This window comes from Ostrinia nubilalis, chromosome 11, assembly GCF_963855985.1.
Source record: "Ostrinia nubilalis chromosome 11, ilOstNubi1.1, whole genome shotgun sequence".
Taxonomy (NCBI): Eukaryota; Metazoa; Arthropoda; class Insecta; order Lepidoptera; family Crambidae; genus Ostrinia; species Ostrinia nubilalis.
In genome coordinates, this window is record NC_087098.1 from 3,683,995 (window position 1) to 3,791,063 (window position 107,069).

The 107,069-nt window shown below is 36.8% G+C and overlaps 8 protein-coding genes across 11 annotated transcripts; 5 read left to right on the forward strand and 3 right to left on the reverse strand.

Annotated features, from left to right (window-relative positions):
• The first annotated feature begins 16,615 nt into the window (after nt 1-16,615).
• On the forward strand, nt 16,616-18,923 carry LOC135075828 (spidroin-1-like). Its single transcript, XM_063970287.1, has 3 exons — nt 16,616-17,579; nt 17,652-17,944; nt 18,722-18,923. The coding sequence occupies exons 1-3, from the start codon at nt 16,799-16,801 to the stop codon at nt 18,860-18,862; spliced, it is 1,215 nt and encodes a 404-aa protein (XP_063826357.1). The 5' UTR covers nt 16,616-16,798; the 3' UTR covers nt 18,863-18,923.
• A 354-nt stretch (nt 18,924-19,277) lies between these two features.
• Nucleotides 19,278-26,770, reverse strand: LOC135075829 (probable E3 SUMO-protein ligase RNF212). 4 transcript variants are annotated; one of them, XM_063970289.1, is made up of 8 exons: nt 26,577-26,770; nt 26,420-26,484; nt 26,227-26,346; nt 25,624-25,753; nt 24,327-24,436; nt 22,958-23,032; nt 20,231-20,295; nt 19,278-19,469 (listed from the first exon to the last, which is right to left on the reverse strand). In XM_063970289.1, the coding sequence occupies exons 1-8, from the start codon at nt 26,680-26,682 to the stop codon at nt 19,349-19,351; spliced, it is 792 nt and encodes a 263-aa protein (XP_063826359.1). In that variant the 5' UTR covers nt 26,683-26,770; the 3' UTR covers nt 19,278-19,348. The 4 variants fall into 4 exon arrangements, with proteins under 4 accessions (XP_063826359.1, XP_063826358.1, XP_063826360.1 ...); XM_063970288.1 differs by having other exon boundaries at nt 20,207-20,295; XM_063970290.1 differs by having other exon boundaries at nt 19,381-19,469; nt 20,201-20,295.
• A 947-nt stretch (nt 26,771-27,717) lies between these two features.
• LOC135075967 (transferrin) lies at nt 27,718-53,722 on the forward strand. Its single transcript, XM_063970414.1, has 15 exons — nt 27,718-27,827; nt 29,822-29,924; nt 33,092-33,231; nt 35,030-35,148; nt 35,692-35,758; nt 41,977-42,157; nt 46,223-46,349; nt 46,776-46,960; nt 47,178-47,295; nt 47,571-47,707; nt 52,168-52,255; nt 52,578-52,656; nt 52,828-52,923; nt 53,068-53,330; nt 53,478-53,722. Exons 1-15 carry the CDS (start codon nt 27,761-27,763, stop codon nt 53,568-53,570), a joined length of 1,863 nt encoding a protein of 620 aa, XP_063826484.1. The 5' UTR covers nt 27,718-27,760; the 3' UTR covers nt 53,571-53,722.
• Nucleotides 53,657-55,157, reverse strand: LOC135076149 (succinate dehydrogenase cytochrome b560 subunit, mitochondrial-like). Its single transcript, XM_063970619.1, has 4 exons — nt 55,105-55,157; nt 54,965-55,027; nt 54,647-54,882; nt 53,657-54,040 (listed from the first exon to the last, which is right to left on the reverse strand). The coding sequence occupies exons 2-4, from the start codon at nt 54,985-54,987 to the stop codon at nt 53,754-53,756; spliced, it is 546 nt and encodes a 181-aa protein (XP_063826689.1). The 5' UTR covers nt 54,988-55,027; nt 55,105-55,157; the 3' UTR covers nt 53,657-53,753.
• Nucleotides 55,158-55,414: 257 nt separating this feature from the next.
• On the forward strand, nt 55,415-63,478 carry LOC135076077 (acylphosphatase-2-like). Its single transcript, XM_063970532.1, has 3 exons — nt 55,415-55,650; nt 62,214-62,323; nt 62,795-63,478. The coding sequence occupies exons 1-3, from the start codon at nt 55,513-55,515 to the stop codon at nt 62,919-62,921; spliced, it is 375 nt and encodes a 124-aa protein (XP_063826602.1). The 5' UTR covers nt 55,415-55,512; the 3' UTR covers nt 62,922-63,478.
• A 1,618-nt stretch (nt 63,479-65,096) lies between these two features.
• On the forward strand, nt 65,097-66,542 carry LOC135075831 (BTB/POZ domain-containing protein KCTD12). Its single transcript, XM_063970292.1, has one exon. The coding sequence runs from the start codon at nt 65,103-65,105 to the stop codon at nt 65,802-65,804; it is 702 nt and encodes a 233-aa protein (XP_063826362.1). The 5' UTR covers nt 65,097-65,102; the 3' UTR covers nt 65,805-66,542.
• Nucleotides 66,543-82,219: 15,677 nt separating this feature from the next.
• LOC135075832 (oligoribonuclease, mitochondrial) lies at nt 82,220-83,498 on the reverse strand. Its single transcript, XM_063970293.1, has 3 exons — nt 83,323-83,498; nt 82,986-83,221; nt 82,220-82,648 (listed from the first exon to the last, which is right to left on the reverse strand). The coding sequence occupies exons 1-3, from the start codon at nt 83,381-83,383 to the stop codon at nt 82,280-82,282; spliced, it is 666 nt and encodes a 221-aa protein (XP_063826363.1). The 5' UTR covers nt 83,384-83,498; the 3' UTR covers nt 82,220-82,279.
• A 9,596-nt stretch (nt 83,499-93,094) lies between these two features.
• LOC135076078 (mitochondrial proton/calcium exchanger protein) lies at nt 93,095-104,595 on the forward strand. The gene is made up of 7 exons (XM_063970533.1): nt 93,095-93,234; nt 93,562-94,784; nt 94,870-95,137; nt 97,375-97,522; nt 99,502-99,775; nt 101,177-101,353; nt 102,622-104,595. Exons 1-7 carry the CDS (start codon nt 93,189-93,191, stop codon nt 102,763-102,765), a joined length of 2,280 nt encoding a protein of 759 aa, XP_063826603.1. The 5' UTR covers nt 93,095-93,188; the 3' UTR covers nt 102,766-104,595.
• The last annotated feature ends 2,474 nt before the right edge of the window (nt 104,596-107,069 follow it).

Consider the following 107,069-nt stretch of genomic DNA (forward strand, 5'->3'; position numbering starts at 1 on the left):
GAAAAGTATTTTTTTTCGACATGGGTGTCTTTAAAGTTAAGGACGGACAGAAGGAGATATGGCAGAAAAAATCCAAAAATGGGGTTTGGTCGGTTATACGACCCAGATTATGGGAAAAATCCGAAAATTCAGAAAATCAAGATGGCGACCGAGTGAGCGGCCATTTTGTAAAAAGTTTCAGATTTCTGATTTTTCAAATGCATTTTTTGGGCAGTTGGCAACATTTGGGAAAGTCGAGTTGTACAGAGCGATTACGTAGTTTGCTGAGGAGTATCGTTTGGAAAAACAACACTTTCCAGTGTTGCCATACTTATTGCATTTTTCGCTTAATCTAGACCATTTTCCGCGCCGAAACCCATTTTTACTTTTTTTCTAACTTAAACCAATCCCGTGAAACAATTCCTTAAAACCACCCAAGTCCCAAAATTTTGTGGCCCCGTAACTGCCAGTGTTGCCAGGTAATCGAGATAAAAATAGTCAAATGTCATTAGTTTGACCTATTTGCAGGAGGCGTCATCCAAATTTTGGACCAAAAGTCGTTATTTCCATTTTTTACATGTTTTGACCAAATCTTTCAAAGTATGGCAACACTGGAAAATGTTGTTTTTCCAAACGATACTCCTTAGCAAACTACGTAATCGCTCTATACAACTCGACTTTCCCAAATGTTGCCAACTGCCCAAAAAATGCATTTGAAAAATCAGAAATCTGAAACTTTTTACAAAATGACCGCTCACTCGGTCGCCATCTTGATTTTCTGAATTTTCGGATTTTTCCCATAATTTGGGATGTATAACCGACCAAACCCCATTTTTGGATTTTTTCTGCCATATCTCCTTCTGTCCGTCCTTAACTTTAAAGACACCCATGTCGAAAAAAAATACTTATACCCGTAGCTGCCAGTGTTGCCAGGTGATCGAGATGAAAATGGTCAAATATCATTTGCACGATCCTTTTGCAGAAGGCGTCATCCAAATTTTTGCCCGGAAGTCGTTATTTCCACTTTCGACATTTTTGGACCAAATCTCCCAAGGCATGGCAACACTGGAGAAATTTCTTCACCCAAGCGACACCTCTTGACAAGACACACAAACGCCTCATAGAACTCGTCTTTCCCAAATGTTGCCAACTACTCAAAAAATGTCACCTTTCAGTTTTAATTTCACTTTACAAAATTCGACAACCGTCATTCAGGACTGATTTTTCGCAGGCAACCCTATACCACCGTGTTCATAATGAAATAATCTTTATTTTCATTTAAATTTGATTAAATTATCAGACCGATGCAAAATGCTCTATCAATTTACCTGTTTATACCTGGCAACCCGAGAGTTATGACTGGAAAAGAATAGGCAACCTAACGTTTGCATATTCTATGGGCTTCATACTTTCGATTGGTATGGAGTTTGTTTAATAGTCAAACCGATGAAATATTTTAAAAAAAATCTATTTTTAATGATTAATTAATCATATCCTGGACTGAAATTTATTAGGCAACCCTTAAGCAATATAATTATTGACATGTTACATTGAATATAAAATATGTTTCATCAAATAAGCATCTCGATGAAGGTCGTTGTATAGCGGGATCTTATACTATCTAAATTGAAAGCGTCTTTAATATCGAGGTTTGGTATACCTACGTTAGAGACATATCTTTCTTAGTTCCATGCAGACTTAAGTTATCCTAATTAGCTGAAAAGTAAATTGTTTTCATTTTACGAGGAAGGACACTTATTACCAGTCTGACAGATCCGTGTCAGTTGCGTCAAAAATCGAATAGTGGCTCATAAAATAAAGCCTGGCACAACAGAATTTAGAGCTTGTCTCAAATTGAGGATTATAAAGGTCAATATCGGATATAAGAATTTCCCATTACATATCGGGTTTAGTCGGGTAAAACTCCCTGTTATAGCTATCGGTTAGCTATAGCTACCCTTTTAGGGTCGGATCTCCTCGGCTCTTGTAATCTGATATTAGTCCTGTAGTCCCGGGTTAGCTTTCAGTGTTTCATTTTACATTTTCACAGCCTTGAAACTGAAATTTAAGTCTGTTAGGCTTCCGGCTTTATATCTGATATAAGATAGTATTTCTCTATAATTTAATATGGAATAAAATAACAAATTAATTATTTTTTAAATTCATCTTACGAAACTTTATATTTAAACCGTCAATTATTTAAACTTTCGTACCTACTTATAGTACTGACTTTTGTAAAAATATCTATATTTTCAAAGCTATACAATACACAAAAAACTTACAAGAATATAAGTAAATATTTGCCTTATTGCTAATTTTGAAAGTATCATCGCTATTCCTGTAGGCCTAAGACGCCATGATAAACGTTTATCGCGCCATACATATTTTGACGTCTAAAATCATCGATAAGATTTTATCACGGCGCGCATCCTAGCCCAAACAATAATTATTTTTGTCCGTTGTGTGTCCTGAGCCTAACAAACAAACGTCAGCACGAAATAAATCGGAATAAGCATTATGATGGCATCTAGAAAGCCGAGCGTGATCGCGACGATTTTCTGCGATCGACTTCGTGTCAAAGATTAATCTGCCGTTTGTACACTTTTGACATGTTTTAGCAACTTTGACAGGTGAAATTTGCGATCCGCAGATAGATGTCGCTGTCTAAACACTCACTCACTTTTACTTTTTATATCAGTAGATGTTGTAACAACAATGCGAACTAACAAAGGTGAAGGTTAGTCGGGGGGCATGGTAGTGCCCCCGCCAAGTCGAGCGCGAAGCAAACACTGCCGTGCCATCTTTTACTGGAATCATTTCGCCGCATTTTCAGGCCCCTATTTGAGAACCTCTGGATAAGACCAGAATTTTTGACATCCAGTAAGCTATAATCACATACTTAAAATCCAAAATTTCAAGTTACAGACTTGACATGTATGACTATCTTAATAAAGATTGTTCAACGGCCAAGTCACACAAAATTAACTATAATAATAAAGAAATCGCAGTAAGGAACCATAGACTTGGCAAGACTTTGTCTAGATTTCAGCAGCTCCATCGAGACTTGGCTAGTTTTTTACAGAATGTTTTTGGTGGGATTCTGTTTCCAGTTATTGTCAGATGGAAAAGATGATATTCACAATATTAACTTATTGATTTCTGAAAAATAATTCAGAATAACCATCTGTTAGTCTGGCAGACATACTATAAAAAGAACTGAATCTAATGAAATAATAGGCATATTATTTATTTAGTGTTTTATGTGACTACATAAGTATTTAACTAAGTATTGTATGTTCTATAGGTAAAGTATGCAATGATTAGTTCGCGGTAATACGAGTACAATTGATGCAGCATCTAAAACATATTTATTATTTTTATTTGTCACCCAAAGACACATTACATCAATAAATATAAATGCAACTATGCTGGTACTTATTTATCTTTTTATATGTATATCAAATATTTCACTCATTTAAGTGTCCTCAAGTGTTACATGTATAAATAACGTTTATTACATAACATAGAAGTCCAGTCGAGTGTGGTACATAAACCATATTAAATAAGACGTTAGTTATTAGCTACATACTCATCTCGGCGATACTTTTTGCCTACAATTAAACATTACACCCGACATTTTCGTAACAACTTACAAAGATAAATATCGCTTTGCATAATAACTGTGTAATTCGTAATATGGCGATCTGTACACAATGTAGACGAATAAGGAAGGCCCAAAACCCATGGAAATTATTACCTACATCAGAAGGCCAAAGCTAGAAGACTTTCTGATGTAGGCATTATTTTTAATTAGTCTCGCTTACTGTTAGATCTCAGACGCAGATCTGAGACGTGGTCGCTTACTATGGGCCTCATAAGAAGGCTCTAGGTCACCCAAAGAGCGATGGAGCGTGCTATGCTCGGAGTTTCCCTGCGTGATCGAATCAGAAATGAGGAGATCCGTAGGAGAACCAGAGTGACTGACATAGCCCGCAGAATCGCTATAATCAAGTGGCAGTGGGCGGGGCACATAGCTCGAAGAGCTGATGGCCGCTGGGGCAGGAAAGTTCTTGAGTGGCGACCACGAGCCGGAAGACGTAGCGTGGGCAGGCCTCCCACTAGGTGGACCGACGATCTGGTGAGGGTCGCGGGAGGTGCCTGGATGCAAGCGGCGCAGAACCGGTCTTTGTGGAAATCCTTGGGGCAGGCCTTTGTCCAGCAGTGGACGGCTTTCGGCTGAAACGAACGAACGAACTGTTAGATGCTGTCAAGGACAAGAAAGAAAGAGATCAGTTGTCCCGTATATTTTGCGTGAAAAAAATTGTTTCTTTAAAAAACGGTCTCTAACTTCTTTAACAATGTATACTAATTAAATACTGTGCATAAATTGTAATTTTCGTAGTCGTGAAAATGTGTCATGTTTAAATTGCTCCAGTTAAAGTTATGCTAACGTGCTGCTATTATCAACAGACTTAAGAATAGGCTAGAAATAGAAACACAACCTTTATAATACTTTATTTGGTATTATCAAATAGGAGTACCTATACGAGTACACAATCCCTAACTTCATTAAGGTTGATCAAGTAAGTACAAGCGGTCTTTCTCAACCTTCCTATTTTACGTCAAAACTGTGTAATTCTTCTCAACGCGGGATCTAAAGAACAATAAGTTTATAAGAATTAAGAAAAGTGGCCACTTTCACCGCGGTAAGAAAGCGTGTTCCCAAATTAACAACCTGTAACAGTACGATAGGAGATTAAAAATAACATTAATTTATCTCTCCGCTTGATACTTTGTTAATTAAATGTTGGTTTTAATTAATAAAGTTAATTGTGTCGCGTGACGCTAAGCGTTCCACGCAGTCCGCCACTTCCTTCAGGGTACGTTTACCTAGAAAATGTCCCTCAATCATATTGAAAGATAAAAAAATTGAATAAATAATGTATTTGACTACTTTTATTAATAAAGCAAACATGAAACTATATCCTTAGCGTGATTAAAAACACTTTATATCTCCTAAGCGTATTATTTAATTTTCATACAGCTAATATTAATGAGAATTGAATGAGATGGCCTATACAACTTTGTATCCCATATTTCACTTCTTCGAGGGTTCATGATCAAAGTAGGCCTATGGCTGTGTACTTCTTTCACGAGTCCTGTCCATCATTATCTGTAGGTACCAAAATTCACCCAAAATATACAGGATGTTTCGTGTAGGGTATATTTCAGTGGCTTAAGCCTGAAAACGTTACAAACTCTACAGATTTTTATCGTATTCATAATTAACATGAAATATTAATTTTCAGTCTGTCACAGAATGTCTCTATCCATCCATATTATATAAAGAGCACATTATATATAGTCGAATTTATGTAAATCAGGAATAATGTAGAATTCTAATGGTGAAAGAGTTTTTCAAATCAGTCCAGTTGTTTCCGTAGCTATTCAATATAAACAATCTAATCTAATCTTTTAATAATATAAGTGAAATACAAATGTAAATAATGTAATCTTTTAATAATATTAGTGTAATATAAATGTTGGAAATAAGTTTCTAAGTAATTAAGACAGACTGATAAATCCATTTTCTCAAACTTTTTATCCGTTTAATTATAATTGTAAGAGTTTAATAAAGTTTAATCTTGTTAGAAATCCGCTTTATATACAACTATCATTCATTTTACTGGGACATTTACGATTTTACAAACCACAACGGAAATTTTAATTTATATACCTTCATATTAACATGCGAACAATATTTTATCGTATGTCTGTCTACATTTTGTTGTGTGTTTACAGATTTATGATGCCATAAAGTTATTATAAGCGGTGCATTAGTGTGCAGCTGAGAAAGTGGATTTCTCAAAAGTTAGTCTCTTTTGTGACCTTAATCAAAGAAAAGCATTATACAAAATAATGCTTTGGGTTTCGGATGGAAGTAGTAATTTGGTAAAGCAGTCAGAATCGCCAAAGTAAAAATCGATTCTTTAAAAATGTAGAAAAACTTGAATACGCACGCTGACATAAGATTGTTCGTTATCTCAAAAGTAGTTTTGACATGATGATAATCATTATTTTAAAGAAAGAAGATCATAAATTGAATACATTAAGTATCTAATTATTTTAAAGTATCCCCTGTGACTTTGCCTAGTAAGAAATATCTTAAAATTTTTCATCTTTTTACCAAAGTGTCACTTTAAAAGGTCTAAGGAAAGAAAAAAGATTGTAAAAATTTTCCACCTCGCCTTACTAAATTCATTACTTTATTTTCGCTTCGAAACACGTAAGCTCCAAAGTTCATTTCCTCAATTGACCCGGCCCGGAAGTGCGGTAATAGATCCACTTTATATTTGACCCGACCGGGAAGCGAACTAAGTACTTTACTACTTTCCATTACAACTTTTCTTTCGTCCTTGACTCTTGACCTGAGTCTCGTGATAGAGCGCGAGTGGGAAGTTTGAGGAAAAGTCATAAGTTTTCTCTGAAAAACACTTCTTAAAAAGTTATTTTTAATTGAATTTCGGTAATGCTGACTTATAGGAAGGAATGGTCTATTTCAATTGTCATCGATCCAATGATAAGGCGTATTATTTTCGATCGATCGTGCTGTCTAAATATCGCGCGTAGACACATTGTTGTATTGCATAATTAAGGCTGAGTTGCACCACCTAACTTTGACGATACCCGATGCTTTTTGTATGGAGTTTGACAGATTTTTGAAGTTTTTTAAAGTTAAAGTAAGATGGTGCAACCCAGCCTAAGAGTAGGCGCACACCGTTGATTTTTTGTCGGCCGATAGTTTAGTCGGGCAGTTGATCAGTATAGGCATGTATGGGAGTGCGCACACTACGCCGATTCGATTTGGCCGATTCTTCATACAAATTAAAATCGGGCACAACTATCGGCCAACTAAAAATCAACGGTGTGCGCCTACTCTAAATGTCGCGATCTCGAACGTCGAAGCATTGTGCATCATAGTACCTATGTAATAATCAACTGTTATTGTATCGTGATATCGCACATGTAGTCTGACGCTCGTAGATGCAAAATCAGTCAGCTTCTTCTAGTTGCACCACTAACGCCCGTAATCACAAACGTTATTTTGAGGTCTCACAGTGCGCGTGGGCGCATAGGTTGACACACGAACCATCACAAGCTCTATTCAACGCTGTGCGTTCGATTTGCTGCTTCACTTAAGCATGTATCGTTTGTGAATACGGGCGTAAATGTCGACTTATCGTTCTGTTGTTATAACTTCAGTCGAAACTTGTCGCGTGCGTCATTGATACTGAATCCAGACTCACATGATTATACAACCATAGTCAATCGTTCTACTGGATCGTGAAAATTGCATACCTTTAATTAAGATAAAACTCGTGCCCTTCAGTGGGACGTTTATAGGCTCACTCTACTCAAGAATACTTCACAAAACACTTCAAGGCAGGTCAGGCGCTTAATATTCCAAGGCCACATTACCATAATCTGGACCTTCGTCAGGATGTCCCATGGACCTTACGGGCTTGGCTTAAGGATTAGCGGATAAGGACCGTCCTTGAGGCTTAGAGGCGAGATTACCGAGTTGGCTAAGGAGACTAGTGGTTTTTACATGGGATAATCGGCGAATAAATTGATGGATGAATGGTCTGAGAATTTGACAAATATTGTGTCTATTTGTTTCAGCCCAATAACGTCCATTGCTGGCCTGTGAACAGGAAGTATTTCTGATAAATCGATATAATGTGGTAGGTACACTATTGTCTGGTGTCTACTAATACAATGGCTGTTTAGGAGATAGAGTTAATTTTGTCATTTATTCCTACTATCACCTTTGGTTGTTTTTTAATTTTTTCCTCACTCTGGCGAGCACTTGTAGTTTATTTTTACTTACGCTAGAGAAGCTTCCAGAGTATTATTTATTATTTATTTATATTAGGGAAACAAACAATTTTGATATACAGACAAATAATCACACAAAAAATAGGACAGAAATCAGCAAAGTTTCAACAGAAAAAAAATTAAAACCCAACCATAGGTCACAAAATTAACTCTATCTCATAAACTAAGCAAAATCGTAGAACATACATGGGGGTGATTTACTTACACCTTGATGTAAGGTATCTAAATTTTAGCTTTGAACGTCAGGGTGGCCAGGGATGGCCACCCTGTATATCACTCGAGCTCGTTCGCCCCCTATAATATCAAAAACCTCAGTGTTGTCAGTAACGAAATGTAATTGTGCACCATTGTAATGAAGTATTATGATAAAATTGAATCTGACGTGAGCTATTAAGTGCGCAGGTTTACCGCTTTTGCTAACGAAGCTAAATAGGATTTACCTAATAGATAACCTAGGTCTTGTGGCCCAAGCCAGAGGCGGTATTATTTGAGTCTCATAATATTCTGGTTTGAAGATGCAAAACCGTCAGATGTCGCGTTGCGTTTTAAGTGTCTGCGATCCATACAATATACCAAGTACATAACTATTTAGCATTATAAATGCGAAAATAACTCTGTTACTTTACTAATCTTGATGTATTGTACATAGTTAAACTAGGGAAAAAATAGGACAGTTTCTTATTCCGGTTTTCGTAAGGACACGCGAGCGGTTTCAGGGACAGACCGAAATTCAAGCGGGCGAATAAACTGCGGGAAAAGGCTTTTCAATTACAAAAATAACAAATGATGACGATTGACTGATTGAGCCATCCTGTTGTGTTGTGTGCTGCTGCTGATAATGATGATAGGCCAGCTGCGATGGTAATATCCGTATCTGGCTACAAAAAGTATCAGAATTAGCTTGAATTCTATTCCCCTAAACTAAAAATATTTGATTGGATACCTAACCATTAAATTGTATTGTTTAACGCACAATTTAACCCTTTATTGACAAGAAACCGCCCGACCTCATAAAGGTAGCGGAAGGCGCTGGATGCATTGGGGGAGGCCTATGTTCAACAGTAGACGTCCTGAAATGATGATGATGACGAAAAACCGCTACCTCTCACAACTTACATATCTCCAAAATGGAATAGTGGAGTATCATAGCCAGTACCAGCGCAGCTTCAAGGAACACTGCGCATCAATCGCCTTATCTCGCTAACGAGTTGCCACTCGCAATCTGTCACGACGATATAATCGCGTTTACAAAGTACTACGACTGGCAACATTTAGCAGACGGGCTGTGAGATAATTATTAAAAAAATATAACTACAACATTTAGACTTACCTAATTTATATGTATTATTATTAGATTTATACGACTTGGCCCGTGGACCAAGCTAAAAGTGGGCCAAGTCGCTGGAAGACTCAGGGCTACATCCCATTTCAACCGTTTTCCTGATGTGGTTGTGAACCTGAAATTTAGATGAGTAAAAATGGCCTATTATAAGTGTACCTAAATAAAAAAATGTGTCATTGAGGCTTACCAATTTTGTGTCCAGGATGGTAGGTACTCGTAAATAAAAAAATAAACTTTAGATTTTTTATAAAAAGTAACTATTTGTAGGTACAAACAACCAATATCCTCTTTATAAGAAAATCATAAAAAAGCGCTGAAAAAATTTCAACGTTTTTATTTTCGGCAAGAATTTTGCGGTTACTTTCGTTAGATAATTGGCTTTCTAATTACCTACTTTAGAGAAGGAAGAAGCCATTAAATTGCTGTTTCCCTAATTACAAACTTTTTATATAGAGCTATATTTAAGGTACCGTTAAGTTCAATGTGGTTTATAGTAAGTTAAGTAAGGAAATAAAAATATTTCCTTAACTTTCCTAAAAGTAATAAGCAACTTTAAAGACTGCTTAAAAATGCTGCTGGCGATAAAAGTTAACATATTTTCTACTTAATCTATCTATCACGAATATACAAAAGCAAGGTAAAGCAGCACACTGCTTATACAATATTATAATGGCCTATGTCCAGCAGTGAACTACTATAAGTAGACTGATGATAAGTACTTAAATGAAATTGAGTCTTTTGGTTTGGCAAAATCTGATTGGGTAATAAATAAGATTAGTTTTTCAGTCCTTACCAACAATAAATATTGACCACTCCATCAGCTTGGCCACTTAAAAACCCATAACGATTATCCAAGCTAAGCTAACTGCCGTTCTGGTGCAGATGATTGATGGACGGACGGATGGAACAAACTAATTTTCAGCCTGTTCGCTGCTGATTGACGACCTACCACAATAACAGCGCTGGCAATAGCAATGTTTTGATATTTGCAATAATTTCTATGTTGTTGTAATATAAGTATAGCGAAAATAAAATTAATCAACTAACAAATATAGGGCCTTAAAATAATATTGAAAACTAAATACCACATCGTTATGGAAATCCTTAGGGAGACCTTTGTCCAGCAGTGGACGTCATTGGGCTGAAACAAATGAAAGAGCCCGTATTTGACTTTATACTCGTAGGATGCTACCGTTGTTACATTGATGTCTATTGTCTGTAGAACATCTCTAACCAAAACATTTACCCCTGAAAATTCTAGCTTCTAACTTCAAAATTATATTTTCTGTTGCTTAGAACACTTACAGTAACTTCATGGGTTCCTATTGTTATGCAAAATCGATGGGAACATCACGTACGGGAACGTGACAGTAATCACCAATTTAAAGCCTGAAGTACCATTGTGTTATTCAGTAAAACATTTTCAAAAACAGTTCTTACTTAACAAAATTGCTTCAAAAGAGAAGTTCTGACAAGTTGCTTTTATTTGTCTTGTGTACATAGTACAGACAGCACATCAGCCTTTAAATTTTTGTTCCAAAATAGCTTTTACTAGAACTACATAAGATACTACAGTATTAACCTTAGTGTGCACGTCTGTACATACGACAGCGGAAGAATATACTCCGGGACTGCAATCCCGAACAAATATTAATCCCGCAGATTGCGACGCGGGAAATGGGACCTAAAATGCTGCCTTTTCCTGGAAACTATTTCCCTCCCTTCCACCTCATTAACCTCTTCATTTCCGAAGCTGGGGTAATGGGGAATGAGGTACGAATACGCGAGATAAGAATAGCTGCTTTTCGCAGATTAGTATTCTTGGACTAATTTTAGACGTGCGCAGTTGGCGAAAACTTTATTATTTTAAGGTACGTGGCCTTTTAAATTACGAGTTATTCTTTAGCTACATGATTTAGCTTTATTTAAAACGAATGAAGAAACACAGACAAAATGAACTGAAACTTTTTCGCTATGTTTTCTTAGCTAAGTAAAACATGAGCATGCTTAATTGAATCTACGCTTAAATTTGAATTGAATTTTGAGCGCTCTTTAATAATACGAGCCATTTTATAGGCCCAACAATTAAGTTAAAATTAAATTTAACAAATTAATTAAATAACTCCACTTCAGTCTAATATTAACAAGAAATATTTATCCTAAGATATTTCAAGTTAACGATTATTAATTCCTAAATAACCTTTAGAATTCCAAAAATGATCGCTATCAATGAAAATTAGTACAAGCCTGTTATTATACTCTGAACCTCTGAAATTATGTAAATACCTTCAATTGGTTAACACAATACCTAGTACGAAGCAATTTGGGCAATATTAATAGCTAACAATATCCATTGTGAAACAGAATTAATCAACGAGTGAAATATTGTAGTGTTTAGAGAGCATTTTGTTCTGACAACTAGTTGAGACCCGTGTCTTCGTTTACGAAAAAAACGATTAGCCTATTCCTAGCTCTTTCTACATTAATTCACCAATTTCAGAAATGTGTGAAAAAATACTTGTTTTTAATCTTACTTTGGATGCTTTTTGTTAATAAATCCGATAAAAAAGTCCTCAACCTTGTTCAAAAACCTCCCTCTGAAAAGGTCATTGCAGGGCAGACAAAATGATAAGGATTAAATGAGCCACCTCGAGTGACCGCTTAAATCCAGAGGAGCTTAAAGCTAAAATATTTTTTATATGCGAATATTTGCGGCTACCAAACAGATTGAAAATTAGATAACTGTCTAATGTGCCCTCTGCTTGATAGAAATAATTCCATTAACTTCTTCTGAAAACAGTCATATAACTTAAAATCCTGAACATTTCGCAACTAAAAACAAAGCCGCGAGTTCAAAGCATAATATGGTGTGTTACGCTCAGCATATAATATCCGCTCTAAAATTGCTCGCGAGCGTAACAGCGTCAAAATGGAGAAGACAATAAAAGCGTTTTATTCAACGGGATTCAATCCGGCCATCGAAAATTTACGTTCCACGGCTCTCATGAATACATTCATGGTTCAGTCGAACTCGCTTTAGCGAACATTTTCACGAACGCCGTTTTTGCTGGGGAACTCTAAAATATAGTTTTCAGATGTGCATGTAGTTTGAACTGTGTTAAACCTTTAGAAATACATTTTCATTCCAAACCATTTCTTTTTCATGGGCACAATCAAAGAGTGATTCGGTGACCACATTCATTAGTTTGTTCGGCTTAGCATAAAAGTAACTAATTAATTTTACTCTTATGATACCTATTTATACTGAAATAATCTGAATATGTGAACAACATATTAATTTATAAATTGTCACATACTTACTGCTCTATTGCCGCTAACCGCTAATTTCAGACGATATAATTCACTACTACAGATTTAAACATCTATTTAAGTAATTAACTCAGACAAATTAGTTTCTTAACTATCACTAGGTATCATTATACTTTGGTTATGTAAAACCAAATTACACTGAACGTTTAGCGATTTTGTCGTAGTGAAAGCTTTATTTCGATTATTATTTTCGGTAACTCAATGCAATCGATAGAAAGTGCACTATGATCGAATGAGTGATTGACGATTAATCTTTAGGCGCGTAAACTTTAACATAATCTGCTACACTCGTTTCTCATCCTTATAGTAAAGAAACAGAGTCGAAAATCCAAGCGCGATTGGTACGCAGCGTTAAACTTGGCAAAATCTTTGCCGGTAGAAAGCCGAAAGTGTGACCGAGCAAAAAGTATCTGTGTGATAAACGGAGAAAGGTCCTTATTTGCATATCGACAGAGACACAATGCGGCGCGAGACATGTCAGCCGCGTGTCAGCGAAATGCCAGATTTGATTCATTACAATCGGAGAGATGCATCTGTTCATATTATTCCGAATGCAAATGATGGAGTACTTTCAAGTTGGAACCGTAATAATTCTAAAATATTTATTATAATTTGCACGCACCCAATTGACAAGTAAACATTGGTTATTATCTGTTTCACAATCACAAACTCAATTGCAACTCTCCCTTGTTTTTATAATGGACACCTTCGGGGCTCGGGTACGAAGGATATGTAAACTTATATAGGTAGAAGACTAGCTTTTGCCCACGGTTTCACCCGCGTGAAATTTAGTTTGTCACAGATCGTCATAATAAATTATAGCCTATATGTTATTCTGGGTTATAAACAATAATACTGTAAAGTTTCATCAAAATCCGTTCAGTAATTTTTGCGTGAAAGAGTAACAAACATCCAGACATCCAAACCGCATTTATAATATTAGTAGGTTAGAAAGTTTATGTTTATTCGCGATATGATGACGATTTTCATTTCGATGTAGACTAAATGAGAACGCTTTTAAATTACAGGTAAGGAAAAGTGAATTATGAAAAGAAACGCCTACAGTTTTCTAAAAGCAATCAGTCAACCATCTGTGAATTGACTCTGAATGAAGACTGGCATTTACATGGAGAACTTAAACGTTTACGGATAGAGAAACCCAAAAGTGTGTATAGATTAGAGTGCTTAAAAGTTTTTATATTATTTCTAGTCACCTGTTAATGTACAGTAAGAGGTAAAGAAATTAATTATCTACCACGAAGTACCTATAGTAGTACCTATGTGTTGCCGTCGAATGAAAACAAAAAGTCGATTGATTGCATTGTTCTGGTCTATATTTTAAGCTTTATTTAAACGCGCCATTAACAACTAACAGACTACTTAGGTACCTACTTATTTATTTTAAAACAGAAAACTTTTTTTCTAAAAGCAAATAACATCATGCATCGCAATGACTCCTAATTTTTACACACAAGAAGTTTTTTCTTCGTAAATTTTAATGCAACCTGAAAATTTTCTTCACCAACTCGCATACTCACAATGCAGTAGAACTATTTCAATAACCTACTTAAAGTTCTTACAGTTTGAAGTTTTCTTGGCAAAATTTTCCCTCTTTATAGTACCTGCATCTCTATAGAGTTAACTCTACCAAGAAGTTACGATATTTTGGAGCTTTTCTAAAAATAAAATGTATTAATAATATGATCTAGGCCTAGCTGGCACAATAATTATACTGATCAGCTTCTTATACTTCTTCAGCAATAATTAAAAAATTCAAAATTGTTTAAATAACAAAGTATTTTTAATATTATTTTAATGCTTGTTTTTAACGTGAGACTGGTGATAAAAACGTATTTCAAAGTTAAAATCCCATTACAAATCCTATACTTACTTAGGTTCAAAGTTTTCCATATTTTAAAGTCACTAAAGTCAAAAATAACAACCCTGAAGTAAAGAATAGTCTTACATGTCACAACTATTACTTCACAAACATTATTATTTCAGCACATTTTATTATTTAAATTTCTAGAATATCAGATTAAAACCAGCATTAATTAAAGTTAGTAAATAGTTGGCGCCTGGTGGGGTGCACTGAACTTGTGTAGATTTTGAATTTGTTGCTTTTTATTTCAATTAGGCGCTCGAAGTTCTTAACGTTATGCACGAAAGTTTGTTAAATTTGTTTCTTTAAGCGCTTAAATTAAATTTACGAGATACGCTTATTTTAAACTTTGCTTTAAGTTAATTTAAAACTTAGAGTTTTAATTAGATTGGCCATTACCTGAGCTAATATTATCATTTTAACTATGAAAAAGAAGCCAAACTAAAGTTGTACTTTAATTATTCTGGATCTACTATGAGTGAGTGGGAGTTAATATTTCATACTAATACTGCCATATTGTATTAGAGATATTGTCTTACAAATGACGACCCATGAGATCTTTTGTATCTTTCCCGAGCCCTATATCTACGAGTATATTGCAAAAGAGCATTATTACAATTACCTACATGGCACCAGAACTCTGGCTTATCAGCATAATCATAATTATTTGTATATATCTACCGTCGTGCGACGTCCATCCATACACAATAGTCTTCTGAACTAAATTCTTTGTGTATGAAAAGTTTAGGTAACCTTTTTTAAGTGATAAAGTGGAACCTTCTATTAAAGGACCTATATCTTAAAGGGGATCTCACTGCCATTTATTATAAGGTAGGTACTCAATAGAGATTTCCATTCATTCATTTTTATTCACTTTATTCATCCTTGAACGCTATCACCGTCAATTGAGTATTTCTTTGAACGAAAAGAGTCTTTAAGTATCCCTTCACTGGCTTTGGTCAATTCATACTTACCGCTCAAAACTTTTGTCATCTCATCGCTTGAAAGAAAAGATAAAATACTAATACTAGTGGCATGCACAGTTGCACTGTATTATTTCATAGAATCAATGACTCTACCTCGCTTTACACTAAACTAAAAGGCTGATATACACTTAGTTGTAACTCGATTTGGTATCAACTAATACTTAAGGCTACTTATTTTAACACGAGAACAGATTTAAACTCTGAAAATAAACGTAGAAAAGCATCAAACCGTAACAAAGAGAGCCCCAAGATTAATCCCGGCCGCAACGAATTTAATTAGAGTTCCAAATGAGAATGTTCATACAAGTCTTTATGAACATAATTTTGGAGTAAAATCCTCAAATTACACCGAGACGACAATTTAATTTAACGTCTTATTATAATCATCATTTGAAACTCCCCAAGCTATTTGCATTTGCAAAATAAGTTAAGTGCTTTTCACTGTATTTTTTGCGACAGACCTTTTTTCGTACACGATTCACTAGGTAACGGAATATTTCAAAGAATATTGCGATTTTATGTCGTGTGGACAAAATCTGTTTTATACTTTAAACGTTAAAGTTGATTGGAAATAAACCTTACCTAGTTAGGTAGAGACTAATCGAAGAACTTGAGGTAAAGTTACGACCTATTTCTATACTTCAATGCTTCCTAAATTTCCAAAGAGTGATTCTTGGTGACTCATTGACACCTGACACCTGTATAATGGACGATAACCTTTATTAGAGCCCTCGACACATATTTTAAGCGTAAGAAAACAATAACGTGAAATCGTCCGATCTGAACCAAGGTTGATACACGGAGGAAATTAATCACTCGGTTAATAAATTGCAACATTATCTCATTAACTAAAAAATAAGGTTGTTACTCTAACAATGTACTTTACAGCCTACTTATTCGCTGGGTAGATAAGACTCCGCGGAAATGGCAATGAGCCCAGATTTATCTCATTTAACAGTTGCCGGCAGAATCTTAATCAATGCTAACAAGCAATTCACATAGTAACTTTAATAACTTTTATGTTTATCAGGATAATAAGACCATATTTCCAGAAACCACAGGTTATTTCTTGGAAAACACGAGAAAACGTGTCACCTATAGCTGGTTGCGTAAACCGACGCCCCACTGCCGGCTTCAGTGAACTGGAAAGCAAGGTCTCACCGGGCGCATTGTTTTATTTTCGCCGTTTCAGTCCCATTAGGAGCAGTTAAGACAATAACACAGGAAGGGAACCACCGGACACGGGCCCCAGACGGCGAAAACTATCACGGAGACCTAAATACGAGGACCGCTACGTTCCACCGAATTTAACTTCACTATAAATAATGGTTGCAGCACCGAAATGACATCAGTCGCACTACGCCGGCAAACAATTTAACGATGTTGACTACGTTGTCCAAGTTCGCGATTCTGTGTGTGGCTTCGGCCCAGCTGTTCCATAAAGTCGAGTTGTCTGACAACAAGACGCCGTACGACTATGTGAAGGAGCGCCTGGACGCTATCGGGACCGATGTGAGGTCTGGAGTGCCGCTTTCAAATTCGTACGAAGTTGAAGAAAGTGAGGATTATCCTGAGCAACTTCAAGGAGCCGCTTCTACGATTCTGAATACGGGCGTCGGTGTTGGTGGTGTAGGTGGTGTTGGTGTCGGAGGTCTCGGTTTAGGCCAAGGAATAGGCATCGGTGGACTCGGTGGCTTAGGGCTCGGAGGGATCGGCCTTGGGCAAGGACTTGGCCAGCTCGGAATAGGCGCGGTTAATGGACTTGGCGTCGGCGGCGGTATTGGTGCTGGAGGAGTCGGCGTTGGAGGTGTCGCAAACGGCGCTTTGATCCACCCTGGAATCGGTGGCTTGGGAGTCGGCGGAATTGGCTTAGGAAACGGTCTTCTCTACCATCCTATACTGGGCGCCCAAGTTGGCGGAGGATACGTTGACAAAAAGGCGTACGATGCAGCTCAAAAGAAAGGCGCCGATGAAAACATTGAGAAGCTAGAAAAGAAAGCTGAGGAAGAGTCTAAACATGGCCAAGAGGGTTTCCAACAGGCTGCCGCTGCTGCTAAGGCTGAAAAGGGAGAATCCAGTTTCTACAAAGACGAAGAGGCGAAGAAGAAAGCTGCCGGCGACGAGAAATTCTATGAGGGCGGCCAGAAATTCGATAAACATGGTAAGTCTATATTTGACACATAGAATAGCATTCTTTAATTAACAAATGTAATAACATGAGACATGTAAATAGGTGCCAATGAGGAACAGCTGAAAAAAGCGAAGAGCCACAAAAAGGGTCATGTGAGCAAAGGATTCAAGACATCCAGCAGTAAGAACGAAGAGGAAAAAACGGAGAGCTTCTACGATGAAGCCCATGACGAGGCTGACCACCGCGTCGCCGGCCAGAACGCCCAGAACTTCGGCGAGAACGCTCAGCAAGGCTTCAAGGGAGCTGCCGAAGAGAAGATCCTGGATGCAAACGCCCAGGGCAAGGAAGGACATCACGTGTCAGAACAGAAGATTGACGATGCCAAGGCCAATAAGGTTAGTAAACATAAACTTATTCCCAAATCACTAACGCTAACGTCTGGCGTAGAAAATGAGGAATATAATAATAATCCTTGCTATTTTAGTAAGTTAGTCGGGGATAAACAATGTTATTTGATCGTCAGATAAGCGTAATAAAATAATATGTAACATGTGTTCTTGCGAGACTGAAAATCTTACCGATAATATTGCTAAAGATACTAATATTTTTGGGTTATTTTGGTGACGCCCAATCTACTGAGAAACGACTGAAATTGGCACATTATAGAAAAAGTAAATACCTTATCTCATAAATCCTTTGGAACATTTTGCAAACAGTGAGAAACCATGATTAAAAACTTATAATTACTTTTTCTAAGACACATTAGGTGGTCGCTTACTTCATTATTGAATGCTATTAGAACTTGAAAGTGACATTAATTTTCTTAGGTTATAGATAGCAACAATACCTTTTCGTTTAGTTGTGCAAAAGAGTTTTTGGAAAGTTCTACAGTAAAGTTAATTGAGATTATTTAACAATTGCCTTGATAATAAATAGAGTTTTAATACAGGATTTTTAACAAAATTACAGACGTAACTTTCTTGTACTGATTAATTTTACGGACTTTTACGGAGAAAAATATTTTTTCCATAAAAAATCCAAGTAACACAGTCGACGTTATTATATTCTCTACAATAGCGTATATTAATGTGCTCTTTTTGGTCAGATTCACCAACTCCCAATTATTTTTATGACATAACAATAAATGACAATGACATCTTATCATTTCCCAGGGCGAATACCTCCAGAAGGGCTACAAAGGTGGTGCAGAACTGTTGGAGAAGTTCAACAACCTTGGGGCTCATGCAGTGCACGGCCACCAGGAAGCCAGTGGAGGCTACCAGCAGAACAAGGGAATCCTGCCCATCCACTGACCAGTGACCAGCTCGAGCTAATTGTTGACGTTGATTAATAAATGTTTTTGAACTTTTGGAATGGATATTTCTTTTGACTGAAGATTTTTTTAATGCAAAACAAGGCAGGTATTTGACCGCTATTCATAAAAGTGAGAGAGGATGGTACAGTTTGAAAAAAGTATTTTTGACTCTCTTTATTTTATGGAACTTGCCAGCGCTTCGAAACAAAGGTTTATAGGTGGACCATAGTTTCAAAAATAATAACCCAATGCGTTATAGCATCTAGATAAAAAGTTTCATTGCCGTATGCCGTAAATAATTACTTAATCCAATTATCTAATCGATACCTAGGTAATCAATACAAATGCAAACCAAACAATGTCTTCTCAATAAATTCAAGCTTTTTTTAGATTTTACACATTTATTACGCACCCGATTATTAGAATTACATGCAAGAATTACGAAAAAGTCAAATTAATAAAATAAAATCAAGACAAAATTAACTTAATAATCAAACAAAAAGGGATTCTTTCTTCTCTTGAACGAGCACTTTCCATAGCCATTGCAGTACAAAATCGGTGAGTTAGAACCATTGGTTTGATACCCAGACTCGCTGCTAGAGGACCTAGAAAATAAAACGAAATATCTAGTTTTTCGCTATAAAACTCATTATACGGTTAGTTTAAAGATTTGCCATGACAATTAATTAGCCGACCACGGAGTTAAGAAAAAGTTTATTTAATTATTCTTGTGACTGAATCCAATTATTGCACAAAAAGTTAATCAGATGACAAAATCTAAGTATTTTAGATACCTAGTTTTAGTTCGTTAACATTATCAAGTTAGTGCAAAAACCACCATACAAATTACTCAAATCACTCACAGTTAATAAATGAACATTAGAACATCGTTAGTAGCATAAATTATAATGGTAGTTGCAGTGAGACGTACAATCCACCCACAAGGTGGACCGACAACATCATAAAGGTAGCAGAAAGGCGCTGGACGCAGGCCGCTACCAATCGATCAACATGGAAATTATTGGGGGAGGCCTATTTTCAGCAGTGGAAGTCCTATGGCTGAAATGATGATGATGATAAAGTGAGAATGTATGTATGAACATATTGTCGAGGATAGTGCAGTAACTAGCATTGGATAATACCGAGTATCTGACTTTAGCCAGTATAAGGTTTAGCGCAGGAGTCTGAATGTAGCGCAGAAACGCAGTATTATCCAGTGCTAGTTTCGCGGATTTGCACCATACCCGACGACATCGATGTCTTTCTTTACAGTGTATTTATTTTTCAATATTCTCAAGAACATTCGCGCTTGCATGATCATTTGTTCAGGCGATACCGTTACAGGTGCTTTAAAAAGTTGCTGTACCCGGCCGAGTCGGGCGTCGGCGGAGTGAACACGGTCGACGATATCTTGTTCGACGTGTTCGACTTCTGAAACAGAACGGTAGCTTGGGAGCCGTGTTTTTCACTTGCACCAGTATAGAGAAAAAGATTTTTCAGTCGTTTTGAAGCTTAGTAACATCTTAATACTTTTAAGTGACATTTTTAGCGAAAGAAGACCTCGTGCAAGCGTTATGGTCTACCTACACCCGCTATTAGCTTGGGTGGGTCTTGTCAACTACACTAACAACAATAAAAATATACAGTTAAAAAAGTCTGACAGCTACTTATTTTTCTTCTTTTTTTTAAGTATTTTCGCATAATTATAAGCCTACTACTAAATGAAAGTAGAAAAAGTTAAGAGCTATGCTAATCTACAAGATGAAAATGTTGCTTTAGCAGTAAGTGATCCAAAACACCAACATGAGTTCTGAGAATCCTATAAATGATTAACCCTTCACTTTTATATCACCACATTTAAAGCAATAAAGCCCGCAAGATCCATGAAAACGCCGAACCAAGCATACAATAATTCACAAGAGTTTTCCGATATTTCAGTAACACCACATACTTTAATATGTCTGACAGGTTTTCGTGAATTTCAGCAAAATGTTTCAGATGAAAGTTATTTTAATAAAATGGGATAAACCTGCCACGATAGACTGCTCGGGATTGTAATTTCAGTTTTCAATTTTATGCCCAGAGGTTTTCACGCGTCATGAAAGTGATTTTAACGAATTACCTACTATATTTAACAGCTTTTCAGCTGTTTATTGGAAAAGTAATTAGTTACCTACATTGTTTTGATTTTTACAGCATTGTGTGTATGTTGTGAATTAAGTTAACTATCGATTTGTTTACTATTGTAATAAGTTAACTAATCTTAGCCCTAGTCATAATATTACCTATTACATCAAAGTCAATTCTACTATCTAGAGATAAATATCCCTCGAATTTCTGATCTGGAGAGTCTATTTCTCAAAACATTAAAGTGTGTATTGGAGGCAGTGGTACTTCAAAACATATTAAAACATTCCTATTCCCATTCGTTCGAGAGACTCACAAAGGTAAATAAAGGTAATTATATAAATACTTTAAAGCTCTTCTAATAATATAAAAGGGGCAAGTGTTTATTCAGATTATAAACACAGCGATTTACCTGTTTTAAACGTCTGCTTGTATGCTTAAAATATTCAAAAATAGCTTCATATTTGGGTTAACCTCTACCTGAACAAGTAACTCATCCACACATTTATTTATAAACATTTGGAGTAAATACTTATTTATTTTCTGTTTATATAACTTAATAACATTCAACTCAACAACAGAGTAGAATACATTTGTCACCAACCCCTACTCTTCCCGCGGGTGTCGTAAGAGGCGACTTAGGGACTACACATCAAACAGAGAACGGGCAGCAGCGCTCTCTGACAAAAATAAATTTTTTAAACTGCGATCTCCAACCCGCCTGCCAAGCGTGGGGATTATGGCAAAACCCTCTACTATAGTGGAGGAGGCTCATAGTCCAGCAGTGGACTGTAAAGGGCTGTTGATGATAACTTAATAACATTCACAGCGTAGGTGGTGTAAACACGAAAACAATATCACAATTTTTCTGTTTCGATAACTTAGCATTCACAGCGTAGGTCGTGTAGATATGAAAACAATATCACAATATAGTCTACTATACTAACAGCTGACCTTTTGGTGAGCTCACGTAGGTATTATACTGGTGCCTTGCCAACTGGCGGTGGAAACATGCTTTAGTGAGCTGTTATGACAGCTTGTATGGTTTCAGATATAATATATTGCCTGCTGGTTCTACCAAGCAGGGAGTGGTCATGGTCAGAAGGTGTTTTGGTAGCAACGTGTAAAACTGTAGAGTTCAAGATTCAAATTTTTTTGGTGGGCCAAATTACAGCGCGTGCTACTGTGACGAAAGTGCTAATTTTTTCGATACGCTAACGATCTTTTGAAAGATTTCACAAACTGTATTACACTTATTACAAATTTATTAATTTACACCTAGCAATATTTCCGATCTCCGATCATTTGCTATTACTGAAAAGAACCTATTATCATATAAGTTATAACTTTATGGAAATAACTGATTTTAAATAATATATAAAATTACTTTTATCCTCGTTTTCTGTACTTCCTCAACAAAATGCAAAATCAAACAAAAAACAAAACCAATTATAGTTCACACATTTACCTACAACAACAATGTTAAAGAAAAATCATAGCGGTTATCAATTTTTGTACTGTTCGCGCCAATAGTATTTGGCAATCTTGTCAGTTGATAAAATAATTGAAATTATGTACAACTAGAGATATGAAATTAAATTACTCGTACCTACATTATTTCACTTTAATGAAAGATAACCAGATGACAAAAAAAATGTTACGAATATTGTACCTACTTAGCTCAAAACCTATGCAAATTACAGCATTCAAGCAAATCATTGTCAAAAATCAATCACAGGCATAATATACGATTATTTATTTCAGAGCAATTTCAGGATTACTTGCGAACTTTTTAATCAATTTAAGAAATGAAATTCAAAACTCAGTTTAAACTCAAGTTACCATTAATTTTGGTTTCAGCTGTTCACAAGATTGGCAGATTCTATCAACGCTGACTGTACTCGCCGTCACGTCCACTCAGTCGTCATGTGGTAATCTCTATCACTACAATAATAAAAATAGGTACCTGACTCTGACCGCTGAAGCAAGCGGACCGTTGCTTGGTCACTCGGGCGGGGGTCACGAGGGCCGACTGATAACACTGCGAGATAAACGTTTAATCTTTTAAGTTTTCGTAGTGGTAAAACCCCGGCACCCAAAGGAATAAAGGAATAAACAACATATAGAAGACCTTTAGCTTTTCCTGTTCTAAGATGAATGGGGAAAAGTACCCTTATCTAATACGTTTGTCCGCGAATCTGTTAGCGTAGATTCTAATTGAAGTTATAGACAAAGACTATGCCCTCAAAAACTTCCGAATCCTTGCTTTCTAGTAACTTTAATTACTATTACTATTTTTACAGACGCATGACTTCTGACAAAGTTACTATTTTTGTATTTAAGCCATAGGTATTTCACATAGCGCAATAAGTCAAGTGGCTTCAAACATGGAAATCTTTTAATTTACGCCTATTATATCCAAAATGTGCAATCAGATATAATAACTGCTTTGTGCTGCATAAAAAAATATTCAGATTCAGTTTGCGAATACACTCTTCTTCTGTGTCTTTGTTCAAAAGTTCAACTATTATTTTTTATCACTTTGAAACTATCAAGCCATTTTCCAGGCTTATGTGTCATACACTAAATGAATTTCAGGGGTCTTTCCGACCCAGCGAGCATCAGTGCGCGCTGAAAAATTGACGGGTCGTAAGTTCGACCCGACCCGACCTGCTTTGATACTGTTTATTTGCTCCGTCGAAAGCCGGGACATATGTTTCGACCGTATTGAGTGTTCGACCCACTGGCGCGTGTATACGACTGTAAAAGGCCATTGGAGATGTTGGGGCAATATTAGCTTTCTTTGAGCTGTGAAACGTGACTCAAGTGGTGGTGAAAAGATTGAGGTCTGAAACGACACTCTGTATTCGATTCGAAATATTAATCTTTAAAAATATAACAGACTTAACTTCAGCATTGTTTCAGAATTACGGAAGCAGGTATAATAAGCCATGGGATAAATTTCATCAAATATCCGTAAGTCTTTATTCCTCAAAAGATGACTGATTTAAGATTATCGAAATTTTCTTTTTGAACAGGCCCCTTTCAGAGCACTTTACGTCATCCAAATACAGTTTGATCTTCAAATGTCACCATAATAATGTCATAACCCCAACCAGACTCAAGTTTTTACACACAGTAGACCCACACTAGGTGGACCGACGATCTGGTGAAGGTCGCGGGAAGTGCCTGGATGCAGGCAGCGCAGGACCGGTCATTATAGTAATCCTTGTGTGAGACCTTTATCACGCAGTGGACGTCATTTGGCTGAAACGAACAGTAGAAGAAGTAAAAATATTTAGATCAATCAGCTGTTAAATAGATAAGTTACTCACATTGTAAGGAGTGCTTTTGGCTGGCCTCTTGTAGCAAGGCGAGGATTGTATGAAGCTGGGCGAGATGTTCGAACCAGGGGAGATCGGGATGTTGAATGGGGAGGCTTGCTCTGGAAAAGGACAGTATTTCAACTCTCCGCCTGTATAAGCGACCAGTAGGCCTAAGATGCGCGCTACGATAAGCGGTTATCACGCCATTTTATCGATTTTGCCCATACATTTTGACGTCGATAAAAGTTATCACGGCGCGCATCTTAGGCATACTGGAAAGGGCCTAAGTACTGAATAAAAGCTTTGACTTTGACCTGTAGCAGACTTTTTGTCGGCCGATTGTTGATTAATCCCACCTATGGCCATAAAAATTCCCCCAGGTTGTAAGGTTGTATGTTAAATAGAAATTGGCATCTACTATAAGCCTATATCATAAAAAGATTCTTTAAATACTTTAGATTAGTAAATACTTTACATTATTCTGTTAGTGCCTGGGGTCCGGCACTAACAGAATAATAATTACAACAATATTATTGTCATACCTTCCTACGGTAATGACACCCTAAATCTCTCAAATAGCCTTGTCGCACTATAACCGTTAATTCAAACACAAAGTACCTATAATACTTCACAGTAGTTCCGGAAATTACTTACCTAAACACAAACTCACAAAATGCTCTCTCTCTCTCTTATTATACTGGTAGATATACAAGAACAGCTCTACAGTGGCAATATAGTAGAGCAATATTAATAGAGTATTTCGTAGCGTTTACTATGAGGCTAGCATCGTAATAATATGCACAATAGAAGCTTATTATGCTTACGCTTTATAGTGAAGTTAAGTTTAACCATATTGTTTTCTCAGATAAAGCTTGCATGTGTAATATTAAGTAACGATTAAATCGAAATAGGCAAATTTTACACTAAGGCTGAGTTGCACCACCGTTTTTAACCGTACCTATAGCCACAACCGGTGTTTTGGTATGAAGTTTGACGTCTGTTAAAGTTAAAGTAAGATGGTACAAGTCAGCCTAAGAATAATTTTAAATTGCAAATGTAACATTGGATAAAGCATACTTTAACTGTTAAAATAAAAGTCAAAAGTTTTTCGAACTTAATACAAAAACACCGCTTAAAGATATAGTTACGGTTAAAGTTAAAGTGATGCAACTCAGCTAAATTCCTACCATGAACAGTTTATCAAAACTTTGAAAGTTTAAACATTAAAAAGAAACTTTTATCCGCTCTTGCCAGGCACTTAAAACTAAGATTTTGCTAACGAAGAACGCAGTGAACTGAAACTTACTTGACTGGTTCGCTAGTTGAGCCTCCAAGTTCTTCACAACTTTCTGGTACTCCTTTAGTTGCTTGTGTTGCTTCTGGCACAGTTCCGTCATCCGCTTTAGTTCGGTTCTGGCTGTGTGAAACTTTTTCGTCTGAAAATCGCATACTTAATTTATTCTTAAACAAAAACTAACTGAAAAACCCTAATGGTTTTTTTTTTTTCCAGTTTGTTTTCTGCGGGCTTAAATCACAAAAAGTTAAACGCCCGTTGAGCACTTGTTTAAATGTCTGGAATGTATGGAAATGACATTTTAAAGTAACGTTCAACGTATGTTTAACTTTTTTTGCAAAAAGGCCCTAGTAGTATGACTTCCGAAACGGATTCATTATAACTTCAAATAACGTAAGAAAAATAACTTATTACAATATTGTAAAAGAAAACTTCAAAATCTCGTATTGTTATTTGATATAATTTTTGACCTTAAAATACAGCATCCTATTAAACAATATTCTAATTTTGGGTAGCGGTTTATTAACATTACGTTCATGTAAGCAAATTGGTACTGAATACCTACACTATTTCGTAGAAATGAAAGAAAATGCATTTCACAAAATAAATACTTACAGACTGCAGCAAGTAGGAAAGCAATCTCCGTCTATGTTGTCTTTGAAACTGCAAAACTTCGCAAGTCTTTTTAATTATTTCCTCCGGGTCTGTGAAATAATCTTGGATTTCTGGCTTCATCTAAAACCATCCACTTTTATTATTCATTCAACAAAACTGCATTTATTTACAAACAAACTTTTGCAATACATACTTCGGGAACAAGTTTCATAACAGAACATGGTAGACGACATACAATACATGTTGATTCTTTTGGCCCTAGAATAAAAATTAAAATAAAATACAATACAATTCAACATTTTCGTTGTAAAATATAAATTCTATGAATTTTTATTATTAGTAGGACAAACCATTGTCCAAACAATTGTTGCAAAACATGTGTCCGCATGATGTTAAATGAAGTGTGATTCCTGGTTCAAGCTGTGAGAAACACTTATTACAGTGTATCCAGTCCATTTTTATAATATTTTATTGAGCACTTTTAATTTATTACGCCAAATACCAAACATTGTTTACCAAAACTTTTTGAGGTTACGCGCCAATTTTTTTTTAATGCCAAGGCATCAATCAATCTGATGTTTTTTTTTTTCATAAATAAATTGGCCAAGAAGTCTCTGCATAAAAACGTTCCATTACACGAAATCGCATTGCAAGAGTAATCGATTTAATAAAATTATAATTACTGATAGAATTTTTATTGAATAATCTTAATTTTGTTCAATTTCTTGAATATTCCAAACACGTATTATATTATGTTTAATTAAATCATTTCCATTCCCAAGCTTTCCTCGAATTCAGTTCGCGTGATTATACTCGTAAGTAACCGTTGTGTTGACTTCGTGAATACATTATTTATTAATCTAGCTTACTCTCGGCTCCGGCGAACGACGACACTTGAGCACCTATGGATGGATGGACTACGTATCGCCAATAGGTCTTAGAAGAAATAGAAGTGGCAATTATTTTTGTTTGCAACGGCGTCTTTGTTTATAATTTTTGATTAAGCTAAATTAAGCTGTATGGCTGGCTGGTAGTGCTTTCACCGACTTAAAAAAATGGCATTTTCATTTTAAATACTTTTACAGGTAAAACTTTTATCTCTTCCTTTTTAATTATTTTATACTTGTACTTGCATTGGGTAAATAACATATTTATCATTTAAAATAAATATGTCAAAAAAATTATAAGTCCAAAGTGATGACTTAGCAGTAAGTAATATTGCACGGTAAATTAAATTATAGTTTTTTCTATGCTGCTATGATGCTTTTTCAAGTATTGAGTTAATTAGTCAATGTTCTAGTCTAAACTACCTTAATCCTGTCTTCACCGACTGTTTTCCTGCTAGCGACACATTCGACACAGTGTGCACGAACCATAGTAACTTGTACTTGACAAGCAAGTAGCCTATGCAACACAGTGTGCGGCAGCGATTTACATCGAATGCTTCAAAGATAAAATGAATGAATATAAAAGAACAAGCCTCACAAATACTGGCTAGTTACAATATCGGCTGCGCGCGCGGCCACATGTGACCATGGCATTAAAAAAATATATCGCGTTAGTTTTTTTATTTGTGGCCAGTGTTAACTGCAAACAAGCATGTAGATTTTATTTATTTTTCTACAAGATGTGCATGGAATCAAGATTTATTGTTATTGTTTAGTGCTTGGATGAATTTGGATGGTTTTAAGTTTATGATTTTAATAAAGTGAAAGCTGTTATCAAAGTGACTTAACTAATAACAACAATTCTTGATTAGACAATGTTTACATTATTTTAAATTATAAACATAATGCTAACCTTACAAATTGTATTTTTAAAATTTGCCACCAAATGAAAAGATAATAACTACTATTGTTCTACTTAACAGTCAGATTAATCCCTAAGAAGTGGGATTTAGCGTAAATAGTTAAATCCTAACCATTAACTTAATGCACGATTAATTGCTCCTACATTTAAAGTTCAAACTCAAATTATTTATAACCGTTTTCATCCCTTACTAATTTTTGTGATGAATATGATGACAGTGGGCTAAATGGGCATTTAAATTTTATTTAAAGTAAGTAAGTATTTAATAAATGTTGACGGGACTTTGTCAGTTTTTAAATCCTTCGTCCTTGAAAATGCTTTGCCATCCAAATAGACAATGCCCCCGGCTAATATGTATAGTGGGTAGGTAAAAACATAAATAATCCGTACATATGTCGCAGGCAAATTGTATGATTCCGCATTTTACAAACGGCGTCGTCAATTTACAAACGCTCGCTGTTCTATGAAATGCCGAAGGCAAATTGGCAACTCGTTCAATTGATAAAATTTCGACTATGATTGTTGCAATAGGGTGACCATCATAAAACACATGTTGGACAAATCAGACATAATTTCAGAAATCAGGTAGGTATCTATTTAAGTAAGACAAACCTAAAATACTTGCTACTCCTAAAGTAATTAAAATATTTTCGTAACAAAAACAACACAAGACTAATTTAAACTATTGACGTACATATAGGTAGGTACATAAAAATATGACATTAAATAAGTTTCGATAGTCAGTTCTTTAGATATGTCTTACATTTTAATTATACCAAGAAGAAGTCTAGAAGACATAACACAATATTTTTATACCAATATATTCCGCAGCAGACCTCCGAGCACCAGATTCCATTGTCACCTTAGCGTGTTTTACGTGCCGGATAACCTCAAAAACTATTTTATTTTTCCATAGCTTTTTCACTGCTCCTATTTGTGATTCGTAAAAATTTCTTAACTCACTAAGTATAATAAATGTCTTTTTTTGTGAAAAGTCCTTTGAATACGTAGAATTTGCACTGTTTTCTGTATCACAAAACCACTATCCGACGCCATTTTTCTTGTTTTGATTAGCAGCGCCTCGCGTGGTGAGAAAAAGAACTAAATACTTCAATTTGCCGCGGCATTTTGTAAACAGCGATTGAATTGGATATCAAATGTTTTGCCATATTATAAAGTGCCAAGGCAATTTACATTTTGCCTTCGGCATTTCATAGAACAGCGAGCGTTTGTGAATTGACGACGCCGTTTGTAAAATGCGGAATCATACAATTTGCCTGCGACACATACACCGCGCCGCGGGACAAAATACCGGTCTAGCCTTGCGAATTTAATGTTTCTTTTTACGTTTTACAAATCTAGTTACAGATGCTATAAAAGTTTATTAACCTCTTAAATATTTGTGGCTAACTTTCTCAGTTTATATCTACTTATTGGTCTGCGTGATTAGTTAAATTTTTATATAATATCATTGGTTAAATACAATGCAGGTTGATTTTCTCAAATGAATTTTCTCAATACCATTTTATTATTACGCTACGCAAGTATTTATTACGACTAGTTTTAGAGCTATGAAACAATAAAAAAAAATTTGGTAATGCACTCAAAAGTTATTTTTAGGAGCTTAATAGTTCAAATATCCAAATTCATCCAAATACAGTATGAATACAGTCATGAATCTATGCTTGAATTTGAGAACTGCGTTTTAAACGACATCGTTTTATAATACGGGCCAATTTTTATCTTTGTAATAATTCATTAACATCAATATTTATGTGGATTATAGACAAAATATGCGTGGCAGAACAATATTTGAAAGCATGCGAGGAAATGCTGGAAGTGCCGACCAAGAGCAAAGCAGTGCTGAAATGTATTCCAGCGAGAGATAGGTAAGTTTTATTAATAATAACAATAGAACCCTTTATCACATTTATTTCCTTTGTCTTTAATGAAATGAAAGTTTTAAAACGAGTCAAGTACCTACGAGTCGAAATGGTTCCATGTCCTTCATTTTCCTTTTTTTTTATTACGACGAAATAAGCTTATTGATACAAATTAGTGAATATTGAGAATTTGATTTTAATTTAATTGCTTTAATAATCTATTAAAGGACGAACTTTTCTCAACACACGTTACTAGGAAAATTAAATGGAAACATCCCGATCTTATAAATTACGAAAAATATTTACCTAGACTTTCTTACTTAATAAGGGCTCAAATAGACCAGGTACAAATTACTACTTACTACGAGTACGAGTACAATATTTAAGACTCTAGCCAGTAAACTAAGCATCAAATTAATTAACCTCGTAGCGCCCACGGATTTTTTGGATCCTCTTTAACTACGACCCGACCGTCCTTCTTATAGGACTTATAGTTATAGTCCTATCAGCCCAAGATTTTGAGTTGAAATTCGTATGTGTTAGAGTTACCGGTTTGAAGTGAAACTTTCAGGGTATAATTATGATTATATTAGCATGTGTTTTTAAATTCAATTATTTGTCTACCTTTTGTTCTTTACAAAGGCCATCGGGCCACAAATTCTAGATTAAAAGGAAGTATTAAGTGATGTAAAATTAAATAATACAAAAAATTAGTAGTGTAAAGAGTATTAAATTAATAATAATAATAAATATAATAAATATTTTTGAACAATTTCACACATAACGCTATCTAGCCCCATAGTAAGCAATTAATATGCTTGTGTTATGGGTGCTCGCTTAACGGATATACTACATTATATACGTTTTAAATACATACATATTATACTAGTAACACCCAGACCCATCACAGAAATTAAAATTCATCATTTCAATTTCTGCCCGGCTGGGAATCGAACCCGGGACCTCTCGGCATAGTAGTCCCTTTTAGAACTACTACACCAAACGGCCGACAAATAATTAATTAATTAAATTAATTATTAGTGAAAGATAAGTTGCATTTTTATATTAGTAATATTCCATAAACCAATATAACACAAAGCCACAAACTAAAAATATTATGATATTTTTAGTACTAGCTTCGACCCAACCGCCTTCACAAAGTACATATTATTTCAAACCAAGATTTCGCAGAATTTCTGCCCTAAAAATGCAAAGTAATTATCTCTATTTAAGTAATACCTATTCGTTAGCAACTTTTTGCATAAAAACATACTCGACAACCACGGATTATCATAAAAAAATGCGATTTACTAACTACGTGTTAGTGAGCCGTCAATACCGCCGGCCATTTTTCAAAAAAAACCCATCTGTCAATTGTGACAGCCAATGGTAGCATACCGGAAACTGTTCCCTAATATTTCGTTCAGAAATCGAATTAAATTATTTCTTTAAGCCGCGAAATTTCAAAAATCTAGACAAAGTTTAATAATATGGCCTTCTGAAAGGCGCATGGGCGGTAATTGAAAGTTAGTTGAAAAAAGTTCTGGGCTGTAGTCGCCATGTTTATTTTGGGTTATCAAAAGGCGCGTGGGCGCTACGAGGTTGCCAGAAAATGTCTTTTGGCAAAAGAGTCGCGAATAATTAGTTAGACATTATTAAATTCTGGTTAGACTCCAAATTGAACAAACGACAGTCGAGTCGGCTTTAATTATACAGGCTAGGTACGTCATACGAAATTGTCTTCGGGAAAATGAACGAGCCAGCTTCCAAGTTTGAATTTGAAATATTAATTCTGTGATTGTCTTTTGTCAATGATTCTGGGTTCACTGACACGCTCGAACGAGCGCAAAAACAAAACAGATTCGAATTTCGAACGCGAAAAGAAAAAACAAAATGTCATCTCCCAGTATGATAATGGCCAGTGTTTGTATTCATGTCGCGCGTCTCTACGTGCTTAGTGCCTAGATGTTGTCTCTAGGTAACTCGCTAAAATGGTGATTGTTTTTACATCAACCGTTTTTTTCGTTTTAAAAATATTTTCCTTAATGACGCCAAAAGAGTGGTATACTCTAAATCTTAGAGGAAAAAATACAAATTGTACCTAGCATAATAACTGCCTTTTTGCTTACATTAGAATAAAATAATGATCTCGTGTTTCTGAAATATTACTTGAGCTTTTAAAGGCTTTTTCTATTCATGAGCAGGTAAGTACGTTACGTCTATAAAACACAACATATTTTTTTAGGATCTAATTTAGGATTTAAATTGTTTAGTCGCGGACAATTTATAAGTAAAGCAAAATGCTAATGAGCAACAACCAGTTAATGTTATTTATTTATTAAGTTTAATGTGCACCATTTTCTATTAATTTCCGGTCCACTAATATGGTTATTGACCTGATAACCTTGGAAGTCTCATAAATTATCTTTAAATATTATTTAAAAACAAGTCCAATGAGTAAGTTATAAAGATATCAATAGAGTCAATATAGACAATAGACGTGCAACAATCGTTATTTTTCATTTCAAAAATGTTTCGTTCGGATACAGAAAGATGAAAAAAAACCTTTTTTATCCCGAGGGAGTGATTCTGGTGCTTCAGATCGATCAGCCGTTCCGCCGTTACATACAATTTGTATCAGAAACTGTTTTTATTATTTAAACACGTTTTTATTTCGTCCTGCTGTATGTAACTAACATGTAATGGAATCTAAGAATCTGAATTAAGTACAAGCACTTCTAATCTAATTCTCGTATTTCTATTTTAGCACTATTTAGTAGATCTTATAGACAACTTTTAAACATCTCGTGAATTTTAACTTAGGTAATAATAAACTTACCTAGGTATACCATCCTTACTTTCAAAGATTAACTTCAAACTACATTCATATTCAAAACTTCGAACTCCTCCTATGTTCTTCTGATTAATTTCAAATGACAGTTTAACTTTCCCCCGGGAAACTTGACCTTCACTGGTTGGGTTTTTATTGGCGGTCAAGCTGTAGATCCTGGCTATACAGGAGTTGCAGTGGTGGGAAAGAGAGGTGGGAATAGTCCCATATTCAAATTCAATTACCTCCGTACCTAGGCATTCTATAGGGCCTATACAAATTCTCGACTAAACTTATTTTGTAGGGGTCTCCCCATGCAAACTAAATAAAACTTACCTTTCAGGATGGAATGTCTAAGCTACGTGCAGCAAAGGCAGGCGGACTTCGTGCCCGTGGACCCTGAGGATATGTACGTGGCCTCCAAGATCCCCAACCAGGACTTCGTGGTCTTCCAAGAGTACAGGACTGATGATGAGCCAGATGGTATGTACCTACAGTATTTAATTTTCTTGATTTGATTTCTCGGCTCTATTCAACTCTTAAAATTATTTTACTTGTCAGTATTGTATAGTGTTCGGCATCAGCAAAGATTATTCGTACCTAAAAACGAAGCTATGTAAGAAATATACTTTGGATTGAAAAAAATACACATTTATGGTACACAACTTAGAAAATAAAAAATATTGTAAGAAAATGGTCTCCTTCCAGTAAAGAGATAAGATCACCATAGTAAACTAAACTATCAAAGAATCTAACATGTTACAACAATATCAATGGATTTGTAAATAATTCAAATGATAAACAGGATAACCAATATTCCATTCTAACATCTACATTACGAAACCACTTCAAAATTAAATGAACACAATAGACCAAAGCCAACAACACTCCCGAACGGTTGCATTGCATAATATTCAAATGAGAGAAAGTTTAATAAAATCCAATCATATTAGAGCTTTGGATGCATACGAGGCGAATTGTATAAGTAATTTTGTTTATCTGCAGTTTTAAGATGTTTATGTGTCGATATTGGATGTTACTTTATAGAAAGATTCGAGGAATTCACATGGGTTATTTAAGTGTCATCAAAATCTTAAAAAAAAGGTATTTTCAATATCAAGCAGACGACTTGCTATGTGCATGGTTTCTTTTTGTCGCTTCGAAGAATCGTCTGTCACTGAACAAAGGAATATTAATCTTCAGCTGCATACGTTTCTTGTTAACCATTCTTGTGTTACATACATACACGACTCTCCACAGACACGAACTTCTTTTTATAGTTTGGTTGACTTCTAATCAGTATGAGGAATCGGCCGATACCAAAACGGTGTAATGTGCGCTCTTCCAAGGACATGTCACACTGGATGCGACCTGCGGTCAGGTCCAAGTACCTAATTATACAAGAAGCGGGCTTTTTTACTTTGACCAGACCGCAGACCGCATCCAGTTTGGCAAATCCTTCATAATTAATAGCCTAACTAAACTATGGACTGACAAAAAGTCTGCCACTCGTAGATGTAAAAATAATATTTATCTCCATAAAGGTCCATCTTTTTCTATATGCTACATTACCAACTTTTTATGTGAACCTCGCCGAAATATGTCCTCGTATCTCGTCGTAATGACTTCTATTCAGTCTGAATGGGTCGCTATTCATCGTTAGGTCCGCAGCATTCCCACAATCCTAAAGGATAGGCTCCGCGAGAGATGTTTCAGAAAGTCTGGAAGTTTTAGCCTAGAATTTATTGTAGTTAAGTGTGAAAGAAATGTACTATGTAGGATTAGACTTATCGGGATTTGAACTTCACACTCTGTTAATAAGATTTTTCCTAAAAAACTTTAGTTACAGGTTTTTCCTGATCTCTTCATGTAGGACATTTCAAAAATCGCGCAGTAATTTTTGAGCCCATAGGCTCCTCACATCGTTCGTTTAAGCCGAAAGACGTCCACTGCCGGACAAAGGCCTCCCCCAAGGATTTCCACGAAGACCGATCCTGCGCCGCTCGCATCCAGGCACCTCCCGCGACCTTCACCAGATCGTCGGTCCACATAACTCCTTTCTATTACTTAAGTGGACAAAACACATTGAGCCTGATGACCTGATTTATCACCCGTATTCACAAACGATGCTTGCTTAAGTGAAGCAGCAAATCGAACGCACAGCGTTGAATAGAGCTCCGTGATTCATGTGTGACCCTGTGAGTCTACGCGCACTGTGAGACCTCATAGTAACGTTAGTGCACGCGTAAATTACAGTAATAATGTTTTTTTTCCTTTTTAGCGGAGTTCCGTTACGAAGCTGTGATAGTGGTCCACAAGGATCTTCCCGTCAACAACTTGGACCAACTGAAGGGACTCAAGTCGTGCCATACTGGAGTCAACAGGAACGTTGGATATAAGGTAACTTACATAATGTAAAATGTATCTGCTAAGTATAGTATAGAAGAATGTTATGAAAAGCGATGCGGGCAGCGCAGGACCGCGACATTGTGGAAATCCTTGGGGGAGACCGTTGTCAGGTTAGGTTGAAGACGAAGATAGATGATAAAGTGCTCGAGGATACATTAAGTCGGTTGCTACTTGCTAGCCTGTAGCCATTTATATAGATCTAGCGCTCAACTCAATCAGCGTCTGATGTATGGGTCATGGGAGCCCCACAGGAGGGGTGATTTTGACATTTATGACGTGACAGAACATACAAATCTGAAGTCTCGCTGACATTTGACGTAACAAAAAACACCCTCCCATGCCGCTCCCATACAGGCACTGACTGGATCCACTAGACCTAAACATTATAATACCAGAGCAGTTAGTATTGACTCAACCCACGAGTTACGATATACCTAAGCTGAAGATTTAGCAAAGGAATAATCATCTGCAATGTACTCGTAACAGCTTACAACCCTTTGAGTGCCTTTAATTTCATATTCCAATGTAACAAAGCATAGATACTCGTCTCATATTCAGAGCTCGGTCTTGTCCCGCCAGATGTCACACAGGCAGACAGAGGGTAATAAGGAGACAATCTTAGCAAAAACATCGAATAACGGCGCAGTTACACTATGCGGGAAATTGATCGAGACATAAAGTAAACACGCTCTTCAGTTAGTTTCGCCGTGCGTGGTCCATACTTCGGTGTGCGTGCTCGCGCTTTGTCTCGGTCAATGTCCCGCATAGTGTAACTGATTACATTCGTATTGTGATATTGTGTCACCTATTCAACTTTTTTTTTTATTAAAAATCCAATCTAATGCAAAGTCAGAAAGAGGGCAGTTTGATTTACAGAGCGACGCGAGTACCTCAGTAAAGAAGCCTATTCATTTGTGCCCTCAAGCAACTTTTTGTTTCCTCAAAAACCAATAGAGGTAGAGTCAGAGACTTACATACGTGTACTATTTATAATTTCAGATTTTTTTTAAGTTTAAATAATACAAAAATAGATCAGATCGGATAGAGAAGTAGACCAGAGAAGATAATAGTTTTTAATTACATAAACAAGACGTTCTCGTGTCATAATAGTCAACCATCAAATGAACCACGTAGTGATTCTGTCAGATTCTTCATTTTAAAAGGCGAAACTACTTATAAAGCTCCCATTCTTTCATGACTATGAAGGATTTATATCGCTCCGTGAATCAATTTCGATTGCTAGCGAATGTTACTTTGTCCAAGACTTTGATCTATTCCTACGAGCACATTACTGATTACTGCCAATCAGTTACAATGTAACAACCCGCATATCCGTTTCAATGTAACATGGTAACAGCGCAATCATATGATTTCGCTGTGATTTTGGAGCTCGGTCGTGTCGCGCCAGATGTTACACTTAAGATGAGTATAGATTATAGCATTTACTTGTAACAGAACAACGAGCCGCTCTATGAAATGTTCTAATGTTAGGTCACTCAGGTCAGTGTCACCCTTTCACGAACTAAACGTCATACATTTTACCTGTAATGTACCTACCATTCGCAAGAACGTTACATTACACAGAAATAGTCTAGTCTATGCTCACCTTTACAGCGAATAGGGACGGTTCCAGCAATAATAACACTTACATTCGTATATTAGAGCCGATGTGGCCTATTGCGTTGACTTGGCAACTATTTTTTATTAGACAATATTGATAGAAGTACAATATTGTAAAAAGAGGACCTTTCTTTACGGTGAAAGGGTCCTTAAAGAAGCAGTAGAAAACGCTAAGTACTTTAGTCACTTCAAAATAAAGAAATTGTACGCAATGCAAATAAATTTACATCTTAGAGTTTGAAGGTTTTAAGCAAAAGGTATTTTCGGAGCCTTTAAAAGCGAGCGCACTTCAGGGACCCCATTTCTTTGCAATTTCGCATCTATAAAAGTAGTTAAAGGGGAGCGTTGGACAGAACGGCACTTGGGACTTCGTTCGTAAATCTGAGAAGGCAAATAGAACAGGAAATGTTTGAAACAATATTTAGCCTGCGAAGAAATTCGCGAGGGAAATTTTAAGCTGAAATTCTTCATACAATGAAAAGCCGGAACTGTCGCCATTCGGTCTCTTGAAATTGCTCGTGAAGTCGTAATAAGTAAGTATTTTCTTTTTTCGACACATTTTTCAGCGTTTTTCTCGTGTTTCAAAGTTTGGAATTTCATTCAAACCTAGTTCAGGAATTCCAATAAACGTAACACGTGCCTGTTACTTCACGAATTAATTTCCACGAAACACGTTAATAAAATATGAGATAATCCACGTGACACCGAAGAAAGAAACAAACATAAATTACAGAAATATGGGGGTGACATTGATGTATTACCCCCGACATGAGTGTAATGTAAAAACAAATTAGGAGCTACGAGATATGAAATTTCGTATTTTGCTTGTTTCCCGAATTGATGTAGATATTACACTATCAAAGTCAGTGGTTTCCAAGTTTGCCTTCCCAAGGGACCTCCTCATTGACGCTATAAGACAGTTTGGGCGTAATAACAACGATTAGATTAAGATTAATGAACGATCCTATCAAGTTAAGTGACACTTCGGTTCGCTACTAATTCATAGCAATTTTCCAAAGTGGTTCAACAATATATTAATGGACTCAATTTGATGGTACAACTTAATCTGTGGCGCCTATCTTAGAAAATGTTACGTAAATGTGAGTAGCGACGCAAAATTTGGCTGGAGAATTTGATTAAATATTTTGCAATACCGCAGTAAAATCTAAACAACTCGGCAAGTCGGCCATGCTTATCAATATTCAATTAGGTTTTTAAAAACATCCTTCATAAGACTTTCTTTTATGTCTTTCCAATCAAGCTAAGGCCCGTATTAAGAAATAACACTCAAAATATGAATCTATACTCAAGACGATCCAAGCCATGCATGGTTGCTCTAAAAGTATGGAAGTTTACCCTATCACAGACTTTAATCTGAACTTGAGTTTGAATCGAGTTTCATCGATTCAGGAACAATATTTGCTGATTTCCAATAGGAAAAGAAAACCAACAACCCCAAAACTTTGAGAACATGTTCTATTTAACACATCAAACGGCGTGGAATGATTAATAACTACACATGTGTACCAGTTATGTTGTTATGCGAGTTACAGTTTTTACACCGAATTCGGGAGGTAATGTTTATAGGTAACGCTAACGATGATTGATGAAACGAACTTCGGGGTGTTTATGGAAGTTTAGATTAATGGCCAGGTATATTAATCCAACGTGAAACTTGACCTTTCTTAGATATTTACATAACCAGGGTGAAGGCAGCTTACTTAAATTGTTACGACCTATAAGTTCTAAATATTCTACGGTCCAAGTACCTATAGGTAAATTCTTGAATGTAGGCGATAAATTGAGAGGTTGGTTTCTTAATGCTAGCCTAAACCTGGCTAAATCATAAAAACCTACTTATTCTAAATGTTTTCGGTCAAGTTTTCCTCATGTCTGTCTGCAAGACAATACAGTTCTTATATTTTTGTGTATACTTACTTATAATAACAATTTGCATAACAACGTATTTTAAACAAAGATGCAAATACTTCGCCATATAAGATGAATGGCGGATAAACTTAACTCGACAGCTGGATATATTTTGGTGTTGTAGTCTAAATTTCGGCTCTAACTTCATCCTACTACAGTTTGGTGCTCAGTCTTGGCACAATACCGTGGTCTTGGTCTACCTACAAGTAGTTCAAATTCGCCTTCAAACTACAAGTAAACAGTACCAGAAATTCAACTGCTTGTAGCCAAACAGGACTGCTATAGCAGTTCGCTGTTTGTGTAGTGCAGATGCTCAGAACAAGTCGGACAACTTGCCGAAACTGACTCGGAGTTAACCAGTTCCAGTCAAGTATCAATGCAGTTAAGTAATCGCTATGCAAAACCGAGCTTGCATCTTAAGGTAGGATAGCTTAAAACTTCTGGGCATGTAGGTACAGCAAAAATAATGTTGTTTATTGCAATTTATTTATATTTTCAGGAGATGTTGAATACAATAAATTCTGTAAGTAGCTACATGAAATAGCGGTATATACTCGTACGTACCTCGATAGGTATTAAATATAGATAATACTTAAGAGCTTGCTGAATATGTTACTGAGTAGAAATTCCATTCCAATAGATTGTAGTAGAATTTAACTTCTAAATAAGGTAAGGAATCAGGACAACTTACAAGAATCTAACTCCTACATAATATAACAATGAAGAAGCATTTTGAGGTACTTAAATGTTATTTAAATTTTGTTTATCCCTAGACCGGCAAAATGGATAATTTAATTATCTACCCCCAGACTACTTACCTTCTTACTTAAATTATCCACTCGAAGTTAACATAGCAATGTTATTTCCAGTTACGACTTACCTACCAAATAAAAGAAAGACCTAACATTGAATCGCAAAGTAAATTCATTAAAACTCATGCAAACTTTCATACAATAACATCTCTAAAATTTTAATATTCATTTGTGAAAGCTCTAGAATTCTAGGTACCTACTCTGGTCTGTGTACTTAGTCTGAATAAACTATTCGTTGTACGAGTATGTTAGACGTAATAAAATTAATATGTATCTCTTTGCTAGAAGTAAAGAAATCAAGAGTCCATTTGTAGCTCTTTGACATACCCACCTACTTATTTTAAGGGTGGGTTGAACCACCTATCTTTAACGGTAACTATGACGATAACCGGTGCTTTTTGTATGCAATTTGACAGATTTTTGACGTTTGTCAAAGTTAAAGTAAGATGGTGCAACCCAGCCTTAAACATGTACAGTCATCGTCAAACAGTTTCGTTGACAACACAACCTTTAAAATTGTAACAAAGACGTGTTGCGAACTTTTTAGCTAGGTACTTTGGGCGTCACGAACTATGTATTTGACGCTGCTGTGCCTACCTAGAGGTATCTATACCTATTTAATGTTGTTTTTACTATGGTCAGAGTAAATACAAATGAGTAGGTCATCTTCATAGAAACGCCCGAGCGCGGTTTGTATGTGAGCGCGCCAATACGTATGCGGCGCGCACGCACACGCTGACAAAATTTAGCGTTGATTAGCGGTGAGTCGCCCCGTTGCGTTTCTATGAAGATGACCTACTCATTTGTATTTAGGTACTCTGCTATGGTCTCATTTGACTAGGTCGATCCGTGAGACGAGTTACCCTTCTCAAAAAGCATCAAAGCGTCGACACCAAGTCGGATGAATGAGTTTTCCTGAATGTGTTTTTGAGAACCCCATTAACCTTTCACTGAACCGACCCACTTTAATCCTTTCCAGAAAATATCGGTTTCCATAGCGCACGCGACATGCGAAAATGCACTGCCTGAAAGAATCACACAACCTATTCCGATTACTATGGAAACAGCTGGGAAGGGGTATCTTTGTTCAACAATTACGTCGAAACTAATAGACGTAGACTAATAAATTTACATTCGTTTTGTAGAATAGCTCAAATACTAAAAATACAATGCAAATAAAACATACCTTAACGACCTGGTTTTTCTTGTGTTGGAAAATAACTGAAAAAGAAGTGAAAAAAGTAATGTATTTTTCTAATTAAATCCATTCTTACTCCCATAAAATGTATGAAACTTGTATCTGCTTTCTTCTTCTACTAATAGATAATTTTATTGGCTATCGCATGATATAAAATATTTGCCTATTAATGTTAAGCTACCCACGCTTTCACTTGTTTTTTAAAGAAGAGGTGTAAACTAAAAATTAAAAACTTAAATCGATGTAATTTTTCGAGAAATGGGTCAAGCCCCAAATTTGAAGTATTTTCATCGATAAAATTGTCCATAGATTACGCCTTTAAAGTTTGATCACTACATGCCCGGACACACTGTATACAAAAAACACCGGTTATCTATAAAGTTACGGTCAAAGTTAGGTGGTGCAACTCAGCCTTAATATCCACGTGTAGGGACGTAGTATTTACGAACTTACACGCACAGCTCGTGTATTAATAAATAGACGTAAATCTTTAACGATGAGCCACACACGAAAAAATAAGGTTCCATGAAATTCCTCTCACGATAATTAATTCCATCGAGCACAGCCCGTGACGCCTGTTTTAATTAAACCAATACCTCGGACTTCGACAGTGTAGTTGAAAAGGTGCCAATTTAAATATCTAATTTTCTCGGAACGTTTAGTTTAGCCCACGGCAAAGATTGCGACCCTTCGAAGTAAATTGCTTTAATCAGAAAATCCTGAAACTAAGCAAAAACAGCTCATTAACTTGATGTCTGGAGGTGACATCAGGTTTTCTAATTTGATGAGTTAATTAGTGCCGAGACTGTAATAAGAGCTGATTTACATTAATCCTGTATCGTTCCCAGGATTTACAAAATTAGTTATAGATTTTTATAATATTTTTCAGAAATCATTTTCTACTTTACTTGTGCACTGAAAGGGAGCTGGAAACACTGAATTTTCGGATAGTTCCAATTTATTCTGTAACCTATTAGGTACCGTTTGAAAGAGCTCATCAAGCACTTTCACGACCAGTTTTTCGATATCTTGTATAGTTTGAAAATAATCGAGTGAGATCACTTATCGTTTCCACCCTGTAGATCTCACAAAGCACATAATCATTTGTCATTTATTTTGTCCCAAGAGGTACTTTGGAATAAAACCCAAGACCTAGTTGTCAAATGAAATCCACTGAATCCCATGGAGATTCACCAGCTTATCATCATGGAGTTGCAGCAATCGTGGGAAAAAGGTGAGAAAAACCTCAACCTTATAAAGTTAATGGTTTGTTCCAAGGTGCCGCCACCAAACCGGAATGGTTCACCAACGTGTTGGGGCTATCAGAGAAGATTCACCACGTGGCTGACAACATCCCCATCAAGCCAGCCGACTACTTGAAGAAAGCCAACTACACCGAGGTCATTGAGAGAGGGCATGGACCTCCAGAACCAGTTGTCAGGTTAGTAAAAAAACTTTATTTTAAAAGTTGTTTTCTGTAATGAGCTCCTCAAAGTATTTATTGTGTACGAACTTACCATTAGATGAGATTAAGTCCTGCATTCGAGGGTTTAGAAGAATCTTAAATCATAAGGAACCTTCTCTGAAATAATTTAATCTACTTATCTAAAGAAAATTTAGGTAGGGTACCTATGTGGTCATTATGTATCACTCATACCTTATTGGATTTAACTGAAATACTTACAAGGTATTCTAAAACTAATGATCATAAAAAATCTGCTTTGAAATAACAATATTCGTCAATGAGCCTGACTTTATTGTAACATATTATGTTGATAATCACATAATATCGTATAAATAAAGTACTTTTATGTATCGAATTGAATAAATTTATTGAAAGAGCCATTGTATGACTTGACATGGTGCTAAACCGGCCTTGATTTGAATGCATGGAATCATTTCAACAATAAGTCCATTCATGGACAATGGACAATATCAGACACCATTGAAGTAAGTAGATACTTCAATGGGTACCCAACTACCTACCTACTTTATTTGCTACTAGAAATCTATAACCACATGGTTTTTTTACCCATGTGCTAGAACACAAGCGTCGGACGTCCACCCACAAGGTAGACAGACGACCTCGTAAAGGTAGCAGGAAGGCGCTGGATGCAGGCCGCTACCAACTGTACTGGATGAGGCTATGTTCAGCAGAGGACGTCCAGTGGCTGAAATAATGATGATGATGAACACAGATCTACCTATTCTACTTCCTCAACGGCAGCTTCATTCGGATTAGAAAAACCCATGAAATTGAAAATTGAGCACCAAACTGAAAACTCTTAAACGTTGTTATAGGTAACTCCAGTATTTTATAGCAATCAAACGAGATTACACAAACTACGACCTACTAGTTATTCTACTCACTGAATTCGTAGGAATAACTTTTAACTGCAATAGATCTTCGTATAAAGAACGTCAGTCAAAGCAAAGCACTATCTAAATATTTAAACGGCAGTTCCTTCCAGACCGCGTTGTTTATCTTTGAATTTAAAGAGATCTTTCACTGTAGCGAAGTATTTTGATGTTGCAGTTAATAAAACTCAAGGGCCACGAGGAGAAAACCTCTATAAAAACAACTGGAGGAGGGGATTGGGGGTTCCTTCGTAGCCCGCTCACAATAACTCGCGGCTCCGTTTCTTTAGGCTCCGGTGGACACCGTCAGGTTTTAGTGGGTAGGCCCCGCCTTTAGCAGAGTAGGTAAATGCTTACAAACTATTCTATTGGCGGATTTACACTACGCGGAAATTAGCTTACTACCTACTGTTTTTTTGACTTGACTTGGCTAATTTCCTCGCAGTGTAAAAGCGGCATATGCCTTTAGTGAGCAGGCGGGGAGAGTCCCACTGTCCCACATAACCCTGAGAATTGAAAATGAGAAGAGATAAGGAACAGAGAAATTTGTAGGGAGTCAAGCAAACCGCCCGGGAAAAGGAGCCCAGAGGAAGTAGAACTCGCGCGCTCTCCCGAGATTGGGTTCGCACGCCGCGCCGTGAGGCAGAAAGAATTTAACCATGGCGCATGGGTAATGGTGGTATTTGTCCCACATAACCCACTAGCAGTCTCCATCGACCGGTGGGGGTATGCGCAATTTACCGCCGTTAAAAAAGCGATATCTTTTATGGAAACCTAACCCTAGGTAAATGAATAGGTACCGATAGCCGGCAGCTGTTGACTCACATAACCTATTCCCTGTGTGAAAACGGGTTGCGAGTTTACACGAACTAGATCCTATCATGTTTTGATAGTTCAGTCGGGAAGTAGGGTAAGTGCGCTAGTTTTCGTCCAATTATCGGAGTTGACAACTTTGTGATGCGAAATGAATATCTTAAAATACCCTTACTCATATGTATCATATGTCGTTTAAGTCCTTATATAGTCTACTTTACGTTAATATTATATGATAATAAGTAAATACCACGGGTTTTTTTATAAAAAATATTTTATGCAAAAGAGGCGATTTCACTAGTTTTCGTCCAAAAAAATCAGTTTTCGTCCTAGCGTACGCTAGTTTTCGACCACTGTGTAGAAAAAAGGGTGCAGTTGAATTATTAACTTAAAACCAATTCTACAATACAGTAACTATGGATTGTGGTATATCATTTGAAAGGTAATTTTGTTAGCTTTCAAATGATATCAAAAAGATTTAAATAAGTTTCTTACCTAAATTTAGGAAAATATTTCAATAGGTCGAAGGACAAATGGACGAAAAGTAATCTACAGGAATAGCTAATTTTGGTTTTCGTCCACCCCAGTGCTTGCTCATGACGTCATGGACGAAAACACAACAACGTTTAAAGCTGTTTTTTGTTTTCGTCCACATCTTTTTAACGGTTTTTATGGGTTTATCACTGTTAAAAAGTGGACGTAAACTAAAATGTTTAATGTAATAGCAATAAAGATCATATTGGAAGAAAAAACATTGTATTTTGTAGGTCCATTGAAGTAAAATGATTAATAAAAATATTAACTAGGTGTCAGGGTTTCCGTCCACGTGGACGAAAACCAAAATCTTGCAAAATTGTTATGCTAGTATTAGTCCACTTAATTATCTAAGATTTCTATACAAAAACTTTAATAAACCCTTAAAATAGTGTTTATTATGCTAATAATTAGACATACGTGCCAAAAACATTACGTAAAGTAGCTAAAACAGTAATTAAACATACCATGAAAGTTCCCTACCGGCACGTTTTTTTTCTAACTTGACGACGTTTTCCATTCACCTGTGTGCAGCAGCAACTTCCGTAGATTTTTTTGGAGTTATTACTTGTCAAATTACATTTTCATGCAGGCAGAACTGTTACTTAGATATTATAGATTGTAACAAGTCCAAACTTGCACGGAAAGTTAGGTTTATATTCTAATTTTCCGTATTTGTTTGTGGCAAGTCGGTCAAATGGACGAAAACAGGAGCTGGACGGAAAACCGGCGCAATTACCCTAAAATGTTTTTGATAGTTCAAATTGTATCAGTAAATTCACTGCTTAAGTGTTTATCTAATAAAGTAAATTGGTTATTAAATAATATAATTAAAAGGACCAAGAACCAATGAGTTTAAATGTAAAGAACGAATAAAAATTTCTTTTAGCAGAAATGTTTAAATTCTATCAAGGTACCTTATTATGGAGCAGATCATTATAAATGTGCGCTTGACGGACCTACAGTAACAAGCACGGTATTTAGGCAAACAAGACACAACTTCTTTGAGTTAGAGACCTACTCTAAAACAAGTAAAAAATACCTTTTAGAAGTACCAAAATCAGACATCGCTGCATCGTAAGATTGCATCGTAGGTACCCTAGGCGTTTAATAGTTGTTGTTAGGTACGTATTTTCAAGGTTATTACAATTTTAGAAACCCAAACTTAATATCCACGCCTAAAACAAGTCCTATTTCACGTCGCATACCTCCGTAAAAGCCTACAATGGTAGTAAACTACGCCAACTTTCCATGTAACAGGGAGGCTAGCGAGGGACGTAATTAAACTGGGAATAAATTTCCCACGCTCGGAGGGACTATTTCAACTTCAGGGGCTTCAGGTGAATATAAAGAGAATAAATCCTACAGTAGTCCTAATATGTTTGGGTTAGATGTAACGAAAAGTTATAGCTGTAATATGCTTCAAAGTCCGTAGTTCAAAAGTTATGTCTGAAGATATCGATAGCATTAGTCCCGAGATCCTAATCCTAATAGAATACTTAGGTAATGTATTTATGACACATCGCTACCCAGAATTAATTCAACGGATTATAAATCCAAAAGGGAATGATTTTGGTAATCAAATACATAGTTTTTGTATGATCTATCCCATAAAATAAGATTTTAATAAACCGTTTCACGCGCGAATAGTAACAGTAGATCGGTCAATTAAGCACATAACTAAAATGGAGAAACGAAGGCTGATCAATTCATTTGGCTTTTGCTGCTGAAATTAGACTTACAGATCTGTCTATTTAGATCAAATTATTTGGGTTAATAATATATTTACACTTATTCCTAGGCTCTGCGTAACTTCCAACGTGGCTCTCGCGAAGTGCCGCGCTATGGCCGTCTTCGCCTTCAGTCGCGACATCAGACCCCAACTGGACTGCATACAGGAGGCGTCGGAGGCCGACTGTTTGAAGAACGTAAGATGATATTTTGTATTGTCATTTAAGCCTAACCCCTTGAGCGAGTTGAAATTTTCAATTCAGAAACCGGACCAGTTTCCTAAGTTTAAGTTCCCTAAGGTATTCCTAAAATAGCACTTATCCCTTGCCTATGTGTACGTACCTACGTAGTAGGTACCTATTCTCACAAAAATCGAGCAGATTCATTTTCTTCGTTTAACCCTACAGCTAGACAAGGGGAATTTGAGATCGTCTTCATTATTATGCCATGTCGTTTGGTCACCACTGAACGAGAGACTTCTCTAACATACCAGAACCCTTATAATTGTTATCTGAATAAAATTCTGAACGTAGATATCTCATAGGCAAGCTTTACCAGGTCAGGAACAAACCCACCAAACTGCTACATAAATAGACCGTTTCACATAAAAACCCCATGCACAGGTGCAAGACAATGGCTCGGATCTCGCTTCGGTAGACGACTCAAGAGTCGCAGCCGCAGCCAAGAAGTACAATCTCCACGCGGTGTTCCACGAGGTGTATGGCGAGAAGAAGAAGCCTAACTACGCCGTTGCTGTCGTCAAGCGAGACTCCAATATCAGAAAGATGGAGGATTTGAGGGGCAAAAGGTAAAGCATTTGCATAAAAATTTAAAAGAATAGCTTAGACTGCTTTGGTAGACGACTCAAGAGTCGCAGCCGCAGCCTAGAAATAAGTACAACCAGGTGAATGGCGACAAGAAGTCGAACTACGCTGTTGCTATCATCAAGCACGCTCCACTTTTAGAAAGATGGAGGATTTGAGAGGCAAAAGGTAAGTCTTTTGCTTAAAAATTTAAAAGAATAGCTCAGACTGCTTCGGTAGACGACTCAAGAGTCGCAGCTGCAGCCAAGAAATACAACACCCGTGTATGCCGAGAAGAAAACGTCTAACTACGCCGTTGCTGTCGTCAAGCGAGACTCCAGTATCAGAAAGATGGAGGATTTGAGAGGCAAAAGGTGAGTCATTTTCTAAAGAGTTTAAAAGTCAATAGCTCAGACCAAGCTTCCCTAGACGAGTCAAGAGTCGCAGCCGCAGCCAAGAAATACAACACCCGTGTATGCCGAGAAAAAAAAGTCTTAACTAAGTACGCCATCGCTGTCAAGCAAGGCTCCACTTTTAGAAAGATGGAGGATTTGAGGGGCAAAAGGTAAGTCATTTGCATAAAAGATTAAAAGAATAGCTCAGACTTCGCTTCAGTCGGCTACTCAAGAGTCGCAGCCGCAGCCTAGAAATAAGTACAACCAGGTGAATGGTGACAAGAAGCCTAACTACGCCGTTGCTGTCGTCAAGCGAGACTCCAATATCAGAAAGATGGAGGATTTGAGGGGCAAAAGGTGAGTCATTTGCTAAAGAGTTTAAAAGTCAATAGCTCAGACTTCGCTTCCGTAGACGACTCAAGAGTCGCAGCCGCAGCCTAGAAATAAGTACAACCAGGTGAATGGCGACAAGAAGTCGAACTACGCCGCGCGCGGTGCTATCGTCAACCAGGGCTCCACTTTTAGAAAGATGGAGGATTTAAGAGGCAAAAGGTAAGTCATTTGCTTAAAAGATTAAAAGAATAGCTCAGACTTCGCTTCAGTCGGCTACTCAAGAGTCGCAGCCACAGCCAAGAAATACAACACCCGTGTATGCCGAGATGAAAAAGTCTAACTAGGTATGCCATTGCTGTCAAGCAAGGCTCCACTTTTAGAAAGATTTGAGAGGCAAAAGGAAAGTCATTTGCTTAAAAATTTAAAAGAATAGCTCAGACTGCTTCGGTAAACGACTCAAGAGTCGCAGCTGCAGCCAAGAAATACAAAACCCGTGTATGCCGAGAAGAAAAAGTCTAACTACGCCGTTGCTGACGTCAAGCAAGGCTTGAGGGGCAAACGGTAAGATGCCTTACGGGTTTACAGGACTCTGATTTCACAAACCAAGAACGTCCAATGCAGGTAGTAGAAACGCTAAACTTGGGAAAAGATGGCCGCATGGGTATAAAAAATTTGTTTGGGAACATTAGCCCTTGGAAGTCCTTATGAAAGGCCTTTGTCCATTTGGCTGATACGAACAAATGAACGAACTTTATTAATCTAAGGGTTACCTACCTACATTCTATAATTTTCCTCAAAAGAACTTTCAGTCTCTATCAACTTTTAAAGAATAACAAAACTTGTGGGTATGGTTATTGGTCATATTACAAAATGGACTATGTAAATAAAGCTGCAACATTGATGATAACTCAAACGGTAAAACCTTATCTACAGAAAATTACCATTCTCTGACGAAAGTTTCAACGAATTCTAAAGCAGAGTAGTGAGTAAGGTATGCAAAGTAGCTTTCAGTGATTCACACGGGACCTCGTTATTTAAATAAGATAGAGTTGAGGGAGAACTGTAAAAGTACACGAATATCTATTCAAAATTTGAAGGTCTTAGTTTAAATCAGTAAAAGGTTATCCCATCAAAAACAATACTTGTCAAAAAAACCAAGTCTCGCAACTCAGTTGTTCTACGGTAAAAAGTTGTGAGATCCATGTAATACCAAGTCCAGGCCAGGAAATCTTTAACGTTTTACATAAATTATTGACTTGGCCATCGCACTAAATAATTTAATTTACACGTGTTTTCATGCGATGGCCAAGTCAATATATTTATGTAAAACGTTAAAGATTTCCTGGCCTGGACTTGGTATTACATGGATCTCACAACTTTTTACCGTAGAACAACTGAGTTGCGAGACTTGGTTTTTTTGACAAGTATTGTTTTTGATGGGATCTCATTTCTTTTTGTATTTTGTAGACAGCAGTTATGTATCTAGAAAACTGGACCGAAATTGAAAAATTTACTCGACTTGGCGGTTGCACTACCGTGCCCCCAAATCTCATTTCTTTTTGTATTTTGTAGACAGCAGTTATGTATCTAGAAAACTGGACCGAAATTGAAAAATTTTACTCGACTTGGCGGTTGCACTACCGTGCCCCCAAATATTTTAGTTTTTCCTTGATTCATACACCAAACACTACTTATATTCCAAATTTGAAGCTTCTAGGTCTGCTAGAAGTGCCTTAGAATTTTGATGATCGGTGAGTCAGTCAGTGAGTCAGTGAGTGACAAAATTAAGTAACTTTGACCCGTTATAATTCTTAAACTACTGGTTCAAATTGAATGAAATTTTAAATATACCGTGTCTTTACAATGCCTGCATAGCTAATGAAAATTCAGCCTTCTAGTTTTATCCACAACGAAGTTACAGGCGGTCGAAAATGGCCTGAATTGCTTCGAGAAAAGGATGGTACGGCCGTGCCGCTTTTTTGCTCGACTTGGTGGGGGCACTGCCGTGCCCCCAGATATCGATTTAAAATTTTGATTAAAGTACGTAAAGCTTAAGCCTATAATTGTGTAAGTGTAGCAATCGTTTACAAGCAAACAAGGGTCGTACAGTCCTATCAACTTAAGCTGAGAATTGCATTTGTGTGAGTGATCACCAAAAGTACCGTTAGTAAAACACATACAAATAAAATTAATGTTTTATTAAAAGGAAGTCTATAAAACACTTGCTACCAATTGGGCCGATGTAACGACACTTGACACATCCTTTTAAATAAATAAATAAATAAAAACAGGTCCTCGCTCAGCATATGCCAAGGCACGAAGTACCTCGACGCTGATATTCTGCGAGCACCGTTTATAGAGAGGGCGTCCAGCCAGCCTTACAAAATACAACAAAAAGACAAACATTATAAAATTACAAAATAAAAACAGACTAAAAACTTTTCGTTCACACCTTTAAAATACGTATTCAATTTGCATAAAATTTCTTTCACTTGGCTGCTTAATGGATTTCGTACAGGAAATTCACTTACAGTAGGAGCCATTTCACTAATATTTGGAACACAATGAGGATCATTTCGATTTTTAGCTGTGAATGCAGATTTATAGGGCTAAGAAATCCTTAATACACAGTCCAAAAATTTTTGTTCTACGACAAAAATTGACGAAGTTATGGCCAAATTACTAAAAAAGTTCACTGACCGCCCGGCGCGGGGACGATGACGTCATTATATCCGATCCGAACGCTGCCGGCGTACTGCGTGGATAGAAAATATTTTTTTCTAGCCAAAGTATCAGTTTTAGAGAAAAACTTGTAATGACATTTATTCATCAGAATAAAGTAAGCTATCGATAGGTAATTTTTAAAAATAGAAATTGTGAAAAATAACGCAAAAAATCCATACGCTCATACGATTCAATGGAACGCAGAGACGCGATTGGGGTCTCCGCGGTGGTATATTTGGCGATTTATTCAAATAAAGTGTTCATAATCAATCAAATGTTAAAGTTGTTAAATAAACTTTTATTTATTTATTTATTATTATTATTATTTATAAAGTGTTCATAAAGTGTTGTCTTTTTCCAAGTAAAATATAAAAATGTATAAGTATTAGTTTATTTACTTCTAACAATAAGGTATAGCTGAGGCAGATACACTCTGCCTAGGCTACATACAAGACATTGCTATGAAGATCATTTCGATGTACACGCAATACCTACCTGTTATTTAGTTTTTCTGAGTTAAACCTACGTACCTACCTATCTATTCGCCGTTCCCATGGGCGGCCAGCTGCTGCAGGAAAGGACAGCTGCTCCCTCCTGGAAATCTATTTAATCTTAGCCTAGAAGCTGGGTATGACTTGACCCCTCCCCCTCCCCCCAGGCCAGAAGCTGGGTAAGGCTTGCCCCTCATACACCTCCCCCCCCCCATGCCAGAAATGCCAGAAACTGGGTATGACTTGACCCCCCCCCCCCTTCCCCAGGCCAGAAGCTGGGTAAGGCTAGCCCCTCCCCCCAGCTCATAAGCATAAGCTGGGTATGACTTACCCCCCCCCCCCCAGGCCAGAAACTGGGTATGACTTGCCTCTCCCCCCCTCCCACCAAGGCCAGAAGCTGTTTAAGGCTTGCCCCTCCCCCCAGGCTATAAGCTGGGTATGACTAATCCCCCCCCCCCCTCTCCCCCCCAGGCCAGAAACTGGGTATTATTAGCATCATATTATGTATTATTATGTTCAATACAAACAATCATTAAGTTACACTCACCCCTAACGCGTCTCCGCATTGCATCGAATCCTATGAAAATGTGGTTTTTGGACATAGCGATACTTATTTTTCACAATTTTTATTTTAAAAAATTACTGGTCGATAGGTTACTTTATTTTGATGAATAAATGTTATTAAAAGATTTTTTCTAAAACTGATAGTTTAGCTGGAAAAAAATATTTTCCATCCCAATAGTACGCCGGCTGCGCTCGATTCGGATATAATGACGTCACGCGGCCCTGCGTACGTTGACTTTTAGCGGCAAAAACGGCCTATGTTTATTACTTAATATCTTCGTAAGTAATGGTCCGATTTGGATAATTCAAAAAGATATATCTTTCTTATGTCTTAAAGATTAACGTAGATACTAGTTTTATTGAATTTTCTACAACAGTACTGATCCTCATTACATAAAATTACACGTATCTGCTACCAGTACCGGGGGTGAAGTGAAGTATGTGAGCGACAAGGAAGCGGTGCGTGGCGGACGCGCCGCGCTTCGGGCCGCTTGCTATAATAAACCATGCGCGGGACGCGCCGCGCTTCAAGCCGATTGCCACTCTAAACTATCGGTGTGCACTCACACAAATGCAATTCTCAGCTTAAGTTGAGAGGACTGTACTTAAATAACATCTTCATATTTCTAGTAGAGTCAGTTAGGTAGGTACTTAGACTTACTTAGCCAATATTATATCTTCATTAAATTTTTTTATGTTATACAGATCTTGCCACAATCCCTACGGAAGCTTCAGCGGCCTGGACGCACCCTTGTTCTACCTTATCAACAAAAAACTCATCAACCCCGATCAGGTATGTGTGAGCAATGTTTCTAGTAGGTACTTTATTTTACCTAACATCTTTTACTTAAGTATTCCAGGCTAGGCCATCAAAACACACCAAGCTTCCTCCGAACGCTTGCAATTTACAGTTCGAACCGAACCTAGGTACTGAATATTTCAAAGAACCTATCTTCGAGAGTAGTGCACTTCAATGTATTGCAAAAGCTTGGAATCTATTGAGTTGCATTATAAATACACACGAAACTCGGCAGCATAAAGTTGCTGCTATCGGATAAATTACTTATTGGGAAGCTTATCAAAATGTTCTCTCACTCAATGTGCTTCATTTTCAGTGTATCAAAAACCTTGGCGACTTTTTCTCTGGCGGTGTCTGTCTGCCAGGTGTCGACAAAGCCGAAAACAATCCACGTGGTAAGTTTAATCAATTTATTATTAGGAGTTAAGTATATTAAATATCATAAAAAGAGGATTGATATGAACTTCTGAAGAATACTTAAAGATAATGGACCAAGAGTACACCCTTGAGGAGCTCCCGAGAAAATTGAGATATTCCATTTAATTTTAATAAAATTATTCTTGCAGGTGACGATGTCTCAAATCTGAAGAAGCAGTGCTCCACTGATAACAGCCCAGTGAAGTGCCTTGAAGAAAACCGTGCTGACGTCGCTTTCGTATCAAGTAAGATTGTAAAGATTTTTGTCATAACGAAAACTGAAATTAATTACCACTTTAACCTCTTTGTAAATACATTTTTGTAAAAATGGATGTCGCCTTTGTTGGATACTTCACTTACCTACATAACGAAGGATTTTTTTTTTACAGGTGCCGATTTACCAAACTTTGACAAGTCAAAGTACTTGTTGGTTTGCTTAAACACAGATGCAGGTGGCACGAGCTCGTTTGAGAACTTCGAAACTTGCAACATCGCCATGGCCCCCTCGAGAACCTGGTTGTCAGCTAAAGACTTCTTGTCAGATGTCTCCATAGCCCACACTCCGTTGAGTCTAGCACAACTTTTGGCTGATAGAACTGATCTATTCAACATTTACGGAGAATACTTGAAGAATAATAATGTTATTTTCAATGTGAGTATAGTCTGTGTTAGTGGTTCCACAATAGTAAAAACTCATGTTATTGTTTTAATTCTTGTCAGATTTATTTATTGTCTATTTATTTTAAATCTATTTAACTCTTACAATCTGAGATAATCACTTTCCTAATATTTATTACAGAATGCTGCCAAAGGCTTGGAAACTACAGAAAAAATTGACTTCGAGAAATTCAAGGCAATACATGATGTTATCAACAATTGCGGAGTTGCTTAAAAACTTTTCATATGTAAATTATAGTTTTAAAGCCACAATTCCAGGTGTTACTAACAAATTAGTGGTAAGAATGACAAAAACAAAAGTCTGAATTTATGAATTTTAATTACATCGCTTATAATGGTAATGATAATAAATAAATAATACCCATATCATGTAGTTTCGTTTTGTACCGAGTGAGACTTATAATGCAGCTAAGATCAGGGTTATTACAACGGATGCTGCCAGCATTGCGTATCCAGTAGCGTAAACTTCCTTAATTGTTAGACCTTTGGCGGTGTCCCAGTAGAGATGTCTGATACCGTTAGCAAAGTGGTATCCAAGAGGGGCTGCGATTAATGCTTTTGCTAAGAAAAGTGTCGCTGGGGACAGGTTGAGGCCTTCGATCATGGTGATGTAGTGGGAAATGTCGTTTGGCAACACCAAGATTCCGATACCAAGAACGCTGGCATATCCAGAGAGAATCATACCTATAAGACAAAATTTGAATTGTTAATAAATTAAGAATTATACTGAAACTTTACTGATAGTGTCTATTGAGTATTATGAATACAAAATATTTCACTATTATTGTAGTAGCTAAATCAAAGTATCATGGCACCTTTCATTCTCATTAGAATGAAAATCATTGCCTACCTATTGCACAACTAAATCACTCAGAGTGAGTTATTGCATTATTATGATTAGAGTCACAAACATTAATTTATTTATTTATTTATACTTCAATGCCAAAAATATTAACATTAGGCGAACTTAATGCCATAAGGCATTCTCATCCAGTTTACCTTTGGGTTATGCAGAAAAATAATATATTAATAACCTTTTCTTAGGTACCAACAACAGCACATTAAGCCAAACACTGTGGCATCTTACGTCATTGCAATAAGTGCCATTTTGAAACAAAAATATATAGTGGATGTGCTGTTGACTATGTTTATTAGTTCATAAATAATGGTAAGACAATATTATTGAGAGGTTATCACTGCAAAAAAATTGCACTGCAAAATTTCAAAGTAAACAAGTTTGCAATTTGCAAAAGTATGGAATGTTTTAAGTAATTTTCAAGTTAAACATACCTGCAACTCTATGTGTGATACTAGTCATGCTAGTCAACTGTGGGGCGTAGATGGTCAGATGTGGGGACATGGGGCGCTTGAGTCGTTCGTTTCTGACATCATGATGCTCAAGTTGGGAAGGCTCAAACTTTTTGTAAGTCACTTTAGGCACTCCAGCCGCTGCCTGGGCGTAGTTCACAGAGCTCAACGTAGCAGGAAACCTGCCTAAAGTTGATAGCAAAGACTTTGTGCCTAACCTAAAAGAATTAAACAGTAAAATCAGCCAAATACTAACAACCAAAACAACCTAACCCTATTACATAATGTTTGCCAACTAACCTGCTGCAGCTGTAGAACGCCATTGTTTATTTGTAAATGTACTATTTATTACGTCGTAGGCTTCTGCAACACACACGAATAACTGTTTAAAACACTATTTATAGTCTATTTTTTAGTAAAAACAAACAAAATACACTCACCACTGAGTCTGACGAAGTACAATTTGACAGTTTGTTTGACAGCCAGCACGCATGACGCAAGGCACACTACGACAGCTGTATGTTCTGTTCCACAAAAATTGTTGCGCGTAAAGGACGAATACTATAATTGCTTCAAAATATCAATTTATCCTGAACAATTAATGAAAAAATAAAATATATTTGTGCTTAGATAGTAAATAAGGTACAGTTATGTACATAACAGATTTGATTTTATTAAAACAAAGGAACATTTACTAAAATTTAAATACTACTTTTGTGAAACCGATCGACGGGCTTTTCCTGCGTGCGTGATGACGTTAATGACGTTTCCTTTCTATGAAAAGTTCTGGATTTCGAAATTGATTTTAAAGCTTTGATTAAATAAATAGCAGTACAGTTTTGCCTCTAATGTTTCGTCTATTAATTCTAACTACGGTGACTAGCGTGTTCAGAGCAGAGTGCAGTACAGCAGCCACTGTAGCCACCACCATGAAAGCCGCTGATTTTGAGGTGTTCGGCCGGGTGCAAGGTGTATTTTTCCGAAAGGTAAGTTAAGTAAACAATATTAATAGTAGTAATAACTAGAGCTAGATTATGGTTAAGAATATACTTACCTAGATTCTGGTTAAGAAGTAGGTAAAAGATAGATCATGAAATATAAAAGATTTTTACCAGTTCCTATGTGAGTGTGTTCCAATTGGAAACTGTAACATATCTGAAACTGTCTGATAAAATTTAAATGGGTCGCTTTTAGATGAAAATGTGACAATAATAATTTATTGTCTATGATGCATTACTGTAATCCCATAATATTTTATCATCAATCTAAGTTATTAAAAAGCTGCATTTAAGTCTTTTATTTTATTGTATAGTTTTGTTATTATAATCATCAACAGCCCTTTACGCAGTTACTGTTTATCTGAGAGCGCTGCTGCTTGTTCTCTGTTCAATGTGTAGTCGCATTATGTATTTATTTATTTTATAGAAACATGTAAGTCGCATCTTACAACACCCGCAAGAAGAGTAGGTGTTGGTGACAAATGTATTCTACTCTGCCCTCACAGCTAAATTTGTTATTATAATGGAGATTAATAGCCTCAAAACAGTAAAAACTTCTATCCATTATTTTGAAGAGACGAAATTAACAAAACCTGTTATCTCTGAAATGCAGGTTGAAAATATTTTCTATAAAATCACATTATTCTTTATTTCAGTTTTCACTTTCACTTTCATTTCCATTTTATAATTATTGGGAGAAACTAACTTCTGAAACACCAGCCTATCCTTCTTGCAACTTATAAATAAAACAAAAGTCTATCTGAGGATGTTTCTCAATAGTAAGGCGCTGATAACTGCTACTGGTTATTGCAAACCTTGATCATGAATCTTAAATAAAATATTCTTGATTATTGTCATTTATCATTATATAACATAACACAATGATAAAACTTACCCTTAACTACATTAATATAAATTACTAAAACTATAACAAAACTTTCCTCTGACCAAACTATGCACTTATTACACATCTTACACAGTCATACTAGTTTACTAACTAAAATAAAATAAAATAAAATATTTCTTTGGAACAAGTATAACTTGTATTACATAAACATGAAGACACCCTGTAGATACGTTGCAAAAAAATAACTAGCGGAACGCTCGACCCGAGTCGACGTAGTATCGCGTCGTGCGACTCACCTCCAGCTGGCAAATTTATTGATACCTACCGCCTTCCTATAATATTAATTTTTATACTATAAGCTATTGCGATGAATGTGCAATGTCACAACAAACATTTTTATGTTTAGTGATATAAGAAATGTTAGATTATAAGCCTAACCTTGTAATTAAAATAAATAAATAAAAATAAATAAATCAGCATTCAGTTTTTAATAATTGAGGTGGTATTATAATACTCAATCATCAATGAGCCTAGTCCATTCCATGTCAAGGTGTGGCTTCATGTAATTTTTTTGCAAAAAAGTGATATTATAAATATTTCAAATAAAAAAACCAAAAAGCGATAGCCAAGTTTTTCATAGGAAACCCTTTGCCCTAGTTTCCCCAAATGGGGAGCCTTTCACCCAAACTTCCCCAAAAGCGAAACCATTCGCCCAGTCTGCCCTGAATTCGAAACTCGCTGCCCAATCTTCCTAATGCGAAACCCCTCGACCAATCTTCCCCGATTGCAAAACCCTTTCACAAATGGGGAGTCTTTCACCCTATATTCCCCAAAAGCGAAACCCTTCGTCAAATCTTCCCCGAATGTAAAACCCATCGCACAATCTGCCCCGTTCGGGAAAACCTGCGCCCAATCTTACCTAAATCATTTAGGGAGATTAGGCAGAGGGTTTCGCATTTAGGCTAAATCGAAACCCTCCGCCTAATCTCCCCCTAATACGAAATGCTTCGCATAATCTTTCCTATATGAGAAATCTGTCCCGAATTAGAAACCTTTCGCCAAATCTGCCCCCAATGTGCATTCTTTCCCTAATACGAAATGCTTCGCATTATCTTTCCTATGTCGGAAATCTGCCCCGGTTTAGAAACCCTTCACGAAACCTGTTCCCAATGAATGTGCATTCTTTCGCTGAATCTTCCCCAAATATGAATCTTCGCCCAATCTTCCCCGAATGCAAAACCCTTCGCACAATCTGCCCCGTTCGGGAAAACCTGCGCCCAATCTCACCTAAATGCGAAACCCTCCGCCTAATCTCCCCCTAATACGAAAAGCTTTTCATAATCTTTCCTAGATATGAGAAATCTGCCCCGAATTAGAAACCCTTTGCCAAATCTGCCCCTAATTTGCATTATTTCGCTGAATCTTCCCCAAATACGAAGCCTTTCGCTCAATCTTCCCCGAATGCAAAACCCTTCGCACAATCTGTTCCGTTCGAGAAAACCTGCGCCCAATGTCACCTAAATGCGAAACCCTCCGCCAGGCGCGGATCCACCGTTGTGGGCACTGTGGGCATGCCCACAACCCTAATTTGCTTGTTTTAATTATGATCTATTGATAAGATCGATAGGCATGTATGTATGTCCGGACATGTAGTGATCCAACTCTCACTTTGCTAATTTTGTAATTCTACTTTAAATGTCTTTACATTGCCTTGATTTTGAAATTTTTGGAGTAGTGCAAGGAGTTAACTTTAGAATGGTATGTAATCGTTCTTAGTGTTCCTGTATCCCATCCCACTCGCGTCACAGAATAAGTTATAGTATGTATGTACCAAAGGCTCGCGTATACGTTAAGCCAATGTCAAGTAAAAACATGTAGCCAGACAAACTTTACTTTACGAGTATTTTAGCTATGTGGCCATTAATCAAAACAAGTTTGAGAACATGTTATCTACACAAAGAAATATCGGATGGGTTGTTCAAGTTCCAGTTAGGGGTCGCAAACCGGGATACCGAATTTCGAAAATACCGGAATACCGGGCCAAATTTAGGTCTAATTAATACCGGTATTCATTACACAAAAACCGGGATTTTCGGTTTTAGTAAAATAAATAAAAAACAAATACAAATAGAAAAATTTACGCGCCGTTTAATTCAAAATACGCGCGCGCGAGTTCGTTTCGAGTTCATTGAGTGATAGTCGACGTAAACTCCGCCGCCGACGTCCTGACACCTCTCATCGAAAACATCTGGATGGAAGAGGAACTCCCAGACGACTGGAATCAAAATCGACAAAGAAAGGGTACCTAAGCCTGTGTAGCAATTGGAAATGTATCACTTTGCTCTCGATACCGTCAAAGGTTTTCTGCAAGATTATCTTGGATAGGTTATCGGGGGCCGTTGAACCTCTTTTGCGTAGAGAACAGGCTGGCTTCTGCCCGAACCGCTCGTGCACCGACCAGATCAATACTTTGCGTATCATCTTGGAGCAGGCATCAGAATGGCAAGGGAAGTCTTCTTACCTTTGTAGACTTTGAAAAAGCCTTTGATACGCTAAAGTGAGCAAGCATATGGTCGAGACTCGCTGACATTGGTGTCCCGCCGAAAAATATCGATCTACTTTATGAAGGCCATCTACAAGAAATATTCATGTACTGTCACTCACGACGGCCTCATCTCTGAAGACATCGAGGTGCATGCGGGCGTCCGGCAAGTCTGCCTACTTTTGCCGCTTCTCTTTCTGGTTGTCTTGGGTGGAATCATTCATCAAAACCAACGGCGTGGAATAGAGTGGGGTATAATCGGAGTCTTAGAAGACTTAGATTATGCTGATGACCTCTGTTTGCTGAGCCACACGCATCACGATATGCAATCCAAAATTGATGACCTACATCGAAAGGCGGGCATCACGGGGCTCAAAATTAACTGCCGGAAGACCCAAGAGATGCGATCTGGAGTGAGGAATTGCATACCATTACGGATTGGTGCAGAGGATGTGGAACGTGTCCACAATTTTACCTACCTCGGGAGCGTCGTGTCAGAGACTGGAGGTACCGAAGAGGACATCACTTCGCGCATTGCCAGGGCTAGAGCTATCTAGCTAGAGCTTCGCACAACTTCGCCCCGTATGGCAGTCACGGAAACTGACCCGAAGGGTCAAGATCAAAATTTTCGGGTCCAACGTTAAATCCGTTCTGCTCTATGGGTGTGAAACGTCACCAAGGTCATCTCGCACCAGCTGCAGGTCTTCGTCAACCGCTGCCTTCGCCGAATTCTCGGCATATACTTGCCTGAGAAAATCTCCAACGTCGAGCTATTGGAACGCTGCCACGAAATTCCGATCGACCAGCAGATCAAGCGCCGCAAGTAGATCTGGATTGGCCACACTCTCCGAAGAAATCCCGATCACATCCCCAAGCAGGCTCTGGATTGGAACTAGACATGCCACGAATATTCGGCTACTATTCGGTATTCGGCCTATTCGGCCACTTTGTTTGGTATTCGGTATTCGGCCGAATAATAGGTACTATTCGGCCGAATACCGAATACCAAATCATGGGAAAAAAGACACATCATATTAATCAAGATTTGTCTTTATTATCAAATTACAATACTTTAATAAGTAAAATTAATCAGCGGTAAGTTATAATGGATAAAAACAAGCTTTTCAGCATTTGACAAACGATTACGCTTTTCATCATAAATGATACCAGCTTCAGAAAACAACCTCTCACTATACACGCTACTCCCGGGAAAGAAAGATAAACTTTAGCAAATTTCGAGAGGTTTGGGTACCTATTGTTTTTCATTAGCTGCCACCACTTGTAAAGATCAGCTTTCCGATTTAGTCGATTTGATTTGAAATTAATAAAAATCCATCTCATTTGCCACAGTATTCTTCTCCACGTTCACCTCATCATTACTATTTCGCATATTATCTTTAGCGACTTCCTCAAAGCAGTTCCAGAAACTGTTGTGTATTTCAAAGGACTTATCATTTTCGTTCAAGTTTCTTCTCTTACGACGTGGAGAAGATTCGTCATCGGTACTACTAGACTCATCATCATTACAACTTAATTTGAGATCTACTACACAGCAAACTACTACTTCACTACAAATCTCATAATATTCCCATAAGGCCGATTTTTTATTAATTGGTGACATTTTTCAATGAACAAACAACTGAAAAAGAACTAACGAACAAACTTTCAGCAAAATAATAATAATAATAATAATTTATTTATTTTCGTATAGTAGTACAAGGGTACATAATACAATGAAAAAACGATGACCCCTGCAGAAGTATAAAACTGTGTCGCAGGGATCAACGCCCTCCTCCAAGACCCAATACTTACATAATTTTATAAAGTACATCCAAATTAAGAAAAAAGCAAAAAAATTAACAATAAATAAATTTTTTACAAAAAAAGACTAAAAATCTACTAGGAACTAGTGAAGTTTAGTGAGTGTTAGTGTAGTGGGTGTAGAGTGTAGTGAGTGTGGAGTGTAGTGAATGTGTGTGTGTGTGTGTGTGGGTCTGAAAATTAGAACGATTGCTTGATAAGTGTTTCGGTTTCTTCGTATGATAAAGAGCATAATAATTCGATACATTTGAGTTTGCATTTGTAGGAAGGCAGAGGGTAAATATTTATTTTTTTATTTAGTTTATTATACAGCATGGAGCTTATATGATAAAAATGGCTACTCGCTAGTGTAATCGTACGTGTAACGTTTTATAAATTTGTAATTTAGATTAATCTGACAATGCGTGCCGTGACGTGATTTACTCGCAATTGAATGAAACAGTCAAAATTAGCCTCACACCGCCCGCGCGCGATAGAGACGCGCTCGACTAGCATGTACTTTGTGCCGAATATTCGGCCGCCGAATATTCGGCGCTTCGGCCGACAGCGTTGCCGAATATTCGGTATTCGGTATTCGGCCAAATCACTATTCGTGGCAACTCTAATTGGAACCCCCAAGGAAAACGCAAACGTGGTCGCCCCAAGCAAACTTGGCGGCGCACTGTGGCAGACGAGGCGAAGAAGATCGGCAAGACTTAGAGTGAGATCAAACGCGAAGCTCAAGACCGAACGCGATTGAGGACTGTTGTGGACGCCCTCTGCCCCATCTAGGGGACATAGGACCTTAAGTCAAGTAAGTCAAGAGTGATAAAAGTTTAGATACTTTACTGTTTCTACGATCTCATTACAAGGCCCAAAAATTTAATCTAGATATTTTAATAATATTTAGATTACCTCTTTATAACTCAATTTGTATTGGACTGAATTTTGTTTTATTTAGAAGATAAATTAATTTAGGTTAGGTACCTACTTACTATACCTCCGCAAACTAACTTTATTATACTAAATTTGCTAAATTAAGCTTAATCTCGGAAATATCGAAAATACCGGATTATCGGTATTCGTCTAGAGCCAATACCGAAAATACCGGATTATCGGTATTCGTCTAGAGCCAATACCGAAAATACCGGTTTTGCTGAAATGATTCGGTATTGCGACCCCTAGTTCCAGTCGAGAAATAACTCGCTATGAATTCATCATCATTATCATCATTTCAGCCACAAGACGTCCACTACTGAACATAGGCATCCCCCAATGATTTCCACGTCGTCCAGTTAGTAGCTACCTTTATGAGGTTCGTCGCTACGAATTATTGGACCTCATTTTCATTTTTTTTTACAGCACACAAAGCAAGAAGCGGATAAGCTTGGTCTACGCGGCTGGTGCAAGAACACCAGTCAGGGCACAGTCCTGGGGCACATGCAAGGGCCAACAGACAAGGTGGAAACTATGTAAGTTACTAACCATTTCACTTTAAATTCTATCGAAAAAAATGTTATAGGTTCACAAACTTTAGTCTCGTGGCCCCAAACAAATGTTAGATCGGTTATTTGGTATCTAATAAGTAAGAAAATTTCTGATTTTAGATATTTTGTCCTGACACTAAAGTAAAAAGTAATTTGTGAAAGAGTTTGGAAACTGACCTATTTTATTAGACATACTTAGGGAGAAAAGTTTATGAATCCTAAGTTCATGTAAAAATCCCAAAGAAACCTTAACTTTACCTTAGAGCCCTTGGCGTTTCGCCAGCCCTAGCTGTCACCTTGCAGTTACGCCACTGATTATACCATTAACAGAAGCAATCGGATAAAAGCCAAAATAAATTTTGTGGCCTCTGACACAAATGGCTTTTTGCGCTTAATCTGATTAGCAGAATATCTCCGCCCTTGGCCCAAACATTAGGCATGATTTTGTATTTTCAGGATGCACTGGCTCAAATCCACTGGAAGCCCCAGCAGCCAAATAGATAAAGCGGAATTTAGAAACCAGAAGGAAATCGATGAATACACCTTCGATGATTTCAGTATTATTAGGGAAAAGAGAGATTAAATTATAATTTATTAGTAAAATGAAGTTTGTCCGTTAATAAATGAGCGAGTGTGGCTTGATAAAGAATAAGAAATTGAAAGCATAATACTTACCTGACTGAGAAATATGATCTGAGACAAACTGAATTTCACGCGGGCGAAGCTGTAGACAAAAGCTAGTTTAGTATTAGAACCGCGAAATATAGTAATTCAAACGCCTATAGGCTCTATAATATTCTCACCCACGCTCGCTAGTTTTGTGAATCTACAGCTAACGTGCCCCTTGTGATAATAATTTGAGAAGGAATGTTACTTGAGTGCCTACATATGAATATGTAAGTCCCTTAGCTTGTTAATCTTCCCTTTGAAGTGTATGGCCGTCTAGTTTAAGAGCATGAACTAAAGAGCAAATAGGTTAATGTGCCGACTCCGAGTGCTCTCTAGTATTATTTTTGTATCCTAATTTATTTAGGTACATCGTAAATCTTGTATTTTATTTCAATGCAATTTATTTTTAGTTTACCTAGAAAATGTGTTTGTTTCGTTTGTATTATGAATAAATTGATGTATTTAAAATATTATGTTCGTTTATTATTCAAATCAAATAACTCATTTACGAGCCACCTCCAAGTTAGCGTAAACAAAAGCCCTTTTCATAATTTGCTGTTTGATGTCCTTTTAATGTTTTGCGATAAGCATCGTTTGAACCTGCGTCTCATCTTTAATTATAATCATGGTAATAAATTTAACACCCTTTGAGGAAACCTTTGTCAAACATACCGCACGGATTTCCTTTATAAACAGAGCATTATTTATTTGCACCAGTAATTAGATGGGCGAGATAAACAAAAAGTTACGTAGTGGAAATTTTTAATTACATTTCCCTCTCGCGTCCTCAGTAATGTGTAGAATACAAAAGCTTATTTCCCGAGGCCGCACTAAAAGGCCCCCAGTAATTACTCTTGTAACGAGCAAAAACCCTGGCTGTAGCAGCCATTCTGTTCAGCGGAAACCACTACTTGCTACGGTCTGCTTTCAAACACAATGGTGTTAACTACCCATTGACACGAACAATAACTAAACAGTAGATTCGAAACAAAGATCATAGGAAACTTTAAAGTCCAGGAAGATGCTCGTATCATTAATTCCAAAACATAAAACTTCTTAAGCTCCAAACTACACGTTGGAGATTTTCGAATACCATTTCATGCCGGATGTTTCGATTGATTGAACAGAGATTCCGTAATACAACGCGAATGTTGTATTGCCAACGCAAACATTTAGGCGGATTTAATAGAATCTTCTATTTATCAGCCAGAAGCTATTTGAAACACTCCGCGAAAATAACAAATCTATATCTCGCCAGCCACCCTAACTAACGAGCGAAACATTCTGCGAGCGTCTACTTCATTAACCACTTTGGGACGTAATATTGGCTGAACTTACAATAACCCCAATTCTTCATTGTCTGAGTAATTAACCGCCGAACGCGCCCGCTGGAAACCAATGTGTTACAAGCTAATGGATTGGAAAAGATCTTTCCAGCGTTAACGTCTATACATAATAGTACCGGGTGTACCTAAGATGGATGGAGCACTTTCTTTCGGGTAAACTCTCCCTCGAGATCACATCTGAAATGTAACATTTTCTTTTACTACACTAACACATAGGCCCTCTTTATGTAACAAATTCCAAGTATAATTACACAAACTTCAAAAGTTCTGAAGTCTGAACCCATGTGTAACGTGATCTCCTCGTATTAAGTCGCGTTCAACAGTATTTAAAGGGACGACATAATTAAAACTTTTCACTTGAGCCCTGGGAGACACATCGTATTATTTTTAACGACTTTCCCCAAACTTCAAGAGTTTCCAAAGTTTTTGCAGTACAGATAATGTTATACTAAAGCGCTATTATAGCTAGTGCGCCGCTTGTAATCAATCTGGTGTTGCCGTTATCGGAAGATTCCGGGATATTGGTGAACAAAGCCATGTGTTAGCCAACAATAGATGTTGACCTTGAAGGCTTTTACCGAGGAGTTTTCGCTCGAAAGGGTAGGAAATAATTACGTTCGAGTCAGTAACCCGGGCGTGCGTTATTGATGGGTTCGCGCGGGCGGCGGCGCTGAGACGCGCGGTAAGTGGGTCAGGGTGGGAAGCGGGAGCGCGCAGCCGCCGAGTCACTGCGCCCTCAGCCTTCAGCCATGGCGGACGCGCCGCCCGAGGTCCTCGAATTGAACGTGGGCGGCGTGCATTACGCCACCACGCGCGACACGCTCCTCCGCGAACCCGACTCGCTTCCCGCCGCCGCGCTGCGCGATGCAGACCACCCGCGTGACGCTCGCGGACGCATTTTCTTCGACCGTGACGGAGTTCTCTTCCGTTATGTGCTCGATTATCTCAGAGACGGTGGACTCGTGCTTCCCGAGTGCTTCAGGGAACATAAACGTCTAGCGCGGGAAGCGAAACACTACCGCCTTGCCGGGCTGGAGAATGCAGTTCGAGAAGCGGATCCTCGACCTCCGAATCGTGAGCGCGGGTGCATCACCGTCGGCTACCGCGGCAGCTTCGCGTTCGGCCGTGACGGCCTCGCTGATGTTAAGTTCCGCAAGTTGTCCCGTATTCTAGTCTGTGGAAAAGTGACGCTGTGCCGTGATGTCTTCGGTGAAACCCTGAACGAGTCCCGAGATCCGGACCACGGTCTCGCAGATCGGTACACATCGCGGTTCTTCCTGAAGCATTCGTTCATCGAGCAAGCGTTCGACATGTTGCAAGAGAACGGTTTCAAACTGACTGCAAGTTGTGGCAGCGGCACGGCCGGCGGTGCAGCCGAGCTCAAGCCGGGTGTCGACTCGGAGGAGAATCGTTGGAATCACTACAACGAATTTGTTTTCGTGCGCGAATAAGTTCAACGTTACGTAGTATTAAATGTGATATGAATCAGCTGAGCCGCTTCAGACCGGTGCGGCCGCTATTACGGTGGACGGCAATAATATGAATACCTCTTTCAGGTAACGAGATTAACGAAAATTATATTTATAATTATAAATCTTTATCTGAAACTAGTGTCTGTATACTTTTATCTTACTAGTTCGATTACTGTTTACAGTCTGCGCCTTATCAATTGTTGACTTGTTGTGTTGTTGCATTTATTTAATTACTATGCCGATTAAGAGACTTCAATATTATTCAGACTGGTTATTTACGTTATTCTTATGATTTAGTTAAAAATAACTATTATGTAGATATTGAGACCTTAAGAATTGTAATCATGTATCAAATAGGTAGTGTTAAATGTAAAAAAATATAAATAGCAGTAGTTAATTACTCCCTATTAGGATTAATTTCATGTACCTACTGTTACATACCTATTTCTAATAAATTTCCAAATTATTTTGTATTGACTTTATAGTATTTAAAACTATTATTATTACTTACTAATGTATTTTGAAAATAACTGCGTGGGCCATCATTTTGATACAAATTATGCCAAATTTTTATTATAACAAGTCTGACGTTATATTATTTTGTGTTTCAGTATGTATTATATTTGCATATTATTAACATTATCTATATCTTTGTATCTATATTATAATCATATTATAAACAATCTGGGTACACAGTTACCGAGTGATGTGTTGTGATCAATGCATTTTATTCTACTACTAGTCGTTATAGCTGTAAGACCAAAAATCGATTTCTGATAATTTCTAGTGAGTTTTAAAAACGAGCGCGTATAAAGTGTACCTAAATGAATAAATTGTAAGTATTATATATTTTAACAGCTGATCGTGTCTCGAGCAAAATATTGAAGACGATAGCGTGAAACTTTTGTATAACAAGGTAAATACGCAATTACGAGTTGGGAAGTAAGTATGAATGCTGGCGAGGGTTGGAATATCGCCTCGGCAAACTTTTGATCGTTAGCATAGGAATTCGTTCAACAATATCTATTATCGTTATACTTTACGAACTATAATTTCGTGCCGGCTTCTTAGAACCCCAGTTTTTCATTGACTAAACGCAACGTCGAATTTAATATGATCGCAGCCATATCATTAGATTATACCTATAGATAATTTAAGCGGAACTTCCATAGCCATCTTCCAGCTTGAAATAGTCGTTTTAGTGCCTTTTTCCTGTGATGCCAATTTCGGCACGCTTGCGGTTCTTCTAATCTGTGGCGTGCGTATACAGGTTGTCCCAAAAAGTAGTGTCAAGCCGAAGCCCAGAGGTAGAGCATCACTAAGGCCACCCAAATCACCGTGACTTTTGATAGTTTTCGAGTTATGTTTTTTTTTGCAACATACAGGATTTTAGTTTACCTACATTCGTGTTATGGATGTAAATACATCTGAATCAGCTAGGCCTCGTACGTATTCATCTAATAATAATAAAAAAAATCAGGCAGGTAACTTGACTATTCGCGTTACAGTGATTAAAAAAAGTACCAAAATAACTCAAAAACTATCAAAAATCGCGGAACATACATGGGGTTGATTTGGATAGCCCTAGTGATGCTCTACCACCACTGGGCTTCGGCTTGACACTACTTTTTGGGACACCCTGTATAAAATCACGCTGCTGATTGCGTGCGTGTAGCCTGCGTAATAGGAAAAACATGTATGAAATAATGAAATGCGGACAGCCCGCAAGATCCGCACGCGTGCCGAAATTCGCACCACATGAAAAAGGCACTTACAGTAGTCTCGTTGTAGAGCAAACACGAATAATAATACTTTTATTATAATAATCTATGTCTTATGAGTTATATTCCAATTTTTTAGCTTATCGCATCATGCGATGCTTACAAGTGCCATACAAATATTTTATGCTCGACACAGTTAATAGATAGTGTTGTTTCATCAATGAAATATTATAATCCTTATAAGTAAATGTAAAAAGGAAATTAGGAAATATTAATATCTAAAACCAATCTTATTTGTGTTAGATACTTGAAATGTTTATTGTGTTTAGAACAATTAGTTAAATGTTAGAATACATCTTATTACCTACTGTCAAATTTTAAATTGATCGTTGAAATTGTAATTGATTTATCTTCAATATGAATATTTGGAGAAACTTTTGATCCTATTTAGACACCTACCGCATTTGTCTGGAGAAAAACAGTGAAGGACCTGGACTTAAAATGTAGGGTTTCTAAAAAATAGTTTTGGGAATAAATTTAGTTAAAAAAGTAAAAATCTTTGTTTATCTTTTGATTTACTTAACCTCTAAACATTAGGTACAGTTGAGTTCATAAAAATTTGGCAGCTCCTATGTTGCAAAATATTGCAGCATTTTAACTTAGCATATTATTTCAATATCACTCAAACACCAATAAAACGTAATCATAAACATAATTACAGTATTGACAGCGCTACTGCGCTACAATATTTTGAAATATTGGCACTGACAATATATTTATGAACTCGCCTGTACCTATCTATTAACTCCCAAAGAAAGGGTAACTAAATTACTACATTTAACCTTTACACCAACCATCAAACGAAACTAGCGTTCATTACTCCGATTCTTATCTATGGGTTTTATTACCCTAAATCATAACTTTGTATGAGAAATTAATGTTTCAAGCGTTAAACTACGTCAATATAGTGAATTTTCAAGTTAAGCACACATTATGTTATTAAATTGTAATTAACACGCAGTGTGAAACCAACATAGAACACAATATTTAATTTTCTATTAAACAGTACTGTACCGTTATTCGAAGCCTTTATAATGAGAGTAGTGTCTGTCTTTTCCTGTTTGAGTACTAGTTTTGACGTATAATCTGCCCACGTGACTTCCGCTCCGGTCCCCCACCGCCTAAGCACGCCTCAATTAGCGACACTAGCGCCACCAACGGTAGCTCGAAACTAGGTTTCGATATTCTCGCCATTGGTGTTTTAGTTCCCGTTCGAGACGGTCGTAGAATTAGCTCCGCTAGTTCGCGACCCATCTCACAGGTACTAGTCGTGACGTGATTCAGGTAAAATATTACCATCATAATGTAAGTACTTCTAAATTATTATGTACTGGCTGAAAACTTATAAAAATTACTGTGATTACTTATTTCGCAGTGTAATTTATTTTTACAACGGTGTTACCGTTCGGGGGTAGATTGCATTCAATCTAACTCAGTGTAATTTTAAATAATTATCTTTCTTCTCTAGTAATACTTGTACCTAACGGTATTCCGTTAGACGTGTTTTAAAAGTAACATTACTTTTTAGCAATGTTTGTTTCTAACGGTTTTTCGTTAGATATGTTTTTAAGCTAACTTTTCTTCTTAGCAATGTTCGTACCTGACGGCGTGTTCCGTTAGATGTGTTTTAAAACTAACATTCCTTTTTAGCAATGTTTGTGCCTAACGGTTTTCGTTAGATGTGTTTTAAAACTAATATTCTTTTTTAGCAATGTTCATTCCTAACGGTATAACACTCCTTTTTAGCTGTGTTTGTTCCTAAGGGTTTTCCGTTAGATGTCTTTATTTTCAAAAGGAAAGAGGAAATATTATGTCCACGTGCAGAAGAGGAGCAAGAGTTGGCGTAGAGGTCAAATCAAAGGATGGTGTGGTGTAATGTGATAGTCGCAAGATGTGATTGCTTGCTACAATAAGCTGTAAGTACCAACTTACCAATACCATTTCAGACATACGAATTCCATCGGACGGATTGTGTTGATTTATAAATCAAAAAAAAAAAAAAAAAATAAACGGTAAACTACCTTTATCAATATGCATCCGGGGAAAGTATGAAAACTTCCACTAGGTAGGGTAGCGTACCGACGTACCTATTCTACCGCCATTATGGAAGTCTAACGCATGGCTTATAACCCAAGAGTGAAGTGTGCAGTTTGTCCTATTAGGATACGGTACGTAGGTATAATAATACCTTTGTGGTTTTCTTAAACTATGATTTCAGGAAAACGCTATGCTGTTACTGTGTAGATAAACAGTGAGTCTGTGTAATAAACGGTGAAGGATGAACATCGTCTATTCAGCCTGATACGCAGTTTATTTGATGCTAGCGGCGTCTGGAAAATTTTTCGGCAGCAATACGATCGCAACTCTGCTCCGCAGATCGATCTGAGATTTCGCCTTATGCTAAATACCTACAGTGGCAAACTCAAACTGGCTACTCGGCAAGCTAGATGGCAGTGTAACCAAAACGCAGCAGCATAATCCTGTAGCGAGGGTAAGTTCTCTTGGAGCAAACAGGGAAAAACCAGGAGCCAGAACCTTTTCTCCCTCATCCCACCGGGATAGGAGAAAACTCAAACACTCAAGGAGTCTCATATTGAGCCAGGCAACGCCGCTCATTTTTATTTACGTCGAGAGGTCTTAGTAAGGCATTGGTCCAAACCCTCTTGTTATCCCTCATCCCACTGGGATAGGAGATTACCCAAAGAGAATCGGACTCAAATCATTACATTTCGAGCCGAGCAACCTCGCTCAGTTTTATTTACGTCGAGAGGTTTTAGGGCATCGCTCTAAACTCTCATGTTATCCCTCATCCCACTGGGATAGGAGATTACCCAAAGAGAACCGGACTCAAATCATTACATTTCGAGCCGAGCAACCTCGCTCATTTTTATTTACGTCGAGAGGTTTTAGGGCATCGCTCTAAACTCTCATGTTATCCCTCATCCCACTGGGATAGGAGATTACCCAAAGAGAACCGGACTCAAATCACTACATTTCGAGCCGAGCAACCTCGCTCATTTTTATTTACGTCGAGAGATCTTAGGGCATCGCTCTAAACTCTCATGTTATCCCTCATCCCTCTGGGATAGGAGATTACCCAAGGAGAATCGAACTCAGATCATTACATTTCGAGCCAAGCAACCTCGCTCGTTTGTATTTGCGGTTCAAAGACATGAGGGCATCGTCCTAAACTAAATCCTCATAATTTTGAAGAGTTATAGAACCCAAACGCCTTATTCCACGGCAAACGAAAATAAGTAAAGTTGCCGGGTAGACATGAGGGCTTCGCCCTAAATCCGCATAACTATAAAAGGTTCTGAAATTCTATTTTGCACGGCAAAATTAAAGTGATGTTGCCGGGAGGACATGAGGGCATCGCCCCAAATCCTCATAATTTTCAAGGGTTATGGAACCCTAATTAAAATGCTTTATTTCATGACAAAAGTAAGCTATTTAAGACCTGCCATGGGTAAAAGGTGGAGACAGAGATCATGAGATTACGCAAAAATGACTCGATTCGTGTCAGGTTGGCTTATTTCATTACTACCGAGATGATACGAGGGCATCGCCCTAAACCTTCAGAATCTTGAAGGATGTTAATTAATCGGGGCCGCAGCTATGCGCTCAAAATTTTTGGTACCGAACAGTTAACGCCTGGAGAAATTAAATAAACTTAAGCCTTTATGCAGCCTCTGCATAGTAAAGTTACAACTATTGACCTGATAGTCTTTTAAATAAGGTTATACATCCATAGACGCTTGGCGGGTACCACAAAGTACTGAATACTAAAATAAGTATTTTTCTGCCTATACATACCTATAGTACACCGACAGACTCATGCAAATGTTCTGACGGCAATTGATTCGCACAGAAAGAGTCGCGACATTCGCGCCCTTACCTATTGGACGACTTCATTCTGGGGTAACTCAGGACCCATCCTTGCTTCGGGGTCAGATATAACCCATGCCCCTATTGTAATAAAAGCATACAAGTCTGGATAATAAACACAATGAAGTCGGTCCTTACCTATATAAAATAAATAAACAAAATAATAACAGTCTTACAAACTAGTAACAGTAAAAGGTGAACTCCATAAATACAAAATGGTCTAACCGAGTCTCGGTTACCAAAAACATGCAGATCAAGTCACGTAACGTTACAAATCCTAAAGCATTGGCTATTTTCATGTTATAACACTACAATTCATGATTTGCGTGAGGCAAAGAGCATTTTAACCGCCAACTTGAGGCGCTCATGGCACCCAATACCAAGTACTTATGATCCACAATAACCAAAAGTATGAAGCTTACTGAGCTTAAAACAAATTGGACACGCTGCATGGTAACGCATTTCGCAATTGAATTTCACTGTACAACGAAAACAGTGACTTTAGTAAACCGTACTTACTAAATATATATTAAACCGCGCAGGTTTACCTACTACAATTTGTTATTTTCTCATTTACACAAGCCATTACATTCGTTGGAGAAAAGATTGCATACCAAAAGTCACACAAGTCTTCAGTCTCTTAACTGAACTTTCCGTGTGCCCCATTATAGTGTCAATGACTACGTCTTGTCTACTTAATTTAAGTAAATAAATATAATTTATTATTAATGTCATATGACACCATGTCATATTGTTAATTCGACCTTTTGTGCACCTCTGTGGTTCAATAAAAATTGTCGTATGAATATGAACGACTTTTACGAGGAGTTAAAGGGAATAAATCAAAACCTTCAGTCCAAGAAAGTAATTTAACTCTGTTTTTTCCAATTATCACTGTGACCTTAGGGTCACACAGAAGTACATAAACATGGTTGGAATTAATTTTGGATAATGTGCCGCACTCTTAAGCTCTTTGCTTGGGGCCGAAAGTCCTTCGCCTACCTACATAGTACAATTTACAAAATTCGTATTTGATGTGATTTAAATCCATCAATTATTATACTGTAACGAAGGTAGTCACAAGCAAAATGTTGTGGCACACACAACTGTTTACGAGTAAACTTGTTTTAAGTACAACAGCCTCGTGAAATATTCTAATACCTACCCGACTCGCTAGGTCAATAAAGTAATTTGTCTCTGCTGACTATTGTCACAAAAATTAGTACTTACCTACCTACTGGCAACTTAGGTATGTACACTTCAATGAATCATGAGTGACATTGGCGATGATATAAAACTTAGTGTTACACAAACATCATTACATAAATATTTTTACATAAATATTATTACATCGTGCAAATGAGCGATCGTCCAACGGCATTCAGGGTGATGAAAATAAATCATTCGAAATTAAATCCGATGCCCACCCTAAGGGCCTTGATGAAACCTGATAAGGTTTAGATCGGCTACGAAACTATCATTTAATTCTAGCTGTGCTTGCGACTTCGTTTGCATAACTTTTCCCGCTTTCGCAACATTCTTATTGATGCTCCGCTACTATTGGTGGTAGAATGATGTTATTATGATTTTATACATAGAATTCGTGGTTAAAGGACTCCAACACAAAGATAGTTTTTGTGTTGATGCAAACAAACTCTTGTTCAGCCCTATAACATTATTATCATAATTGTAATTAAAATAATACATAATTTCATATTAAGATTGCTCTGAATTAAGCTGGTTGACTAACCGTCAATAAGCTGATCTAGCTGACAAGTTATCACTGTTAGCCCTAAAGATAATGGTCGCACAGTCTTACCACAGCACCGACGTTTGTAAACCGCAAAGTTTACTAAGTTTGTACTAGGAAAGTCTGTATTATTATAAATTTTATCAATTCCGACTCAAACTTCGCTATCTCTAGCGAACAGCGATATACTCAGGCAATACAAAAGTATCGTACCTATACATAGCCGGCTAGCTATTGTCACCTATTCATTACACCGTCCACCTAGGCTACGGTCCTGTAAAGGTTTATAAATATTAAAATCTGAGCTGATACCTAAATGTGGGAAATGTTGGAGATCATCAAACGCCCGCTATCGGCAAGCGACCTTAACTGTACCAGTGAATATTCTTATCCATACCTAATAATTATTCACTCCTACCGAAGCTTATTAAATTCATCCAACGGTCTGATACTGTGAGTGAGGGTGGACGTAGCTTTTGCGCCTTTTACATGACGTAAAGTAACCGATAGTTCATTATTACATAGTTGTTAATAAACGATGCATTAGACGTGAATTTACGGAGATGCAGATGCAGGTTGCGTTCTGTAAAATATTATAATGTACCTACACACAGTACATTACCACTCAGTAGACAGATAAGCTAAAGTTCTAACTAATTCATAACATTTCTCACTGATCAATGTCTTATTCTTCAATTGATCACATTGGCGATTACACAGCGCCACCAGGAGATAATAGACACGTCTCTCATTATAAAGGCTTCGAATAACGGTACAGTACTGTTTAATAGCGACGTTTTACCTGAAAATAAAACGTTTATTAAACATACTTACCTTATTCGAAGCCTACTTTTTAAATCTACCTGGTGTCATAAAACACAATGGCGAGAATATCGAAACCTAGTTTCGAGCTACCGTTGGTGGCGCTAGTGTCGCTAATTGAGGCGTGCTTAGGCGGTGGGGGACCGGAGCGGAAGTCACGTGGGCAGATTATACGTCAAAACTAGTACTCAAACAGGAAAAGACAGACACTACTCTCATTATAAAGGCTTCGAATAAGGTAAGTATGTTTAATAAACGTTTTATTTTCAGGTAAAACGTCGCTATTAAATCAGACACATTTGTGGTGAATACACATTCACAAATACACAGCCGCTTTGTCGTCCAAAAACATACTAAACTAACATAATGGGCTTTGTATTTGAAACACATATCGACCTTGTTCTCTTTTGTATGTTTTCATGGATACGGCCTTACAGGTGACATGTAATTATTGAAAAGCTGTACGCCTGAAGCTCGTCTTCAGCTTTACTGGGACATGAAAACGAAATTCAGACCCGTTCGTACCTATTGTACCTATTTTGCACAATGTGCTCTACAAACTAGGTACTTAGTCTAATCTGTGGTACCGTATCACTGAAAGTTACACAGTAAAGGCATATTATTATAGGTAGAGGCATGAATTGTACAGAAAAATAAGCAGTGCCTACCAAGCTGAAGGTTTTTCACATTAAAAATCAGTAGTTTGTAATTAATATTGCTTAGCACACCAAGCCGGTGTAGACAGAATGATTTTTTTTTATCAACCATGACAAGACAAATCTTTTACATATTTCCTGAAAAACATATAGACTAAAGTATTTTTTTCCCATCTTCCCCGTGAAAATTAAAATATCCTATGATAAAAAATAAAACTAAAATAAGTGAACCAAACCATCAAAGTGGTCACCTCCTTGCCCGTAAAAATGTCGATCCGCTTGCAAAAAATACCACAAAGTAAAAATATTTTAAGTGTTCAACTTTCGGTTACTTACGATACGGTAATTTCTAGCAATTTCTCAGAGACTTGTTACATGAGATGCTTAATAGTAGAATATTAATACACCCTGTAATGTGCGTCGTTGAATATTTGACTCCGCACTCGGGTGCTCATGTAAAATTCAGTGACCCTGTTCAGTTCATTGGTCACCAATATTCCTTTGATCGCTTTCTGCACGAATCTGACCTGAAATTATTGCTAACCGTATTACCTTTATACCGGTGAAGGTGCCTGACCTTTGTGAACATGAAAGGGTTGAGTGCGTCGCTAAGTGGTCTTTATAGGCGCCTTCGATACTATGTATAATTAATAGGTCTTTAATTAGTTAACTATATAAATTGTACCAAACAGTAGGTATAAGACTATCGCCCGTATTCACAAACGATGCTTGCATACGTGAAGCAGCAAATCGAACGCACAGCGTTGAATAGAGCTCTGTCATCTGTGCGTCCACGCGCACTGTGAGACCTCATAGTAATGTTTTCGAATACGGGTGTATGTCTATTAAAACTAGGAATAAGCCCAATGTTACAGGTGGGGCAATACAGTAACAGTTTGGGAAACACTGTCCAAGTCCTAGATTATGTTCTACTTACTTACTTACCTATTTATTTTACATTATCTCCAATGGAATATACTTGACGACCTACCTAAATACTGAAGCAAACTGAATTCATTGTTTGTTATTATGTAAGGAAGCAGTTTTACATAACGTGCATAGTAAAGCTTTATCATGAAAATACATTAAGGTAAGTACATAATGGTGGCTATTCTATGGGCATCAGGCAGGGCATGATAAGAATAAGAATAAGAATGTCTTTATTTGCTTCAAACATGGTATAAGGATGTTGGTTTTTACAATGTGCTCATGTTTAGCCTTTTAAAAATAGCATGCAAATCAATTTCATAAAATGTCATTTCAATAAAATATTTTATATCAAATTACATTAAAGAGAGATTATTCTATTACATTCATTGTCAAACAATTAAGTATTTATGTCAAATTCTATCTATGTCAAATTATGATTAAAATATTCCTTAATACTGTAAAAATTTTTGTTATGGAGCCAATCATACAATTTCTTTTTAAACGGTCCAGACTTCAAATCTTTAAATTCATTTGGTAACTTGTTGAACACTCTTACACACATAGCCAGGCAACTTTTACCGTATTTGTCAGATTTTGGAATAACTTTTAACACCAATTTATGCGGGTTTCTGCGCTGTCTAGAGTTTTGTATGTCATTCGCTTTTTTGAACAATCCTTTGTTTTTATGTACAAAGTTACAGATTTCCAAAATATATAGTGAAGGTAAAGGTAATAAACCAAGATCTTTAAACAATGGTCTACATGATTCTCCAGGCGGAATTCCACAGATTGCTCTGATGCATCTCTTTTGGGCTATAAAGGCTCTATTTTTGTCTGTGCTATTGCCCCATAGCATAAGGCCGTAGCGTGCTATTGATTCTACATATGCCCTATAAGACATAACAGCCGTTTTACTGTTTGTTACCTTTTTAACGTGATTTAGGGCATATCCAAATTTATTTATTCTGTTACATATGTTCTCAATATGCTGCTTCCAGTTTAAATCCTCGTCAATAGTAATACCTAAAAATTTTATACACTGTGCTTGCTGAATTTTATTAATATTTAGCTTAAAATTGTACTTCGCGTGTTTTGATTTGTTAAATTGTACAAATACCGATTTATTTAAATTAATTGTCAAATTGTTACTCTCAAGCCATTCTATTATATTATCAACAGTGTCATTAATGTCAGTCTCATGATTCAATATCGAGTTATCTGTCTTATCCGTGGTCACTATTATTGAGATGTCATCAGCATATAAGATGCACTTGTGGTTTGTCGCGTCAGTTATGTCATTTACATATAATAGGAACAATAAAGGCCCTAGAATACTTCCCTGGGGAACACCCTTTTGAGTTACGCGATAATGCGAAGAATGAGAAATCATCTCTTTTTTCTCAACCTTAGCAATGGTGACACACTGCTTTCTATTGGTCAAGTATGACTCTATCCATTGATTCGTCACACCTCTTATGCCGATATCCTCTAGTTTTTTTAGTAATATTTTGTGAGAGACGAAATCAAATGCCTTAGACAAATCAAAGAATAGACCGGTTGTGAGGCGATTTTTGTTAATATTATCTAGTATAGAATCCAAGAGTGAAAAAGAAGCTAATGTCGTAGATTTCTCTTTTTGGAAACCGAATTGATCATTTGTTATGATCTCAAATTTAGTACAAAAATCTAGAAGCCTTCTATACATGCACTTTTCAAATATTTTGGAAAATATCGTAATAAGTGTAATAGGACGATAATTGTTAACATCGTCTTTATGACCTTTTTTGTAAAGTGGCTTTACCACCGACACCTTAAGTGCTTCGGGGAAAATTCCTGATTTAAAAGATATATTTACCAGATGAGTCAAGATGTCTGCTAATTCATTCATACTGGATTTAATTATTTTTGTACTGATCCCGTCATATCCTTCTGAATTTGTATTTTTTAATGTCAGTATTTCTTTTTTAATGTCATAATGTGTCATTGGTTTAAGGAAAATTGAATTTGATATACCATGTCTCTTTTTAAATTGATGCTGCATATTAATTGGCAAAGGTTTATTGGATATGTCAATGAAATGGTCATTAAATACATTAGCTATGTCACTTGGGTTTTTAATAATAATGCCATTGGAATTTATTGAGGAAATGTCATTAAGGTTTTTGTTATCAATTTCGTTTTTTATAACCGTCCAAGTAGCTCTACACTTGTTGTCACTTTTATTTATATACTGTATGTTACATATTTTTTTCGATCTATATATACATTTTTTTAAGATTTTAGAGTATGTAAGGTATTTTGTTCTATTTGCTGTTGATTTATTTTTATAATAACGAAATCGAAGAGCTCTTTTATTTGTACAGCAATTTTTTAGCCCTTTGCTCATCCATTTATGGTTGTTTCTATATGTGACCTGTTTCCTAATTCGTATGTTTGGAAAGCAAAGACTATAGAACATGGCGAATGTTTCCTGAAACTTATTGAAAGCTATGTTAACATTAGTTTCCGCATAGATCTCAGACCATGATAGTCTGTTCAGGCATTCTTTAAATTTTTTGATATTTAAGTAAGAGTAATCTTTCCTAAATGTAAAATAAGAATCAGGTTTTAACTCTTTCTGGCTTACTGGGAAGCTTAAGAGTTGTGCAGTCTCATGGTCTGACAAACCCAAAGGTAACACAGTTGCTTCCGCATTTTTAATATTACTAAGAATATGGTCGATGCAAGAGTCCTTTCGCGTGGGGACGTTAATATGGATTTTTAAGTTGTATCCATTGCATAGATCCTGTAAATGAGACGTGATTTTACCTATTTTGAAAGTATTTATATTAATGTCACCTGCTATAACGATTTTAGTACTAGTCTTATATTTTCTTGTTATGTCATGTAGAGTAAGGTTTAATTTGTCCAAAAATATATTAGGGTCAGATGTAGGAGTTCTGTATAAGCAGATAATGACCATATTATAGACAGGAATCTCAATACCACAAATTTCAAATAATTTCTGAGTTGCATATTTATGGAGGTAAGTTAGTTCTCTAAAGTCAATGTTATTCTTTATTAAAATGCATGTTCCGCCTCGTTTTTTATCCCTACAAAAGGAAGCCGATAAGAATAGAATAGGTCGTATGATGGTCGTAATTTGTATGTCTAAAAACATTATACCTAGTAATCTTTTGTAATATTCTGATGACTCGGATAAGTTAAGTACCTACAAGATTTAACGTGGTTTTGATCGCAACTAAGGCTGAGTTGCTGCAAAGCACCACCTAACTTTGGCGATAACCGGTGTTTTTGTATGGAGTTTGACAGAATTATGACGTTTGTCAAAGTTAAAGTAGGATGGTGCAGCAACCCTGCCTAAAAGTTTAATCCTTTCAACCTATCTACTCTTCTTAACTTACTTATGTTATTTATTAGACGTGAAAAACATTATCTTGGGTTCAATACATAACATTGTAAAGGTACCTACGTTTAATTTCCTGTGTTCGCCCCGAAGTTTCCCGACCCTAAACTTGGTGGAATTTTGAGTCCATAATGTCTTAGTTACGGTGACTTGCGATGATAATGGAATACATTATGAATTATGATTAAAGTTTTTAAATTCTAAGGCTGGGTTGCACCATCCAACTTTAACTTTGACAAACGTCAAAAATCTGTCAAACTCCATACAAAAAACACCGGTTATCGTCATAGTTACAGTCAAAGTTAGGTGGTGCAACTCAGCCTAAGAGTAGGCAAACGAGCTTGTAGACAAGATAAGTGCGTTTGTCGTTCGTTTCAGCCAAATAACGTCCACTACTGGACAAAGGTCTCCCCCAAGGATTTCCATAACGACCGGTTCTGCTCCCGCTTCCAATCTCTTCCCAAGACCTTCACCAGATCGTCGGTCCACCTAGTGGGAGGCCTGCCCACGCTACGTCTTCCGGCCCGCTAATTTGTAGATAAGTTATTGAATATGCTTGTAGATAATAATTTAATTTTTCTAAATCCGCTAAAACCGAAAACAATAATCCTGTATTATTCCCGTTGAATTAATTTTGGTTGTAGACCTTTCGTTAGATTTACGGGCCTCCAAATTACCTACGTACCTCCTACCTAAAGGTTGGATTCCGTGACAGAACGCAATTGATGATGGTAAGAAATGTCGATCTGTTATGGTGATTTGTGAATCAAGGAATTATTAAATACCTTTATCGGATGTAGGTATATCGTACCCTATTTTATTTTTACGTATCTTTCTTAATCTTACAGGAAGGTATGACATTTATGTACCTATCTCATTCACAGTTAAGTAGGTAGGTACAGTCCGTAATTTTAAAACTTTGATGAACTTAAAACTTTAGCTACACGAGTAAATACCTAATTAACCGCTTTATTTAATCAATCGGAGTTCGTCATGGAATGGAATGGATGTCATGGAAAGTTAGCTGCCTCTAACTATCCCGAAAACACGTTGCTTAAAGTAAACTTGAGTCAACTGCGAATTGGATTACCTAGAGATTGAAAACCATATAAATCAGAGAGAAAACCATCGGTTGGGCGGAAACTGAAAGGAAAATTAATTAAAAGCGCCCGATCGCGAAATTCGCCGAGTTTGCATTGTGCGGAATTAGTGCTGGGTTGGATAGTGTGAGTAGGGATGCCAATTTGTTTTTGAAATTAAATTAAATAGTCTTTAGATGGATATAGGTAATTTGGTAGGTAGGTATGTGCCGAGTCTTTTTTTTTTAATAAAGATTAGTTTTTTAATAACCTAATCCTACTTTCCTTTTATCCGCAGTTTCGCACTCTACCTATTTCAAACTTATTTTCAGCGCACAACAAGTGCACTTTTTTTATTCATGACGATGTAAAAGTTACTTTCAGGACTTTTAGGTGGTAACCCTAGGGAGGCAGTTTCCTAATGCGACAGGTTACTTGACGATCCTTTTAGCAAAATTAACAGTTTGTCGTTAATTAGATAGTTTAGATGCCTAAATAAATAGTAAGGTCCTCTTCTCTCATACCTATTTACTCAGGCGCTTGTTTAGCGAAGTCCGTTTGGTCCAGTTAATTGAAGGCAACACCACAAAATCTGTTTTGAGGAAACAGGAAACGGAATAGTAGTGGATATTAGATTCGTTAATCTGCACGAAATGGATCTAAGATGTTTAATTTATTTATTTATTAACCCTCTACTACGTAGATACTCTAGGACAGTCTTTCCCAAAGTGGGCGATAACGCCCCCTTGTGGGCGCTGCAGGCTTAAAGGGGGGCGGTAAGAGACCCAGAAAAAAATCGGGACGTTGTGTAGAGGCTTGGGAGGCGTCATCTACTAGGAGGACACTTAGACACCGACTGTGCTCGACTCTTGACTACAAAAATGGGGGGCGCTAAAAAATAATTTATTCTCAAAGTGGGCAGTAGACTAAATAAGTTTGGGAACCGCTGCTCTAGGATTTATATTAACTTACATGTACCAGGTAGGTACCTACTTACTTATGTAGTAAAAATATACATTTAGCAATGCAACGCGTCGGCGTCAGCTGCACTGCAGAGGATATGTAAGTATTGGGATCCCAATGGAGAGCAAGCATGATGAGCACGATTATCATGCCCGAGTGAGTATGGTAGGTATGTAGATTGGATGTTATTATGTGGGTGCCAATCCCCATAGCACAAACTTTTTTATGCTAAGTTTTGAGCCACAGACCTAAATGGGACTAGGTAAGTAAGATAGGTTTATTGTTAGCAAAAAATATATAAAGGTACGTAAACAAAAACAAAGGGCCCAGAATGAACTCCATTCACCCAGAAATTCACAACACAGACCCTCATAATATCAACAAAGGAAAAATAACAGAGTTAAATAAACGGAATAATTTATAGAAGGGATTTTATTACTATTCAGAAGGCACCTGCCCAAAGAGCTATCGGGCTTTTTTACTGAAACTTCATGTAAGTAAATACAGTCATATTGATAAGTATTTATGTACGTCGAAAATGCGGGGTGAAACATAAATGAGCCGTAACTTGTAGCAGGGATCACATTTCACTGAGATTACGAGGACGTTCGTCGAAGCAAGGAGGAAGGAAAAGTTTGAATCTGGTAAACTGGTAAGTAAGGATTTGCTTTTTAAAATACGTGCAACCCGCTTACAAATATAAAGCAGATAAATAACTGAAGACGACTTCTTTCAGCTTTTTCATTTCTTGAGGGCAACCGTGTTTGGCGCTCACTAGTTGGCGCCACTGGCACATGAGAAAACCTTAAAGTTAAAGAATAGGTCCTTACTCGATATTGGCGCCAAATTCTGCTCTAGGTATGGGCGCCAAAATGAGTCCTCCCTTCACTTCAACGATCACCAGAGTCGGTGCCTAACTTTCGGGTTCGGGTACTTCGGAGTTCGGGTGCGGCAGTGACGCCATCTGGTGAGAATCCGTACACTCTCTTAAAATTAAATTCTTGGTGGGTGAATTTGATTAAATTAGGGTTTTATTGGATATAGCCAGTGGCCACTGGACCAACTGGACACAGCTAATCCTTATTGCCACCTAATTATCTTTTGCAGAAATGAAACACCTTTTATCATACCTCAGTAATATTTTATTCTGTAATTAATTAACATCAATATAAACATAATTCAATTGTCAATATCTGTATTATTTTCTAACTTAAAAATATTATTTCTATAATACCTCAATTCAGCAATACTTTCAAAAATATCATCAATAGATCTGTGCTGGAATTTTTTCTTTGGAATCGTGGAGTATTCCTTTTGATACCATCTCCTTGCTAGTTCTTTGATTGTGCTCACATCAATGATTCTGTAGTGCAGATATAAGTCAAAGCTGGGCATGTATTTGCGAAGAAAAAGCCTGTCCATATAGACGCTGTTTCCACCTAAAGGAGACTTTTTCTCAGGGACATGTGCAGAAACAAATTCTAGCACTTGTTTTTCAGCTTCTTTCAGAGAGATCTTCGATTTACGGCTAGCCTCCGTCAAACCACTCTGAAAAATATAAAATACATTAATAAAAAATTGGATCTGTATTAATATTTAATGTAGCAAAATTTCTGGATTCTATATTTATTAAGACAATAGGGATGATGACTGGGTAATGAAATCGAAATTCTATTTATTTATTTAGTTGTATGATCTAAAATTTACTCAATGTACAAAAATAAAAATCTCTAATGATCACATTTAGATTGTCTACATGGAATTATTATGTGCAAGGATCATTCTAAATATTAAAAAAAAATAGACAGAACAGTGCTTGATGGATTCTATGGACTGCTTTTATTTTGTGGAAAAAGTAAGCAGTAAATAGAATTATACCCAATACCTCACCGTGTGTAGCAATACACCAACTGTCCATATTATTTAGAATACTATCAGGTTGATGTATCACCAGGTTGGGCCCAGTTGCCACCAAGTTCAAATCAGCATCAGTCACTAGGCATGCAATTTCCAGGATATGGTCTTTATCAATATTCAGGCCAGTCATTTCCAAATCAACCCAAACTATCCTTTTAGCGCTGTCTTTACGAGCTTGCGTCGACATTGTCGACGCGGTTTTATCTGAAAAAAATACCTGCTGTTAGTTCGTTATTCTTTTTAAGTCATTACTTTTGAAATTATTCAAGATATTGAGTATTTTTAGGTTATCTCATAGTGCTTACTTTGCGACATGCCTCTAAGAATCGACTTAGATAAGGCAAAGGGTTTTCTCAATAGATTCATTTAATTTATCGTATTCTAGCAAATTTATGATTCTCGTCCCATTTACTTTTCCAATTAAAAATCTTTTAGAAAATTAAAATTCTGCAAACAATTGCGAATTCGGCATGATGACATATGACCATAGACTCAAATCAAACGTCAAAACTGTCACTATCCACAGAATAAAATTCAGTTGGAGCCAAAGATATAGTAATACTATAGGTGTACCAGAATCTCATGGCAAACAAAAATATTGGAAAAGTGTGTTTTTCATATGGCCATTGTCTATGGCTTTATTGTCACCTGTCAAAGTAAATCAAGAGATCTATCAGCCGCTGCAGAAATTTTGTAATCTCTTCATGCCTATTTGTTATTTTTGTGAATAAGACGAAAAAACTCAAGCAAGTCATATTGTTTTCAAAGTGTATTGTAAAATAAGGCATAATTCAAAGTCAATCTTTGATTTTAAAGCGCGTCGTTGAGTTGACAGTAAGTTGGAGTGAAATGTTTTGATACTTACCTACCTACATTTAGTTTATTACCTAACTGCGTCAGAAGGAGGGTTATGTTTATTTTTATATTATTCTTACCTAATAGCTGCTTTATCGGGGTTTTCAGGTGAATACACCTAATACATGAAATATCATGCATTGGTGCCAATGATATTATATAAAAACAAAAGCAGATATGTTATAAGCGCTCGCGCTGTGAATACTCAAATACGTCCCAATTGGGACGTCTTGTGTTTAGTCTTCGTGTGGCCTGCGTCGTGCGCAATCGCGTGCGTACCACACCGTAAGTTCCTGTGTTCTTACCAAAGTAAATAAAAAATGCCATCGTGACTCTAAAGTAAACAAAATACAAGGGATCTCTTACCACATGTGATTATGCAAAATTATTTAGTATTTATATTTTCAATTATTTATGCAAACAATCAAGACGCCCATGCGCCATGTTCAAGTTAAGAAAGAGTAAGCGATCTTGTTTTGACGTTAGAGCGATAAGGATGCGTGCGCTGCGTACATAGATTAGTTAGTGCAGAATCGTTAAAACTATAGCTATCTCTTTCATTTGCGTGCTATTTCGTATCTTTTGTTTCACTTGTCAGTTACATTTGTCAATGTGTGCAATTTGGAATAGCTCGGCACGGATTAAAATCGTAATTTCTATGAACGTAACATATCTATAGTTCTATAATATCATTGATTGGTGCAGAGGAATGGTGGAAAATTTTCATTTCACATTTTCACTGAAAATGTTATGACCATGTAAAGAAAATTGAAAAAGATTTCATCAAGCAATTGAGTACCTAATTGAAATGCTGAAAAAGCGATTTATATTATACGTGTCCCAAAATTCAAGGATAAGCCGACGCCACAGGATGGACATAGTCATGACTACTTTAGGAAAAATAAGGAAAAAAATCTATCTCAATTATTTTTTAACTTACACAATAAATTATGAAATTCGACGAAAATTGACACCCCTTATGATATTTTACATTACCACGACCACAATTTTTCAAATATTCCTGTTTTTCTGTTTATATCGGCAACTTAAGTAGTGCTGCTGTCCACCCCAACTCTTAAAACCCCCAGAATCCTTGCAGTTTTTACACAATAGTTAATCAAAATATGTTATTTCCTTAAAATTTTGAACGATTTTTACTTTCACTCCACTTTGACTCATCGTTTTGTAAAAAAAAAAGTATGAATACTACTGCGGCAAGTTGTTTATAAAGTTGACGCAACTATCCAAGATTCCAAAATGGTATAATACTCTAAGAAACCTAGTCGCAAAAAAGATATGCGTACCATTTTTACAAGCACTTCGCTTGTTAGTTAGTATGGGATAAATCTTGCAACTGAATTTAAAACCAGTTCTCCTTAACCAATCGAGCTGAAATTTGGTATACTTGTGTAAGTACGATGACAATGCAATATTATGGTGACATTGAGCTGGATGGAGTCTGGAAGTGGCCATAGGAACTCTTAACGAAACGGCGGAATTGCATCTAGTTTGGGTTCGTTGGACTTGTCTTTTCGAGCACTTTAGTGCTAGATGATGTCCAGTCCAAACTAGATGCAATTCCGCCGTTTCGTTTAGAAGTTCCTATGGCCACCTCCAGTCTCCATTCAGCTCAATGGTACCATAATATTGCATTTGCATCGTACTTACATAAGTATACCAAATTTCAGCCCAATCGGTTGAGGAGAACTGGTTTTAAATTCAGTTGCAAGATTTATCCCATACTAACTAACAAGCGCAGTGCTTGTAAAAATGGTACGCATATCTTTTTTGCGACTAGGTTTCTTAGAGTATTATACCATTTTGGATTCTTGGATAGTTGCGTCAACTTTATAAAAAACTTGCCGCAGTAGTGTTCATACTTTTTTTTTACAAAACGATGAGTCAAAGTGGAGTGAAAGTAAAAATCGTTCAAAATTTTAAGGAAATAACATATTTTGATTAACTATTGTGTAAAAACTGCAAGGATTCTGGGGGTTTTAAGAGTTGGGGTGGACAGCAGCACTACTTAAGTTGCCGATACAAACAAAAGAACAGAAATATTTGAAAAATGGTGATCGTGGTAATGTAAAATATCATAAGGGGTGTCAATTTTCGAAGAATTTCGTAATTTATTGTGTAACTTTAAAAATAATTGAGATAGATTTTTTTCCTTATTTTTCCTAAAGTAGTCATGACTATGCAGGGCCGGATCGTGAATTTGTGGGGCCCTGGGCTAAAACTACTTGGGGGCCTATCTTAGTACTCAACTAATAGCCATGCCAAAAAACTGTTTCTATAATGATATATTATTCTTATACATATATTTTTTATTGCACAAAAAACATAAATATTACTTAAATCTACGCAAGTATTAGTTGTACAAAAGGCGACCTTATTGCTGTGTAGCAATCTCTTCCAGGTAACCTTTGGGTGAGAGAGAAACCGAAATAGAGATCTACATTGTATAAAAGAATTTAAATAAAAAACAAAAAAATAATTTTATTTATTTATATGAAACTTTACAGTATTATTGTTCATAATCCAGAATAACATATAGGCTATAATTTATGACGATCTGTGACAAAAACCTTTCCTTTAATGAAATGAAGTTTAGAACTAGGCTTTTAAATGGTGCCAATATTAGTGGGAAGTGGGGATGCATACATTTTTGAAAGTGCTTGTCGCGGCAGGGTCGATTTTTGTGATGATCAGTGTAGATGAAACTAGACCTATTTTTATCGAGAAAAAAAGAGGTCAAAATTTTTTTAAGTGTATTTTTTATTTTTTATAGATTTTTTTTCTTCTAATTACTTATTGTAAAGAAAACGTAATAACTTTTAAACTAAGAGGTATATCCTGATAAAATAAAAACAGTAACAATGCTAAATAACAGGCAATACAAAAAAAAATACATAAAATACTCAGAAAATGGCAACAAATAATAAAAAATGATACATTTTGAGAAAAATCTACATTTTAATTCGTGTTTTTTGGTTATTTGATAAAGAAGAACGGTCATCTGTGACCCAGGCCCGACAGAAACGAGACATACCTCAGTTTTTTTGGCATGTCTTAATTAGTTAAACTATGTATTTTTTAATTTCGAAATCTATGTATAACACCAAAATATTACCCTTTGTTTTTGTTCAGGCGTCATACAAAAACTAATACAAAATGCCTATTTATCACCAAAATTGGTAAATGTATGTACCTAAATGTCTATTCCAGCAGAGATAATTTTAATTTTAATTAAAATGCTTATTTTACTTCGAAATCTTTTGTTTTTATTTGAAATCTAACTTGTCTTTATCAAAATTACAAATCTAGAGCAACTTTCAGTTTCGGCACATGGCGCGCTCTAAGAGGCTTAGTTCAAACGATCATAGCAAATGTTGTGATAGAGATGGAGACATGCGATTTTTGGTTTTACAAAGGTAATACGATAAAGAATAATACAAAGTAAAACCACAATAGGGGCATTTTTTTGAGAAATTTATCAAATAACCAAAAAAAACACGAATTTAAAAGCAGATTTTTTTCAAAAAGTATATTTTTTTATTATTAGTTGACATTTTCTGAGTATTTTATGTAGTTTTTAGTATCGCCTGTTATTTAGCATTATTACTGTTTTTATTTTTTCAGTATATACCTCTTAGTTTATAAGTTATTACATTTTCTTTGCAATAAGTAATCGGAAGAAAAAAAATTCTATAAAAAATTAAAAAAAAAGCTCAAAAAATTTTTGACCTCTTTTTTGTCGATAAAAATAGGTCTAGTTTCATCTGTTTTCATAAATGTACACTTTATCGTGACTCACACTGTATTTATTTTCTATACATATAGGACATCTTTGAGAAGGAACGTTCTGCTTCACAGCTAGATATTGGTAAAGTTTTAAAAATCTTTAAAATGGTATAGCAATTAGGGAACACGTCAATTAGTTTATTTTCATACATGATCATAAAAATGTCACTGCAAGAGTTGTAAGACTCCGGCTAAGATTGGAATAAGTATTATTTTAATTGAATGCACTCATTCACTAAATTCTCGTCTACGTCATCTGGATAGTAATCAATAATATGACGTGCACTTTCCAAATCTATGTTTTTGATATTTTTGTCTTGCAAATCCATTAAAAATTTAAATTTTTTGCTACATGTCTCATAGACTTGGCTCCTTTTATTTAAGTTATGACGTTGTCACGTAAAAATATCGTCCGTAAACCGACTTCACAGACAACTATTTTTTTTTTCAAATTATGGGCTACTTTTTAGCGGGATCTGGGGGCCCCTTGTAACCCCGGGGCCCTGGGCTGCAGCCCAATCAGCCCATAGGTAGATCCGGCCCTGTGACTATGTCCATCCTGTGGCGTCGGCTTATCCTTGAATTTTGGGACACGTTGTATAAATACCTCTTTAACTTGATCATCTATTTGAAAAACAAGAAATGCAAGTGGAGTTCTTAGAATCGTTTTCTAGTTGTGAATGAAGTGATAAGTTATAAGTATGATAGGTACTTAATAAAATTATTTACAGTATTATGGTTTACTTATTTTTCAAGACATGTTCCTATGTTAAAAACCCGATGTATAACAACATTCTTCATACACATACCTAAAATGTATAGGTAGGCATTCGTACTTCATGTTCATTAATATTAGTCATAAATAAAAATTAAACACAGCCAATATCGGAATCCTTGGTGTCGACATATCGAGCGAAGTCCAGTTCCGTGGTCATTTAGAGGGTAAGGCTAAATTAGCCTCGAAGAAGCTTGGTGTGCTCAATAGATCGAGACGGTATTTCACTCCAGCCCATCGTCTGCAACTTTACAAGGCGCAGGTTCGGCCTCATATGGAATACTGTTCTCATCTTTGGGCAGGTGCGCCCCAGTACCAGCTTCTCCCTCTGGACCGCATTGAACGGAGAGCAGCTCGAATCGTTGACTGCCAGGACATTTCGGATCGGCTTGACCCCTTGGCGCTGCGTAGAGATGTATCCTCACTGTGCATATTCTATCGCATGTATCACGGGGAGTGCTCCGAAGAATTATCCGGACTTATTCCTGCCGCCACTTTTCGCCACCGATCTACCCGACAGCACTTCCACCCCCATCACTTAGATGGTTGGCAGTCCACAACAGTACGTTTCTCTAGAAACTTTCTGCCCCGTACAACCAAACTGTGGAATGGACTGTCGTCTGCGGTGTTTCCGGACGGATACGACCTGCAAGCTTTCAAGAGGAGAGCGTATCTTTACCTTAAAGGCCGGCAACGCACCTGTAACGCCCCTGGGTCTGCGGGTGTCTATGGGCGACGGTAATCACTTACCATCAGGTGATCCGTTTGCTCGTTTGCCTCCTATCACATAAAAAAAAAAAAAAAAAAAAAAAAAAAAAAAAAACAGTATCAAGATCGTTTAATCCAATTTCCCCAGTATTGCACTCAACAAAGTTTATTTTCCCCATTTGCCATGAGATTCTGGTACACCTATACCGTGGTAATACCGTTTAAAGTATAGGTCGCTCAATGAAAGTTGAAGCAGGCCTGTTCATCTCCGCGAGTTTACATCGAAAACAAAACACGCACGATGGCCCACCTACAGGATACTATTCGACAAGGCCTCACATACGAGCGAACATTGACTCACGCACGCGTATCCTTGTGTATGATGGAAGAAAATAAAGAAAATGGTGTACTAAATACTGTGCAGTATTTAACTGTCTAAATAATAATAAAAACTCAGAATGTACTTTTTTAAGTTGCCTCAAGACACTGAGAGGTAAATAAGTAGTTAATATTATTTATGATAATTCATGCTAAATCATGTATTTCCTCCGCCATTTTCGGCAGTTTGGCACCTCACTTCACATCATTTTACCGAAGTCAGCCCTATAGCTTCGGCGCAGTGCCGATCACTGACGTTTGTCAACAAAATGGTGCTTGACTCTTGAGACAGGCTAAATTAAACCATATTGTTAATGACATTGAGCATACATTTTTTTAAATACCTTCGCGAAGTAAAACTTCTGTACGTAGTACTTATTATTATTCTGTGGTTGAAGCGACAAGTGAAACAACAACGGCTTCTTGGCGGGAATCTGAAGCATCATGTTTGTTAGCGGTTTGTAATAATGGTGGATTATTAACCATTAAGTGTTCATGTACGTGCATAAGTGTGGGCAAGTGAAGCAAAACAGTGCATCGTGATTCTTTTGGTTCTCTCAAGTTGTCCATAGGAGGTCTCAGTAAAGCACTACAACTTTACTGAGACTCAATGACTCAAAGGGTGGGAAGGGGTGTCATCTATCATCTTTCATTATATCATTACTTGATCTCATTTTGTAACTCGTATCACATAAATACTTGAAAATGGCACAAATCAAGTCGACCTCGACGTGTATTGCCAACATCATCAAAAAAGAAGAAGAAGTGAAACAACACTTCCAAATACGTTTTGAGACGGACGTTTGTCGTCCGTTTGCAAGACCGTACACTCTGTTGGTAATTTTTTTTTGTGCTCATCTGCAATCAGTCCCAAACTATAAGCAGATTTGTTCCATGCAGTTTTAACATGTTCAAGGAACTCCCCAGCAGGATACTCCTCATTCACCATCTGTCACCAAGTATGATATCGTCGTTTAGTGTAGCTGATGGTTGCCAACGCAGTAGCCAACTGATTTGGGTGATTTTCCAGTCGCGTTTTATATTATTTATTCCCTGTCAGCTTTAGCTCCTCCCTAAAAGTTTTCAGAGCTTCATGGATTTCAATGTTGGTAATGGCTGTTGGGTAATTGACTGTAATTTTTATTCCAATGCAGTTGTCGTCATACAAATTGTCAGTGTGCGGTTCTGCAAACGGATGCAGACTTGAACGTCCGTCTCAAAACGTCTAATTTAAAAGAGCTAGAGCTCTCGCCACTTTTGTAAATTTAAATGTCTGTAAGCTATACAGAAAGCACTAGAATTAGTCCGAAAACGTAAGATGTCCAGCGGACTCCAGCTAGAGTGTAAATAATTCAAAATTTTTATCGAGTACTAAGTGACAATTTGTAATGTAATTCTTTGCTTGTATGAATGGCCTCAACTTTCATTAGGCGACCTATACTTCAAAAATGTTCAAAATGTTCTTGTTCAACGTTCTAAAATAATAATAATACAGCAGCTGCTGTGGAGCGTTATACAGTGTGAGTCACGTTAAAGTGTACATATGAAAATAGATGAAACTAGACCTATTTTTATCGACAAAAAAGAGGTCAAAAATTTTTTGAGATTTTTTTTAAATTTTTTATAGAATTTTTTTTCTTCCAATTACTTATTGTAAAGAAAACGTAATAACTTTTAAACTAAGCGGTATATCCTGATAAAATAAAAACAGTAATAATGCTAAATAACAGGCGATACTAAAAAAATACATAAAATACACAAAAAAGGCCAACAAATAATAAAAAATGATACTTTTTGAAAAAAATCTGCTTTTAAATTCGTGTTTTTTTGGTTATTTGATAAATTTCTCCAAAAAATGCCCCTATAACCGGTGGTTTTTATTACTTTGTATTATTTTCTATCGTATTACCTTCGTAAAACCAAAAATCGCATGTCTCTATCCCTATCACAACGTTTGCAATGATCGTTTGAACAAAGGCCTGCCACAACATTATTCTCCGCTACAGGTAGAGACAATTTTAATTTTAACTAAAATGCTTATTTTACTTCGAAATCTTTTGTTTTTATTTGAAATCTAACTTGTCTTTATCAAAATTACAAATCTAGGGCCATTTTCAGTTTCGTTGTTAACGAAGCGTTGAATGGCGCGCCCGGAGAGGCTTAGTTCAAACGATCATAGCAAATGTTGTGATAGGAATAGAGACATGCAATTTTTGGTTTTACAAAGACAATACGATAGAGAATAATACAAAGTAATAAAAACTACCAGTTATAGGGGCATTTTTTGGAGACATATATCAAATAACCAAAAAAACACGAATTTAAAAGCAGTTTTTTTTCAAAAATTATCATTTTTTATTATTTTTTGGCCTTTTTTGTGTATTTTGTCTATTTTTTTAGTATCGCCTGTTATTTAGCATTATTACTGTTTTTATTTTATCAGGATATACCGCTTAGTTTAAAACTTATTACGTTTTCTTTACAATAAGTAATTGGAAGAAAAAAAAATCTATAAAAAAATTTAAAAAAATCTCAAAAAAATTTTGACCTCTTTTTTGTCGATAAAAATAGGTCTACAGTCTAATTTTTTAGAAATCAGCAGAAATGTCATCAAAAATGGACAACTGACATAAAAATATTTTTAGTCTGTGAACTAGTGATGCGACAAAACCTCTCGTTAATCGCGAAGTGAAATTATTGTAGTACTTGCGTATCATCGCCGGGTGATCGTCAAAATACTAAAAATATGCAACAAAGTCGCAACATTGAATGTGAACTGATTATGAAAGTTTCGAGAACAGGAAACAAACTGTATGCACAGATGTAATCAAAAAACACACTGGACAGTAAAACAATCAATGATATCCGTAAAGTTATTAAACTTCAAATAAAACCGACTAAAAATTAAACTGACTCCGAAAAAGTATACACTAAAAGTCGAAAAATAATTTTACGTTATCTCCAATATTGTCGAAGTTATCGCTGGAAAACTAAACAAAGTATCGTATATTTTTTATTTAAAATTAATCAGTAATCGGAATAAGTGAATACTTAAAATAATATCGATTAAATTTACAGATTATTGTCTATGACTCACAGGTTACAGCACTGATGTGCCAGAGACAAGTCATAGACAATATGGAGATAACACATGATTTTAAACGTCAAGTCAATTTGACAAGTCTCACAAATTCACATCGTCCACGTATTTTGCTAAAATAATTTGTTTCAAAGATTGATTTCAAACTTGTTTAAACGTGAAAATAAAGTTGGTTTCATGGGCTTGTTAAATAATGTGTATGATATTATGAACACCTAAGTGATTATGGTGTAATTGTGTATGAAAGTGTTTGTTTACATCTCTGCTGGATTCTAAAAAATCAAGGTATATATCTTTGATTAGATCTTTGACCATTATCTATTCACGGATTGGTCATTAGCTTTTAATGCTAGCGGTCCCAACCAATAAAATATGATTTACAAATCAATGGTGCCAGCTGCCAGCAAATGAAAATGCTTCTCACATCTGACAATTCTGACATTTTTGTTAGTCTATGACTTTTTCTCGATTGTCATGGTGTGTAAAGGTTGATTTTGTTTTTGTTACATTTTTCGTATTTTTCCGCAATATAAATCGTATTTCGATACACAATGAACAGAATCATTTTAAACCACTGCCGGTGTGTTAAAAGATCAAGTAAGTTGTGTATATTATTAAAGTTATAATCGATATATTGACGGTTAACCTATCGGAGATCTTACTGAGACTTCGTCAAGTAAAAAATAATTTATGTAATAAATTGTAATATGAAACTAACAAGCCGCCCGTGCATGAGTATCTTTTAATTGGGCACACTCTTTTCTCATATCGTTCTAATAAGATATGTTATATCTTCATTGACTCATCACATGGTTGATGCAATCCATCATTTCATGAAAATATTTGGTATAAATAAGTCAACATTAGGTTCATTAGTTCTTTTTAAACAGTTTATGTACATTGTACAATCCTTTTTGATTTAAGCCTTACTATGGGAGACCAGACAGTATCAAAATTTTCCATACATAGCACTCTCAAGGTCGCTGTCCTACTACACAGCTCAGCCTTTAGGCTTGAGACATGATGTTACCCAGAAACCTCTACACACAAGGAACCTCTTCTACCCAGATCATGTCAGGCTAATATCCACATCCAAACAATACTTTGATAAGGAACCCCTCAAACCTTCATCCAAAGTGGAGGCCACTGTTGAGACAATAAAAAAGGATTTAGAAGAAAAAGAGAAGCTTCCCAAAAAGGAAGAGAAGAAAAAGAGCATAAAACAGAGAATAATGGATGAGTTACGACATTATTACCATGGGTTCAGGCTGCTTTTCATTGAAATAAGAATATCAACAACATTACTGTTCAGGATATTGAAGGGTGATACTCTCACTAGGAGAGAGCACAGGCTGCTGGTTACCACCATCGGTGACCTATTTAGGATGGTACCGTTTATTGTTATCATTGCAGTTCCATTCCTGGAGTTTGCACTGCCGGTATTAATCAAATTGTTCCCAAACATGTTACCATCCACATTCGAAAGCAGAGACATGAAGGAAGCTAAGCTGAAGCAGCACTTAAAAGTGAAGCTGGAGATGGCAAAGTTTTTCCAAGAGACGTTAGATCAAATGGCTCCACAAGCCGGTAACAGGCATTCAGAGTTAGCAAAAGAATTCTCTACCTTCTTCAATAAAATTCGAACTTCAGGTGACATTGCCACTAGCGAAGAGATAATGAAGTTTTCAAAATTGTTTGAGGATGAAATTACCTTGGATTCCCTGGGAAGACCACATTTAGTGGCTCTCTGTAAAGTTTTAAACGTTTCTACAATTGGTACAGGTGCAATGTTACGTTTTAATTTGAAGATGAAGTTGAGGTCATTGTCAGCAGATGACAAAATGATAGCTAAAGAGGGTGTGGACAGTTTGAACTTCAGTGAGCTACAGCAAGCTTGCCGAGCTCGTGGTATGAGAGCGTATGGTGTGTCTGAGGAGCGTTTAAGGAAAGAGTTGAGGAACTGGTTGGACTTGTCGTTAAATGAGAAAGTGCCTCCGTCGCTACTGCTGCTGTCCAGAGCGTTGATGGTACCTGATCACGTGCCGACTACGTACAAGCTGAAGGCAACTATCTCAGCACTGCCTGAGCATGTTGTGACACAAACGAAAGCAGCCATTGGCGAAAAGGAAGGCAAATTGGACTTCAAGGTCAGTATGAGATTAACATTAAATAAAATGAAATATAATATTAATCTGCGTGATTTCATAATAATAGTAAGTTCTTACTTCACAGGTGAAAGCAGATGCCATCAAACTTGAAGAACAAAGAATCAAGGAAGAAAAGAGAGAAATGCTGGAGGCTGAGAAAGAGAAACAAATTCTTGAAGCTAAAAAGAGAGAGAAGGAAGTCCTCAAAGACAAAGCACCAATCATCGACATGGAATCGGATCCAATTATGATTGATCCAGCACCGGTAATTGCTGTTGACTCCGTGAAAAAGTCTGAAGAAGGTCTGTCTGGCAAAGACATTGATGTCATTGAGGATGCTTTAGAGAAATTAGGTGAGTTGGCATATATCCATATTTTTTCTCACAAGAGAGGTCAAGTTCAATACACTCTAGGTTAAATCAATTTTGTTTTGTAATGAATTTAGTCTTAAACATTGAAAATGTTTGAAGAAAGCATTCATTTTGGGGTTCAGTGTGTTGACAAATATTATTCTATAAAACTTGTTTACACTGCACAAATAACATTTTATGCAACTAGTGTATTTTTACCAATTCCTTGTCTGTTTACAACAATACAATGAATAACAATTTGTGTACTTTCTCGAGGAGTATTTAATTCAGTGCAACAAACTGTACATACCGGTGCGATGTGGCTATATTTTGCAATATTTATTATCATTCGTATCGGCGATGTGTCACGCTCGTGCGCCATGCATTGAGATTTTTCAACAGGTTGATGTGAGACAGTATGACCTCTTGATACTACTTAATACCGTCTGGGTACCGACTGGTCTGATATTATCAATTTAGATATAATTAATTACATAAGCAAGATATGCCTATTCAGACTGTCTGGTACTGTTGAATTTATTTTAATTCAAGTCATTGACAAGTAAAAGCAGTTTCTCATTTTGTTGTTAGAAATCACGATAGGTATGCACTGTGAAAGTAGCATAAACTTATTAACGTCTCGGGAGTCACAGTGAACTACTTTGTTTATCTAAATCGCGCGATTTACGACAAGTACGACCTTCAGTGATTAATCATTATTATGTCACGATAATGACCTTCAGACGGAGAGATAACACCATCAACATTTGCCAATTTCTTTCCGTTTGGGTTTGCCGGCTTGCATATCTATATCCGCTATATTTGCAATGGATCTTGAAATTAATAAAATATTCCGATAACAGAACTTTAATATATCACAAGTAACATACAAGATAATGCTTCTAGACTGTCGGTAAGGTAGCATCATGACATTATACATTTATTTTGCTCTAGCAAATTAATTTGTACGTAGGGGAGAAGAGGTCGAGTCAATGACGTTGCGTCCAATCTTGTTGTTCGGTGAAGGGAGGAATGGGAACTTGGTAATCATTAATGAAGCTCCCATATGCACTGCAAAATGTATCTTGATTATGATACAATTTCTATGAGTGAGAGAATATAAATACATCCATTTGATATTCATAACTGACATGTAAACTACTTTACTATGTGACTAGTAGAACAGATAATATGATGTCACATATCGCGTTCGATAATCTAATCACGATTCGGTGGTCTATTTTTACTTGCCTCTTTTACAACATCATATTATTATGTTATGTTACCTACTCGCGTGCATATACTGCCTATAAGGAAAATGTGGTTTATTTTTACATAATACACTTTTAGTAACAGGAAATGCAATAACAAGTACGTACTTACCTACAGTAATTTCATAATAAGCTTGGCATAGTTGACTTTAGTTTGTATTGAATTGCATTTTTAATCTTGTTGATGAAAGTGGCAAAGGACCTGTTGCCTCGTGCTCACTAAGTCCCTGATATTCTACAGAGAACTTATCTGGAAACTTTGTTAGGATCAAGAATTTTATGTCATACAGCAATCCTTCCTTGCTGGGGAACTGGGGTATTTAATGTCATTTTATTTCTGAGGACGATGTCATTAACAAAAGGGACCGACACTAGGGTCCTGCATCTAGGAAGATATAGGATTTATCCTAGATTATGAGAGGTCTGTCACATCTTCTTTGCCTGGCCCATTCCCATTTTATTTGGGGTCGGCCCTCCGCGTCATGCGTCTCCAGGCGGCTCGGTTCTGGGTTGTCTCGCTGATTACTTGGGCTTCTTAAAGGTCCTTATTTACTACGGACATCCATGTAATTCGGGGTCTTCATCGTCCGCGGGTTTAGTTTGGATGTCTAGTACTTTTCTGGTCATATGGTCGGGTGGTAGCCTCATAACGTGTCCGTGCCACTGCAGACGGCTCTCCTGTAGTTTAGCTGGGATAGGTCTCACTTTGAAGGTGCCTCTTATGTATGTGAGGTCTGTCACATATGTGATATTATGATATTTTGTGTTTTCTATGTATAATATGTATGTATTTACAAAAAAAAAAAAGTATTTAAGTATGTTTATATCCGTTGTCTAGTACCCATAGTACAAGCTTTGCTTAGTTTGGGACTAGAAGCGTAGTGTAAAATGTCCAAGGATATTTATTTATTTATTATTATTTATTAATTATGATCATAGTTGTTACAACCATGTCTTCTAAACTTCCAGCTGAACAGAAGAGGTCCCTGCTCCTCGAGAAGGAAAGCATCCAGGAGCTGAAGGCCGAGCTCTCGGAGTACAGCGAGGATGTCAAGGAGATGGACGAGATCGTGAAGACCAAGCAGGCAGACATCAAGCTTACTAAGGGAGCCACGAGGCGAGTATACCTGCCAAATACCTGCCTTGTCTAGCATAAAAAAACCTGGTTTCTCATCATTATCATGCCTTAATCATTAGGTCATTTAGTCTGCACTGTAAGACAACGACCTTCTTATCTACCAGAGGCAATAATCATCCTCCTCATTGTCATTATCATTATCATCTTCATCTTCATCAGGTAATTAAGGCTAAGTTGCACTAAAGCCTGGTCCATGGGCACGTAGAATTTTGTCCAATGACCCCAAGCTACCCATCCTTATCGCTCGCGCGTAATTATATTGCTGTCGCGACTGTGCGACGGGCGCCTGCAGTGAGTGTGCGAGCGCGAGAGCGATAAGGATGGGTAGCTTGGGGTCATTGGACAAAATTCTACGTGCTTACGGACCAGGCTTTATCTTACTTTAACTTTGGCAAACGTCAAAAATCTGTCAAACTCCATGCGAAAAGCACAGGTTATGTTATTTTTACGGTTAAAATAAAGTGGTGATACTCAGCCTTAGTCTCCACTGCAGGAGAACAACTCTCTCCAGAGACAACAGGGAGGATTTACTTCTTTTTAATTTTTATGCAGTTGAGGATTGTAACCTTTGTTTTCGCCTTATCTTAGGTGCTCGGTAAAAGATAGACACGGCTGAATGGGCAGCTTTAAAAATAAGATTGTTTACTCGTGCCGTAGTAAAAATAAAATAACATTAATTGATTCATTTTGGTATTCAAAGATCCGTATAGTCCGTTTTTCTGATAAGGAGAAGAGTTACAGACAATTTAAAAAGGTTCTCTTTCAATTTCAACTGTGTAACAATTGTTGCTAAAAACGGAAATTAGTCGTGATTCGTTGTACACGGGCACAGAATCTGTTACTGCGAATGCCAGTCCGTGAATCGTTTAAGACTCTAAACGATTCACTCAAAACTTTAGATACAGTATGAGGCGACGTTTTCAACTGTCCAAGGAATCATTTACATTTAGGTATCAGCAGTACAATGGCCTCACCACATTCAGTCTGGCTCTTTGACGTCACCGCGACGGATCGATTACTTTTGTCCCGTACTTAGCAAAGAATAAAACAAGACGATCCTTGCAGAATTTTTATCTTTAAACTTTTCTAATAAAAGTTCGCAAAAGTCATATTCTTGCAAATATGGCTTTATTTCCAAAAGGAATGTATTCCATTTTGGTGTAACGAAAAGATGTAAACAAGCTCAACATATACGGAATTTGAAAACAACTCGACTTTGGATACCCGCCAAGTGGCGGCATGGACTTTCATCAATAGCTAGCTGTGCCCGCGACTTCGTACGCGAGAAAACCCGTTTTCGCAACATTTTTCATTGTTGCTCTGCTCCTATTGATCGTAGCGTGATGTTGTATAGCCTATAGCCTTCCTCGATAAATGGGCTATCTAACACTGAAAGAATTTTTCAAATCGGACCAGTAGTTCCGGAGATAAGCGCGTACAAGTAAAAAAGCAAACAAACAAACTCTTCAGCTTTATAATATTAGTATAGATAGGAAAGCATATAAATACCAGTTTTTCTGGGAAATTACAGAGTTGAACTGTTTTGGCAAACTATTTGTTTTTATTGCGTCAACTCGCACGACTTTCAAATAACTTTCTTAGTTAATAACAGCTAAACAAACTTGTGAGATACGCATTGCGAACTGCATCCGTTTCGAATCTAAGAATGTCGGTTCTAAAATATTTACATGAGAATTTTTAACGGATTCATATCAGACTTTTATATCAAAGAATTCTACTCTCAAACCTAACTCCGCTGTAACAAACACCGGCAATATCGTCTATCAACAAGAACATTTTGGAGCGCCATCCATTTATAGCATAGTCCTTAATCAGGTCTTCATACCACTTATATTAGAAGTCCTTCTCTAGTTCAACCCTTTGTTCTTTAAATAGAACATGCAAAATTAAAAAACATACCTAGTGCAAACTTCTCAATCTCACCTTCAAATCCACAGATTGTACCGCGCCGTCAACAACATGATCAGCAAGTTGGACACGGTTCTGGTCGAGCTTGAGAGCAAAGAGAAAGCCCTCAAAAACACCCTGGAACAGACGAAATCCGAGCCCGGGAAGGCTAAGGAACAACTCATCCAGATAGACGAACTGATGCATTCCATTAAGAGCCTGCAGAAAGTACCTGATGCGGCCAAGCTGAAACTGATCCAAGACGTTTTGGGCAGGCTCGACGATGACTTCGACGGACAGTTGAAGGTCGATGATGTTTTGAAGGTAAGAAAAACTCAAACTTTTTGATCCTACACGGTACATGTCAACGTGAAATAGTGAACTCCGTCAGTTTATAATATAACGCGTGAGATTGTAAACTAACAGTGGTTTAGGTTTGCTTTGATTGTATTCTAAAGCTTCAATCACACCAACGCATGCAGATCGCTATCGCTGCTGGCGCGATCACCGGCCGATGACAGGTCGCGCGATCCATGACAGTCCACGCGACCTGTCATTGGCCTATGATCGCGCCGGCGATGGCGTTCTGCATGCGTTGGTGTGGTTGAAGCATAACTACTTACGTCAGATTATAATCTGATAAAATTCACAATTTTACGGTGAACTAATAAAACTAAAGTTTGCAAATAAGGTGACTGTAAAATCAACAATCATCAGTCACGGTTCCTAATGCTATACAATATCTATGGAAGAATCCCATATGCCGGTATTGTATAAACATGTTATTGTGATGTCAATTACCCAATTGTACAAGGTTCATACACATGTAATGAATGTATGATTCATTGTGACTTTCAGTCACCTTTTCCAGCGTAAACAGCAGTCGAGATTTTTCTCGTGACAACAGTAACTAAAGCTTTAAATAGTACACAATTGTTTTCATAGTTACAGATTTGACTTACGTCCTGTATAAAGGACAACTTAATTAGATATGACAAACAGTACATCGTACATCATTTTCGTTATGAGTATGAAACATCATTAAATGGACAAAGGCCTTATTATGGCTTCCATTTGTCGTAATTATAATATGCAATGGCTCAGTTACACCGTGGTTACACTATGCGGAAAATTTACCGAGACGAAGCGCGAGCACGCACATCGAAATATGGACAAAGCACGGCGAAACAAAGTTAAGTGCGTGCTTACACTATAGTCTCAATCAATTTCCCGATAGTGTAACTGCGCCACAAGACGTTTTCTTTTCCTTACATTGCAATACGTAAATATATCATGTACAAGGAAAACAAGTAATATGAATGCTTTGTCTATGTAAAAGGATTACTACATAACTCGAATAAATAAATTTATAGCAATATCATAAAACTGCTTTGCTATCGGATCGGTGTACTGTAAGAAAAAAGAGAAAAACATGTAAAGACGCTGATTGGAAGATTTTTATAATCTTTTATGTATTTAAATGAAAGTCGAAGTACTTCGAAATACCTACCAAAATTTTAATAATGAACCAGACAATAATCACAAATAACTACTTTATTAACCATAAAAATGAGGATTTTTTATTTTATGAATGAAAAACTGGCTTTTCCGATACATTTTTATTTGATCACCGGGGTTTTGGTAATCGCAATGAAAATGACGGGCGTTTCGATTCGATTCGATTTTGATTGAGTCTTATACATTATTCGCGTGCAATATTTCCAGATGCTCGAAATAATAGGCAACGAGAACGTCAACCTATCAGAGAAGCAGATGGCTGAGCTGATCGAACTCCTGGACAAGGAGGAGATCCTCGAAGTGGAGAGCAAGATCCAGAAGGCGTTGGACAAGGCGGCCGTCGCAGCGAAGGAGATGGATAAAGCTTCTGTTACAGAGGGAAAGGTAACCAATGCTCAATCGTTTGTTGTTTCCATTCATCGTCATTTTAGCCACCTCCCATAGAAATCTAGAGAGATGCCAACTAAAGCGCTGAGTTCGAAACCCAGTGTCGCGTTAGAATTTCACAGAAAAAGTATCAAAATAAAAACAATACTTCCCGAAGAGTGTGAGTCAAGCACACAGCATTCAGTACGACTATTCGTTTGCATAATATACATACAGCATCACGTGCGATTGAATGTATTTGTTAGTTTGAATGTGCTCATTATCCTTTGCGGTATCAGCAGGTACTCAACGTGCGAATAATTTTAAGTACTACGCAAATATTTACACATATAACGTCAAATGCATGGCACATTGCTGTCGCGAGCAATTTTAGGCATATTGCTGCGACACTGGCCCCGCCCGGCGCCCCCTTTTCACATCTCCCTTTAGTTTTTGTAATCTGTGGCATCCCCAAATGATTTTCAAATTGGCTACCAACCGTAGCGGCCTGCATCCATCTTCATTAGGTCTACCTTGCTGCCATTATGAACTTGACAACTAGCTAGAACGTTATTGTCAATTATTATACTTAGTAAGAGTTAGTTCGTTCGGTTTAAGTAAAGGACGTCCACTGCTGGACGGCCTTCTCCAAGGATTTCCACAACTACCGGTCCTGCATTGCAGTATCCAAGTGCACCCTGCGACCTTTACTATTAATACCTGATTGGTTCATCATAACTTTTTTTCCCAAACGGCCATCAGTTCTACGATATATGTGCCCCACCCAGTATAAACTTAAGCGACAACCTTAACTAACTTAACCTTTCATAAGTATTCATGGTTGTCGAAACAAAATTTCCATAATAAATGAAATCGTTGACTCCTATTTGGTTACGAGCCAATATTTTGTTTGACGAATGTACTAATACATCATAACTAATTTTAGACATTTGTGTAATACCGCAAAGAAGAATAGTTAAACATTATACATACCTTTTTTGGCAGCAATACAAAGGCAAACCAACATGAATATTCATCGGGAAATCTGTGTTTAACGTGTAGCGAAATGCTATGGAAATATGTGTGATGTCTGATGATTAATATTTTTTTGGCACAGTAAATTAACTCATGTGCGTTCCAAATCGAGAGATTTTTAATAAAATTAAAAGAGAGCATGATGTCCATGCTCGTAATGTGTGTTCGTTTGACATTCAAAAGTATTGTTTACTGCACAATTCTATAATGGATCACTTGCATATCTCATTATTTTCTGTCTTTATTTCCAGAGTTTATTCGACATAATCCGAGAAGCGCAGAAACGAAGAACATTAAAGAAAGCCGTTGGTACGAAGTTAGAGGAAGAACCGATTCCGAAGAGCGAGCCCATAGTCAAACCAGAGGAGAGCAGTAAACGGCCAGAGAGTCATTGAGCCTAGCCTAGTCGATTCTAGCCTGGCCGCCCTAGCCTGGCTAAGCCTAGCCCGGCCTAACCTAGCCTCAGTCTAGCATGGGTTTATAAAACATAATATTATACCCTAGTCGTGGAATAGTTTGTAGTAAGACCTCTTTTCGTAGACAAAGTAACATCGTTATATTTTTGACATTTATACAGTTGGTTTCGCTCATTATCGTAGAGTATTTTTATGAGCGTATCTAGATTGTTGTTAGACTTCGAATAAGCTTGTAACTGCCATAGAGATCTTAACATTTTCAATAGCGAATGTCACTTTGTCTAAGGTCTGCTTAGCTTACTCTGATTTCGATTCTGACTAGCCCGGCTCGGCTTAGCCTCGCCTAGCCTAGCTTTACTTAGTCATGTTGTACATACGTCGTTGTGGGTGTTAGTTCGCTTTCGCTCTGGTTTGGCCTCAAATCAACGATGAAGGCGCTTGGGGGTTAAAAGGCCCGTAGGAAGGAATAAAGAAGAAAATATCTACATTATTTGGAATATTTCAATCGAAATTCAAAGGGGAGGACCCCTTGATGTCAAGTTTTATGAAACAATCTCAGTTTCAAAGTAGTACTTATTTAAAATTTATATAAATTGTGATTTAATCTGTTTATAAATTAAGACTGTCCTTTTGCTATCTCTCTATAAATGCCGGCGGGACAGCATTATTAATCGTTGATATCTTTAAATAAATTACCTAATTGGTGTTGTGTAAACTTAGTTTTTTTTATTGGCAACAATTTTTAGATCCTGACTACGGTCCGAACTCCTGTTTAGAGCCAGTAAAATCGAGTCAAACACGACGAACATAATTTATGTAGAAGAATATTTTTACGTTTATTGATGTGTTACCCTAATGACAATAAGCATTTTTGTAAACATGTAATCAATCACACATAAATATGTAAATAAGGTTTTACATAGCATTGTATCGTATAATCTTTCCGTACCGTACAAAGTTAACTTTCTAATGTGTTGTAGCGTTTTATTTTTTCGCGTATATTTTTTTCTTTGATCTTTTCAGAGATTTATTGTATTGTTTATGCATTTCTGTGATCAATATTCAATTTAAGTTTTATTTATATTTTAGTCAGCGGAAAAATGTTGGTGCACAAATTGTTTTTGATGTCAGTATGTCCGTTGTTTGTGTTGCAATAATTTCCTTATTCCTCGGACTGAAATCCAGGTGAAACGGTTATAAGTACATTATTGTATCTGAAACCTTATTATGTATATAACTTGCTAATACAATATCCGCATAGTGTTGTTAGACAGGAGATCGTTCAGATATTTAACTTTTGGCTGTTCTGTATTCGGTAAGACTTATTACATCATTGACCTAGAGAAACAGGCATGGCTATGTTTATTCCTTTTTTGGATTTTATCAACTTTGTGATAAGGATCTTCTGTTTGGCAGGAAACCAGGGATGCAAAAATTATCGTATATTAATTTATGCATAGCATTATTATTTACTTTTACTGTATTTTACCATTATTTATTCAATAGTTTCTTCTGTTGCGAGAAATTGTAATGTGAGCTCGAATAGGCTTAAAATGAATTAACTAAAAGGATGGTGGTATAATAAGTCTTAACTGTTGGATCTGAGCATCTAACGAAAAAATGTTTCAATTTGCTATTCATGTTAATGAATTTACTTTTACAATGCGGGTGTTGGTTACTCTAATCTACGTTTTATAAAAACAATGGTTAGTTTTTTGAGGAACAATAATGTTTTTTCGTTAGATGAACAGAGGTACTTGATACTTGTGAAGTTCTGATAAATAAATGAGAAAAATAAGAATTGAAAAACTGGTTTTATTGTAACATCTCCTAGGTATGTACAGAAAAAACATAACACAATACACAACTCACTTAGTGCGATTGCGGTCAAATACCTGGCTTCAGTATATAATAGTAGTTGTACGCGCCAGCATTAAAACCTCATACATTTCAAACTCATGTCACACTATTCTATCACTCACTCTGACAGTCCTTTTTCCTATCCTCTCCCTCCCACCTTCAGTCTCGCTCTCGCATCGCAACGCGCCGCTTCGCCTACCTATCTGGGCGTTTATTACTAAATAAGTATCCAAAATAAACCAATTCAAATAAACACAAATCGCGCGCTAAACTCATCTCAATAAAAATTCAAGTGTTTGTGAAAGTGAAAGAAGAACCAAGCTTGGACCGTCCTGTGGAGTCTGCTCAATCGAAGGTATCCCATCCCATTCCTATCCCAATCTCCTACAACTCCTTTCTGGTCCTACCGAGCCGCATGGTTCATTTCCTATCCTTTACACTTACAGAAAATCACAACTACACATTTTCACGCATCCGTCATTTTGACAACTCTCTAGAAAATTCTAGAAAATTCGCTCGTTTGACACATTCTTTCTGGAAAGTTCGATTCGTTTGACATTTGACACATTCTAGAAATTACTATTCGCTCAAACGTCAACTCGTTGTTTGTAAACACGTATATTTTTTAAATTCAATCTTTTAAAATTTTATTTCAATTCAATTTCAAATTCGCTTACATACGCTACGCATTTTATTTTCCTACTGGATTATAAATAAATTAATACGCTCAACTCAACTCATTTTTTAACGCTAGCTCTCGTACGTGTGTTTGCTCACCTACAATACAATGGAGGGAGTAAAACGCAAAATTAATTTGCTTGAAGCTAAAAAAGAAGCGCTTTTTCAGAGGGTTCAGGAACTATACGACCTCAGCCTAAAGGTCTCCGACCCTCAGATTGAACAAATTTTCATGTCTCGCATGCATTCGATTGAAAAAACAAGATCGGATTTTCTTGATACTATTGACGAACTTAATTTGTGTTATATGAAAAATGATGAGGAACTCAAACCTACATTTGCCGCACTCAACTCGTTTGACGATTTGTACTGTAACATCCTTTCGGTGCAAAGCTCCATCGCACAACTAAAGGCCAACACAGAGCGTCGCAAACAGGATTTCGTAAAAAAATTACCGCCTTTAGAACTAGTCTCTTTCGACGGAGCCCCTTCCAAGTGGCCCGTTTTCTACCAAAATTTTAAAACACTTATTCATGAGAACACTGGTTTGTCTCCAGGTGAAAAGGCTCAATACCTTATAGGAAAACTTTCCGGAAAAGCACTTACAATTTGCTCGGGTATTCCACCTACTGGTGAGAACTATTACATAATTTGGAACAACCTATTAGAAAAATACCAAGACATAAGAGTACAAGCCTCTATGTATTTGGGACAGTTAATAAATTTCAAATCGCAATCTTTAGATGAATTTTTGGAACAGTATTGCTCAGCTGAAGCTGCCTTACGACGTTTACAGATTGATGACCTTTCCGATTTCATTTTGACTCATATTGCTCTCAGTAAATTAGACAAAGACACTCTAAATTTATTTGAACAATCCATTAAGCACGTAAAAATGCCTACGTTTAATGATCTCAAGACTTTTATAAAAGTACAAAATAAAATCCATGCTTTACGCTTATGTTTTACGCAGAATAAGCCGTACGTTAATAATAAAACGAATTTCGCATCGCAGTCTAAAAACTCGAAACCGACACAGTCGTTTGTTTCTAATACAGCTTCTGGAGTAAAACCCAATCAACGTTACTTCCAATCTCAACCGAATTCGCAAGGCTCATACACTCCATCCGCTGTACGCAAGAATTGTCAACTTTGTAAGACGGAACCTGAACATGCCCTGTTCAAATGCAGTTATTTTCGCTCGAAAAATGCGCCAACTCGCTACTCTCTAGTGAAAAAATGTAACTTTTGCCTCAATTGTTTAGGCTTTCATAATGTTAAATATTGCAAATCTCAAAACCGTTGCTCAGTTTGCCAACGTAAACATCACACTCTTATTCATATAGATAATTTTAACGTGAATAGACCTATGACGTCACAACAGCTGACTTGCAGCGCGACGCTTTCGCCGACCGACGCGTCCATGTCCGCGCCCGGTCCGGTCACGCCGCCGTTGCAATCGATGCCAACCAACAATGTGTCTCTCTCTGCAGTCACGCCGTCGATCGCTGATGAATCTAGTACCACGGTCTTATTACCCACCGCGTCAGTGTATACTTATGACAATAATAAGACGTGTCAAAAATTACGCGTGTTTCTAGACACAGGTTCGATGAGCAACTTTATCACAAATAAATGTTGTGCGCGACTGAACTTAAAAGTCAATCCGCTACCTACCACTATTAAGGGCATAGGTCAGTCTGAAAGTGTGTCGCTAGGATATGTATCTTTCACAATTGCCTCAC

Coding starts and splice junctions, on each gene's coding strand:
- LOC135075832 (XM_063970293.1), bottom strand. CDS start 83,383: ATGAATCTATTGAGAAAACCCTTTGCCTTATCTAAGTCGATTCTTAGA. Junction 83,222..83,322: donor TCTTAGAGGCATGTCGCAAA/GTAAGCACTATG, acceptor TATTTTTTTCAG/ATAAAACCGCGTCGACAATG. Junction 82,649..82,985: donor GTATTGCTACACACGGTGAG/GTATTGGGTATA, acceptor TATATTTTTCAG/AGTGGTTTGACGGAGGCTAG.
- LOC135075829 (XM_063970288.1), bottom strand. CDS start 26,682: ATGGACTGGATACACTGTAATAAGTGTTTCTCACAGCTTGAACCAGGA. Junction 25,754..26,226: donor TTTCCTACTTGCTGCAGTCT/GTAAGTATTTAT, acceptor TGCGATTTTCAG/ACGAAAAAGTTTCACACAGC. Junction 19,470..20,206: donor AGCAACTTTTTAAAGCACCT/GTAACGGTATCG, acceptor TTTATTTTCTAG/GTCCTCTAGCAGCGAGTCTG.
- LOC135075831 (XM_063970292.1), top strand. CDS start 65,103: ATGGCGGACGCGCCGCCCGAGGTCCTCGAATTGAACGTGGGCGGCGTG.
- LOC135075967 (XM_063970414.1), top strand. CDS start 27,761: ATGGCATTAAAAAAATATATCGCGTTAGTTTTTTTATTTGTGGCCAGT. Junction 47,296..47,570: donor TGTCGTCAAGCGAGACTCCA/GTATCAGAAAGA, acceptor ACTTCGCTTCAG/TCGGCTACTCAAGAGTCGCA. Junction 52,256..52,577: donor AACTCATCAACCCCGATCAG/GTATGTGTGAGC, acceptor CTTCATTTTCAG/TGTATCAAAAACCTTGGCGA.
- LOC135076077 (XM_063970532.1), top strand. CDS start 55,513: ATGTTTCGTCTATTAATTCTAACTACGGTGACTAGCGTGTTCAGAGCA. Junction 55,651..62,213: donor AAGGTGTATTTTTCCGAAAG/GTAAGTTAAGTA, acceptor TTTTTTTTACAG/CACACAAAGCAAGAAGCGGA. Junction 62,324..62,794: donor ACAGACAAGGTGGAAACTAT/GTAAGTTACTAA, acceptor TTGTATTTTCAG/GATGCACTGGCTCAAATCCA.
- LOC135075828 (XM_063970287.1), top strand. CDS start 16,799: ATGTTGACTACGTTGTCCAAGTTCGCGATTCTGTGTGTGGCTTCGGCC. Junction 17,580..17,651: donor CCAGAAATTCGATAAACATG/GTAAGTCTATAT, acceptor ACATGTAAATAG/GTGCCAATGAGGAACAGCTG. Junction 17,945..18,721: donor ACGATGCCAAGGCCAATAAG/GTTAGTAAACAT, acceptor ATCATTTCCCAG/GGCGAATACCTCCAGAAGGG.
- LOC135076149 (XM_063970619.1), bottom strand. CDS start 54,987: ATGGCGTTCTACAGCTGCAGCAG. Junction 54,883..54,964: donor GCGTTCTACAGCTGCAGCAG/GTTAGTTGGCAA, acceptor TAATTCTTTTAG/GTTAGGCACAAAGTCTTTGC. Junction 54,041..54,646: donor TATCACACATAGAGTTGCAG/GTATGTTTAACT, acceptor TTTGTCTTATAG/GTATGATTCTCTCTGGATAT.
- LOC135076078 (XM_063970533.1), top strand. CDS start 93,189: ATGAACAGAATCATTTTAAACCACTGCCGGTGTGTTAAAAGATCAA. Junction 94,785..94,869: donor AAGGCAAATTGGACTTCAAG/GTCAGTATGAGA, acceptor CTTACTTCACAG/GTGAAAGCAGATGCCATCAA. Junction 101,354..102,621: donor CTTCTGTTACAGAGGGAAAG/GTAACCAATGCT, acceptor CTTTATTTCCAG/AGTTTATTCGACATAATCCG.